We start from the raw sequence: 118,446 nt of genomic DNA on the forward strand, positions 1-118,446 counted from the left end.
TGATTTGTTTAACACTTTTTTGGTTACTACCTGATTCCATGTGTTATTTCATAGTTTTGATGTCTTCACTATTATTCTAAAATAGTAAAAATAAAGAAAAACCCTTGAATGAGTAAGTGTCCAAACTTTTGACTTGTACTGTACATACGCACACACACACGCACGCACGCACGCACGCACGCACGCACGCACGCACGCACGCACGCACACACACACACACACACACACACACACACACACACACACACACACACACACACACACACACACACACACACACACACACTCACGCCCAGCGGACCGATAGATGCTTCTAAGACCCAACTCTAAAACCCGAGAGAGTACCTTCATCCTGCTAATCACAATAAAACAGAAAGTGGAGCTGGTATGGAGAAAGAGGAGAGAGAAGGGATAAAGGCCTTCCTGAAGCTCTTCTGCAGTGTTCTATAGCGGGGCCCCAGGATTGGAACAGCACTGATGATCCAGGCCCAGCAGGAGTCCAGGCCTCATCTCTTAGTCACAGCAAAGTCACATGAAAGGAGTGAGAAAATCCCCTCACCAGCGCCTCACCACCATCAGGGATAAGAGGCCAGAGAGAGAAAAGACAAGCACCACACACTCTAGTGGGCTCATTGGTGAAATGTTATTCATATTTTCATAATTCCATAATTAGTCAACATTATACAAATTAAAAAAAACGGAAAATCCAGTGTTTCTATGTCAAACGTTTTTGTTACAGTCCATTCGGAATGTATTCAGACCGCTTTTTCCACATTTTGTTACGTTACAGCCTTATTCTAAAATGTAGTAAATAGTTTTTCCCCCCTTATCAATCTACACACAACATCCCATAATGACAAAGCAAAAAAAAAATCGAAATTTTTGCAAATGTATTAAAAATAAAAACTGAAATATCACATTTACATAAGGATTCAGACCTTTTACTCAGTACTTTGCTGAAATTCGAGTCTTATTGGGTATGACGCTACAATCTTGTGTGCTACAAGTGTGTGTGTGTATTTGGGGAGTTTCTTCCATTCTTCTCTGCAGATCCTCTCAAGCTATGTCATGTGGGATGGGGAGCGTTGCTACACAGCTATTTTCAGGTTTCTGCAGAGATGCTCGATCGGGTTCAAGTCCGGGCTCTGGCTCGTTCACACAAAGACATTCAGAGACTTGTCCCGAAGCCACTCCTGCGTTGTCTTGGCTGTGTGCTTAGGGTCGTTGTCCTGTTGGAAGGTGAACCTTCACCCCAGTCTGAGATCGTGAGCGCTCTGGAGCAGGTTTTCATCAAGGATCTCTGTACTTTGTTCCGTTCATCTTTCCCTCGAACCTGACTAGTCTCCCAGTCCCTGCTGCTCAAAAACATCCCCACAGCATGATGCTGCCACCACTCTGCTTCACCGTAGGGATGGTGTCAGGTTTCCTCCAGACGTGACGCTTGGCATTCAGGCCAAAGAGTTCTATCTTGGTTTCATCAGACCAGAGAATCTTGTTTCTCATGGTCTGAGAGTCCTTTAGGTGCCTTTTGGCAAACTCAAAGCAGGCTGTCATGTGCCTTTTACTGAGTGGCTTCCGTCTGGACATTCTACCATAAAGGCCTGATTAGTGGAGTGCTGCAGAGATGGTTGTCCTTCTGGAAGGTTCTCCCATCTCCACAGAGGAACTCTGGACCTCTGTCAGAGTGACCATGGGGTTCTTGGTCACTTCCCTGACCAAGACCCTTCTCCCCCGATTGCTCAGTTTGGCCGGGCGGCCAGCTCTAGGAAGAGGCTTGGTAGTTCCAAACTTCTTCCATTTAAGAATGATGGAGGCCACTGTTCTTGGGGACCTTCAATGCTGCAGAAATGTTTTGGTACCCTTCCCCAGATCTGTGCCTCGACACAATCCTGTCTCGGAGCTCTACGGACAATTCCTTCAACCTCATGGCTTGGTTTTTGCTCTGACATACACTGTCAACTGTGTGTGCCTTTCCAAATCATGACCAATCAGTTGAATATACTACAGGTGGACTCCAATCAAATCTCAAGGATGATCAATGGAACCAGGATGCACCTGAGCTCAATTTCGAACCTAATAGCAAAGGGTCTGAATACTTATATAAGGTATTTCTGTTTTTTATTTTGTATACATTTGCATTTTTTTTCTCCAAAAACCAGTTTCCTCTTTGTCATTATGGGGTATTGTGTGTAGATTGATGAGATTTTTTTGAAAATTTAATTCATTTTTTAATAAGGCTGTAATGTAACACCATGTGGAAAAAGGGAAGGTGTCTGAATACTTTCTGAATGCACTGTATATTTCAGTCTTCTGTGAAGTATATAAAATGTAATATTGGAATGCAAACTCAAAATTGAATACATTTCAACTCTATATCTGACATGGTACAGGTGTCTTATTTTAAGCCCATAACCATGTGTGGGAGGTATATACTTTTGTTTCATAGTAGATTTGTTTAAAACTACAAAGAGATCATCTGTGTGACCCTGATTTATCCCACTGCAGTAAAAGGTTAATGCTCTAGCCCTGGGTTTTGCAGATCCAAAGTGTCTCCAAAGTGTCCCTCTGAGAAGCACCGATTGCATGGTTTGGAGGCAATGAAATAGAAGAGTTATAATAGCACGTCTAAGGGGTCTGGATAGAATAACAATTGTTCAATAGACTGTGTTTTCTCACCCAACAACCTTTCATTCACAAATGAGTTTCATATTCAACTATTTATGAATGGGTTGACCATGTCTTATTTTCCCCTAGTACTTGTCTATCCAGGTCACCTACATAGCGCAGTGCCCCACTTTCTCTGTCAATGTGGGTTTGAAAGGAACTGAATCAGGGAGTTTTAGGGCAGTGGTTGGAGTGGCTGGCTCAACCTCAGGGACAGCAGTTAAATGGTATTCATGTATCAACCTACATTGATATGATCTGGGGCAATGGGGTAGATGGAGAGAGACCTAGAACAGCTGCTCATCCATCGATGGAATCATAAAGTATTTCGGTCCGACAGTTGTTTAGACCAGAGTGCTTTCTCCTTCTCACACTTCATTGACTGGACCTTGTGTTAAAGAGTGAGTATTCAAAATGAAGCTGGTAGAGGAGGGGGTGGCCATTCACGCATCCCTCAGGTTCTATACTCACACTGTTGCAGTCAAGCATGGGAAGTGCCGAATAAGCAGCACATGTAGAACAGTTGATATTGAGCACGCCCCTTTCCAAATGAAAATGAATTTCAAATGTATTTTCCCATTGATTAGTCGGAGTGTGAGACTTACTGGTGCAGGAGGCCTCGGGCAGGTCCATGTCTCCTCTGTAGTATCCGTTACGGCAGCCGCAGATGGTGGCAGCCTCCACAGTGGAGCGGCTGTTGGGGGGGCACTGCAGACACAGCCCTGGCCCCTGGGTGGACTTGAACGTCCCCTGGGGACACGCTGCAGGGAGGACAGAAAGAAAAGACAGAGAGAACAGAGCATTTAGACTCTTCATCAACATCCACAGTGTACTGTATCCAGGGCGCAACATGTAGACTACCATTACTCCACCCATGGGTGAGTCTCGCAAACCAGACATTTCCTCCTGTGCAAAAGCCTGGAGATTACGTAAAGGGTTGACTAAGAGGTTACGTAAAGGGTTGACTCAGAGGTTACGTAAAGGGTTGACTAAGAGGTTACGTAAAGGGTTGGCTAAGAGGTTACGTAAAGGGTTGACTAAGAGGTTACGTAAAGGGTTGACTAAGAGGTTACGTAAAGGGTTGACTAAGAGAATTGAATTTGCCTCATTATCATCAACCCCCCACTCACCCTTCAACCTCTCTCACTATATCTCTCTATGCCTTAGTACAGTACCTCTTCTGCTGTCAAAACATAACTCCAAAAAGAACAACAGATTCATTTCAGTCTGAGTACGTGGCATTAACATGGCGTGTAATAGGTCCCGGAATTACAGAGAAACACAGTTGTCCTCTGTAGCTCAGTTGGTAGAGCATGGTTTTTGCAACATGGTGTCCACCAGTTCTATCCCAGGACCAAACAGAAACTTGCATCCTGTAGCACAAATTCAAAAACGTTTTAGGACACTGTAAAGTCCATGGAGAATAAAAGCAGCTGCCCAGCTGCCCAGCTGCCCAGCTCCCAGCTGCCCACTGCACTGAGGCTAGGAAACACTGTCACCACCGATAAATCTACGATAATCGAGAATTTAAATAAGCATTTTTCTACGGCTGGCCATGCTTTCCACCTGGCTACCACTACCCCGGCCAAGAGCTCTACACCCCCGTAGAAACTTTCCCAAGCCCCCCCCCCCCGCTTCTCCCATCTGAAAACCTGCACCCCTACAAATCAACTGGGCTAGACAATCTGGACCCTCTCTTTCTAAAAATTATTCGCCGCAATTGTTGCAACCCCTATTATTAGCCTGTTCAACCTCTCTTTCGTATCGTCTGAGATCCCAAAAGATTGGAAAGCTGCCCCCCTCTTCAAAGGGGGAGACACTCTAGACCCAAACTGTTACAGACCTATATCTATCCTGCCCTGCCTTGCTAAAGTCTTCGAAAGCCAAGTTAACAAACAGATCACTGACCATTTCGAATCCCATCGTACCTTCTCCACGATGCAATCTGGTTTCCGAGCTGGTCATGGGTGCACCTCAGCCACGCTCAAGGTACTAAACGATATCATATGTAAACATATGTAGCATATGTAAACTTCTGACCCACTGGGAATGTGATGAAAGAAATACAAGCTGAAATAAATAATTTATGAAATAAATAATTCTCTCTACTATTATTCTGACATTTCACATTCTTAAAATAAAGTGTTGATCCTAACTGACCTAAGACAGGGAATTTTTACTAGGATTAAATGTCAGGAATTGTAAAAAAACTGAGTTTAAATGTATTTGGCTAAGGTGTATGTAAACTTCCGACTTAAACTGTATATTATTATATATCAAAATAATGAGCTTGTTTGTTCATATTAAGCTGTTTGAAGAATCACTGCTATGGAGGCAAGATTGCATAATCACACCATGCCAGGACAACATAAACAGCCATTACAGAGAATGCTAACTGCTCATCTGCCTTTCCGAGTGTGAATTGGCATGTGAATGTGGCAAGCTAAATAAGTGGATTTGTATTTTTCCCTCATCTAGGCAAGCTTGACTCGATACCAGCCTGCTCCGAGGCTCCAACAGAACAGATTTTCTTCATGTTCTTGATCTGATTCTGGGCACCCTCCATGCAACATTTAAACGGATTGCACAACCCTACCGAGAAGAATGGCTTCAGCTGAATTTGTTCAAAGAAGAATTGAAGGTAGAAGAAAGGGATTCCAAACTACAGTTGATACACAGAGGCAGTAATACCTCCTGTGCTACAGTTATATGAAGTGGTGTATTATGGTGGCATTAAATCATCACTTGTTTAAGTATTCTTCTGCGTGTAGAAGTTAACTTATTATCTCATGACTAAGGAATGGTCCCAGCGTGGAGCTGTCGCTCTGAAATCAGTTGCCTGAACGCAATTCACATTTCCATAATCCCTCTGCAGTAAGTGGCATTGCACCATGACTCCACAGTCTATCCTCCACTAAATTGCCTTTCTCCCACTCTCAGCAGATAAGACTAAAGACAGATTTTTTTTTGCTAAGTTGCAGGAAGTGAGAGAACTCATAGGACATTAATTCATGCTTCAATATCTTATCCACTCCAGAAAACCGTTGTTTAAAAAAAAACAGGCATGTGACATGTAGTATGACAGAAATAAGAGCCAGGATCCAGAATAAGGAAAAGTAGATCCCAAGTGAGAATCTATCAAACTTACCTAAGCATATCTTACAGTATGTACTGCTACAGCAATTAAGAAACAGAGAACACTAGCTCTCTTACTAAGCCAAATGTTTTAACGATCATTTTCTCTACAAGCCATTACCTCAGCATAGGCTCTCAAACATCCTTCCCAGTGAACACAGAAATGGGCTAATGTAATTATAGGGTTGGAAGCATCGCATTGCATTGATTTTCTTATTAAGGAGTTTGGGAAGCCAGATCAGGTGGCATATCCAGTTCTTGGAAATTATTTTCCCAGGCAGGCAGCCTTAGATCTGTGTGATAGCCTGATTGCCCACGTCTCCTTGTTCACTGTACAGCTGCTTCCTTCCACCTTCTCAAGTCATTTCAACCTCCAAATTAAAACCCCGACTACTCTTGGAACTGATAAGAGCTCAAAATTGAATTCCCATTTTTTTCTCTCTCGGATGAGTACTCGATCCGGCTGCGCTCAGGCAAGGCAGGCATAGGGAAGTGGAGGGAAAATGCCCTCTATGCTGGTCTTTAAACACACAAAAAGGCAGCCTAGTAGATGACCTGCATTTCACCTTGGCAGTTTACATTGTGTGGATGAGCTTTGTTTTCATATACAGTACGTCCATTTTACGCATATATTTAATTCTTTTGAAATAGTTACAACTGAAAAAAATGCTTTGAGCTGAAGCAACACACCTCTGATGCAAAGTCCTGCTCAGAGGCCTGAGCTCAGATGTGCTGCTCTTTTCACTCTCTCTAGCTAGAAGTGTTTGTCAAAACCCTGCTGAGTCCTGTCCTGCCTGCCAGTCACACAGAGCCTGCAGGCCTGTGACAGCAGGGGTGGTATGGTAAATAGCGCTAAGTAGCATGGGGTGGTATGGTAAATAGCACTAAGTAGCACGGGGTGGTATGGTAGATAGCGATAAGTAGCACAGGGTGGTATGGTAGACAGCGATAAGTAGCACAGGGTGGTATGGTAGATAGCGATAAGTAGCACAGGGTGGTATGGTAGATAGCGATAAGTAGCACGGGGTGGTATGGTAGATAGCAATGAGTAGCACGGGGTGGTATGGTAGATAGAGAAGTAGAAAGGGTTGGTATGGTAGATAGAGAAGTAGAAAGGGTTGGTATGGTAGATAGAGAAGTAGAAAGGGTTGGTATGGTAAGAGTGGGGCAAGAAAGAAGGAATAAGCAGCATACATTTAAAACTGTCACGTCCTGACCAGTAAAGGGGTCATTTGTCATTGTAGTATGGTCAGGGCGTGGCAGGGGGTGTTGTTTTTGTTTGTTTTGGGGTTGGTTTATTTAGAGGGGATTTGTTCTAGTTTTCATTTTCTATGTTCGTTTTCTATGTGTGGCCGAGTATGGTTTTCAATCAGAGGCAGGTGTCTTTCGTTGTCTCTGATTGGAAGCCATACTTAGGCAGCCCTTTTTTCCTTTGGGTTTGTGGGTGGTTGTTTTCTGTATAGCCTGTGTGCCTTACGGAACTGTTTAGTCGTTTGTTTATTTTGTTTGAGTGTTCTCTCTTAATAAAGAAAGAAGATGAGCATTATACCCGTTGCGCCTTGGTCTGTCCCTTACGACGCTTATGACAAAAACAACATAATGAGAACATGTTATTTTCCTAAATTTTTCAATGGCTAATCCGTTCCTGGAAGCTATACACTTCTATAAGCATATGAAACAAGCATATACAGCTTAGCTGTCATAAAGGGCATTTCTTTAGAATCTTATAGCATTATGATGAAAAGAACAGTTTGTCATGAAAAGAGTGAAGACTGAAAATAAAGCTGTATTGTCTTGCAGCAAAGGACTCAGGCCTATACTTTGATATATGTTGTTAAACTCGGCCAGGGCAGTCACTTAAAAGAGATACAACCCAGAGTCCATATGTCCGGTAGTTGCCACAAAAGTTTTCTTCATATCATCACTATTGCACTGATGTGCAGGGCCTGGAACACAACATTTGGATCGGCACTGGTCCAATAGCCCCAATAACACACCATTCTGACATACAGTACTTGTTATAGCACATTCCTTTTTCAGAGGGTCAGAATCAAGTACATCTAGAACTATAATGCAAATATAAAAATTACTGCTTTTTAAGTGGGAAATCAGGGTAGGGGGCAAAGCAGCATAGTATCAGTGCAGCGAGAGTTATGACAACACAGCTGCTTGACAACATGATCAAGCAAACACAGCACTTTGCGAGATCATTGATCAGTCGTTAACCAGCCCATTGGCAGAGTGAGGAGCTGATGACGCGGTGAACTCTGGGTAGAGGGGTCAGGACGCGGACACAGTGCTGACAGACATACAGATCAAAAGGCCTCCAGACAGAACAACAGCTGTAGAGCGAGAGAACAGAGATGGGACCAGTGGGACGGTGAGGAGCAACAATGAGAGGATATCAGCTGACAGAGCACGCCCTGCCACCGTGGGACACAGACAGGGATACAGTGTCTAAGCTACACATGGGCCATGGTATGGAGGTTCAGCCTGACAGCTATATTCTACCATCTTATCTTAATAACTATCATCCATTCCACCAAAGTTAGAAGTATTGGTGTCCAAAGACCTTATAAACAGAGTGAGGGAATAAAGTGATAGGTATACAGTCATACTGTTTTCTCTCTGCTGTCTGTTAAAGAGAGAACAGGCCCACAGGGTGTCTCTTTGCTCTCCTCAGGCAAAGGCAGAACTTAACAGAAGCTCAGGGTCACTCTTTGTTCTGGGATCTGTTAGCCAGGGATTAGAGATGAAGGGAGAGTTGATGGAGGGATGAGAGAGAAGAAAGAGAGAGAGAGGCAAATGGAGAAGAGAGGAGAGAGAGGAAGAGATGCATCCCTACCCTCGACAGAGTCATGGTGTGGGGTGGGGTTTTTATGTGAAGCGGTGGCGCTGGCCTTAAATACTGTGAAAATATGAAATCTCTTTTTCTCAAGACAGACAGACACACACACACACACACACACACACACACACACACACACACACACACACACACACACACACACACACACACACACACACACACACACACACACACACACACACACATACTAATGCATATGCACATTCACATTCATGCACTCTGCATATGTATTTTCTGCTCATGTCTGACCCTAGTAAATGGGATTCTTGTTTGACATTTTCGTTCCCATTCTCTCTTGTCTGCCAAGAACACATTTTGCAAACCACTGTGAATGTGCTCAGCCAGGGACAAAAGCACAGCCCACAATCCAGTCAGCCAAAGAAAGGTTAGAGTGTAAATCTTACAGCAAAACATTTGCAGATGTGCCAGCACAGAAACTTGATCGAGCCTAAGCTAATATTTTCCTGTCTGCATATCATTTCCTTCAGGGTGGGTCCAATCCACCTGCAGGTTGTGCCAGGCAGGGAAGAGAATCCTGGATCAGTGAGGAACCAGAGGTCATCCCTCTCCACATACCTCACCCCTCACTCCAGAGACTGCATGGGCATCAACACTCGTCATCTACAGTATGCATGTTGTTCCTGTATCAAAGGTTGAGAGGGACATCATTACTCACAATATAATATAGGACCCTTCTAGACGAGGCTAAAACTAACCAAAGCCCATGGTTACACATGGGAAGAGAGAGGAGAGAGAGGGGGGGGAGCGAGAGCGTGAAAGAGACAGAGTGATAGTAGGGTCATGTGTGCACCCAAATGGTGCAGCGGTCACTACAGACCCTGGTTCGATCCCGGGCTGTATCACCACCGGCTGTGATCTGGAGTCCCACAGGGCGGGGCAACGTTGGCCCAGCGTCGTCCGGGTTAGGGGAAGGTTTGGCTGGGGTAGGCCGTCATTGTAAATAAGAATTTGTTCTTAACTGACTTGCCTAGTTAAATATAAAAAAATTATGTGACAGGTTATATGTAGATAGTTTACTGCATCAGAGCAGAGCAACAGGTTAGCCAGAGTGCATGGATAACTTGTACTCACAGTAACCAAAATGGGCATTTATAAGAAATCCAAAAGTACCCAAAAGAGCAATATTTCTTTCAGAAAGAATCAAATTGACTATAACTTAGTCTCAGTGAGTGACAGGGAACGGGTTACTAGCCAGTAGCAGTATAAACAGGATGCATGGTTTATAGGAAGGGCAGTAGTTACCCTGTGACCCCGAAAGAGGTTGTTCCTCTACCTAAACACCAGAGTACCTCAGTCTGGGAGCTGGGGCAGACCAGGGTCGTGACCCCACTTGACCGGCAGGCTGATTTGCTGTGTTGACCTGCAGTTAAAGCAGCGTGGGCTCCAAGACAGGATCCTCACGGTCACAGGATGTTAGTGTGTCTCCTCAGAGCCCTGCTGAGGGCCCCACCTGGCACTGATGGATCACCACACATTTCCCCTAACTGCAGCTAACTCACACATGCCGACACACACACACCAACATAAACACACACAGACACACACAAACAGTTTCCATTCAGTCTGTCTATCAAATTCATGTCTGCATGGTCTTCCATCTTCCTGTCCTATCTGTCTCAGTCATGGCTTTTCTCCAGTGTCTTAGTAGATATGATACCAGTGGTCATAAGTCTGCTGTTTATCTGACCTCTCATCTGGAGACCGAGGACTCCCATCAGCCTCTCATTCGGAGATGACAGAGCAGAGGGCACTGCAGCAGGAGATGAAACACAGACTAAACTGAGAGATGCAGTCCAGGAGCAAAAGAGCTCTGATAGCGTATCATATTATTCCTTTAAATACACTATTTATACGAAAGTATGAGGACCCCCATTCAAATTAGTGGATTCGGCTATTTCCAAACCCTAATGACAGTGGGCCAATTGTGCACCGCCCTATGGGACTCCCAATCACAGCCGGTTGTGATACAGCCTGGAATCAAACAAGGGTCTGTAGTGACGCTTCTAGCACTGAGATGCAGTGCCTTAGACCGCTGCGCCACTCGGGATTCCCTCATGCCACCTTTCCAACAAGTCAGTTTGTCAAATTTGTGCCCTGCTAAAGCTGCCCTGGTCAACTGTAAGTGCTGTTATTGTGAAGTGGAAACGTCTAGGAGTAACAACGGCTCAGCCGTGAAGTGATAGGCCTCACAAGCTCACAGAACAGGACCGCCGAGTGCTGAAGTGCGTAGCATGTAAAAATTGTCTGTCCTCAGTTGCAACACTCACTACCGAGTTCCAAACAGACACTGGAAGCAACGTCAGCACAAGAACTGTTCGTCGGGAGCTTCATGAAATGGGGTTCCGTGACCGAGCAGCCACACACAAGCCTAAGATCACCATGTGCAAAGCCAAGTGTCGGCTGGAGTGGTGTAAAGCTTGCCGCCATTGGACTCTGGAGCAAAAGAAAAACGTTCTCTGGACTTCACCATCTGACAGTCAGACAAACTAATCTGGGTTTGGCGGATGCCAAGAGAACACTACCTGCCCCAATGCATAGTGCCAACTGTAAAGTTTGGTGGAGAAGGAATAATGGTCTGGGGCTGTGTTTCATGGTACAGGCTCCATAGTTCCAGTGAAGGGAAATCTTAAAGCTACAGCATGAAAATATATTCTAGATAATTCTGTGGTTCCAACTTTGTGGCAACAGTTTGGGGAAGGATCTTTTCTATTTCAACATGACAATGCCCCTGTGCACAAAGTGAGGTCCATACAGAAATGGTTTGTCCAGATCGGTGTGGAAGAACTTGACTGGCCTGCACAGAGCCCTGACCTCAACCCCATTGAACACCTTTGTAATGAATTAGAATGCCGACTGCGAGCCAGGTCTAATCGAATGACATCAGTGCCCGACCTCACTAATGCTCTTGTGGCTGAATGGAAGCAAGTCCCCGCAGCAATGCTCCAACATCTTGTGGAAAGCCTTCCCAGAAGAGTGGAGGCTGTTATAGCAGCAAGGGAATGACCAACTCCACATTAATGCCCATGATTTTGGAATTAGATTTTCGACGAGCATGTACATACTTCTGGTCATGTAGTGTATTATACCCACTGTATACCCCATCCACATCTCCCTCCAACTATAAAAGCATTGTACAACTATGTATGGGCCCATGTTCTTGGAGAGCAGATCTCTTTTACAAAAGCCCATTCACCATGGTTACACCGCAACCGGTGCGCTCCTGGCACGTCCATGGTCTCCATATTGAACAATAGTGGTGTCCAGCAACATACGGCATCGCCTGTGAAATCTGGAGGGCGGGACGCAGTGCCAGCCCTAAACTTTGGGGATTTGTTTGGTACAGAGGAAAGCTGGCAGGGCCCGATGTCTCCAGCCTGGCTAGCGATCAAAGCTTTGGGAGACAGGGGGATTGTGGGATTGGGGGGTGGCATGCCAACAGCACACAGCATAGCCCAAACAGATGAGCCTGCTACCAGAAACACATTATCATTCAGAGGGCAGGGCAACCTCATCCAGACTCAGCCATGGAGCTCTCAGCCCTCAGCAACGCTGAGCTACGCAATCGCACTGTGACTCTGTTTCTCTCTGACTGAGACACCCCACAAGATAGTGAGATACCTGGGAGATAGCGCCATGAGACAGAGTTCCAAAGCTGAGATAGATAAATAACTTAAATTCCAATGAATAATTACCATTACTGCCAGCTTAGTCATTATCATTGTCATCCGGGGCCATGCTGTGCTATGCATTCCTTTAATGCCCGCCTGAAATGCTCAAGTGACAGTATCATAGTAGATCTGGATTGAAGATTTATGTTTTATCTCCACATGGTGTGGGCACTAGCCCCAAGGTCACACAGCCTGGAACCTTCTATTGTACCACACAGACACACACACACACACACACACACACACACACACACACACACACACACACACACACACACACACACACACACACACACACACACACACACACACACACACACACACACACACACACACACACACACACACACACACACCACACTCCTATTTGAGTGTGGTCTCTCTGCATAGTGTGTCCAATGAAATCACATTGGCGCCTGGTACTGGCTTTAATCAGGGCTCAGGCCAGAGCAGGTGAGTGAGCAGGATTAGAGTGGCATGTCACTGCCACCTGACCTCACCTGACCTATGAGCCACCAGTGGATGGAGGGGTGGTGAAAGAGAGAAGGCAGGGAAATTAATAGAGATGAAGGGACGGGTGGCTGGCCTCCATTAGCTCAGCAGATGGTGGGGATCAGGAGTTCAGGACTCTGTCTTCCCCTCTGCACCCTGCAGAGAGCTGCTCATCAGAGGAATAGACACAGCCCAAACGAGGGGGGCACAGGGTCACACACAGCCGCCTGGATCCTGAGATGAGGTCCACCATGTCACTACTATTACAGTCTATATAGGGAGCTCTCTGTCATAGCAGTTACTGAGGCCTAATGAGAGAGAGAGAGAAAGAGAGAGAGAGAGAGAGAGAGAGAGAGAGAGAGAGAGAGAGAGAGAGGAGAGAGAGAGAGAGAGCGAGAGAGAACGAGAGAGAGAGTGAGAACGAGAGAGTGAGAGAGAGAACGAGAGAGAGAGAGAGTGAGAACGAGAGAGTGAGAGAGAGAGAACGAGAGAGAGAGAGAACGAGAGAGTGAGAACGAGAGAGAGGTGAGAAAGATACATAAAGAGAGTTTGAGTGTGAACTTGCTTGCGTGAATGTGTGTGGCATCACTTAATCCAGTTGCTCTCAGTCAGAGCTACCTGAGGTGCCAAATATATTTCCCTGCTGATGAGGCCAGATGGTACCTAATTTGTCAAAAAATGCAGCCGTTGATAACACAACAAACACGTGTGCAGACAAGCAAATGTCTGTCCCATAATGAAAAGTCAAATGCAAATCAGTAGCAGATAACACTTGATTTTTCAATTAAATGTCTGAAAAAAAAAACACGTAAATGAAATGTAGCTAGCTAGTTGACCTAATGACAAATTACAATTTAATCTTTTTGTGAATTTAAAGAAGTGAATATAACTGCACTATCAGCCCAGGGAGGCTTGACAAACTTTTAGAGGCTATACATCGCAGTGCTCCATTTAACACTACAGCTGGACCATGCATAATTCCTGTGCAAGGCTATGACTCAATGGTTACAGACAACATATGCACATGCGTTTTGTAGAGACAACACTCCCTCAAAAAACCTTCTCCACTCTGCTGTTGCTGCTCACTGGCTAATTATATGCCCAAGCTAGGGAGGGAGGAATCGTTAATGGACTGTCTCTCTATACATAAACCCCAGGAGGGCCCCAGTCTTGTTGAGGTCCACAGCAGGGGTGCCCAGGGGCCGCAAATTAATCACAAACAAACAACAACATAGCCCGCACTTGCAAAACATTCCCTGTGGATATTAGCACCTGCTAGCGTTCTCCGAGACACGCGCACATTCCATTCCACTACACACTAGCCACTACCCAACTACACTACACGCAACTGCATGCTCAGCTGGGTGTCGCACACAACGTCAATTATTCAACACTAGCCCAGTTTGAGCCCAGTGTGGATCATCATTATCAGTGTTTCATCACGCCTGTGGATAGTACTCCCCATTCACATCCTTACCTTTCAGAAAATACTCATTACACATCAAAATAAATGCACGGATGTGGGACATCTTTCCTAATTGTATTCATTTCCTCTGTGCTAATGACAGGATGGTAAATTACAGATTCATAAAACAGATGGGTTCACATAGGATTCAATGATGCTAATGCTCAATTAAACCCATCAGGTGCAATGAATGGATATCAACTTTGCCACACATCCAACTTACCACTAAGCAAGGTAAAGTTGCCTTTTTAGAGTTTCTGCATTGTATAGTCAATGAAAAGCTATGAAAACCCAATCTGCACCCAGCATGACGAGTGAAACGATCTGTGCTGGGCCCCTGACGGGCAGGTGGGCGGGGAAAGTACCGTGATGCCTGGAGTCCTCCATCTCGCCTGGGAGGTGGAGTGGAAAAACACCAAGTTGGATGGCCCTGAGAGACACTGTGCATTCATCCACCTCTTCTTGACCCAGCGGAGGGACTCGTTGAGCCACTAATCCCAGACTGGGCGCCTTCTCCGACTCAAGGGCTACGGCCCACCAGAGCCGGCCCCTGAGAGACGGAGCTCCGCATCATCACCATGCTACAGCCCCTACCTGTCTCTGTCTAGCTCGGTCTCTCAGTCATATAGCAGCTCAGAGTCCCCCACACACACACACACACACACACATACACACACGGCACACTGAATGGCCACATGTGCTTTGCACAGACAGACACAGACATGCGTACATGCAAACATACAGTGACAAGAGGGGTTTGAAGAGGAGTCCTTGACAGTTGGACAGAAGAACAGTGGGTGAAGGCAGAGAGAAACAAAGAGCGAGTGAGTGAGACAGAGAGATGAAGGAGATGGAGGGTGGAGGGGACAGAGAGCAAGGCGGTTGCCATGGTGAAATAGCAGTCTATGAGCTGGCAGATAGAATACATGACCTTGACCTTGTCATCTAATTTAAATATCCAACCGTTTTGTCTGGCGGCCTTCCAGATCTAATTTCAATTACCCTTCCTTGTCTTTTGGCCTTTTCCAATCCCACATTTAGCCTGCACATTCACAATTTAGAGTGAGTGAGTGAGTGAGTGAGTGAGTGAGTGAGTGAGTGAGTGAGTGAGTGAGTGAGTGAGTGAGTGAGTGAGTGAGTGAGTGAGTGAGTGAGTGAGTGAGTGAGTGAGTGAGTGAATTATCATTAACAAACACTGCAATGCCAAGAGCTGAGCAAAGAAAAGAGTCCCCTCATCCAGCTGGTCCTGGGGCTGTTCTACTAACACACTGAATCCTCATGACCAGAACATCCAATCAATCAGAATAAACCAAATTACAACAGTCAAAACAAATCTACATTGGGAAACGAAATGCTAAAAGTTATATGCAGTGCTATCTGGCCCTAAATCGAAAGTACATCATGGCAAACTATTTGACCATAGTTGCTGATCAAGACCTTAGCAAAACCTTGACAAAGTGCAGGCTCAGTGAGTACAGCCTTGCCATTGAGAAGGGTAGACACAGTAAAACCTGGCTCTGTGCAACCACTGCACCACAGCAGAAACTGAGACAGAGCTGCAATTCCTGACAAAATGTAAAAAAATATAAGACAATTAGAGAGTGTAATTTCCCCAAATTTGAAACCCTTATTCAAGGTTTCAAAAATCTCTCTGATGAGAATAGACTACCCGTCCTGTTGGGGGAGGACGTAGAGAGCTGTTGTTTGGCACCGCACTACATTGCTGCCTGCCATAAAATTAGGGACAGTGTCTGACAGAGCAACCAGCCTGCACATGTCCTCTATGCCATTGTTATTGTTCAATGTATAGTTATTTTGACCCTTGATTATTGTTGTCCCGATGACAATGTTGATTATTATTATTTTAATTATATTAATATTGTAAATGTATCACTTAATCTCCAAAGTACGCTTTGGCAATATGTACATTGTTGCCGAGAAAGAGAAAGAGAGAGAGAGCCAATTGCTCTATATGGCAGTGAAGTATGGGGTCCGCTCTCTAATAAGGAATTTACCAAATGGGACAAACATCCAATCGAAATACTACATGCAGAGTTTTGCAAGACTGTATCGCAAGTGCAAAGAAAAACTCTAAATAAGGCAGGTACAGTGGTTCTTCCTTTAAAAGTTGTGGCGTATGCAGCACAGCTTGCGGGGGTGCTGCAGAATTCTATGGTACGTTATTTATGTGTCAGCCATTGTTGCCAGAATGATGCAATTTACCACAATCTGACACCATCTACCACAAACGGTCGCGGTATAAACTCAAAACCTTTAAAGGAAGAACCACTGTAAAGCAGAATTGTCCAACATCCTGTCACATCTGCTCCTGCCACACCCCCTAGTGGACATCCAGTGTCTCCTTGACCAGCAGCCATTCCCCCAGTTCCCTCTCCCTCTGTGTGTGATTGTGTGGTTGGATACAGGTGTGCTGGAGTCAGAGCAGTTCCCCACCAGCTGCAACCCGTTCCGTAATCAAGACCTCTACAAATACTCAGTCCTGCAACTTCCACTCTGCCAGATCATAATCTCTGTTCAGTCAGTCATGCTTGTAGCTATTCTTTTATTATTTAAGGTCCTGTATCTTGCTGTGCCTGTTTCCTTGCCTGATGCTCTGACTCTGGCTCCTGTCTTATAGATTCAGGTGCTGATGAGAGCTTTCTGGATCGAGGTGTTGTTAACCAGTTGGGCCTCGACACTTAGGCAAAGCCGAACAGGGGAACCCAAGAGCAGACTCAGACCAGGAAACAGGGATGAATGAACCAAGATATTTATTGTAACACAGGGAGTGATGAAAGGGAGATCCAGGGAAGCTCGGATGAGTTGTTGGAAACCAGATGTGGAGGCTGAGGTTGGAGTGAGCTGGGTTGGGACAGGGTAAACAGGTCCAAAGGGGAATCCAAGGGAGTGATGGTGAGTTGAATCCAGAACAGGGTAGCAGGGTGGTGAGATGTGAAACAGGAGCCAGAGTGGCAAAACTGCAGTGAGAGGAGAAAAAGCGTCAGGCAAGGAAACAGGCACAGCAGGATACAGGATCTTTAATAATAATAAATAGCTAGAAGCATGACTGACTGAACGGAGATTTGGAAGTAGCAGGACTGAGTATTTGTAGAGGTCTTGATAACGGAACGGGTTGCATCTGGTGGGGAACTGCTCTGACTCCAGCACACCTGTATCCAACCACACAATCACACACAGAGGGAGAGGGAACTGGGGGAATGGCTGCTGGTCAAGGAGACACCGGATGTCCACTAGGGGGTGTGGCAGGAGAAGATGTGACACACCCCCTCCTTATTCGAATAGAAAAAAGAGCCATCAAATTTTACAACCATCTAAAAACAAGTGACCCCAAAACATTCCATCACACAGCCCTACAATGTCAAGAGATGAAACAAGAGAAGAGTCCCCTCAGCCAGTTGGTTCTGAGGCTCAGTTCAATAACCCAAACCAACCCCATAGAGCCTCAGGACAGCACTCCAACAATCTGGCCCAACCAAATCCTGACAAACAAAAATAAACATATCGCCAATTGGAAAGACACCACAAAAAAGCAAAGTAAACTTCAATGCTATTTGGCTCTAAACAGACAGTACACGGTGGCAGACTATCTGACCACTGTGACTGATAGAAAACTGAGGAAAACACTGACTAGGTGAAGACTCGGTGAGCACAGTCTGGCTGTAGAGACTGGTCGTCACAGGTAAACCTGGCTGCCCAGAGAGGACAGGCTGTGCTCACTCTGCTCCAAGGGTGAGGTAGAGACAGAGCTGCATTTCCTATTACACTGACAAATACTCAGACCTAAGAGAATCTTTCTTTCCCAAAATGATCATTCAGTACAAAGAATTTGTAGAATAAATAATCAAATATTTATTGGGTGAAAAGCCAAAATGTGCAAAGCCAAATATGTCGTCCTGCCACCACCTGAGGGACAGCCAGTGAAAAGTGCAATGTAATGTCAATAATAATTGTAATTTAACATTTTTTGGCTTTCATACCATGTTATGTGGCTTCTCAGTCAGGTTGAGATTGGTCAACTACCATTGCGTTAATGTATTATTATTCTCATTAATATTGCTGTTATAGTTGTTGTTAATGGTAATCCCATTTCCACTACTACTATTATTATTGCTGTTGGTCCCACCATTTTTTGTTATATGTATACTTTGACAATGTAAGTAATTTAACCTGCCATGACAATAAAGTCTACTGAATTGAATTGAGAGAGCGGCAGTTACAATAGAAGAGCAGAGAGCGGCAGTTTTAAAGTGAGGGCCATGCTCTCTATGGAGCAGACACCCAAGGCCACAGAATGACACTGAGAAGGACATCCACAGAACAGAACAGAGGCTGCCAGGGTCTGTGAAGCTGAGCTGCTGGGAACTTCACACGTATCAGATCCATGTCTCCCAGGGCCAGGCTCTGATTTCTCTCTGTAGTAGCCCCGCTGTTCGACAGATTTGCTGGAGCTCACAGTTAGATTAGAAACCATCTTGTGTCACCCCTGACAAATGGTGCAACAAAACAACATGTTTGGCTTTTGGCCGATCGCTCTCTTGTTCTTTTTTCCCAAAAAATGTTAAGCACCCACCCGACCCTCTCTTCCCCTTTGTTTCTCTCATTCCCTCACTCCCCAGGCATCTCCCTGAGCTGAAACATTGGAGCACTTGTTTGTTTAAACAGTATTTTTTTCAAGCAGGCAATGTTTGCAGGCAGCCTCACTAGGGGGTCCTGGAAGCAAAGCATGGGCAGCAACTGATCAATAGTTTATCTGTCTCAGTGAGAGGGATGTTATGTGCCAAGTCACACAGACACAATCTGTATGTAAGAAACACATACAAACCAAGTCCCTCTTTATCACATGCAAACAGAAACAAATGTGCATGTTTTACCTCCCTTAAACTATAACTTGCTCACTCTCTGTCATCCCTGTTTGACCTCTCCACCAGACCTCCCAGCCTATCTATCCCCCTCGGTGGGGCTATCTATGCCTACAGATTCCCCCTCTATAAAGTATGAATGAGTGAGAGGAATATTGAGTGGCTCTATCCAATTCTGAATTCTATTCGGCTCTGAGGAGGTTGCTGCAGAATGCCAAATGAAGAATATCTCTCTGCCTGTTACAGTGAGAAACCGCCCTTAGCCCCTTGAGCGGCTGTGCCCCCTCTCTGTGTCCCCTCTCCTGTCCCCTCCATAGCAGACAGGGGTACCAATTCATTCACCTCTGCCAGCCTTGCCAGCTGATCATCAGGCACCATCCATAAATAACAACCCCCTGATGAGCCAGTCTGCACTTAACACCCGAGGATGAGCAGTCAATCAGGAGGGCAGTGAATCTACTGTCCTCTGCTGCAGCTTACTGCATGTTGAATAAAGTTATTTGAATATTTGAAATATTAATGTCAATGCGTCTGGAAGCCATAGAGAGCAGGTGCTCCTCTTCATTCTGTCCCTGCCTCATATCTATATGCAGAGCAGTATGGTGCCTCTGGTTCAAGGGAGAGGTGCATTCTGGGATGGCTAAAGAGAGGGGCTTTGGAATGAGTCAGACATCAGGGGATCTGGCCATTGGAATAATGCACAGTAGTGAGACAAGGAGTTCCCTACCTATCTAGTGAATGATGCAAACAGTCACACAGGATGAGGAACACTAGGTTACGTGGCAAACGTATAATTCAACTTTACAATAGTTTCTGCTAATGTCTCCAGCCACTGTGTAGACCCAGTGACACAATTTAAGAACACTTGCACCACAAAGAATCACCCATCAATGTGAAGCCTGACTGATTCATTTAGAATTTGTCCTCTGCAGAATCTATACTTTATAGTGCCCCTGTGACACAAAGTATCTGCTGTCATTGAACAAAGGAACTGCACAGAATATAAGTCACCACATTTAGAGCCTAAGGTATCGCCCATGGTCTCTCCTGTGTAATATATTCAGTCAGCCCAACCACAGTGGCCTTTACCCCTTTACTTTATACTCCTCTTCCTCTTCCTCTAATCTCCTGAGGTCAGCCACACAGTGTTGACCTACCATCACATCTTTACTAACACTTCTGGGGCTGGTTTCACAAGGCTTTTTCTAATGATAAATAAAACATTCATCAGGCACTCCAAGGCTTTTCCAATGTGTTGGACTACTCATAGTCTTTTAAGATGGGCTCCTGAGTGGGGCAGGGGTCTAAGGCACTGCATCTCAGTGCAAGAGGCATCCCGGTTCGATTCCAGGCTCTATCACAACCGGCCGGGATTGGGAGTCCCATAGGGTGGCGCACAATTGGTCCAGCATCGTCCGGGTTAGGGTTTGGCCACGCTAGGCCGTCGTTGTAAATAAGAATTTGTTCTTAACTGACTTCCCTAGTAAAATAAATACAAATAAAGATAAAAAGGGATTGTAGATTTTTCATCCATGTTTATGCCTCAAAGCAATTGCACTTGAGTATACAGTGCCTTCAGAAAGAATTCCACCCCTTGACTTATTCCAAATTTTGTTGTGTTACAGCCTGAATTTAACATTTATAAAATGTATTTTTTTTCTCACACATCTACACACAATACTCCATAATGACAAAGTGAAACATGCTTTTAGAAATGTTTGCAAATTTATTGAAAATTAAATACAGTCAATACTTTGTAGAAGCAGCTTTGGCATTGATTACAGTTGAGAGTCTATCTGGGTACTGTAAGTCTCTAAGAGCTTTTCACACCTGGATTGTGCAACATTTGCCAATTATACTTTTCAAAATTCTTCAAGCTCTGTCAAATTTTTTGTTGATCATTGCTAGACAACCATTTTATTTTGGTATATATTTTCAACTAGATTTAAGTCACAACTGTAATTTGGCCACTCAGGAACATGTACTGTCTTCTTGGCAAGTAACACCAGTGTAGATTTGGCCTTGTCTGATGGAAAGCAGACTGAACCAGGTTTTCCTCTAGAATTTTACCTGTGCTTAGCTCCATTCCGTTTCTTTTTTATCCTGAAAAACTCTTCAGTCCTTAATGATTAAAAGCATACCCATAACATGATGCAACCACCACTATGCTTCAAAATATGGAGAGTGGTATTCAGTAATGTGTTGTTTTGGATTTGCCCCAAACATAACACTTTGTCCTCAGGTCAAAAAGTTACTTTTTTTTATCCCAGCCCCATCCCCATCCCCGCAGGAGGCCTTTTGCCTTTTGGTAGGCCGTCATTGTAAATAATAATTTGTTCTTAACTGACTTGCCTAGTTAAATAAAGGTTAAATAAATAAATTAAATATTAATAAATAAATTAAATTGCTTTGTGACATTTTTTACAGTATTACTTTATTGCCTTGTTGCAAACAGGATGCATGTTTTGGAATATTTTAGTCTGTACAGGCTTTCTTCTTTTCACTCTGTCATTTAGGTTAGCATTGTGGAGTAACTATGTTGTTGTTGATCCATCCTCAGATTTCTCCTATCACAGCCATTAAACTATGTAACTGTTTTAAAGTCACCATTGGCCTCATGGTGAAATCCCTGAGCAGTTTACTTACTCTCCAACAACTGTGTTAGGAAGGATGCCTGTATCTTTGTAGAGACCTTGTGTATTTTCCGGTATACACCATCCGAATTGTAATTAATAACTTCACCATGCTCAAAGGGATATTCAATGTCTGCTTTTTTTCTTACCCATCTACCATTAGAAATGTCTCAACTTTCTGACAAACAACTAAACATCAGAGACATACTTCATGGAGATAGATAATGCTAAGGTATGATGCATGACTGAGCATATGAGCAGATAGACTGAAAGAAGGATGCTCAGAACCCATCACACAGACATAAAGGAAGAAGGCTGCTAATAATACACTGCAGAGCAGAGCCAGGCCAAGTCTCGCTTTTGCGCCAGCACCATGTCACACTAACCCAAATAAACACCTTTAGAACATTTTACTCACAAATTATACACATGTTCTGGCAAGCTTATTCCAACATTAGAGTGGCTATGATCTACTGCAGATATAAATCATATCCTTTACTCTCTTATACATCACCTCTAATAGACATAGTGACACTTTAATTTCCATTATAAAACATTTAGTCACTATTGGAGGACACATACCTTATGTGACCGTCAGTACAGTAATCAGATCCACTATTTAACTGATCTAAATGCTCACCTCAGAGGCCAAATGAAGTCAACCACTCCCCAGCCAAGGACTCCACTAGGTCATCTGAGAAACAGGCTCCACTCCATATTAGGTGGATGGGTTTAATATCTATATTATTGATCAGCCCATATAGCTGCAGATCGATCTTATCTGGTCTCCACACAGGCAGACTAGCAATCAGTGAGAGAAGATATGGGAGTCTAAAAGTGTGTGTGTGTGTGTGTGTGTGTGTGTGTGTGTGTGTGTGTGTGTGTGTGTGTGTGTGTGTGTGTGTGTGTGTGTGTGTGTGTGTGTGTGTGTGTGTGTGTGTGTGTGTGTGTGTGTGTGTGTGTGCGTGCGTGCGTGCTTACGTTTGTCCTGAATGAAGTAATGTCAAGAATGGAACACAGAGGTCCTCCTTCTATGACACGAAGAAGATAAACATGGTAATTTGTGAACATAGTGTTGTGTGACGAAAACATTCCATGCAGGTAGTTCACTGTAGATACTGCAGAGTGGAAAATCCAAACAGCTAAATCGGTCTGAACACAGTTTATGGAAAAATGTAATAACTTTGAATAACTTTATTAGCATGATAATGATAATTAAATTACTCTTTATAGAATAACCACAATTCAAAAACAGAATTTTCAAAATAAAGTACAATCAGCTTCTGGCTCCCTCTGTGCTTCTGACTGGCAATAGACAACACAACCTTTTCTTGTCCCTTGATGGAAAAAAATGATTACAATTATGAACTTTTCAAATATAATGCCTGCTGCTGGTCTAATCAGTCGTCCCTCAGTACAGTTGTGATTGGCTAGCCGCCCACATACAGTAGCTATCCCCTGACAGTACTTATTGCCAGACGAAACAAAATGTCTGTTCCAGTGTCTGCCCTTACTTCATTTATCCTCACCACTGTTTCCACAGTGAGACAATGCCTTAAAATGTTCAGTAAAACAGTATGACACAGTAAGACAAAGCGCCGGTGTGATAGGGGTTATTGTAAGTGAGGAGAACTGAACTCACCTCTACAGACGTTGCCGTTGTCTGGCTCAAAGCCAGCCTTGCAGGTGCAGCTCCCGATGGGAACCATCCACTCTCCATCTCCGTTGCAGTACAGCTTGATGGGAAAATCCACCTCCTCTGAGTTAGCGATGCACGTGCCTCTGGCAATGACCAAGGAGGTGCTCTCGGCACCCGTCATGGTCTCGGGGAAGATGGCAAAGTTTTGCACCACGCTGGGGCACTTCTTATGGAAGACACGTACGGACAGCAGAGACATGCAGGCCCCGTAGTCCTGGAAGGCCAGGTAGAAACCATTATGAGACAGCGGGCCGAAGCTCCGCACCTCCGTGTTGACCTTCATCAATCGACCACCGAAGTCCACCTGGGAGAAGCTCTCGTCAGCCGCAATGGTGTCCACCTTCAGGTAGGGGGCTTCCATCCAGAAGGCGGTTCCCTTGGTGGTGGCGATGACCGAGTCCGTCTCGTAGTAGTAGAGGTTGAAGGTCTCCTTACAGGAGCCAGGGACACTGGGGATGGAGCTGCAGTCACGGACAGTGAAACGCATCTCCACATAGACACGCTGAGCCCCTCGTCTGTCGATGAAGGTGGTAAGGAGCCAGTTGTTCTGGCTGGGCTCGAACACGTTACACACCTGGTAGGTCCTGATGGTGTTGAGGTTCTCATCGTAACCACTCACCTCCTCCCACTGTGGAGAACACACACAACAAACACAGAGACAAGTTAGAGTAAGGCTTCAATCAATCAACACAATCCACTCAGGCACAGCCAGGTAACCACAGACAAGTGGTCCAACTAAAATCAATCTTGGGCAGGTAGGACTGAGCAAGGCCTCACCACATTAGGACATTTGGTGCATTACAGACGTTGGATTATACGTGGTATTGAATTAGCCTGAGGGAAAGGATGGCCCATAGCCTCAGAATGAGCTGCCTAGTTAATGGAGTCAGCATTAAAGCAGTACACACACACATTAGGAGGCTGTGAGCCGGCCATAAAGCACTGATAAGACTTAAGCACAGCCAATGCTTTCCCTACACCATTAATTCACACATTAATTCATTCACACATTACAAGTTCTGTAAAGGACCAGGAGCACTGCTACTGTGCATTAACACCACTGGTAAATCCTTCATAATCATTACAGAAATGTGTGTGTGTACATTGTGTATGTGGGTGTGTTGTGTGTGTTGTGTATATGTGCAATATGATGATCTACTAATGGTCCTAATAATGTTGAAACGCCCACTTCTCCACATGATGAGCTCCTTATTTCCTTGGACCAAGGGACGGCCCACTCGATGGCCACAGCAGCCCATAGTCTGGCAGATTAAGGAAGGCATGGATACAGAAACACTAGTGGAGAGGACACTACACACCAACCTCCTGGGAGTTCTTGTTTTCTCCAACAAACCAGGCCTTCTTCAGGGAGGAGAGATGGATATGACGGTGTGTGGATGTGGGATGCATAAGGGTTGTGTGAAACGAGAGGTAACGTGGTGAGTTGTGGCTACTGGGGAGAACTGGAGCGGTGCATTGTGGGAGACGCTGTTGAAATAGTGGCCAGGAGGAGCAAATCACAGAGAGCTGAGATGATTAATGAGTTTACAGAGAGCCCTGACACAAGTTAAACCTTCTATTTTTTCTCAGCGCCTCTCCTTCGCTCTGCGCCTCTTCATTGGGCTGACCATTCATCAGAATTAGAGCGACTTGTCCCTTTCAACACCAAGCAGATATTAATACAGCCAGGTACCAGCCACAGAGAGAGAGATGGAGGAGGGGTGCTCAGTGCAGCCAGAGCCAAGCTAAGGAGACCATCCGTGTCCGCACTATCCACAGATGACCTATTTTACACAACGTAAATTGCTCTGCTACAACAACTGTGCCATGCATTCACTGTTCCCTAACCAAGCAAACATGACGGCTGCCTTAAGAATCCAAAAAACGGGACTTACTGTACTCTTGAACATTGTAATAGTAGCATGCACAAGGTGCAATTTCGAAATTTGGTAGTGCATCATCAGTTCCTCTTGTCATGTCAGTCATTGAATACCTTAGAGAACTATTTATAGACTTGTCATAAATGTCCAGATCAACTAACCCGTGTCAGCTAACGTTTTTTTTATTCAGGTTTTTAGGCTCATAGATATTATTGTACTTCTTTAGTCACTCAAATACCACGAGTACACATTAGACATAGCAAAACATATAGAATTGCAAGAAAATTTGCTTTAAAACTGCCAAAGTGTTTCTAAAATACGCTATGGGAAAAATGAATTGTGGAAAAACAATTGGGTATTATAACACCTCCACTGTGGGGATCAATTCCTGCTCTTTTCCCGCAATCCATCAAATGCATTTGGTGTGTCATCATAGTCATCTCTGACAGGTGGTCAAACTCGCTCTGGCAGAAAAAAAGTACACTACTCATTCAAGGGTTTTTCTTTATTTATTACTATTTTCTACATCGTAGAATAATAGTGAAGACATCAAAACTATGAAATATCACATATGGAAACATGTAGTAACCAAAAAAGAAATCCAAATATAATTTATATTTCAGATTCTTCAAATAGCCACCCTTTGCTTGATGAAAGCTATGTACACTCTTGGCATTCTCTCAACCAGCTTCAACTGGAATGTTTTTCCAACAGTCTTGAAGCAGGTCCCACATATGCTGAGCAATTGTTGGCTGCTTTTCCTTCACTCTGCGGTCCGACTCATCCCAAAACATCTCAATTTGGTTGAGGTCGGGTGATTGTGGAGGGCAGGTCATCTGATGCATCACTCCATCAATCTCCTTCTTGGTCAAATAGCCCTTACACAGCCTGGAGGTGTGTTGGGTCATTGTCCTGTTGAAAAACAAATGATAGTCCCTCTAAGCCCAAACCAGATGGGATGGCGTATCGCTGTAGAATGCTGTGGTAGCCATGCTGGTTAAGTGTGCCTAGAATTCTAAATACATCACGGACAGTGTCACCAGCAAAGCACCCCCACACCATAACACCTCCTCCTCCATGCTTTACGGTGGAAAATACACATGCAGAGATCATCCGTTCACCCACACTGCATCTCACAAAGACACGGCGGTATGAACCAAAAGTCTCCTATTTAGACTCCAGACCAAAAGGACAAATGTCCACCGGTCTAATGTCCATTGCTCGTGTTTCTTGGCCCAAGCAAGTCTCTTCTTATTATTGGTATCCTTTAGTAGTGGTTTCTTTGCAGCAATTCAACCATGAAGGCCTGATTCATAGAGTCACCTTTGAACAGTTGATGTTGAGAGGTGTCTGTGTCTTGTACTCTGTGAAGCATTTATTTGGGCTGCAATTTCTGAGGCTGGTAACTCCAATGAACTTATCCTCTGCAGCAGAAGTAGCTCTGGGTCCTCCATTCCTGTGGCGGTCCTCATGAGAGCTAGTTTCATTGTAGTGCTTGATGGTTTTTGCGACTGCACTTGAAGAAACTTTCACCGTTTTTGAAATGTTCCGTATTGACTGACCTTCATGTCTCAAAGTAATGATGGACGGCCATTTCTCTTTGCATTTACATTACATTTTAGTCATTTAGCAGACGCTCTTATCCAGAGCGACTTACAGTAGTGAATACATACATTTCCATTTTCCATTTCATGCATTTTTTATTTTTTTTTGTACTGGCCCCCCGTGGGAATCGAACCCACAACCCTGGCGTTGCACAGACCATGCTGCAGTTGCAAACACCATGCTCTACCAACTGAGCTTATTTGAGCTGTTCTTGCCATAATATGGACTTGGGGTTTTACCAAATAGGGCTATCTTCTATATACCCCCTCTACCTTGTCATAACACAATTGATTGGCTCAAACGTATTAAGAAGGAAAAAAATTCCCAAAAATTCACTTTTTAGAAGGCACATCTGTTAATTGAAATGCATTCCAGATGACTACCTCATTCAGCTGGTTGAGAGAATGACAAGAGTGAGCAAAGCTGTCATCAAGGCAAAGGGTGGCTATTTGAAGAATATCAAATATAAAATATATTTTGATTTGTTTAACACTTGTTTGGTTACTGCATGATTCCATGTGTTATTTCATAGTTTTGAGGTCTTCACTATTATTCTACAATATAGAACATAGTAAAATGTAAGAAACCTTGAATGAGTAGGTGTTCTAAAACTTTTGACCAGTAGTGTACATTTGTGCCTTTTTTCAATGCTGATTTGAATGTCATTGAGAAAACAAAAGTAATCCTAGAATTAATCATCTAGTTTTTCAAAAGTATCTGTAATCTGATAAAAATATTTTTGCTGGTAATGTAACGGATTAGAGTTTTTTTGTAATCAATTTCATACAACGGTACTTCCCTACCCTGCTTATAGTACTCCGAGTGGTGATGTAAGGCTTGCTACCTTGGTTAGACCCATTGGATACACTTATGGACCTATAGCATTCAGATGATAATGGTGTCAGATTGAAGACATATTATGGTCAAATTTATCCTACACTAATTCAAAGTGGATTTTCACCAATCTACAAGTGTAGACCTAAAAAATTGCATATGAAAAATTGTAAAGAATTTGCACCTAAATGAACTGTGACGATGCCGGGTTATTTCAATTTTCCCCACAGAAACAGAAGTGTTTGCTACAAACATTGTTGATAATTCTTGCTGCTAACCTATGACTATGCAATCGCTTGTCCCATCAAACATGTTGTATTATAATGTATGTATATAATGTATTATAATATGTAGCTAAAAGAACAAACAAAATGTTAAGCATTAGTATTTCTTAGTTTGTAACACCAAGAATTGGTCCTTGGTGAGTGTGTGCTGGTCAAGCACGACTTTTAACCACAGTTTACGGGGCTTTCGTTTTTGGTTTATCCAGGTTGAGGTAATTTCATTGTTTGTTGTAAACACTAATGTTTATGTAAATTAAGTCTTTGTTTTCATTAACAGGTAAAATATTGCCATTATGGTGTGAATCATGCTATAGGCTAGTATTGCCTTTGAAGTGTAATATCAATGTTCATTAAGAATTTCCCTGTTTAAAGGTGTGAATGGATTATGCCAGGTTAGGGCATGATGCCCAACTGTTCTCCTCAATCAGAGAGATGCTTGTTTAGGCGTGAGTTTATGGGTGTTTGTCCTGTGTTTGAAGCGCTTTTGCACTTTGTCCTCGAGTTGAGATAATATTACTAGTGGCAAAATGTTTATGTTTTTCGTCAACCACTATTTCTCATAATTTTTAAAATGTTTATATTTGATAAATAGGCTACATCTCTGGATCCAGTCTTCTCCATCACCTGCACTGTAAAAAATATATATATATATTTTGCACCTGATCTAGGCTACTGTCTAGGCTACTGATTCTGTCTCAACTGCTGCTGCTCCAGATCCTAATAACCAGGAAGCCGGGTGCTCAATCTTTAACAAAAGTCCAAACAGAAAGCAGAGGTAGTGTTAATTGGGCTTCTAATAAAAACCTGTCATGTCCTTGTCGTGAGTGTCCCAGCAAACACAATCAGTGGAGATGATTAAATTAAGCTGTTTCTCCATCACCTTTTAGCCAGGCAGGCAGGCAGCTAAAGAGAGTGAGGGGGTGGCTGGATTGATGTATGGATGGCTTTCTGAGAGAGAACAAAGCAGCCCTGGGAGCAGATGCAGTGTCTCACTCTCTGTGTACTGTATGTGTGTGTCCTCTCCTCTCTGTGCTCCTCTCAGATAGATAGAGAAGAAGAAAGCATCCCATGGCACCTCATTGCCTCGGCCCCACCAGGTAAAAATAACAGAGTATTCAGCTGCACCTCATTGGTTCTGGTCCATAATGGAAATAATGGGGCGTCCTGCCGCACCTCAGTTGTAATGCACTTCTCTGGTCCCGCTGCTTTATTCACTTCTACAAATAAACCTGAAAGCCACACTCACTCCTCTGGAGCTGGATGTACTATCCATATGTGTATATTTAGAGAGTAAATGCATATGAGTGAATAATTTAAACAGTGGACAACATCCACTACATCAAATGCTATACCCCCAACAACACACAGTTTTGTTGTCGTCCTGGACAGACACTCCTGATTCAACTCACTGAGGGCCTGATGATTAGTTGACAAGTTGAATCAGGTGTGTTGTCCAGGACTACAATAAAAATGTATGCTGTTGGGGGTACTGGAGGACCAGCGTTGGGAACCACTGTGCTATATGATACATATACAGCGTACCGTACTATGGTATGGTACTGTAAAAGCTGTGTGTTTTCATAGTGAGTGAACATGGATGATCAGACTGGACCATGTCTTTCCTCTTTTCCACTGTGTTCATCCTCGTTCCAGTAAAAGTGCCCTCCCTCTCTAACCTCCTCTCTCCTGTTCTCCACCTATCTCTCAGGATTACTCTGTCTGTGTGACCGTGAGCGGAGGAGAAGGGGAAGAGAAGAGAGGCGTGATAATGAGGACCGTCAGCGGCAGGCAGGCAGCACCACAGTCTGAATCAACAGGCTCACCTGCATCAACCCTAATGAGGTAACAGAGTGTGTATAAATGAAACAGCAGGGGAAAAAGAGCCTAGGCTCCACTGCTCCCCATCCCAATGCTCCCCAACCCAGCCAGACGCTGATTAAAGTTAGATGTCTCTTTTAGACTGACACAATAGAGGGAATATGCAGGAGAGGCCACTAGTTTCAATTAGTGAACTCTGGGGGGTCTGTTTGAGTGCTCTTCCTCCTCATTACTGTGATCTGGGCCGTCTATGAAGGAAAAAGTGGTTTAGGAGGTGGAAGGTTTGAGTGCTCCCACCCATCCAAGACATACTAAATACTCAAAACAGTGCCTGAGGAAGGTATGCAGCATCATCAAGGACCCCAAACACCCCAGCCATGAGCTGTTCTCTCCCTTACCGTCGGGCAAGCGGAATCAAATCAAATTTTATTGGTCACATACACATATTTAGCAGAAGTTATTGCGGGCATTAATGCTTGTGTTCCTAGCTCCAACAGTGCAGTAGTATCTAACAATTCACAACAATACACACAAATCTAAACGTAAAAGAATGGAATCGAGAAACCTAAATATTAGCATGAGGTCTGACACCAACAGACTCAGAGAGACAGTTTCTATCTACAAGCCATCAGACTGCTGAACACTTGAACTGGACTGACCACCTGCTCTGATTCTCCACACCTTAGCCCACACACTCTCATTCATCCACACAACCACAGACACACACACACACACACACGCACGCACGCACGCACACACACACACACACACACACACGCATATATACATTCGTGCTATACACACACATCATAACTGCTGCTACCAGACTTATTATACATTGCCGCCCATCCCCTACTTCCCCAAAAGACATGTAAATATTGGACTATAAATTGTGCCTTCCTGTATTATACTTATGCTAAAATGTTTATTATATTCCTTTTTGTTCGTATTGTTATATTTTATTATGTATTATTGTTGTTGCATTGTCGAGAAGGAACATACAAGTAAGAACATGCATACCATGCATATCCCAAAACTACGACTAATAAAACTTGAAACTTGAAACTTAGAATCTTGAATGGCTGCTTAAGACATACTGGGATGGGGTGGGTGTGATTGGATAGTGTGGACATACAGTGCATTTGAAAAGTATTCACACCTCTTGACTTTTTCCACATTTTGTTATGTTACAGCCTGTCACGGTTGTCGTAGGAAGGAGCGGACCAAAGTGCAGCGTGTGTGTTGTTACACATTTTATTTTCACTGTGAAACTATGCAATACATACACATAAACTAAAGAACAAAAAACAACAAACCGTGACGCAGAGGTGAAACATACACTACTCAAAATCAATCTCCCACAAACCCAGATGGGAAAAACACCTACATAAGTATGATCTCCAATTAGAGACAACGATGACCAGCTGCCTCTAATTGGAGATCATCCCACACAAAGTCCAACATAGAAATACAAAACTAGAACATACCAACATAGAAAATCTAAACTAGAAAAAAAAACTGACCTACTCTACCATAGAAAATAACAGCTTTCTATGGTCAGGATGTGACACAGCCTTATTCTAAAATGGATTAAATAAAACACTTTCCTCATCAATCTATACACAATACCCCATAATGACAAAGCGAAAACAGGTTTCTAGAAATGTACATAAGTATTCAGACCCTTTGCTATGAGACTTAAAATTGAGCTCAGGTGCATCCTGTTTCCAATGATCATCCTTCAGATGTTTCTACATCTTGATTGGAGTCCAGCTGTGGTCAATTAAATTGATTGGACATGATTTGGAAAGGCACACACCTGTCTATATAAGGTCCTACAGTTGACATTGCATGTCAGAGCAAAAACCAAGCAATGAGGTTGAATGCAAAAATCTAGGGAAGGGTACCAAAACATTTCTGTAGCATTGAAGGTCCCCAAGAACACAGTGGGCTCCATCACTCTTAAACGGAAGAAGTTTGGAACCACCAAGACTCTTTCTAGAGCTGGCCGACCGGACAAACTGAGAAATCGGGGGAGAAGGGCCTTGGTCAGAGTTCCAGAGTTCCTCTGTGGAGATGGGAGAACCTTCCAGAAGGACAACCATCTCTGCAACACTCCACTAATCAGGCCTTTATGGTTGAGTTGCCAGATGGAAGCCACTCCTCATTAAAAGGCACATGACAGCCCGTTCAGAGTCTGCCAAAAGGCAACTAAAGACTCTCAGACCATGAGAAACAAGATTCTCCAGTCTGATGAAACCTAAATTGAACTCTTTGGCCTGAATGCCAAGCGTCATGTCTGGAGGAAACCTGGCACCATCCCTACAGTGAAGCATGGTGGTGGCAGCATCATGCCTTAGGGGATGTTTTTCAACGGGCAGGGACTGGGAGACTAGTCAGATTCGAGGCAAAGATGAACGGACCAAAGTACAGAGAGATCCTTGGTGAAAACCTGCTCCAGAGTGCTCAGGACCTCAGACTGGGGTGAAGGTTCACCTTCCAACAGGACAACAACCCTAAGCACACAGCCAAGACAACGCAGGAGTGGCTTCGGGACAAGCCTCTGAATATCCTTGAGTGGCCCGGCCAGAGCCCAGACTTGAACCCGATCAAACATCTCTGGAGAGACCTGAAAAAAGCTGTGCAGCGACGTTCTCCATCTAACCTGACAGAGCTTGAGGGGATGTGAGAAACTCCCCAAATACTTGTGCGAAGCTTGTAGCGTCATACCCAGGAAGATTAAAGGCTGTAATCGCTGCCCAAGGTGCTTCAACAAAGTACTGAGTAAAGGGTTTGAATACTTGAATACAAATTTTTACATGTGTTTATAAATTTGCTAAAATAAACAACAAAAAAACTATTTAATGCATTTTAGAATAAGTCTGTAATGTAACAAAATGTTTTTAAAAAAGTCAAAGGGTCTAAATACTTTCCGAATGCACTGTAGCTGGAAATGAATCTCTCCTTCAGTGAGAATACAGAATGTTCCTCTTTCATCATGAATAAAAAGAAAGATTGCTTTAAAAGGAAAGATGGATGAAACACCAAAAAGCTATTTGACCACAGCAGCGTTTTGGAACAGTTTGTTCCTACTCATACAGGCCTGTAGCTTATCATAGCAGAGAGTTATATTGTGGGCTCAAAAACAGAAAATCAGGAGTTAAAATCAACTAGTCATGACAGAGTGCTCAATATGCTCTGGTCTTTACAGATCTGAAATACATCCTGTGTGTTTGCGTGTGTAAAAATGCATCGGTTTCTTATTGTGTGTGTCTGTGTAAAGAACAGTAATTGCTGGTGTGAGGGTTTTCAATTAGAAAATGGTTAGCTCCTACAGAATATGAGTCAAGTGGGCATGGCTTGCTATATAAAGCAGGCAGACAGGCATTGAGGCATTCTGTTGGAATGGGTAAAACGAGTGACCTAAGCGGTCGGTGCCAGGTGCACCGGTTCCAGGATCTCAGAAACAGTCGGTCTACTGTGCTTTTTATGCATGACAGAGTCACGGGTTTACAAGAATGGTGCGACAAACAAAAAGCATCCAGTCAGTGGCAGTCCTGTGGGCGAAAACAGCTTGTTGATGAGAGGTCGAAGGAGAATAGCAGTGCAAGCTAGCAGGTGGGCTACGAACAGGTAAATACAACAGTGGTGTGCAGAACGCCATCTCAAAATGCACAACCCGTAAGTCCTTCTCACAAATGGGCTACTGCAGCAAACGAACACACCAGCTTCCACTCCTATCAGCTAAAAACAAGAAGAAGTGGTTCCAGTGGTGCACGCGATCCCCAACACTGGGAAATTGAGTAGTGGAAAAACATTGCCTGGTCCGACAAATCCATTTTGGCGTAAGCAGCATGGGCCCATGGCCCCATCCTGCCTGGTGTCAACGGTATAGGCTGGTGGTGGTGGTGTAATGGTGTAGGGAATGTTTCCCTGGCACATGTTAGGTCCCTTGATACCAATTCAGCAATGTTTCAATGCCCCGAAGAATTCAGGCTGTGCTGGAGGAAAAGGTGTGTCCGACCCGGTACTAGATGGGTGTACCTAATAAACTTGCCACTGAATGAATTATAGTATGTACTGTATTTAATAGTAGAATATATTAGATACAATTGCAGTGGGTTCTTGACTGAAGTTAGAACCTGGCTCTAAATGTCTGTGTAGCATCAGGAACAGATACAAGAGTCTAATCTAACTTCAGATTCTATTACACCATCCCCAGGTTAAACAAGTAATGATCAACATCCATGTCATGCATGTTTTTGGGGAGGAAGAAGAGCAGACTTTATAAGAAGGCTAGGTGTAGAGGAGTGTGGTGGGAATGTGAGCGAGGGATAAACTCTGACTCCATAGCGAGTTCTCCCTGTGGATCAGAGGATGGAGGGATGATGGAGGGGTACAGGCGCTCCACAGGCGGTCTCCTCTGTTCCCACTTCTTTCCCACACTCATCCAAATCTCTGTACATCCCGTACACACCAACACACGAGTACCCAGTTCAATCTTCTCAATTCATTGTTTCTCTCTGACCCGCTAAACGTTTAATCTAACAGAGCATCATGCCTGTATTTCACCACACACAATTCATCTGAAGGAAGAAACCTCACTGTTCTTCACTTTATAACCTACAATTTTGAAAACCCCTGCTAAGTCCTCATCTCCCTCTGTTGTCCATAGGGACTCAGTGTCCATATGAGTAGAAGACTATAGAAAAACACTGGTTTTACTCAGAGTATCTGATGAAAATGAGAGAGGGACAATTTCAAAAAACTGTTTCATAATAATGTCAAAGATATTATTGACTTTTTATTTAACTAGGCAAGTCAGTTATTAAGAACAAATTCTTATTTACAATGAGGGCCTACCCCTCCCCTAACCCGGACAACGCTGGGCCAATTGTGCACCGCCCTATGGGACTCCCAATCACAGTCGGTTGTGATACAGCCCGGGATCAAACCAGGGCCTCTAGCACTGAGACGCAGTGCCTTAGACCGCTGCTCCACTCGAGAGCCCAAATGACTTGCTGACAGAGGGCAGTATGAAACCACACCCAATTAGACATGTGGGATCTCAATTTGATCACCCTGTTGCAGGAGAACTCTTCTGCAACAAAATGCAGGAAATAAAAAATGGTAGTGTATTTGGTGTTTAAAATGTTTCTGAAGTTTGTATTTTTAAATTTAAAATTTCAAACTAGATTTTCCCTTACGAACTCCTACAAAAATTGTCATGAACTATTTTCACATTTCCTGTTGCTGCTGATCATTCATCTGTAAAATAGATTTGAATATTGCTGCATGTAATCTATATTCATTTAAATTAATCTCACTAATTAAATTCCCATAAACAGCAAACCCTAAGGGCCTAAATGCGCTTAATTTTGCAGAACATTATTAATTTTCCATTTTGTAAAATAAACAGGTTTAAATTACTTTTTATCTATATAAAAAAAAACGGAATAAGTTTCTATAATCATCAAGTGTGAATCGATCAAGTATGAGACTTACTATCATTTGGAAATGCAATTTAATTCACTATCTATGTCAATCTGTCAATCTGAATATGGCACTGTCTTGTGAATTTTAATTAATCTTAATGACATGCACATATAATCAACAGAATCTAATCTTGAGTGTACAAAAAATGGCACGTTAAAGCTCTCACAACTGATCATGCAAATAAGGACCTCTGGCATTTCTTTTCCTCCTCTGGATTTGACCAATTCTGATGTTTAATGTTTCACTTATTGTAGCACATAAGTAGAACTTAATTGTTCAGAGCGATATCTAAGCGTTTTAATTAATCTTTTGGCAAGCTTGAAATTGGAATCTAAGTGTGCTCAAGCTAAAGTATACCCTTGGGGTATTGCATGAGACACAGCGGATGCACATCCTCTCTCCCCACTTAACATGGCACAGAAAACTCAAAGCCAGGCTACCAGCGAGCGCCTACAGTATGAATGAGGAGTTAGGAAATATAGGAAACAAACAGAGCCCCACCAATAGCCAGGAGATTTGCATGCAATTATATTATTTCATGTCACAACAATATATCATATCAGTAAGCAAAAACATTCCTTTTATTAAAATAATTGCTTGCTCTAATGAAGCATACGTGATCCCTTTCCCATTGTATTATTGTTTGGTAAATTTTTCGTTGAGTAAGGCAGCTTCAAAATGCAGCTGTTTTAGCCTCGCTATGTGCTTTCTGTAGTGAAGGGGCAGACAGAGGAAAGTACATAGCGTAGGTGTCTTTGGTCTTCTCTTGTTGCGCGTGATTGGCTTATGGTTCAATCACTCATGGGGAAACTACGTCACCGCAGCACCTGTTAGGAGAGCAAGAGCAAAAGCCCCTCTTCAGTGCTCCATTGTCATTGACTACGGATAAATCAACATCTTATTCCCAGTAACTTTGATTGGACTGATGTACACTATATCAACTTCCTAGATGGCTAGTTGTTTACCAAGCACTGATACCATGTCTTCAAGCTAGGTAGCTTAGCTAGCTGAAACATGTGAACTAGTTTAGTTATCTCCTAAAACATCTCAGTGCTCATTAGCCACCTAAACATAAAAATACTGTATTGTAATCCATTGAAATAAAGAAGATTCAAGTCGAGTGGTTGGTGGTAGATCATGGAGCAGTGGCTAACATCTGTTTTCAGGTAGGCTAGCTTTAATATCCTATAGGCTATAGTGGCTTGCAAAAGTATTCACCCCCCTTAGCATTTTTCCTATTTTGTTGCCTTACAACCTGGAATTAAAATAGATTTTTGTGGGGGGTTTTATCATTTGATTTACACAACATGCCTACCACTTTGAAGATGCAAAATAGTTTTTATTGTGAAACAAACAAGAAATAAGACAAAAACAGAACTTGAGCGTGCATAACTATTCATCCCCCCCAAAGTCAATACTTTGTAGAGCCACGTTTTGCAGCAATTACAGCTGCAAGTCTCTTGGGGTAGGTCTCTATGAGCTTGGCACATCTAGCCACTGGGATTTTTGCCCATTCTTCAAGGCAAAACTGCTCCAGCTCCTTCAAGTTGGATGGGCTCCGCTGGTGTACAGCAATCTTTGAGTCATACCACAGATTCTAAATTGAATTGAGGTCTGGGCTTTGACTAGGCCATTCCAAGACATTTAAATGTTTCCCCTTAAACCACTCGAGTGTTGCTTTAGCAGTATGCTTAGGGTCATTGTCCTGCTGGAAGGTAAACCTTCGTCCCAGTCTCAAATCTCTGGAAGACTGAAACAGGTTTCCCCTCAAGAATTTCCCTGTATTTAGCGTCATCCATCATTCCTCCAATTCTGACCAGTTTCAAAGTCCCTGCCAATGAAAAACATCCGCACAGCATGATGCTGCCACCACCATGCTTCCATGTGGGGATGGTGTTCTCGGGGTGATGGGTGTTGGTTGGTTTGCGCCAGTCATATAATTGTCCTTGATGGCCAAAAATCTCAATTTTAGTCTCATCTGACCAGAGTACCTTCTTCCATATGTTTGGGGAGTCTCCCACATGCCTTTTGGCGAACAACATACGCGTTTGCTAATTTTTTTCTTTAACCTGTTGGGGCTAGGGGGCAGTATTTGCACGGCTGGATAAAAAAATGTACCCGATTTAATCTGGTTACTAATCCTACCCAGTAACTAGAATATGCATATACTTATTATATATGGATAGAAAACACCCTAAATTTTCTAAAACTGTTTGAATGGTGTCTGTGAGTATAACAGAACTCATTTGGCAGGCAAAACCCTGAGACATTTTCTGACAGGAAGTGGATACCTGATGTGTTGTATTACCTTTAAACCTATGCCATTGAAAAACACAGGGGCTGAGGAATATTTTGGCACTTCCTATTGCTTCCACTAGATGTCACCAGCCTTTACAAAGTGTTTTGAGTCTTCTGGAGGGAGATCTGACCGAACAAGAGCCATGGAACGATGATGGCCCATTAGACACCTGGCGCGCGAGTTCATGTTGGGTACCCTCGTTCCAATACGTTATAAAAGAGAATGCATTCGTCCACCTTGAATATTATTCATGTTCTGGTTAAAAAAGGCCCTAATGATTTATGCTATACAACGTTTGACATGTTTGAACGAACGTAAATATATTTTTTCCCCTCGTTCATGAAGTGAAGTCCGGCGAGCTTAGATCATGTGCTAACAAGACGGAGATTTTTGGACATAAATGATGAGCTTTTTTGAACAAAACTACATTCGTTATGGACCTGTGATACCTGGAAGTGACATCTGATGAAGAGAATCAAAGGTAATGGATTATTTACATAGTATTTTCGATTTTAGATCTCCCCAACATGACGGCTGGTCTGTATCGCAACGCGTATTTTTCTGGGCGCAGTGCTCAGATTATTGCAAAGTGTGATTTCCCAGTAAGGTTATTTTTAAATCTGGCAAGTTGATTGCGTTCAAGAGATGTAAATCTATAATTCTTTAAATGACAATATAATATTTTACCAATGTTTTCTAATTTTAATTATTTAATTTGTGATACTGACTTGACTGCCGGTTATTGGAGGGAAACGATTTCCTCAACATCAATGCCATAGTAAAACGCTGTTTTTGGATATAAATATGAACTTGATAGAACTAAAAATGCATGCATTGTCTAACATAATGTCCTAGGTGTGTCATCTGATGGAGATTGTAAAAGGTTAGTGCATCATTTTAGCTGGTTTTATGGTTTTGGTGAACCTGTCTTTGAATTGACAAAACATTACACACAACTCTTGTAAATGCACTGTCCTAACATACTCTAAATTTATGCTTTCGCCGTAAAACCTTTTTGAAATCGTAAAACATGGTTAGATTAAGGAGATGTTTATCTTTCAAAGGGTGTAAAATAGTTGTATGTTTGAAAAATTTGAATTTTGACATTTATTTGGATTCAAATTTGCCGCTCTTGAAATGCACCTGCTGTTGATGGAGTGCACCACGGGTGGGACGCTTGCGTCCCACCTAGCCCATAGAGGTTAAGCAATGGCTTTTTTCTGGCCACTCTTTAATAAAGCCTAGCTCTGTAGAGTGTACAGCTTAAAGTGGTCCTATGGACAGATACTCCAATCTCCGCTGTGGAGCTTTGCAGCTCCTTCAGGGTTATCTTTGGTCTTTTTTTGCCTCTCTGATTAATGCCGTCCTTGCCTGGTATTTGAGTTTTGATCAGTGGCCCACTCTTGGCAGGTTTGTTGTGGTGCCATATTCTTTACATTTTTTAATAATGCATTTAGCCTGTTGGGGATAGGGGGCAGTATTTGCACAGCCGGATAAAAAACGTACCCGATTTAATCTGGTTACTACTCCTGCCCAGTAACGAGAATATGCATATACTTATTACATATGGATAGAAAACACCCTAAAGTTTCTAAAACTGTTTGAATGGTGTCTGTGAGTATAACAGAACTCATTTGGCAGCAAAAACCTGAGAAGGTTTCATGCAGGAAGTGGCCTGTCTGACAAGGTGTTGTTGTTCTTGCTTCTGTTTATTGAAGAGTCAGGATCTTAGCTGTAACGTGACATTTCCTACGGCTCCAATAGGCTCTCAGAGCCCGGGAAAAACCTGAACGATGACGAGGCAGCCTCAGGCTGAAACACATAATCGCCTTTGCCAAGTGGCCCATCAGAGGACAATGGAATTAGGCGCGTGCCCGATTCGACCCAGTGATATATTTTCCTTCGGCTGTTTATCTAATTGCAGATTCCCGGTCGGAATATTATCGCTTTTTTACGAGAAAAATGGCATAAAAATTGATTTTAAACAGCGGTTGACATGCTTCGAAGTACGGTAATGAAATATTTAGAAATCTTTTGTCACGAAATGCGCCGTGCGCACGACCCTTATTTACCATTGGGATAGTGTCTAGAACGCACGAACAAAACGTCGCTGTTGGAACATAACTATGGATTATTTTGGACCAAACCTACATTTGTTATTGAAGTAGAAGTCCTGGGAGTGCATTCTGACGAAGAACAGGAAAGGTAAGACCATTTTTCTTATAGTAAATCTGATTTTGGTGAAGGCTAAACTTGCCGGGTGTCTAAATAGCTAGCCCGTGATGGCTGGGCTATGTACTTAGAATATTGCAAAATGTGCTTTCACCGAAAAGCTATTTTAAAATCGGACATATCGAGTGCATAGAGGAGTAATGTATCTATAATTCTTAAAATAATTGTTATGCTTTTTGTGAACGTTTATTGTGAGTAATTTAGTAAATTGTTAGTAAATTCGCCGGAAGTTTGCGGGGGGTATGCTAGTTCTGAACGTCACATGCTAATGTAAAAAGCTGGTTTTTGATATAAATATGAACTTGATTGAACAAAACATGCATGTATTGTATAACATAATGTCCTAGGTGTGTCATCTGATGAAGATCATCAAAGGTTAGTGCTGCATTTAGCTGTCTTCTGGGTTTTTGTGACATTATATGCTAGCTTGAAAAATGGGTGTCTGATTATTTCTGGCTGGGTACTCTGCTGACATAATCTAATGTTTTGCTTTCGTTGTAAAGCCTTTTTGAAATCGGACAGTGTGGTTAGATTAACGAGAGTCTTGTCTTTAAATAGCTGTAAAACAGTCATATGTTTGAGAAATTGAAGTAATAGGATTTTTAAGGTATTTGAAAATCGCGCCACAGGATTCAACTGGCTGTTACGTAGGTGGGACGAATTCGTCCCGCCTGCCCTAGAGAGGTTAACCGGGCCCCTTTGTAACAGGCAGGCGGACGCAAGCAGTGTCGCAATATTGCAGACAGATTAGATTACTAGCTAGTTTACTCTATAAAAGTATGCTTGACTACTGTGGTCTCAAGCTCAAGATATGGGAAGTAGCCATGAACTGATCATAACCCAAATGTTATAACGTTTGTGTGTGTACCTCAGGCAAAGGCTTGTCGCCAGTTTCCAAATTACAGCGAAGGCTGGTCACCAGCAAAAAAACTGTGAAGGCTGATCACCAGCATGACCCTCCAATGCTGGTCTCTGCTGGGGTTTTTTCAGCAGGGTGTGGCCTGCTCAACTATAGACTACCACTTTTTTTAGATACAGCGGCAAACAAAAAATAAGTAAGGAAATAGCCAAATAGTGGAAATTTAACAAACAAGTGCAAGTCTTTCAAGGCTTGACAAAATATTTTAGCCTATCCTATAGAATATGTCTTTCGAAAAATATGCATCTGGATTTTGATATAGGATTCATTTAAAATTAAATTAAAAAGTGCAATAAAGAACAATAAGTTCTAGTTGTTTTTTAGCATGTCTTAGGTCAACATAAAGGTTTCTGGCAAGGAGAACGAGCATATTCACATTTTCTGGTTTTAGAAGACTTCGGAGTTGAGTGACAATAATGCCTGCTGTACTGAAAACACATTCAGATGGAGTGATTGTTGCACAGATGCACAGGTATTTTCAGGCGACGTTGGCCATGAGTGGAAAACAACCTTTGTTTCCTCTCCACAATGCTAGTGGGTCATCGTCTCCTCCGATAGCATCTTCAATGTGGTAGCTCTGAGCTCTGCGCTGGCGTAGTGTACTCAGTGTCACAGAGTGTGACTTTCCTTCACCAACGAAAACATAACTAGGCCTAACAGTGTTTTATTGTTAACAGGGATTTAATGAGATTGTTTGTGGCTTTTGTAACAATTTAAATGTGAAGAATTACATATCCTAGACCAGTGGTTCTTAATCTTGTTGGAGGTGCTGACCCCCACCAGTTTCATATGCGCATTCACCGAACCCTTCTTAATTGGAAAAATAAAATTCAAAACATAGGTATATATTTTACTGGTGCACAAAATGAACCGTGCATCAACATCGGTGTTCAAAGAACAAAACCATTAAAACATGATTTTCACACAAAAACAAAAACATAATAATGAATATTTACTGCAAATCAGTGTGACTTCTGCTGTTGCCTTTCAGAGACCAGTTCAGAAATGCGCGGCTTCACCTTGGCAAGTGCCACTCTCATGTCATTTTCGCAAAACAAAGTCTGTTCCTTTTCTTCGTTTTTATGTCCAGCATCCTCGAAAAGGATTGCTCGCAAAGATATGTTGTAACAAACTGTATGAAAATCTCCAGAGCTTTCTTAGCAATAACAGGGTACGTTACCATTTGTTGACACCAAAACGTTGAGAGCGTTGTTGTTCTGAAGAGTTGCTGTTGTACCTGGCTCTGCTGAATTTCAATGATTTCATCGAGGTATTCATCATTGACATCTGTTGTCTCAACACTAAACGTGAACGGCTGTCTCACCCATGCTGGATATGACTCTCTTGTAGGGAAGTATCAGTCGAGAGACTTTGCAAGCTCATCTAAGTGCGTGGCAATTGCTTGCTTCAGTTCCGCGGGTACAGAAATGTCTCCGATTCCAGATACATCTTCGATCTTACTTACACAGTCGTCCAGCAGGGGAAAGTTTGCGAAGTTATCGTTCTCTGTTCGTCGTTTCCATAACGGTAGCTTTTTTTGAAAAGCCTTCAGGTTTTCTTCCGCTTCGATGATGTTGACTCCACCGCCCTGCATCTGTTGATTGAGATGATTGAGAGCTGCGAAGATATCAGCCATGTACGCTAAAATGAGAATGAACTCAGAATTTTTTAAGCAATCTGCATGACGATGTTGGTGCTCTTGCAAAAACAGGGCTAATTCCACATGCACGGCAAAAACACGATTCAGCACCTGTCCCCGGGATAACCACCGAACGTTAGAATGGTACAGAAGTACCTCGAATTCAGAGCCCATTTCTTTACACAGCTCACTGAAGATGCGGTGCCTCAGAGCACTATTTCGCACATAGTTCACGCATTCCACTACAATTTTTAATACTTCTGCCAGTTTTGGAGGCAAGGTTTTTGTTGCCAACGCATGCCTGTGCAGAATACAATGCGTAACAATGATGTGTGGTGCATCGGCTTTCACTAGCGCACCAAAACCAGACTTTCTTCCCAGCATGACTGGAGCTCCGTCCGAACAAACTGCAGAAACCATATCCCACGAAAGATTGTTGTCTTTGAAGAAGTCATCCACAAGTTTCTTCACATCGGCTGCCTTAGTTGTTGTCGTAAGAGGCTTACAAAATAAAAAATCTTCCTTTATCACGTCGTCTTTCCCATAGTGCACAAATACAGCAAGCTGGCTTAGATTGGAAACGTCTGTGGTCTCGTCGAGTTGAAGGCTGAATTTTGCCGGGCTTGAAATCAGATCTGCAACTACTTGAGCCAAGATGTCTTTGCTCATGTCCTCTATTCTGTCGCTAATGGTGTCATTTGAAAGAGGAATTTGGGATAACTTAACTTCAGCCGCTTTTCCCAGCATGATATTCGCCATCTTCAACACAGCTGGTTTTATGAGTGTTTCACCAATGGTGTGTGGTTTGCCCTGCTTTGCGATCAGGTAAGCAACTTCGTACGATGCTGTGAGGATCGGTTTGTTGATGGGTACAAAGCCGAGAACAGGCAGAGTAGCCTTTTCATCGAATCTGGCTCTCTTCACCTTGAATTCAGCGAGCGTTGTGTTCTTGTATTGTCCATCTCCATGCAGCTTAAGGAAGTGTTCTCTTAGTTTTGCCGGTGCTAGACTAGAATTGATCAACTTGGCATTGCAAATCATGCAGTTAGGACGCTGACTCTCATCACGTTCCGTTATACATGTGAATCCATATTATACATATTCGTCCGACCACTTTCTTTTTTTGCTCGACATAGTTAGTATGAAGGGATTAAAATATTAAGAAAGAAATCACACGACGTACCATCACGACAGTCACAATTCGACTACTGAGCGCGCCAAATTCCCTGCAGCACAGATAGGCCAAGCGATGTTGCGTGATCACCTGCAGCCAATGATGGCCAAGCGGGGCGTGTCATCACGAATCATATGAGTCGGGTGTGTTGACCTCCGCCGAACCCCTGAGACTGACTCACCGAACCCCTGGGGTTCGATCGAACCCAGGTTAAGAACCACTGTCCTAGACTAAGCATAAAATTATAACCAATGTGAGTAACTACATCCTTCAGGGTGGGATTATCAACAATACACTGTTAACCTGTTAGGGCTAGGGGGCAGTATTAACACGGCTGGATAAAAAACGTACCCGATTTAATCTGGTTACTACTCCTGCCCAGTAACTAGAATATGCATATAATTATTGGCTTTGGATAGAAAACACCCTAAAGTTTCTAAAACTGTTTGAATGGTGTCTGTGAGTATAACAGAACTCCTATGGCAGGCCAAAACCTGAGAAGATTTCAAGCAGGAAGTGGCCTGTCTGAGAAGTAGTGTTTCATTTTGGCTCTTTTTATTGAAGACTCAGGATCTGTGCAATAACGTGACACTTCCTACGTCTTCCATAGGGTCTCAGAGCCCGGGAAAACGTTGAACGATATCGAGGCAGGCTCTGGCTGAAACACTTTATCGCTTTTGGCAAGTGGCCACTCAGAGTACTATGGGTTTAGGCGCATGCCCACTTCGACCGAATGGTTTCTTTTCCTTTGTCTGTTTATCTAAACAAGATTCCCGGTCGGAATATTATCGCTTTTTTATGAGAAAAATGTCATAAAAATTGATTTTAAACAGCGGTTGACATGCTTCGAAGTACGGTAATGGAATATTTAGAATTCTTTTGTCACGAATTGCGCCATGCTCGTCACCCTTATTTAGCCTTTAGGATAGTGTCTAGAACGCACGAACAAAACGCCACTGTTTGGATATAACGATGGATTATTTTGGACCAAACCAACATTTGTTATTGAAGTAGAAGTCCTGGGAGTGCATTCTGACGAAGACAACAAAGGTAAGAACATTTTTCTTATAGTAAATCTGACTTTGATGAGTGCTAAACCTGCTGGGTGTCTAAATAGCTAGCCCTGTGATGCCGGGCTATCTACTGAGAATATTGCAAAATGTGCTTTCACCGAAAAGCTATTTTAAAATCGGACATATCGAGTGCATAGAGGAGTTCTGTATCTATAATTCTTAAAATAATTGTTATGCTTTTTGTGAACGTTTATCGTGAGTAATTTAGTAAATTCACCGGCAGTGTTCGGTGGGAATGCTAGTCACATGCTAGTCACATGCTAATGTAAAAAGCTGTTTTTTGATATAAATATGAACTTGATTGAACAAAACATGCATGTATTGTATAACATAATGTCCTAGGGTTGTCATCTGATGAAGATCATCAAAGGTTAGTGCTACATTTAGCTGTGGTTTGGGTTTATGTGACATTATATGCTAGCTTGAAAAATGGGTGTCTGATTATTTCTGGCTCGGTACTCTGCTGACATAATCTAATGTTTTGCTTTCGTTGTGAAGCCTTTTTGGAATCGGACAGTGTGGTTAGATTAACGAGAGTCTTATCTTTAAAATGGTGTAAAATAGTCATATTTTTGAAAAATTGAAGTAATAGCATATCTAAGGATTTGAATAACGCGCCACAGGATTCAACTGGCTGTTGAGTAGGTGGGCAAGCGTCCCACCTAGCCCATAGAGGTTAAAATGAAGTGCTTTGGAACACCAAAACTAGTGGCAACTGAGCTGCCAACATCTTGAAAGAGAGGAAAAAGTAACTTTACTGCAGTAAACACATAATCCTGAGATATTTTGAAACATTCCACAGTGTGTTGTAACACCACTTAATCAAGTGTTGTGCAACACCTTGCCAGTGACTGGGAGCACTAACAGAAAAGAGTGAAAAAACTATTTAGGTGATTCAAGCCCTGTTTAGAGCAGAATTAGATACCTTCTCATTTGATGTTGTTTCCTCTCTCTAAAGCTTTTAACTTCTTATGGATGGTGGCAGCATTGAGTAGCTTGGTGACTGATGTGCCCAGAGTAAACTGCCTGCTACTCACTCCCAGAAACTAAGATATGCATATGATTAGTAGATTTGGATAGGAAACACTCTGAAGTTTCTAAAACTGTTTGAATGATGTCTGTGAGTATAACAGAACGCATATGGCAGGCAAAAACCTGAGAAATAATCCAAACAGGAACTGGTTCGTAGCTTTTCAAGTGATTGCCTATCCAAACTACAGTGTCTGTAGGGTCATTTTGCACTTCCTAAGGCTTCCACTAGATGTCAACAGTCTTTAGAACCTTGTTTGAGGCTTCTACTGTGAAGTGGGAGGAGAATAAGAGCTCATTGAGTGAGAGGACTGCCAGCAGGGCATGAGCCTCAGCCATGTGCGCTCACGTCCATTGCATTTCTGAAGACAAAGGATTTCTCTGGTTGAAACTTTATTGCAGATTTATGATAAAAAAAACATCCTAAAGATTGATTCTATACATCGTTTGACATGTTTCTACGAACTGTAATGGAATTTTTTGACTTTTCGTCTGACCTGCGCATCGTGAATTTGGATTTGTGAACTGAAGGCGCGAACAAAAAGGAGGTATTTGGACATAAATGATGGACTTTATCGAACAAAACAAACATTTATTGTGGAACTGGGATTCCTGGGAGTGCATTCTGATGAAGATCATCAAAGGTAAGTGAATATTTATAATGCTATTTCTGACTATTGTTGACTCCAACATGGCGGATATATTGTATGGCATGTTTTTGTGTCTGAGCTCCGTACTCAGATTATTGCATGGTGTGCTTTTTCGGTAAAGCTTTTTTGAAATCTGACACAGCGCTTGCATTAAGGAGAAGTTTATCTAAAGTTACATGCATAACACTTGTATTTTCATCAACATTTATGATGAGTATTTCTGTAAATTGATGTGGCTCTCTGCAAAATCACTGGATGTTTTGGAGGCAAAACATTACAGAACATAACACGCCAATGTAAACTGAGATTTTTGGATATAAATATGAACTTTATCGAACAAAACATACATGTATTGTGTAACATGAAGTCGTATGAGTGTCATCTGATGAAGCACATCAAAGGTTAAAGATTAATTTTATCTCTATTTCTGCTTTTTGTGACTCCTCTCTTTGGCTGGAAAATGGCTGTGTTTTTTTGTGTATAGGCGCTGACCTAACATAATCATATGGTTTGCTTTTGCCGTAAAGCCTTTTTGAAATCAGACACTGTGGCTGGATTAACAAGAAGTAAAGCTTTAAAATGGTGTATAATAATTGTATGTTTGAGGAATATTAATTATGAGATTTTTGTTGTTTTGAATTTGGCACTTTCACTGGCTGTTGTCATATCGATCCCGCTAACGGGATTCCAGCCATAAGATTAAACACCATTATGATGTTTTGAATCCTGTCTAATACAGAATTAGATCTCTTCTTCTGAAGTGTTTCTTCTTAACTTCTTAATGTTTAACATTGTTTTCTGAATTTGATAATTTACCATTTTGGCAGGCATTGTCAAGCAGTGTTGAAACCACCAGCACTACCTGGCTGCGAGAATTGAGGATTCTACACTTGCCTTTTCCATTGACAATCACAAATGAGGGAATAGGTGCTGTCCTCATTGAATGTCAATTTGCCTGACGGTTTTGATATCCGTTTATCATTTTCAATTACCAGTGGTGTGGACTCGAGTCACATGACTTGGACTCGAGTCAGACTCGAGTCACAAATATGATGACTTGCAACTCAACTTTGACTTTAACACCAATGACTCGTGACTTGACTTGGACTTGAGCCTTATGACTCGACCTGACTTGATACCCTCCCCAAGCCCAAATATGAAAAAATATGCTATTAAAAAAAGTGTGCAGCGCATAAACTCTTCATTTAACGGATTCCAGTTTGAATCGGACAGCAACCAATCAAATTGTGCCAGCTGAGAAACAGTTGTGCGTGGCAGTGCGGAGGTACATCGGCGGGTGAATTCAGATGGAGCCCTTGGAAAGATGATACCCCAAATTATTATTTTCGTATATAAAGACAACGCTGTATCAACAAAAAACGGATTGCAACTTGCAAAACATGCAGGAAGAAAATTACAGAAGGAGGCGCAACAATTTCCAACTTTGTTCGACATTTGAAGCTGCATAAAAAAAAGTTGTGGCTAATATAGCCAACAGCTATATATTTTATTACTTTACTGGTATATCATGTAGGCTAACGTAACGTTAAATCAATAAGCCTCCACACAGTCAGTCAGTGCGGGAACGTGATCATTGCACCCAAGAATGAGCTACAACTGGCTAGGCAGTTGGTAGCCTAAATTCTGCCTGTTGTTACTGCTGTTCCTAAAACCATTGACATACGTTAGCCTACTGTAACCACAGACATAGTGTGTTAAGGTTGGGCGATTGTGTACAAGCCTACATCACCCGATTGCGCCCCATAGCGATCCTCGATAGTCGATCACTATTGGGGGGGTGTGTCTTTCTCATGGTTACCCATGTATTTCCATAGAAATATAACGTTTATTTGGAAAGTAATAAATATATAGATATTTTTAAAGCATTCATGATTTCCGTAAATGTAATATACTATTGCTCTTGTTAAAAATATGAAATGGTATTACATTTGGTGAAGAGCACATTATGACTCGTTTAGGACTCGAAACTCAAAGTTTAGGACTTGAGACTTGACTCGGACTTGCCTGTCTTGACTTGGGACTTGAGTGCTAAGACTTGAGACTTACTTTTGACTTGTAAAACAATGACTTGGTCCCACCTCTGTCAATTACACATCATGGCACAACAAGCTTAATACTAACATAGAAGTATACTTCTATTTATTCAAACATACATACAACATGTGACAGAATCATAAAGTCAAAAAATAATTATTACCCACAATCATCTAAAAACAGAGTCACTTGGCAAGATAGGAAATGCAAGGTGATAAAAACCAGACTTCCCATGAGTTCAATCACAAAATGTTCTCTCATTGGTTATGAAAGACACTTACATTACAATTACAATGGCTACAATTACAATGATTTGAATGTATTTAAATGGTTTCAAACTTGTCTGCCTGTTGAACACACATCCTCAGCCTTTGCCACCTTGTATAGGAATTTAACGACTGCATAGGGCTATGTTTTGGATGACTGGCTGCGAATGTTTATTGAGTTGTTTTATTTCTGCCTTTCCTATTCCAGACATTCTGAAATAGGAAAGCCTAGTGGTTAGAGTGTTGGACCAGTAACCAAAAGGTTGCAAGTTCAAATCCCCAAGCTGACAAGGTATAAATCTGTTGTTCTGCCCCTGAACAAGGAACACTGTTCCTAGGCTGTCATTGAAAATAAGAATTTGTTCTTAACTGACTTGCATAGTTAAATAAAATCTCAATTAACCCCAGGATAATTCCTTACAGTGTGGTTGAGTGGGTAAATTTCAAACGAAATGTACCAGTTATTGCCTCTCCTGTTTGTAATCTGTATAAATAAAGTATTGAAAAAAATTAAGGTAGAATTCCACAGAAAATATTCTGCAATCAATATTTAGGCTACAAACCATTAGCATTTCTAAATCATGAGATAACCGTTTTTCATGTTTTGATGCTACCTTTTAAATGCACCGAAACCCCCAGAAGTATTTTCACAACACTTTCTTACAGCTGCACTATGCAGAAATCGCTCCGGCATTTCATGGTTGCTAAAATTCTAATAGTTCACCTAAATTTGGTTTATGTGACATAACAAGCAACTATAGTGTAGAGCAGGTATTCCCAAACTGGGGTATGCGCACCCCCAGGGGTAAGTGCAATGCAGTCGGGGGTACGGCCAATTTTTTTTTCTTAAAATTTTTTTTCTTCACATTTTCAAACAGTAGATTTATATTTTCCAACGAGGCTATACATTTGGGTGAGTTTTTTTTCTCACCTGAGAAGCCTCGTTTCACTGCCAAAAATAAAATGTAACCATTTAGTGTTCAGCGAAATAACAACACAATGTCAAATACAAGTAGCCTAGTCAAATAATTAACATCCAATCACATTAACCGTTACTCTATCGCGGGAAACCTTCACTCTTGCGCAGACGTTTAGAAACGAAACATGACAATTTGAAAAATAAGCCTGAGTGTGAATAAAGATGACTTTCGAGTTGCAAGACATGTATAAAAACAACAGATACCATTAATAAGAAGGGGCTAGAAGGGCCTTATATGGTGAGCTACCGAGTGGCTAGGACAGGCAAGCCCCATAATATTGTGGAGGACTTAATTATTCCTGCTTCCGCCGATATGGCTGGGACAATGCTGGGGGGAAAAGGCCAAAGAAACTATACAGACAATGTCTTCATCAAACAACACTGTTACACGACACATTAGTGACATGGCAGGAGATGTTTTGAAACAATTACTGCTTTGCATACAAGTCAGTCAATTATATGCGTTACAGCTGGATGAGTCAACAGACATGGCGGGCCTGGCACAGCTCCTGGTATATGTCCGTTACGTTTATGGGGGTCAATTAAGGAAGACATCCTCTTCTGCAAACCACTGGAAACCAGTACAACAGGAGAGGATATTTTTAAAGTACTGGATAGCATTGTGACATCAAATGGGCTTTGGCGGTCAAGATATGTTGGTATCTGTACTGATGAATATGTTGGTATCTGTCCTGATGGCACAAAAGCCATGACAGGGAGACATACAGTAGTGGAATGGTAACACTTGTGCAAGCAGTTGCTTTCTACACCACTTGGGTACACTGCAGCATCCACCGAGAGGCTCTTGCTGCCAAGGGAATGCCTGAAAGCATGAAAGACGTTTTGGACACAACCGTTAAAATGGTTAACTTTATTAAAGCAAGGCCCCTGAATTCTCGTGTATTTTCTGCATTATGCAATGATATGGGAAGCGACCATGAAACGCTTTTACAACATACAGAAGTGTGCTGGTTATCAAGGGGCAAAGTATTGACACGTTTTTTGAATTGAGAGACGAGCTTAAAGCTTTCTTTACTGACCATAATTTTCCCTTGTCTGACCGCTTGCATGATGACGACTTTCTCACATGACTGGCCTATCTGGGTGATGTTTTTTCTCGCCTGAATGATCTGAATCTAGGATTACAGGGACTCTCCGCAATTATATTCAATGTGCGGGACAAAATTGAGGCTATGATTAAGTAGGAGCTATTTTATGTCTGCATTATTAACAAGGACAACACATAGATCTTTCCATTATTGAATGATTTTTGTGTGCAAATGAACTCAAGCTTACGGACAATGTCAAATGTGATATAGCGAAGCACCTGAGTGAGCTGGGTGCACAATTATGCAGGTACTTTCCCGAAACAGATGACACAAACAACTGGATTCATTATCCCTTTCATGCCCTGCCTCCAGTCCACTTACCGATATCTGAACAAGAGCCTCATCGAAATTGCAACAAGCGGTTCTGTGAAAATGTAATTTAATCAGAAGCCACTGACAGATTTCTGGATAGGACTGCACTCAGATTTTCTTGCCTTGGCAAATTGGGCTGTTAAGACACTGATGCCCTTTGCAACCATGTACCTATGTGAGAGTGGATTCTCGGCCCTCACTAGCATGAAAACTAAATACAGGCACAGACTGTGTGTGGAAAATGATTTAAGACTGAGACTCTCTCCAATACAACCCAACATTGCAGAGTTATGTGCATCCTTTCTAGCATACCCTTCTCATTGACCTGTGGTGAGTTATTCACAATTTTTGATTAACAAATAAGGTTTTATATGTAAGATGGCTAAATAAAGAACAAAATGATTGATTATTATTGTACTATTATTTGTGCCCTGGTCCTATAAGAGCTCTTTGTCACTTCCCACGAGCCGGGTTGTGACAAAAACTCACACTCATTCTTATGTTTAATAAATGTATTGTATAGTGTGTGTGTGTGTGGCAGGCTTACAATGATGGCAAAAAAACAATATTAGACCCTGTTGCTATAGGGGGTACGCAGCTGGAGGTTGAATGTTTGAAGGGGTACGGCCCGGGACTATAAAAAGTTTGGGAACCACTGGTCTAGATGAAGTGGAGTGTTCTTACCCCAGAGGCAGGATACGCTATCCAACCCAGCTCTGCTGTGGCTGTCCTCGTGTCCATCACTGTCTCTGTAGGGGAGAGAGAGAGAGAGAGAGAGAGATTAAATACACATTTCTGCTACAGTACTACCAATGCAAACACCTGATACAGTAAAACACCTCATTCCATTACTTTTGTGTAAGCCCATTTTTACTTATCAGTCCATTGAAAACCATTGATATGAGCTAGATCTTAAATATCTCATTACTGGAAGTGTATCAGCCCTTTAACCAATGGGCCAGACAAAATCAGACAGATCAGCCCACTCTACACATTTCATTACATTTCACTATTGTCAAACTGACTCTGAGAAACACAGTATGAGCTATCACCACTCTTCACTTCTTTAGTAATAGACTCTGGTTCTGAAAAGAGACCATGACATTCTTGAAGGGGAAGATATATAACCACAAATAAAAAGAGACATGGAAAGAGGGATTTACTTGCCAAACCAAAAGTATTGCATGACCTACTGTTTTCAGGAACATCAAATATGCTCACAGCTCCAAAGTTTTCTTACACTTGTTTGGAATAAGTGTGTAGGTGTAGTAAATACAGGACAGTATATAACAAACCATTCTCTGTGGACATCATTCAAAGTGTTGCCCTTGGTAAATACATCATGTTGTTTTGCTGCCCCTCTGTGTTTGTTTTCACACAGTCTAAAAGTATATTCGGCCTGGGACTGATCAATAGGTTATTGGTGGGTGATTTCTGCAGAGGAGTGCATTAAATATTGATGTACCGGGACATATTGATCACGTCCGTGATAGTGCATCAGCAGGTATACAAACACCGGTGCCACCAACTGCCACACCTGGCTTGAAGGCAGAGGGGTTCAAATGAAAAACAACTAACACTGCTTACAGAGCCACAAGGGCATTCACATTTTGGATTATTGGTGCTGTTTCACCACAACAATTGTTCTCTTTCTCTCTTTCTCAATTTTCAATTCGCTTTATTGGCATGACGTAACAATGTACAAATTGCCAAAGCTTACTTTGGATATTTACAATTTGAAAATAATAAGAATCAGATCTCTCTCTCTCTCTCTCCTTGTTGGCATGGAGTCACATCCCTTTGTTCAAAGAAGAAAATTGCCCCAATATATCAACAGGTCTGTGGGTCTGTCTGACTATCTGTCTGTCTCCTCTCTTCTCTCTCTATCTTTATCCATTCTTCGCTCTTCCTCCTTCCCCATTTTTCTGGGAGCCAGAGGGTGGAAAGCAGCATGGCAAATCATCAGTCGACAACAACAGCCATTTTACAGAGAGAGGGTCTGGTCCAATCACCTGCCAAACAACCGCACCATGCAAAATGCAGAAAAGTACCCCTCACTCTCACACCAACTCAGCTTCCTACCAGTCCTCCACACTGATGCACTCCCACTTATCAGCAAACTGGTCAGGGTAGTATCATGCCATCCTGTCTTTTTTTTATTTATCTCTGTATACAGATACTTATCCTTAAATCCTAGTCTCAATGAACAGGCTGTTCTCTGTAGTCAGTGGAGGAGAGGAGAGCAGAGCAGAGCAGGCCCAGGGCCAGCCGCAGGGTACCTGCCTGCCTTTCACTTTTACTGAGCTCAAAGCCTCACATTAATCCTATTAGGGCTTCTTCAGAATTAGCAGATCATCAGAGGAAATCTCAGATTTCATCATGGAAGTACAGGCACTTTGGATTGACATCCAGGATAGATGTTGTAGACAAGACACTCCAGACCATTTCCCCAGATTACATATGCACACGTCATAAGCTATAGCAAAAATGTTTAGAATTACAGGAAATTATCTGTAAAATGTATCTTAAAAAATGCTAAATTCTCTCAGCCTAATAGTAAAATGTGTAGAATAGCATGATGACCTATAAAACTGAACATTTTCCTTTTGGCCCATGGCAATATGTGTAGAATTACAGGAAATTATCTTTAAAACAGCAACATTTTCTCTCAGCCTCATGGCAAAATGTGCAGAATAGCATGAGATTAGCTGCAAAAACGGAGAAAAAAATGATCATTGCCCCATGCCAAAATGTGTTGAATTGCTCAGACCTTGCGTGAGGGCCCCGTGAAACTGTGGTACGCCTAATCGGTCAGTGGAGTGTTATGGGCTTTATCACGAAAGGAACCATGCCGACTCTGCCTTTACAGAGACCCACAGAACAAGCCACACCACAGTCACATTATCCCTCCTATGCAGTTAGGCAAGGTAGGACAACGAGAACGCAATGAGCCAGAACACGTTAACATCTGTGTTCAGTGTTGAAGTAAATCCATTTCCCAGCACACGATTTGTCACAGTGTGCCAGCTGTACTTTCCAATGATGGCACACTTATTCAGCATCCAGCTACCAATACCTTACACTGATACATTATGACAAATCATGAGCCAGCAATACCACATAACAATATAACAACATAATTTATTACTACTCGATAACAATACTTTAAACATCTCTATACAACTAGCAAGTAACACAATACAATTTACAGTGTCTTGCAAAAGTATTCAGACCCTTTCGATTTCTCCATATTTTATTTTGTTACAAACAGGGGCGGAAATCCCGGGGGGGACACGACCCCCCCATCCTGGGAAAAATATGATTTGTCCCCCCCAATATATCACTGAAACATAACTATGTAATTTAAATAATATTAATAATACGCAATGAAAGCAATTGTGCTGATTATAGACACTTAATAGCGCGTTTTTAAGTTTCAAAAGATTGCGACCCCCCCACCCTTTGCCTCACAATGGTTTGATCCACTGCCAGTTCCTTAGCTTGCTAGGTAACGTAGAGGTCATATCTACTGTCTGAAAGGCACTCAATGCACGTAACTGACGTGAGCTTAATCCAGTCAATCGCGCACACACACTAGCTGAATATGCAGAGCTAGCGTGCAAATATTAACTATTAAGCTAGCTAGTACCTATTCCATTTATGTGGCGTCGTCAAAGATGGAATCTTTGCTATCGTCAATTTATTCCAAGATCAGCATGCATGTAAGTTAGTGCTTCAAAGTCCCTGTGATAAGGTTAGCGATAAACTGAACAGAACTACACTCTCTTCTACCATTGTTTTAAATATATTTAATGGTCTTGTTGCAAAAGCTAAATTGTCGCAAGGGAACTTTTATTTATATATTTTATTTCACCTTTATTTAACCCGGGTAGCAAAGATTATAGCAAACACCACTGAATTGGTGCTCGCTAGCTTTGCAAATTCAGCTATTGTTAGAAGCCAGCCAATATGAAACAAACGATTAAAATTACAAAAGGTTGCAGCATATGTTGTGTAAATGGTGAACTCATACAGCTGTCAACTCTTGTCACTGCAATCCGTTTCACATTTGCTAGCTACCTTTTAGATCGAAGCCCATATAGAATGATAGAAGATAAAATGATAGAAGCCCATCTCCTACTGTAAATAACCTACATACTGTGTGTGTGTAGTCAACCAGGTAGAATAATGGCAGAAAAATGGCAGAAAAAAGACGGACATCAGAGTATTTTTCAGTACACCAAAACGCAAAGAACCCTAGTAGCCTAATATCTCAGACTAGTTGATAAAATGTTCATAAGAAAGAAGTGAAATGCTAATGGAATGTTTCACAATGATGTCATTAGGCAGAGCAGGCAACAGATGGCACACAGACAGCAGAGTTGGGGACAGATATGCAGGGACAGACTGGTAGAGACAGGGAGTCTCAGGTAAGTTTGTTGAGTCTTTGTTTTGCAACATTATGAAAGGTTCTCCATTTTTTTGACTTGTTAAATAGGAACATAATTGGAAAATGCCATGGATACCCCCACTCTCAACTTAAACTGGTGACTGAACTAAGATTTGTTAAAGGCAATGGTATTGCTGTTGTGATTAGTTGTGTAGTTTTGGGTACCGGTAGTTAGGAGTACGGCAAACACCTTATTTCTTTGGTTCCTCAATATACATTTACCATATTAAACGTAGGCTATGTGTTACAGCACTACTTTTGGTGTCCCCCTCAGGAATTGCTCTTGAGAAAATTTAATGTAATTGTCCCCTCCAAAGTTGATATCAGATTTTCGCCCCTGGTTACAAAGTGGGATTAAACAATTGATTTAATTGACATTTTCTTGTCAACAATCTACACAAAATACTCTGTAATGTCAAAGTAGAATAATTTGTATTTTATTAAGATTAATACAAATTAAATAACTAAAATACAGTCGTTACATAAGTTTTCAGCTCCCTGAGTCAATTCTGAACATGTTAGAAACACCTTTGGCATCGATTACAGCTGTGAGTCTTAGGTAAGTCTAGAAGATTGTGCAATATTTGCCCATTATTCTTTTCAAAATTCTTCAAGCTCTGTCTAGATGTTGGGGATCATGGCTAGACAGCACTTTTCAAGTCTTGCCATAGATTTTCAAGCAATTTTTTCTCTTAGCTGTATTTTGGCCACTAAGGAATATTCACTGTCTACTTGGTAAGCAACTCCAGTGTAGATTTGGCCTTGTGCTGTAGGTTATTGTCCTGCTCAAATGTGAATTTCTCTCCCAGTCTCTGGTGTGAAGAAGACTGAAGTAAATGTGAATTCCTCTCCCAGTCTCTGGTGTGAAGAAGACTGAAGTGATTTTTCCTCTAGGATTTTGCTTGTGCTTAGTTCCATTCCGTTTCTTTTTATTCTGAAAAACTCCCCAGTATTTGCCAATGTCAAGCATACCTATACCATGATGCAGCCACCACCAGTGGTGATATGTTTGAGGGCAAATCCAACACAACACTTTGCATTTAGGCCAAAAAGTCTATTAATTTGCTGTTATGTTTGTTTCAGTATTACTTTCGTGCATTGTTGCATACAAGATGCATGTTTTGGAATATTTGTATTCTTTATATTTGTATTATTTTTTTCACTCGGTCATTTAGGACTACAATGTTGTTGATCCATCCTGAGATTTCTCCCATCACAGCCATTAAACCCTGAGCAGTATCATTCCTATCCTGCAGCTCAGTTCAGAAGGCCGACTGTATCTTTGATTTGTCTGGGTGGTTTAATACATAATCCACAACAAAGTTATTAACTTACAAGGTAAAAATCTGTCGTTCTGCCCCTGAACAAGGCCACTGTTCCTAGGCCATCATTGTAAATAAGAATTTGTTCTTAACTGACTTGCCTAGCTAAATAAAGGTAAAATAAAACAAATTAAAAAAACTTGACCATGCTTAAAGGAATATTCAATGTCTGATTTGTTATTGTTACCCATCTACCAATCACTGCCATTCTTTATGAAGCTTTCGAAAAGCTCCCTGATCTTTGTAGTTGAATCTGTGATTGAAATTCAATACTTGACTAAGGGGCAGCTTTTGGAAAGGGACAGATGTTGTATGTATGGGGGACTGAGGAAGGGTTAGTCATTCAAAAATCATGTCAACCCATATTGTTTCACACAGACTCCATGTAACCTATTATGTGATTTGTTGAGCTTAATTTTACTCTTGAACGAATGTAGACTTGCGTAAACAAAGGGACTGAATAGTTCTTATGAGTTGTTTATTTATCTTGGGTAAAAAAAATAATAATCCCACTTCGACAATTGAATCCATTTAAAAAATGACAATTAAATCCATTTTAATCCCACTTTGTAACACAATAAAATGTGAAGGAATCCAAGTGGTCTGAATACTTCTGCAAGGCACTGCATATGAATTCCACAATGCAACATCACAAAATGAGTACGGATGCATTTGTTATCAAAATCAGTTGTATAACAGGACAACCAGTCTCAAGATGATTTTTACACATGAAAAGTATTCTATGCCACAATGTGTTATTGAACTGCATCTGTTTTTAGTATGGGAAGCATGACCCAATTTATTTGTAGGCTTTCTTATTTATAGAGCCAGTTCTCTGGATAACATGCTACACCATGAAAGCACCATCACGTCTCATCACAACAAGGTGATCACACAGTGATTCGCCTCAGACATACCTGTCAGGATGACAAAAAAAACTATTCAGGTATAGATACTGTCTAGCATTCTTTTACACACAATCTGAATTTTTTTTTGTCCTAGATATTCTCTGTTTTTACGATGTATGTCGCCTCAGATTTGAGTGCCATCAACATTTTGAAAGTCTGAAGGTTCAAAGTAAAGACACTTATCAGGAAAAGTTCAACACGTGCACAGGTTTGGTGAAAGTGTGATAAAGATATTGCACAGACAAAACACCCTTCTATGACACACTGTAATTGTCATGGTTGGCCAAAATGACCAGCTACTGTGGGAGATCTAATGGTCCAGATGATTGCCTCTCAATAGAAATGTAACCACAACCTTAGCCACCATGGAGGTTGAAATAGGAAAAAGAGAGACTGGCAGTAGAGAGAGCAAAGAAGGCCAGAGATCATTCTATGTTTGGCCTAAGTATTTATAGAATGGACAATCAATGCATATTGCTGTGCAAATGTATAATTTAGTCAATAGTCTGTGCATGCCAGTGGAATCAGAGATCATGATTAAATACCCTGACCCACTGAAGCACTGAGATTCATATGGATACAATATCAATAACTCTTTGTTCAGGAATGGTTGGCCAGTGTCATCACTCACTCAGTTCAAATCTTTACATAAACCGGTCTTATCTGTAACACAGTGAGGACAAATGTTGAGGGTTGAAGTAATACTGTATGAATGGACACAACTAACATAATATGAAGTGTGGCCTTGAACTTGTGGCTCAGTTGGGCCGTGTGGCTCAGTTGGTAGAGCATGGCGCTTGCAACACCAGGGTGGTGGGTTGGATTCCCACAGGGGACCAGTATGGGAAAATGCATGCACTCACTGCTGTAAGTCACTCTTCAGTCACTCTGCTAAATTACTTTATTGTAAAATGTAAAACTATTCTGCTAATTACCCAGCAGCCTCTGATCTCCTTAACCTCAGCTCAAAGATATGCCTTAACAACATATCACAGGTGCAACACTATGTTCAACATATCTGAAAGCACATTTTCCCAATAGATTTATCAAATTTGTTTTGGGCGACTGCCCATGGATTCAGGGCAGAGCTGTAGACGAGAGCGCTCTCTGTGCCCTAACAAACATAACCTTCTTTTTCCCTCAGTAGGAACAAACAAAAGTATGGATTTGTGCAATTCAAACACAGAGGGGTACAAGCCTTGATCATGGATGGGGGGAAAATGTGAAAGAATACACTCACAGTGTCTCACCCCACCCAAAAGCTGTCACTATAGCCTCCTATACCATCGATACCAACGGTTTAAATGCCCCAAAACATATGGCTGTAACTGTATCACTGATGTAACACATTCACAGTTGCTGTAGATCTGAATGACTTTAGAGGCCAAAAACAGGACCAAGTTTTGAATTGGTTGATAACTGAATACTGACACTGTGTGTGTTCTCTTTTCAATCATCTAGGTATGTCTCCCAAATATATCTCATAACTGACATTGGCTTCAGAGCATTTGCACAATACTGGCATACGCACTCATTTACATCAGCCCCTATCTCTGTTTGTACATTCTTCCTTTACAAATGACTTTGTCAATAGTGCTGCAGTACATAAATGAAATGTAATTGTCTATCATAGTAAGTGGCTACATTGTCAGCCATACGCTGGAGGCTTCATACGAATCACATTTAGAGTACTGAAGGAGAATACATATGAGCCCAGTACTGAGGGAGCTCTCACATTAGTGGCTGTGTTGGAGGGACAGATACCTAACTGTGTAGTAGTGCACTGGGCAGGGGAGACTGGGTTATGGTGGAAAGTCTGACTGAGCTAATTAAACAATTATGCAGTCAGTGGTGACACCGCTCACTTGACCCTGCTAGAATGTGTGCTAACATTTATTTAGTTCCTCGAAGTCAAATCCCACCGGTGGAGACTCTGCCTGTAAAGAAGAGGCTGTACCTAGGGAATTCTATTCCCCATCCCATTCCAACTCAGTGTGGGTGACACATTTATAAGGCTGGAACTGTTCCAGTTGTATTTATAGTGAAGAGATTTCAGGGAGGAGGCAGTGTGAGGCAAACTCCTCTCATGGGACATTAGCATTCTCTCTGTCGCTTTCACTTTCCTCTGTCAAAAACAAACCATGCTTTGAATAAACTACAGCATAACATGTTTGGCATATACTGTACGCACCGTATATCCAAGTTTCCAGCTGAGATAAACAGAGATCAAAAACAATTGCTGTTTGAATCAGAGTTGGGAAATATACTTCCCTCCTTAAACTATTGACAAAACTGTCCTTCACACATACAGACACACGCATACACACACACACACACACACACACACACACACACACACACACACACACACACACACACACACACACACACACACACACACACACACACACACACACACACACACACACACACACAGTGTGTGCCAGGCGCTGCTGTTCTCCTTGTAGAGGACATGTGGGAGCGATGCGATGGAATTCATTTCTGCTCTCCAGGCACTAATTAATTACCTTTCTCTACGGTAGTTTGTCTGAAACAGGAAAGGTCAGCAGGACTACTTTGGCCATTAGTAGAGAGAGAGACATCTGCAAATACAAACACCAACTTAGAACACCAGAGGAATCAGGAAGGATGACTAAGGGTAGCACCACTTCCAATACAAGTGTAAAACTATGTTTCCATAAGACCCTAAAACCTGAATCATCCGTGTGGAGAATAGTGAAAAGTGGAGGATCTCGTGTAGATCTTGGCTCTCCTGTTGTAGTGGATGATTGCTTGCCCAAGATGATTGAGTGTTGAGAGGGTGACCCACTCAGTACCTCTCCCTGCATAGATTTCATCAGTAGAACTCCTGCTGCTGAAAGAGTGATTGGAGGAATGACTGGGCTCTGATTGAGTTGAACAGGCCGTGGATGGACATGCCATGAGAGAACATGGATGACAGACAGACCAGACCGCCCAAAGCATGAGACAAAGCACCTTCCAGAAGACTCCATCCCTATGAATTAACAAGATATGTGCATTTTACAATGATTTCACCAAAAATTATGGTGAACTCCTTTGAACTGCTTTCATGATTGAATCGCACATTTTAGTTATAGCTCTTTCTATTTTTGTCCATGCCATTACATATTCATCATTGGGTAAATTGATTATTGCAGCAGACTCTATCCTATGGCTCCTGTGGCAGTTTGCACACAGCTGTGCCTCAGTACATGCTGTATATTAGCTGAGGAGAGACCAACCTTATTACTGCTTGATGAAGACTGCACTATTACCCAGTACAAAGCCTACTGAGACTTGGCATCCGCACACAACTCTTAGTTGCAACACATTATGGACTCCATTACAGGCCTGTTACTGGCTCCCTCACTGCTCTGAGTAGACATCATTATCTCACAGGACTCACAGGAACAGGCGAGAATAGATTCGCAGGTAGTTACATTCTGAATTCACCAGGACTTGTCACCCTAGATTCCATTGTAATTGCAGTCAGTTCTCCAGATGTATAGTTCAGTCTCGATATTTAAACATGCTCTGACTGTGGCGTCTGCCTGTGGCGTCTGCCTGCCTCATATTTGACTTGAGGAGATGACAGCTCAATTACCTGCTGATCCACTGAGCAGGGCTGAAGAGCTCTGGTAAAAGCGCCAACAGAGCAGGTGAACAGTCATTCTGAACAGAAATAAGTAATGCTATGTTACTGGTGAGAGAGAGATAAAAAGCAAAGGTCCCCATTGAGACCAAACCCTTTCATGCCTTACACTTCCACCAAATATTAGCAGAAGGGATCATAACTTATGTCCAACCCTGTGCATGGGGTATATAACTCTGACTCGTAATTCTAAAAGCCTGGCTTCAGATAGTAGCTCACGGAAATGGGATTAAAGCTAATTGCAAGCATCCATCTTTGTTGACACACCCCAACGGGAAGGGCCAGAAGGGATCCAGCTTTTGTCAAATTAACTTAAAGTAGATGTTCTTTGCATTTGAGCTAACCCTAACCCTTTTCCTGACCTTAACCTAAATCTCCTAACATTACAATGTTAATTCTCCTAACCTGCTGTGTAAATTCTCCTAACCTACCACGAAAAGTCAAATCTGACGTTAATTTCACAAAAGCTGGATCTCATCTAGGAATGACCACCTTGAAGCTGTTAGCCAGGAATTAGACTCAGAACAATACCAGCCACAAATGATTTCCCTGTATGAGTGGAGGGGATGAGACCCTTTCTCTCACACCATCTCTTTCATAATCAATCCCTCTCTCTGTAACAAGGGAGTTTATTATAAACAACATGTCTGGCCTTCTGCAGGAGACAATCACATCCTCACTCGGCCTCCCAGAGCACCAGGCTAGCTCCATTTCGGAGCTCGTCTCACATTAAACAGACAAAATATAACAACACACACACTCATACTTATTTGAATGATTTGTTCCGGAAAACAACTATACTCAGACAGATATGTCTGGAGAATGTATTGACTCCTGAGGCACATTGCGACATGGCCCTAAAGAACCGGAACAATAGGAGTCTGAAAGGTACTCTTAAGGTAAGGAACAGTGGGAGAGACAGAGGTATACTGCTATCCACATCCAACACAACACAGGGACCATGGAAAGAAGTATATATAGATGCGTTGTAACCTGAAACAGAAGCTCTACAGAACATACAGCCCCAGGGGAGAATAGACAAGATACATATATTCAATGCAGTATGCCTGCCTGCTGTAGGAGACCCAAAGACATCTGGCCATAGGCACCGTTCTTAATAAGCTCCTGTGAGGAATTCTTCACAGAGTTACTTAGAGGGAAGGGGGAACGTGGAGGAAAGAAGAAAACAACATATTAATCATGTTCTCTCAAATTGGGAGGACAGAAAATAAATCCTATCAGACTATTCAATTACCATTCCTGCTGACAAACCACATTCTCCAAGTCCTTGTAAGTATTTCTGATACAGTGTGTGTTGACTGGGAGTGAAGTAGAGTGTTGACAGGATATTGAGTAGACACAACTGAACAACATTGTCTCTCTGTCCTATCTAGTGCACTGAGCAGAGCTCACTCCACTGTGTTGACAGCGCTACGTGCTACCAATGCTACTGGAGTGAAGTGCTGACCAAATGTTACCGCCCGAACAGCCTGTTGGTGACAACTGTGTTTTTCAAGAGTGGTTGTCAGACATGTCCTAGCCCTGTGTAAAAATGTCTGGACTCTGGAGTTTAAATACGATATGGCCAGGGGCTACCAAGACCACTTGAGTGGCAGTGCAGAAGGGCAAGCTGGCTCACTTGTGGAAACACCTCACGGACACTCCAGGTGAAATGGTAGTGTGTTGAGTGTTTGGGGGGATTTGAAGCAAAGTGGTTAAGAGGTTGAAAATGTCCCTCATGGCAAAGAGAAACAGTTTTTGTACAATCTCCTTCAAGACTAAACTCAGCAGTGAGTGTGTTGGAACTCTGACATCTGTTATAAGCATACATGTATCGTGAAAATAAATGTATGTATGCTTGTGGCATGTGTTACATGTGTGCATGTAATGTAACTGACAGGTGGCTAATGATACCCTATGGGTGTGGCACATTTACCTTACCTGTCATCTTGGGTTACCCTGGTGGGGCGGCAGGTAGCCTAGTGGTTAGAGCATTGGACTAGTAGCTGCAAGGTTTCAAGATCGAATCCCTGAGCTGACAAGGTAAAAATCAGACCCTGAACTTGGCAGTTAACCCACTGTTCCTAGGCCGTCATTGAAAATAAGAATTTGTTTGTAACTGACTTGCCTAGTTAAATAAAGAGTTAAAAAAATGGGTTACCCTTGCTATGGGCTGACTGAGACAGGTGTGTGCCTGTGGGTATCATAGGTATTTGGACTGAGGAGGTAAAAAGGTCACCAGTCATGTGAGAAGGAGGGGCTGAGGAAACAATGGCTGAGATGAAGTAGTGAGTTTCAAGGAATATGGAAGTAGAGGGATGTGGAGGATGTGCAGTATGTTTGGTACGGTAGAGGTAAACTTAACTGGCAGCTGCCTGAAGAATCAGAGGTCTATCACTACTGGGATAGCCATGCCTTCCTAGACAGACAGGCTAGAGTGCTGAGATTCTCCTCTCAGGCAGAAATCTGACTCTGGGCAGCTGTTAGCTGAGGTAGGGGCCTGTCAATGTGCCCTATGACTGAGGGCCAGTGGAGGCCTGAACTCCCCTAGTGGAGCAGCTTGAAGGTCCTCTGGCTCTGAGCAGGGCTACAGTATGTCTCTATCAGTATCTCGAGGGCAAACTTAACCCAGAGCAGCTGGCCGCCGAGGTTCCCCAGTGAGGGTATGTTTCCACCTCTGTAAACACTTCACATCCACTCAGGAAGAATGAGTCCTTTGTGACAATACACCCCTACGCTCACTCAAAAACAAAAAAGTACTCCTCTCAATCTTTTCTTTCCCTCGGCCAGTCTAAAATCTATCCTCTCTTCTTACCCTGAGAGAGAGGCATGTGATCCTCAGTTCTCTCTCTCTCAGTTCTCTCGATTTAGATGCGGGCCCCTATCCAGCCAGCCATCAATCTGATGAGACATAACTGAAGAAGGCAAGACACTGCTCTGTAAGCTGCTAGCCTGGCTGCTGACAACCTTTAATAACCATAGTAAACACACTCAGCAATAAAGAGCTGTCTCTGTTTACTATATACACCGAGAGAGAGGATGAGACAGGGTTCAGACCACTGGACAGGATTATAGGTGTGTGAGAGAAAGTGCTCTGTGTGTGTGTGTGTGTGTGTGTGTGTGTGTGTGTGTGTGTGTGCGTGCGTGTGTGCCTGCATGTGTGTGTCTGCGTGTGTGTGTGTGTGTGTGTGTGCGTGCGTGTGTGCCTGCATGTGTGTGTCTGCGTGTGTGTGTGTGTGTGTGTGTTCACTAGCACAAGATCACACAAATATCACACCTGGGAATCGTGATATTTGTGCAAAGGGCTACATTCATGCTCACATATTGTTTACACAGGAAATGTAACTGTCAGTCAGAGTGAGTGACACATTTCATCCACTGAGGTAAACAAGTTCTGAGCTTGACAGCTGCCTCCAATCGCTCTTTTTATCTCAGGTAATAGGTTGCCAGCAGACATTTCACGCAACACCATCACACACGGAGCTATAATTCACTGGGAAATATCCCTGTCTTTTCACATTGATAACGCACCAATAAAACAACATCTATTCAAAGCTGAATTAAAGTTGCTATACTGCCAAAATGAGAAAGGCTTTAAAACACCAGCTGCAGCCTTAGTCTGCTGTGATAAAGGCATTGTGATATTCTCTCATGGTTAAATGGATTTACTAAAAGGATATTAAGAAGGAATCACTGGTCACTGTAATAATGGAACACTAGTCACTGTAATAATGGAACACAAGTCACTGTAATAATGAAACACTAGTCACTGTAATAATGGAACACTAGTCACTGTAATAATGGAACACTAGTCACTGTAATAATGGAACACTAGTCACTGTAATAATGGAACACTAGTCACTGTAATAATGGAACACTAGTCACTGTAATAATGGAACACTAGTCACTGTAATAATGGAACACTAGTCACTGTAATAATGGAACACTAGTCACTTTAATAATGTTTACATACGGCTTTACTCATTTCACATGTATATACTGTATTCTATTCTACAGTATTTTAGTCAAAGCCATTCTAAAATTGCTAATCCTAATATTTATATATTTCTTAATTCTATTATTTTACTTTTAGATTTGTGTGTATTGTTGTGAATTGTTAGATACTACTGCACTGTTGGAGCTAGGAACAAGCACTTCGCTACGCCCGCAATAACATCCGCTAAATATGTGTATGTGACCAATACAATTTGATTTGAGAAGACTATTACTGTCAATCGCTCATCCTATTAACTAGTCATGTCTCTTAAATAGGGTCATGGACTTGTGGTATTATAATATATGCCTTCTGTTGATGTAAATCAGCCATGGTGTATTATGATGTAATAGTTCTGCCTCTACCAAAAGTATGTATAAGCCACTATCAATAACATACACAGCAAGATAAGTGGTCAAGATACCCAGCAGGTAACTGTTGTGTTCAGTGCTTGGATCAGCCCCTTCTCAGTATGTCCACTAAGTGAAGCCAGTAGCCTACCCTGTGAGGACCAAGATGCAGGTGAAACTCTGATACATAACAGCAGAAAATCACTGTTATTTTGCCATAGAAGGTAACATGAAAGTCAGCCAGCCTATCTACAGTAGAGATGAAAAACACAGAGGAGTTCAGTGTTTTCTCATTGTTTCCCATTTCCATTTCACTCCTTAGTCCACAGAGCACTGTTTTTCTTTTGATAACAGACTCCCAATACCTCTTCTTGGTGACGCCTATCACAGATTTCAGTCTGGTTTGCACACTTGCTGTGGGTAAACACATTAACTATAAGGTTCTCAAGGCAAACACTTTGAGCAGGTACAAAGACTCAAAATATACTGTAGCAGGACTTCCACAGGGTGCAACTGTATGAAATGGAACACTAGATTTTTAAAATGTTTATTATTTTTTTGTTAACCTTTATTTAACTAGGCAAGTCAGTTAAGCACAAATTCTTATTTACAATGACAGCCTACACCAGCCAAACCCGGACGACGCTGGGTCAATTGTGCGCCGCCCTATGGGACTCCCAATAACGGCCGGTTGTGATACAGCCTGGATTCAAACCAGGGTGTCTATAGTGACGCCTCAAGCACTGAGATGCAGTGCCTTAGACCGCTGTGCCACTCGGGAGCCCCTGAAGGGATGGCACAATTAAGAATGACAGTAATTCCTTATGATAGGGACAATTTTATCAGTTAATTTAAAATCAACAATCATGTGACAAAAGCTAGGGGAAAGTTTGGCCTGATAACGATTTCAATGTATGGACTTCTTCGCCTTAACTTAAACCTATGCATTGTCATAATTTTTAGGGCCGATTTCCTCAATGATTGATAATTGATGTATTGGGGAAATGTTCTTATTCTCTGAATAAAGAGATGTGACTCCAGAGGGAGTCCACAGAATGTATGTAAGGAAAAAGAAGGAGAGAGAGAGAGCGATTGAGAGAATTGGATATAGTGGAGAGAAAGATTGGGATTCAGACCAGGGGAGAAACTTCCTCCATCCACCTCCTCTAATCCTCTTCTCGGACATACAGTATACATTCACACGACTACTTCACACAAGACACTCTCCTCTCTACAGTCAGATGATACACATATCATGGTACCCTCTCTCTGCCCTCATAGCAGTGAGGGGTAAACCTGCACCACAGGCAATCATGGCATGTTTACGCCACAACAACAAACAGGTTAGCACATGCATGTTGTGGTTAGAATGTATACCGCGGTGTTGTGACTTTGCCTAAGGTTATTATTATTATTTATAAACTTAGTAGTTTGGCTCCTGGATGCTGATTTGCTGAAAGCCGTTGTATATCAGACAATATACCATGGGTATGACACAAAATTACTTGTTTACTATTCTAATTATGTTGGTAACCAGTTTGTAATAGCAAGAAGGCACCTCGGTGGTTTGTGGTATATGGCCAATATACCACAGCTAAGGGCTGTATCCAGGCACTTCGCTTCGCATCGTGCCTAAGAACAGCCCTTGGCCATGTTATATTGGCCAAATACCACACCACCTTGGGCCTTATTGCTTAAATATATTTATCTGTCGTGATGCAGCAGCATCAAACTGCACTCAGGATCATCCTAACACTCATATTCCCCTCAGGTTTATTCCTATTATGTGTCCTGAGCAGCAGACTAGCTTAACCTTCTGTAGCCCTGCGGCTCTCTGAGGAAGGAACATCATCTGCACATCTATCACCTCTATGGCATATTTATTGCCTTACCTCCCGACTCTTCTACATTTGCACACACTGTACATAGATTTTTCTAGTTTTCTTTTCTATTGTGTTATTGACTGTACGTGTCACGGTTGTCGTCGGGAAAGGAGGACCAAAATGCAGCAGGGATGTGGATGCTCATCTTGATATTTATTTATGAAATAAAGTGAACACCAAAATAATAAACACGGAAAAACGCACAAACAACCAAACAGTCTTGTAAGGCTCACACACGCAAAACAAGAGACAATCCCCGACAAACACCAAACCAAACACATACCCATATATAGGACTCTCAATCAGAGGCAACGAGAAAGCACCTGCCTCCAATTGAGAGTCCAACCCCCCATCAACCTAAACATAGAAATACAACTAACCAGACTAAACATAGAAATACATAAACAAGGAACAGTGCCCAAAAACCCCGGAATACATAAATCAAATACCCTTCTACCAAAAACACCACCCCGAACCACATAAAACAAATACCCTCTGCCACGTCCTGACCAAACTATAATAACAAATAACCCTTATACTGATCAGGACGTGACAGTACCCCCCTTAAAAGTGCAGACCCCGGATGCACCTCATAAATAAACAAAACCCAAAACAAAGAAAACAAAAAACAAAAAAAATAAATCCCCCTAAACTAAAGGGAGGGAAGGGAGGGTGGCTGCCATCACCGACAGCACTTGTGCTACACCCCCCCTCCCCAACCCACCTATACAGGTGGTGGTTCAGGCTCCGGTCTACTGTCCTCCAGAAAGAAGACAGACTTAATCCGTTTCGGGCCGTAGGCAGACTCCCCTCATTCCGGATCGTAGGCAGACCTCTTCCATTCCACACTGTCGGCAGACTCATTTGAAACACAGTTACTTATATTTAGTTCTGGATCATTAATAGACTTACTCAGTTCCGGGTTGCTGCTAGACTCCTTTGGTTCTGGGTCACAGGCAGACCCCTTCGGTTCCGGGTCACAGGCAGACCCCCTCGGTTCCGGGTCGCTGCTAGACTCCTTTGGTTCTGGGTCACAGGCAGACCCCTTCGGTTCCGGGTCACAGGCAGACCCCCTCGGTTCCGGGTCACAGGCAGACCCCCTCGGTTCCAGGTCACAGGAAGACCCCCTCGGTTCCGGGTCACAGGCAGACCCCCTCAGCTCCGGGTCACAGGCAGACGCCCTCGGCTCTGGGCAGGCGGGCCACTCTGGCAGATCCGGCGCGGCGGGCCGCTCTGGCAGATCCGGCGCGGCGGGCCGCTCTGGCAGATCCGGCGCGGCGGGCCGCTCTGGCAGATCCGGCGCGGCGGGCCGCTCTGGCAGATCCGGCGCGGCGGGCCGCTCTGGCAGATCCGGCGCGGCGGGTCGCTCTGGCAGATCCGGCGCGGCGGGTCGCTCTGGCAGATCCGGGCAGACGGGCCGCTCTGGCAGATCCGGCGCGACGGGTCGCTCTGGCAGATCCGGCGCGGCGGGTCGCTCTGGCAGATCCGGGCAGACGGGCCGCTCTGGCAGATCCGGCACGACGGGCCCCTCTGGCTGATCCTGGCAGGCGGGCCGCTCTGGCAGATCCGGGGAGGCGGGCCGCTCTGGCTGATCCGGGCAGGGGGGCCGCTCTGGCTGATCCGGGCAGGCGGGCCGCTCTGGCGGCTCCTGACTGGAGGGCAGCTCTGGCGACTCCTGACTGGCGGGCAGCTCTGGCGACTCCTGACTGGCGGGCAGCTCTGGCGACTCCTGACTGGCGGGCAGCTCTGGCGACTCCTGACTGGCGGGCAGCTCTGGAGACTCCTGACTGGCGGGCAGCTCTGGCGACTCCTGACTGGCGAGCGGCTGACACACTAGATGCCTGATGCGTGGTACTGGTACTGTAGGTATCAGCCTGGGAACACGCACCTCAGGGCTAGTGCGGGGAGCGGGAACAGGACGAGTCGGACTGGGCTGACGCACTGGAAGCCTGGTGCGTGGTGCTGGTACTGGACGTGCCAGACTTGGACCACGCACCTCAGGGCTAGTGCGGGGAGCGGGAACAGGACGAATCGGACTGGGCTGACTCACTGGAAGCCTGGTGCGTGGTGCTGGTACTGGACGTGCCAGACTGGGGTTTCGCACTTCCGGGTCCGCACGAGAGACAGGAACTGGAAACACCGGGCCATGGGGGCGCACAGGCGGTCTTGATCTCACCTCCTGCACAACCCGTCCTGGCTGGATGGAACTAGTAGCCCTGTACGAGCGGGGTGCTAGTACAGGGCGAACTGGGCTGTGCAGGGGCCTGATGGTTGCCGTGCGTAGAGCGGGCATAGGGTAGCCTGGTCCTATTAGACCAGACGCGCTGCGCAGGCATTCTTCTACCAGGCTGGATGCCCACTCTAGCACGGCATCTGCGAGGGGCTGGAATAACTCGCACTGGACTGTGCGTGCGTATGGGCGAGATTGTGCGCACTTCAGCAAAACACGGCGCCCTCCACTCCATACGGTCCTCCCTATAAACACGGGGAGCTGGCTTAGGGCTCACCCTTGGCCCAGCCAAACTACCCGTGTGCCCCCCCCCAAAGAATTATTGGGGGTGCCACTCGTGCTTCAACGCCAGTCGTGTTCCTCGGTAGCGTTCCCGGTCTTCGCTCCATTTTCTCCATGGACCCTCCCCGGCCATAATCTGTTCCCATGTCCATTTCTCCCGTTGGTCCAATTTAAATTCCCCTTGCTCCTCAAAGTCCACCTGTTGCTCCTTCCTCCGCTGCTTGGTCCGTTTGTGGTGGGAGATTCTGTCACGGTTGTCGTCGGGAAAGGAGGACCAAAACGCAGCAAGGATGTGGATGCTCATCTTGATATTTATTTATGAAATAAAGTGAACACCAAAATAATAAACACGGAAAAACGCACGAACAACCAAACAGTCTTGTAAGGCTCACACACGCAAAACAAGAGACAATCTCCCACAAACACCAAACCAAACACATACCCATATATAGGACTCTCAATCAGAGGCAACGAGAAAGCACCTGCCTCCAATTGAGAATCCAACCCCCCATCAACCTAAACATAGAAATACAACTAACCAGACTAAACATAGAAATACATAAACAAGGAACAGTGCCCAAAAACCCCGGAATACATAAATCAAATTCCCTTCTACCAAAAACACCACCCCGAACCACATAAAACAAATATCCTCTGCCACGTCCTGACCAAACTACAATAACAAATAACCCTTATACTGGTCAGGACGTGACAGTACGTTTGTTTATGTGTAACTCTGTGTTGTTTTTGTCGCACTGCTTTGCTTTATCTTGGCCAGATCGCAGTTGTAAATGAGAACTTGTTCTCAACTGGCCTTCCTGGTTAAATAAAGGTGAAATTAAAAATGAAAAAGGATTCATCAAGGACGAGAGGGAACTCAAAACATGGAAACATGAGCTGCTAAGTTGGATATTAGGTTGTAATACTTCCACATGTAGTTATTCTGATGGTATGAGCTGAAACATCCAACATCAGTAATTAGGTCAGATTGTAAATTCCATTCTATGCTTGTTTGTTTATTTGTTTTTATCCTCACAGGTATTCTTCTCCCAAAACAGTGGTTTATCTCCACCGAACACGACCTTAGCAAAAACAACATTATCTAACAGCCAGTGAAAAAACTTTGCAGATGAACTAACCACCTCTGTCTGCCCTTTACTGAGTATAATTAAGTCTGGTGCTGTAATTCCCAACCTGAATGTCAGTGGCACAACATACACACATCACCTGCATTAGCCAGGAGTTATTGGCACATTAACCTTTAGACAATGTGAATATTCCAAACAAAAGAAATTGCTTCTGTCTTTCTCACTCTCTCTGGCTCTCGCTGACTCTCTCTGGCTCTCTCTCTCGAATTCTCACTAAATCTGAACGCTACACTAGTGTTTTTATAGCATTTTATCAGTTTACTGGCTTAAAGCAGAACTAGGACTGTTTACTTTGGAAGCAGGCCAAGCCAGGAGAGGCAGGGATGTGGAGCAGAAAAGAACAGGGAAAAGCATTCTAAAACAAAACCAGGGTAAAGAACCTGGGGCTGGTGTGTGATCTTACTTCTCCTGATCTCTTATCATGACCCTGAAAGCTTGGTTCAGACTGTTTTCTGGTATTTTCTCTTTTTACTTATGTACGGTATGGTTATGATAGATTCGATGTGACTTTGCAAAAGCATTATTTTTATATACAGTGGAAATGTATCCTGAAAGGAAAATAACCTCACACTCAACGTCAACAAAACAAAGGAGATGATCGTGGACTTCAGGAAACAGCAGAGGGAGCATCCCCCTATCCACATCGACGGGACAGCAGTGGAGAAGTTCCTCGGCGTACACATCACGGACAAACTGAAGGCGCAGCGGCGCCTCTTCAACCTCAGGAGGGTGAAGAAATTCAGCTTGTCACCAAAAATACTCACAAACTTTTACAGATGCACAATTGAGAGCATCCTGTCGGGCTGTATCACTGCCTGGTACGGCCACTGATCCGCCCACAACCGGAAGGCTCTCCAGAAGGTAGTGAGGTCTGCACAACGCATCACCGGGGCCAAACTACCTGCCCTCCAGGACACCTACACCACCCAATGTCACAGGAAGGCCAAAAAGATCATCAAGGACAACAACCACCCGAGCCACTGCCTGTTCACCCCATTATCATCCAGAAGGCGAGGTCAGTACAGGTGCATCAAAGCTGGGACCGAGAGACTGAAAAACAGCTTCTATCTCAAGGCCATCAGACTGTTAAACAGCCATCACTAACATTGAGAGGCTGCTGCCAACATACTGACTCAACTCCAGCCACTTTAATAATGGAAAAATGGATGTAATAAATGTATCACTTGCCACTTTAAACAATGCCATTTCATATAATGTTTACATACCCCTACATTACTCATCTCATATGTATATACTGTACTCTATACCATCTACTGCATCTTGCCATCTTGATGTAATGTATCACTAGCCACTTTAAACAATGCCACTTTTATATGTTTACATACCCTACATTACTCATCTCATATGTAAATACTGTACTCTATACCATCCACTGCATCTTGCCTATGCCGTTCTATACCATCACTCATTCATATATATTTTTATGTACATATTCTTATTCATTCCTTTACACTTGTGTGTATAAGGTAATTGTTGTGAAATTGTTAGGTTAGATTACTCGTTGGATATTACTGCATTGTCGGAACTAGAAGCACAAGCATTTCGCTACACTCGCATTAACATCTGCTAACCATGTGTATGTGACAAATAAAATGTCATTTGATTTGAAGAAATTGAAGTCACTGGAGGAAAACGTGGAGTATGTTGAAGTCGATTTGAGCAAATTGATGCCTGCTTTTGTACAGGTGTGTGTGTGTATATATATATTCTATATATATTCTACAGTTGACAATCTTTGGCCCTTTAAACATTCACTGTACATGCAGCTCAGGTGCCTGGAGGACAGCTACTTCTCACAGCAAACATAAATAATGAAGGGTTTTAAGTCCCACAGTACACTATTCCCCTATTTCTCTCATCAGACCATCTAACAGACTTCACTACTCCTCACAGAAACTCCTGTATGGCTAATTAGTCTGGTTACACATTGGCAGATGCAGTAGTTTGTCAGTGTATTGCTATCGGCTATGGTGTCATTTTGCAGGTATGTCAAGTTAAGTGTTTTGCTTTTCTGCTTCCTGGACTATGTTTTACAGACCCTAGGCTGCAAGTGGGCCTACTAGGTTTCCACAGAAACAATTATGAAAAGCAACTCTGTAAGGGAGAACTTACTATGGAAGTAATGCATCAAACAACACTATAGGCTTTATGCACAGAAAGCAGAGAGTACTTCAATACCACATATGACAAACCCCAAAACTATCATTTCAGTGTTGTTTGAATAAGAAACAAAGAGAGAAAGAGCGAAAATTGTGTTTATGACAGAGATGGGAATTGAAATTGTTGGCAGACATACAGCTCTGTGGTCAGTGGGAGAGTCTTGGTGGATGAGAGTACTGCTGGTAGTGTTGTGTGGGGCGCTGGAGATAAAAGTGGTGATATGACAGCTCTGTGGTCAGTGGGAGAGTCTTGGTGGATGAGAGTACTGCTGGTAGTGTTGTTTGGGGTGCTGGAGATAAGTGGGGATATAACCCCTGGCCTGTGATACATTCTCCTGGTCTACGAAAGGCTCCGGCCCAGAAAGATACAGCACACAGAGAATCAGTATCCCTCACTCTGTCTCTCTCTTTTGACTTACCCCTCTCTCTTTCTTTAGATATCTCCCTCACTTTCTCTCTGAACAGAAATACTGTGAAATAACTTAATGGAAGTAAAAGCCAAGGTTGAATTCAACCATTCGGGACAACAATGAAGTTAGTATTACTAATGAGCCCTAAAAGAGAGCATGCCAAAAAGTAGCATGCACAGGGGTGGCAGGTAGCCTAGTGGTTAGAGTGTTATGCCAGTAACTGAAAGGTTGCTAGATCGAATCCCTGAGCTGACAAGGTAAAAATATGTTGCTCTTCCCCTGAACAAGGCAGTTAACCCACTAGCCCGCCATTGTAAATAAGAATTTGTTCTTAACTGACTTCCCTAGTTAAATTTAAAAAACACTATTACACTAAAATAGGTGTGTTTTCAGAACGTGTTGCGTAAATAATATTTTAATAATTAGTCTCTCCTTAACCTGTTTAGGATAGGGGGCAGTATTGACACGGCTGGATAAAAAACATACCCGATTTAATCTGGTTACCACTCCTACCCAGTAACTAGAATATGCATATACTTATTACATATGGATAGAAAACACCCAAAATTTTCTAAAACTGTTTGAATGGTGTCTGTGAGTATAACAGAACTCAAATGGCAGGTCAAAACCTGAGAGATTCCTTTACAGGAAGTGGCCTGTCTGACCATTTGTTGAACTTCTTTTCCATCTCTATCATTTACTAAGGATCTCTGCTCTAACGTGACACTTCCCACGTCGTCCATAGGCGCTCAGAGCCCGGGAAAAAACAGAATGTCGTCATTCCAGCCCCAGGCTGAAACACATTATCGCCTTTCTCAAGTGGCCGATCAAGGGACACTGGCTTATGCGCGTGACCCCGACCGCCCCCGCCTTTGGGATTTTTTCCTCTGTTTGCCGAAAAGGAGATTCCCTGTCGGAATATTATCGCTTTTCTACGAGAAAAATGTCGTAAAAATTGATTTTAAACAGCGGTTGACATGCTTCGAAGTACGGTAATGGAATACTTAGAATTTTATTGTTACGAATTGCGCCATGCGCGCGACCCTTCTTTACTATTTCGGATAGTGTCTGGAACGCACGAACAAAACGCCGCTATTCGGATATAACGATGGATTATTTTGGACCAAACCAACATTTGTTATTGAAGTAGCAGTCCTGGGTGTGCATTCTGACGAAGACAACAAAAGGTAATCAAACTTTTATAATAGTAAATATGATTATGGTGAGTGCTAAACTTGCCGGGTGTCTAAATAGCGAGCCCGTGATGCCTGGGCTATGTACTTAGAATATTGCAAAATGTGCTTTCACCAAAAAGCTATTTTAAAATCGGACATATCGAGTGCATAGAGGAGGTCTGTATCTATAATTCTTAAAATAATTGTTATGCTTTTTGTGAACGTTTATCGTGAGTAATTTAGTAAAATGTTAGCGAATTCCCCGGAAGTTTGCGGGGGGTATGCTAGTTCTGAACGTCACATGCTAATGTAAAAAGCTGGTTTTTGATATAAATATGAACTTGATTGAACAAAACATGCATGTATTGTATAACATAATGTCCTAGGGTTGTCATCTGATGAAGATCATCAAAGGTGAGTGCTGCATTTAGCTGTCTTCTGGGTTTTGGTGACATTATACGCTGGCTTGAAAAATGGGTGTCTGATTATTTCTGGCTTGGTACTCTGCTGACATAATCTAATGTTTTGCTTTCGTTGTAAAGCCTTTTTGAAATCGGACAGTGTGGTTAGATTAACGAGAGTCTTGTCTTTAAATGGCTGTAAAATAGTCATATGTTTGAGAAATTGAAGTAATAGGATTTTTAAGGTTTTGAAAATCGCGCCACAGGCTGGCAGTGGCTGTTACGTAGGTGGGACGAATTCGTCCCGCCTAGCCTAGAGAGGTTAAACAAAGTCTATTGGGTTAGGTGCCAAAAAGGTTTTGAAATCCTATGGAATCATTATTTAGTACACACCTTTGCGTGTTCCCAATTAACGTCTTTTGAGCAATCGCCTTAAAACATAATCCCTAGATTTCAGCACAACAGGAAAGAGGAGATTACCGTCTATGTGGTGCCCACACATACACACAGTGCTGAAACAGAATACGTATTATATCTGTCTGTCTAAGGCCATGTAGTGAGCGTGCTTTTGCATCGATTGAACTTCAGTGACCCCAAAATAGCCCGAAACATTCCAGCTACCCCTGATAACAGGCCTGGTTGTGCTGGTGTGAACACTGTGAAACTTGATCTGGGTGAATATCAATGTGTCATTAGCTGTAATGTAACTTTGTGTCATCCATCATCACATCCAAAACTCAGCAGAAGTTCAGCAGTCTGTCTCGCCATCTCTCTTCCTCTGCTCCCTCAGCCTCCTTTCCACTGCTGTCTGGGAAAGGCAAACAGGCCGGAGGCTGTGGGAGAGCCATGGTAAAAACAGGTTTATGTGCTCTAATCCCTGATCATTTGGAGCTCAGGAGCCTCCCTCTCTCAACACCTCTAAGGGGGCCTATCAGGGCTGGGCCCCTCTGGACGACAGGGCCCATACATACAGGTTCACCCAGGGCCCTGGCCACAGCCCTGAGATGATTACCGCTTAAGCTTCATTTGGCAAGTTGGGACAATAGACTTAAAGCTTTGGAGCCTTTAAACGGGCTCTGGATAACTGCTCTGACTGAGCTGATCCACTCACACATTCCAGGAGTGACCTTCCCCCTCAGAACATCAGGCCTCTTAAAACCACCACCATCAGGTGGCTGAAAGATGGCCGGCGGCTGGGCTGGGGATAAGTCTCACTGGACTGTGTTAGCCATCAGCTGCTGGCCTGTTCAGTCTGTGCTAATCCATTCTCACAACCTGGGACCCTGCTCTCCACTACATCACTTGACTTCCCTTCAGTGTGAATGGTGCAATAACACTGTAGAAAGCCATCGCAGTGCTAGAGGCATTACTCCAGACCCGAGTCCCATAGAACGGCACACAATTGGCCCAGCGTTGTCCGGGTAAGGGTAAGGTTTGGGGGGGGGCTTTACTTGGCTCATCGCGCTCTAGCGACTCCTTGTGGCGGGCCAGGATCCTGCAATATTGGTGCAGCTGGCTTCCATGTTCAGCTGGCGGGTGTTAAGGAGCGCGGTTAGGCGGGTCATGTTTCGGAGGACGCATGACTCCACCTTCCTCTCTCTCTCTCCCCGTTGGGGAGTTGCAGCGATGAGACAAGATCGACATTGGGGAGAAAAAGGGGTAAAATACAAAAAAAACCAAAAAAAACGGATTCTCTGTTCTGATGAAACCAAGTTGAACTCTTTGGCCTAAATGCCAAGCGTCACGTCTGGAGGAAACCTGGCACCATCCCTATGGTGAAACATGGTGGTGGCACTATCATGCTGTAGGGATGTTTTCAGTGGCAGAGAATGGGAAACTAGTCAGGATTGAGGGAAAGATGAACGGAGCAAAGTACAGAGAGATCCTTGATGAAAACCTGCTCCAGAGCGCTCAGGACCTCAGACTGGGGCAAAGGTTCACCTCCAACAGGACAATGACTGTAAGCACACAGCCAAGACAACACAGAAGTGGCTTCGGGACAAGTCTCTGAATGTCCTTGAGTGGCCAAGCCAGAGCCCGGACTTGAACCCGATCGAATGTCTCTGGAGAGACCATACATAATCCAAGATGGCGTAGCAGTCAGGCGTCCTTTGTCCTTGTCTTATCGTGTCCTGTGTATATATATTTTTATGTATTTTTCTTCGCATATCTTTTTTTAATATTTTTTTTCTAAAACTCAACTTCAAAACACTCTCCTGCAACCCGCCTCACCCAATGTGGTACGGATCTGTTTTTTCTAAAGTATTATTCACCTCAAATAAGGAATCCCACAACAGAAGCTAGCCAGCTCACTAGCCAGCTCACTAGCTACTAGCTAGCAGTCAGCTAATCACTGCTAGCGGTCATCAGCTAACCTTTGGTTCGGAAAGCTCTCGCCCGTTTGTACTTCGACTCAAACCAGAGCATACCAGACCTATTTTCTCTCCATATCCCCGGATTCCTACCGCAAGCTCTGGACATTTTCACCTGGATCTTCGCAGCTAGCGTCGGTTCCGGAGCAAGCACCAATTAGCCTGGAGCCCATGCGAGGAGCCATCAGCCACTCCTGGGCTACAATAGCCAGACCCCTTCTACTGCGGGGCACGGAACCCCGCCGATCCTTCACGACTGGACTATGAGTTATCCTGCTCAAGGGGGTACTCAACTGGCCTCTACATCGCGACCACCCCTGAATGCCCACCCGCAAGCCACGGCCCGCTAGAAGCTAGCTGTCTAGAGCATATTGGACTGTTAGCTGTATAGATCCATCGGCCAATTTCTTGGGCCACTATACCTTTTTGCCAATTGGACTTGGACCCCTTTGCTACTCGGAACCCTACTAATCCATCACGACTGGTCTATCGACATCACCAACGCGGAGACCAAAACAGACTTTACTCCGTCGAGACGTCCCTCTAAGGCCCTTTTGCTAGCTTGCTAGCCCCAGTCTGCTAGCTTGTAGCCCCGGCCTGCTAGCTGTCTGAATCGCCGTGTCTCCAGCCAGCCCAATCACTCACTGGACCCCTATTGATCACCCAGCTACGCATGCCTCTACCTAATATCAATATGCCTTGTCCATTACTGTCTTGGTTAGTAATTATTGTCTTATTTCACTGTAGAGCCTCTAGCCCTGCTCAATATGCCTTAACCTACCATTTAGTTCCACCTCCCACATATGCGGTGACATCACCTGGTTTAAACGTCTCTAGAGACAATATCTCTCTCATTATTACTCAATGCCTAGGTTTACCTCCAATGTACTCACATCCTACCATACCTCTGTCTGTACATTATGCCTTGAATCTATTCTCTCATGCCCAGAAACCTGCTCCTTTAACTCTCTGCTTTGAACACACTAAACGACCAGTCCTGTTAGCCTTTAGCCGTACCCTCATCCTACTCCTCCTCTGTTCCTCTGGTGATGTAGAGGTTAATCCAGGCCCTGCAGTGCCTAGCTCCACTCCTACTCCCCAGGTGCTCTCATTTGCTGACTTCTGTAACCGTAAAAGTCTTGGTTTCATGCATGTTAACATTAGAAGCCTCCTCCCTAAGTTTGTTTTATTCACTGCTTTAGCACACTCTGCCAACCTAGCCGTGTCTGAATCCTGGCTTAGGAAGTCCACCAAAAACCCTGAAATTTCCATCCCTAACTATAACATTTTCCGACAAGATAGAACTGCCAAAGGGGGCGGTGTTGCAATCTACTGCAGAGATAGCCTACAGAGTTATGTTATACTATCCAGGTCTGTACCCAAACAATTCAAACTTCTACTTTTAAAAATCTATCTTTCCAGAAACAAGTCTCTCACTGTTGCTGCTTACTATAGACCACCCTTTCCCCCCAGCTGTGCCCTGGACATCATATGTGAATTGATTGCCCCCCATCTATCTTCAGAGCTCGTGCTGCAAGGTGACCTAAACTGTGACATGTTTAACACCCCGGCCATCCTATAATCTAAGCTCGATGCCCTCAATCTCACACAAATTATCAATGAACTCACCAGGTACAACCCCAATTCTGTAAACACGGGCACCCTCATAGATATCATCCTAACCAACCTGCCCTCCAAATACACCTCTGCTGTTTTCAACCAAGATCTCAGAGGATCACTGCCTCATTGCCTGCATCCGTAATGGGTCTGCGTTCAAACGACCACCCCTCATTACTGTCAAATGCTCCCTAAAACACTTCAGCGAGCAGGCCTTTCTAATCGACCTGGCCCAGGTATTCTGGAAGGATATTGACCTCCTCCCATCAGTAGAGGATGCCTGGTTGCTCTTTAAAAAGTGCTTTCCTCTCCATCTTAAATAAGCAAGCCCCATTCAAAAAATGTAGAACCAGGAACAGATATAGTCCTTGGTTCTCTCCAGACCTAACTGCCCTTGACCAGCACAAAAACATCCTGTGGCGTTCTTGATAAGAGAATTATCTAATAAAGGTAAATTAATCAATAACCCATTATGAATTGGTAGTTATGTAGCATGGATAATGAATAATCAATGTACTGAACGTTAGTCCCATAAAGTCCAGTAGAGGCTGGAGAGGGAGAGAAATGTGTGTATTTAGTGGGCCCAAGGGAGCCGTAGACATGTGTGTGTGAGATACCGGGAGTAGCCTTCAAGGTTCTCCTAATCTCTGGGGAAAGGAACAGGCAGTGCTGAATAGTGATTGAGGTCAAGGGAGAGATACTGTTCACCTACTGTTTGTGTGTATGTGTGTGCGTAGGTAATCTACTGTTGGTATGGAGGTGTGTGCGTAAGCGGAGAGAGAGTATAAAATGAACATCTTTGTGCATGTTGGGCAGAACGTTCTCTGAATAAACTGTACAAGACCTTTTGCAGAAAGCTGAGTTCTTGCCTAATTATTAACCCATTGTCTTACAAACCTTGGGAATTAGTCAAGGCTTATGGATTGTTCATTATTATCATTAGGATATAAAATTCCTTTGACAGTTCTGCATTAGCATCGAACTGTCCCCGTGATATGCAACTTTTCAGGGAAGTGAGGAACAAATATACACAGGCAGTTAGGAAAGCTAAGGCTAGCTTTTTCAAACAGAAATTTGCATCCTGTAGCACAAACTCCAAACAGTTCTGGGACACTGTAAAGTCCATGGAGAATAAGAGCACCTCCTCCCAACTGCCCACTGCACTAAGGCTAGGAAACACTGATACCACTGATAAATCCACAATAATTGAGAATTTCAATATGCATTTTTCTACGGCTGGCCATGCTTTCCACCTGGCTACCCCTACCCCGGTCAATAGCCCTGCGCTCCCCACAGCAACTCGCCCAAAACTCCCCCATTTCTCCTTCACCCAAATCCAGATAGCTGATGTTCTGAAAGAGCTGCAAATCTGGACCCCTACAAATCAGCCGGGCTAGACAATCTGGACCATTTCTTTCTAAAATGATCTGCCGAAATTGTTGCAACCCCTATTACTAGCCTGTTCAACTTCTCTTTCGTATCATCTGAGATTCCCATAGATTGGAAAGCTGCCGAAGTCATCCCCTTCTTCAAAGGGGGAGACACTCTAGGCCCAAACTGCTACAGACCTATATCTATTCTACCCTGCCTTTCTAAGGTCTTTGAAAGCCAAGTTAACAAACAGGTTACCAACCATTTCGAATCTCACTGTACCTTCTCCGCTATGCAATCTGGTTTCAGAGCTGGTCATGGGTGCACCTCAGCCACGCTCAAGGTCCTAAATGATATCATAACCACCATCGATAAGAGACATTACTCTGCAGCCGTCTTCATCGACCTGGCTAAGGCTTTCGACTCTGTCAATCACAACATTCTTATTGGCAGACTCAACAGCCTTGGTTTCTCAAATGATTGCCTCGCCTGGTTCACCAACTACTTCTCCAATAGAGTTCAGTATGTCAAATCGGAGGGCCTGTTGTCCGGACCTCTGGCAGTCTCTATGGGTGTGCCACAGGGTTCAATTCTCAGGCCGACTCTCTTCTCTGTATAGATCAATGATGTCGCTCTCGCTGCTGGTGATTCTTTGATCCACCTCTACGTAGACGACACCATTCTGTATACCTCTGGCCCTTCTTTGGACACTGTGTTAACAACCTGCAGCTGAGCTTCAATGCCATACAACTCTCCTTCCGTGGCCTCCAACTGCTCTTAAATGCAAGTAAAACTAAATGCATGCTCTTCAACCAATCGCTGCCCGCACCTGCCCGCCTGTCCAGCATCACTACTCTGGACAGTTCTGACTTAGAATATGTGGACAACTACAAATACCTAGGTGTCTGGTTAGACTGTAAACTCTCCTTCCAGACTCACATCAAACATCTCCAATCCAAAGTTAAATCTAGAATTGGCTTCCTATTTCGCAACAAAGCATCCTTCACTCATGCTGCCAAACATACCCTCGTAAAACTGACCATCCTACCGATCCTCGACTTCGGTGATGTCATTTACAAAATAGCCTCCAACACCCTACACAGCAAATTGGATGCAGTCTTTCACAGTGCCATACGTTTTGTCACCAAAGCCCCATATACTACCCACCACTGCGACCTATATGCTCTCGTTGGCTGGCACTCGCTTCATACTCGTCCCCAAACCCACTGGCTCCAGGTCATCTACAAGTCTCTGCTAGGTAAATCCCCGCCTTATCTCAGCTCACTGGTCACCATAGCAGCACCCACCCGTAGCATGCGCTCCAGCAGGTATATCTCACTGGTCACCCCCAAAGCCAATTCTTCCTTTGGACGTATCTCCTTCCAGTTCTCTGCTGCCAATGACCGGAACGAACTGCAAAAATCTCTGAAGCTGGAGACTCTTACCTCCCTCACTAACTTTAAGCACCAGCTGTCAGAGCAGCTCACAGATCACTGCACCTGTACATAGCTCATCTGTAAATAGCCCATCCAATCTACCTCATCCCCATACTGTATTTATTTATTTATCTTGCTCCTTCGCACCCCAGTATCTCTACTTGCACATTCATCTTCTGCACATCCTACCATTCCAGTGTTTAATTGCTCTATTGTAATTCCTTCACCACCACAGCCTATTTATTGCCTTACCTCTCTTATCCTACCTCATCTGCACATGCTGTATATAGGTTTTCTACTGTATTATTGATTGTATGTTTGTTTATTCCATGTGTAACTCTGTGTTGTTGTATGTGTTGAACTGCTTTGCTTTATCTTGGCCAGGTCGCAGTTGCAAAAGAGAACTAGCCTACCAGGTTAAATAAAGGTGAAATAAAAAATACAAATAAAATAAAAAACCTGAAAAAAGCTGTGCAGCGACGCTTCCCATCCAACCTGACAGAGCTTGAGAAGTTCTGCAGAGAAGAATGTGAGAAACACCCCAAATACAGGTGTGCCAAGCATGTAGCATCTTACCCACGAAAACTTGAGGCTGTAATCGCTGACAAAGGTTCATCAACAAAGTACCGAGGAAAGGGTCTGAATATTTTTTATATATATTTTTTTACATTGGCAAACATTTCTAAAAACCTGATTTCGCTTTAGCATTATGGGTTATTGTGTGGAGAAAGTAACTATTTAATCAATTTTAGAATAAGGCTGTAACGTAACAAAATGTGGAAAAAGGGTCTGAATACTTTCCGAAAGCATTGTAGGTCCAACTGTCCCGGCGTTCTGGTTAGAGAACGGAACTGACCAGTAAGAGACAGGGATACAATTCACACCGTTATTGCCGCAGCCCAAACAGACAAAAACATATAACAAACAGGAAGAGAAGACTAATAGAACTGGATTATAGGTCAGTGACGCACTCCCACAAGCATTTGTTGGGAGAGTCCAGGACTGCAGGAGGAATGGTCCATGGGTGTTAGCCCAGCTGTTTGTGTGCAGGTCAGTGGTTTATGAGAGAGCTCCTCACTCTTCCACTGCTTGCTGAAGACTGAGCCCGGACTGGGCTGGATCTAAGATAACTCAAGAAATCATTAATTGTGACGTTTTTGTGCAATTTTGCATCTTACTATGGTGTTTGGTGCAGTGAAGAAAATGTGCATGAGGACGAGTCGTCTCTCGTTGAATAACAACAGGCACTTCATTGAAGAATCCCAACTGTTAACCAATCACCAACGATGGGGCGTAGACTTCAGCTACCAACTTCGGCTTGCCTCAAGAAATGTTGTGTGCCCAACAGGCGAAAAAAAAAACATGCCGAAGTCCAAAAGGAACAAAAACGTCACAAAATGTTGACATAATATATGCAAACTGTTCTGAACAGTTTCGGCTGGGAAGCATGCAGCCAAACCCTTCCCTTACCCGGACAACGCTGGGCCAATTGTGCACCATCCTATGGGACTCTGGAGTAACGCCTCTAGCACTGCCATGCAGTGCCTTAGACCGCTGGCCACCCGGGAGGTCTGAGAATCTTACAGTATTTTATGGTCGGAGAGTCCTTTAGGTCAACTCTGTCATGTGCCTTTTACTGAAGAGTGGCATCCATCTGGCCACTCTACCATAAAGGCCTGATTGGTGGAGTGCTGCAGAGATGGTTGTCCTTCTGGAAGGTTCTCCCATCTCCAAGGAGTAACTCTGGAGCTCTGTCAGAGTGATCATCGGGTTCTTGGTGGTTCCACACTTATTTTGGTACCCTTATCTAGATCTGTACTTTGACGCAATCCTGTCTCAGAGCTCTACAGACAATTCCTTCAACCTCATGGCTTGGTTTTGGCTCTGACAAGCACTGTCAACTGTTTAACTTGAGCTCAATTTCGAGTCTCATAGCAAAGGGTCTGAATACTTATGTAAAAAATGTATTTCTTTGTCATTATGGGGTATTGTGTGTAGATTGATGAGGGGAAAAAACGATTTAATCAATTTTAGAATAAGGCTGTGGAAAATGTCAAGGGGTCTGAACACTTTCCGAATGCATGGTAAATCTAAACCAGCACCTAGTGGTGCCCCTAATGGTCCGTTTCCACGTCATCTCCCGACGTCCTCAGACATGGATGGACGTTGAATACTGACTTGTATCACTGGTGACCTGTCTGAAAATATAATTCCAGCCAGGTACTCCAAAGATGATCATGCCACATCAGTAAAATACACAATTTAGTGCTTTGTGCAGCAAATCTAAAATAGGATGATTTCGTTCATGTCTTTTCTGCCTGTCTAATAATGCATATATTTTCTCATTGTTCCGCAGGATACATTCATTTGCTCTACTAGGTTTAATGAATAATGAATACATGGTATTCTTTTAATGTCGTTTCATATCCTGGCAAACATACACGCTATGTCATTTGAGAAGAGGTTCATCCGTACAAATCCATATTCTCTCTGAATGGTACAGATGATGCTCGAATGCATTTGCCGTTTACCGTTTTCTGCTTTCTTGGTCCATCCTCTGGATCAGGGATGGGAAACTGAGTCTCAACTTATTGTTGCAAGGTAGAATAGTAGAACACACAAGGTGGAATTTTGAAATTTGGTTGTGCATCAGTAGTTTTTCTCTTTTTATATCAGTCACTGATAGTCAGTCAATTAGCCTATAGCAACAACAAAAAATGTGATTGCTAAGTTATAGTAGTTTAGCGGGCAGCTATCTAAACTGGTCGAATTACCGTCTCGGGGGCCCCCATTGATTTTGTTAGTCAGTCTCACTCAGATATCATATTAACAATTGCAAAGATTTCTGCAGTAAAACAGTAAATTTTCCTCTCCGCCCCATGGCAAAATTACATGAAATTAGTTATAAAATTGCTACATTTTCTCTACAACCCATGGTAAAATTTGTATAATTGCATGAAATTAACTCTAAAACTTATTTTGTCAAGAGGGGGGCCATCAAATTTGCCTATAACTATTCTGGATTAATCTCATCATATTCATGCTTACATGCTAGGTTGAAGATAACAAAGGCTAGGACAATGTAATATTTCCATGCAGAAGTGTTAGAAAATAAACAAATTCATTGGACCAGCGTCGTTGATAGCGAGCGAAATTGACTGGAAATGAATGTTAGCAGTACAGAAAGTTCAAAATTAACACAATCGTCATGAATTTCAGCTAACTACTCAGCAAACACATACCATAACTGTTTTGCTGTCATTCTATTCATTAAAATGTTTTTCAAATGATCTACAGCCACTTTACTTGATTTCCCAACCTTTGGTCACATTTTGAATGCTAATCCTGTAATATCAGCAACTATGCTGGTCCAAATAATTTGTTTATTTTTTAACACTCTATATGGAATTACTACGTTGTCTTAACCTGTATATTTTTGATTATAGCCTACATGGGGGAACTGATGCATCGTGCAATGTGACGCATTCTAGATTGTTGTACCAGGAATTGGAGTTTGGGTAAGGGCACACTATCTTTGTGCCACAGAAAGTGTCACTTTGAGCTCGTCACATGTCTTCTTCGGTACTCATTCAAACCCAGACTGAGGGCGTGGGTAGTGTGATGGAGGGAGGGGGACTTTAGCTGGAAACAGAAATCTAACATGATTGAACGGGAGGGGGGGGAAAGGAGGACACCTACCTCTGAGGGCGAGCAAGTCAAGCGAGATTTTAGGAGTCTGTGTCTGCTCGCTCCAACGACCACACTTGACTTCCTTTCAGAACAGTTCCCCTCTCCTAAGGTTTAGGCCCCAGCTTAGAGAAGGAGGATTGCAATGCAGCAGCAACCTCAGCAGCAGAGACACAAACAGCGTAGACACAGCCATAGTGTCCTTGTGGCAGCAGCATCAGCTCAGGGCCTCCACAACAAAACACTCTGCAGCATCTGATACACTAATGTCACAGTAGTCCAATAGTAGGGGAAGGTGGGGGAAGTTGAGCAAAAGGGGTAATTTGAGCACCCTTGTTTCTTTTTTGTTTCTTTTTTGACCAAATATTTAGGAAGAGGTCCCCATTTCATGGAGTCTGTAATGGAAGAAACCACATGGAAAAAATGATAAGTAAGGTCCAAAGAACAGATTTTCACTAAGATAAATGAATTAATTGTTAGAGGATTCATGATGATTGTATCTAAAACAAAGAAAGCGTCAGAAGTTTACATACACTCATTTAGTATTTGGTAGCATTGCCTTTAAATTGTTTAACTTGGGTCAAACGTTTTGTGAAAGCCTTCCACAAGCTTCCCACAATAAGTTGGGTGAATTCTGGCCCATTCCTCCTGGCAAAGCTGGTGTAACTGAGTCAGGTTTGTAGGCCTCCTTGATCGCATACGCTTTATCGTTCTGTCACAAATGTTCTATAGGATTGAGGTCAGGGCTTTGTGATGGCCACTCCAATACCTTGACTTTGTTGTCCTTAAGCCATTTTGCCACAAATTTGGAAGTATACTTGGTGTCATTGTCCATTTGGAAGACCCATTTGCGACCAAGCTTTAACTTCCTGACTGATGTCTTGAGATGTTGCTTCAATATATCCACATAATTTTCCATCCTCATGATCCCAACTATTTTGTGAAGTGCACCAGTCCCTCCTGCAGCAAAGCACCCCCACAACATGATGCTGCCACCCCCGTGCTTCACTGTTGGGATGGTGTTCTTCGGCTTGCAAGCTTCCCCCTTTTTCCTCCAAACAGAACGATGGTCATTATAGCCAAACAGTTCTATCTTTGTTTCATCAGACCAGAGGACATTTCTCCAAAAAGTCAGATCTTTGTCCCCATGTGCAGTTGCAAACCATAGTCTGGCTTTTTTTATGGCGGTTTTGGAGCAGTGGCTTCTTCCTTGCTGAGCGATCTTTCAGGTTATGTCGATATAGGACTCGTTTTACTGTGGATATAGATACTTTTGTACCGGTTTCTTCCAGCATCTTCTCAAAGTCCTTTGCTGTTGTTCTGGGATTGATTTGCACTTTTCACACCAAAGTACCTTCATCTCAGGAAGGAGACAGAACGCGTCTCCTTCCTGAGCGGTATGACGGCTGCGAGGTCCCATGGTGTTTATACTTGCGAACTATTGTTTGTACAGATGAACGTGGTACCTTCAGGCGTTCTGAGGTCTTGACTGATTTATTTTGATTTTCCCATGATGTCAAGCAAAGAGGCACTGAGTTTGAAGGTAGGCCTTGAAATACATCCACAGGTACACCTCCAATTGACTCAAATGATGTCAATTAGCCAAACAGAAGCTTCTAAAGCCATGACATCATTTTCTGGAATTTTCCAAGCTGTTTAAAGGCACAGTCAACTATGTAAACTTCTGACCCACTGGAATTGTGATACAGTGAATTATAAGTGAAATAATCTGTCTGTAAACAATTGTTGGAAAAATTACTTCTGTCATGCACATAGTAGATGTCCTAACCGACTTGAAATTTGTGGAGTGGTTGAAAAATGAGTTTTAATGACTTCAACCTAAGTGTATGTAAACTTCCGACTTCAACTGTACTTAACCTAGCATGAATGTGCATCCTTGTAACTGTGTGGGCTAATATAGTCAAAATGTTTGCCATGTGGTAAGTGGAGCCAATGGTTGAGCCAATGGTTGAGCAAATGGCAAGTTAAGCAAATTGAAGTGTTCTCTTCCTAGGTGTAATGCAAGGCATCGCTGGGATATGAGGTAACAACATGGCCTGGCCTAGGTTAAAAGTGTTTAAAAAAGTACAAAGTGTTCGTTAGGTGTTAAGCCTGTGTTAAAAGATGCTTGAAGTTATTAAAAGACAAAAAGTGATTGTGGTTGTGTTGAACTGTGTTTGGGAAATAAAGTTAGACATGGTTTGAAAAAGGTAGTAGTAATATTTCATTTAGTACAGAAATGTACTGTATAGGCGGCTTAACTTACCCTGTCCCGTGGCTCAAAGTACCCCATACATGGGGTAAATTGTGCCAAGAGACCACTTTTTTGGGACAAGCTACAGTGCATTCAGAAAGTATTCACACCCCTTGTCTTTTTCCACATTGTGTTGTGTTACAAAGTGGGATTCAAACGGATATAATTGTCATTTTTTGGTCAAAGATTTACACAAAATACTCTAATGTCAAAGTTGAAGAAAAATTCTAACATTTGTAATACAAATATGTATATATATGAAAAATAAAACACTAATATCTTGATTAGATAAGTATTCAACCCCCTGAGTCAATACATGTTAGAATCACATTTGGCAATGATTACAGCTGTGAGTCTTGTTTTAAAGTCACAATTGGCCAGTGCTAAAAGCAAGCTCGTTTTAATAGCTTTAAAAAAATAATCCATCTCTGTCCATTTTCCCCTCCTCTCCCAAAAACCATGCCCTCCATTTCATTCAACAGCTTGCTGAGATGGCTGGAATTGCTTTCAGTTACCAGGGGCTCCCCAAAGTTCAGCAGCATCTTAATGAATGTCGAAGGGAACCAGGTACAGAAGCAATCTGTGATGAGTTTTTGCCAAGCGAAGCAAATTGCTTTCCGTTTTCCCAGGTAATTGCCCTGATCTCAAGTAATCGTCCTGGGAGTGCAGTGAAAAGGGGAAAGAATCCTTTTATATGTATGTGTGTGTCTTGGAAATGAACATTTGAAATAAAAGACAGATAAAAAATGAGAGGAAGGGAAAAAGGGTTAAAGGAAATGACTGTGTAGTGTATGTACCCACAAGTAATTAGCTGAGAGCAGGCTCAAACTATCAGAGAACAACATATCGGTGAGGGCACAACGCAACTGTCATTTTACAGTCGTGGCCAAAAGCTTTGAGAATGACACAAATATACATTTTCACAAAGTCTGCTGCCTCAGTTTGTATGATGGCAATTTGCATATACTCTAGAATGTTATGAAGAGTGATCAGATGAATTGCAATTAATTGCAAAGTCCCTCTTTGCCATGCAAATGAACTGAATCCCCCAAAAACATTTCCACGGAATTTCAGCGCTGCCACAAAAGGACCAGCTGACATCATGTCAGTGACTCTCGTTAACACAGGTGTGAGTGTTGACGAGGACAAAGCTGGAGATCACTCTGTCATGCTGATTGAGTTCGAATAACAGACTGGAAGCTTCAAAAGGAGGGTGGTGCTTGGAATCATTGTTCTTCCTCCATCAAATATGGTGCCGTCATCATTGCTTGGCACAAAAAGGGCTTCGCAGGCAAGGATATTGCTGCCAGTAAGATTGCACCTAAATCAACCATTTATCGGATCATCAAGAACTTCAAGGAGAGCGGTTCAATTGTTGTGAAGAAGGCTTCAGGGCGCCCAAGAAAGTCCAGCAAGCGCCAGGACCGTCTCCTAAAGTTGATTCAGCTGCGGGATCGGGGCACCACCAGTACAGAGCTTGCTCAGGAATAGTAGCAGGCAGGTGTGAGTGCATCTGCATGCACAGTGAGGCGAAGACTTTTGGAGGATGGCCTGGTGTCAAGAAGGGCAGAAAAGAAGCCACTTCTCTCTAGGAAAAACATCAGGGAAAGACTGATATTCTGCAAAAGGTACAGGGATTGGACTGCTGAGGACTGGGGTAAAGTCATTTTCTCTGATGAATCCCCTTTCCGATTGTTTGGGGCATCCGGAAAAAAGCTTGTCCGGGGAAGACAAGGTGAGCGCTACCATCAGTCCTGTGTCATGCTAACAGTAAAGCATCCTGAGACCATTCATGTGTGGGGTTGCTTCTCAGCCAAGGGAGTGGGCTCACTCACAATTTTGCCTAAGAACACAGCCATGAATAAAGAATGGTACCAACACATCCTCCGAGAGCAACTTCTCCCAACTATCCAGGAACAGTTTAGTCACGAACAATGCCTTTTCCAGCATGATGGAGCACCTTGCCATAAGGCAAAAGTGATAACTAAGTGGCTCGGGGAACAAAACATCGATATTTAGAGTCCATGGCCAGGAAACTCCCCAGACCTTAATCCCATTGAGAACTTGTGGTCAATCCTCAAGAGGCGGAAGGACAAACAAAAACCCACAAATTCTGACAAACTCCAAGCATTGATTATGCAAAAATGGGCTGCCATCAGTCAGGATGTGGCCCAGAAGTTAATTGACAGCATGCCAGGGCGGATTGCAGAGGTCTTGAAAAAGAAGGGTCAACTTCATGTAATTGTCAATAAAAGCCTTTAACACTTATGAAATGCTTGCAATTATACTTCAGTATTCCATAGTAACATCTGACAAAAATATCTAAAGACACTGAAGCAGCAAACTTTGTAGAAATTAATATTTGTGTCATTCTCAAAACTTTTGGCCACGACTGTACAGTAGTAAGAAAATGGCAATAGTCAGTCTATGTCCTTCCATGAAGCCACTGGGCCTGAGACTTGTAGAATATGTAGATTTATAAACACAGCCTCCCTTAGCAGTGGGCTGAATGGAGTCATCTCCCCTCTTAGCTTCAGGTCGCTCCGCTATCAGACACCATTGAGCTCTATGACCGCAAGTGCAGGACCACGCTGGCAGTTCAGCAGGCTGGGACCATGGCCAAGGAGCTATGTTTTATTGACTGTTATATCTTCCTCTTGGCAGACAGTGGGCTAAGGGAAGGTGTGTGTGTGTGTGTGTGTGTGTGTGTGTGTGTGTGTGTGTGTGTGTGTGTGTGTGTGTGTGTGTGTGTGTGTGTGTGTGTGTGTGTGTGTGTGTGTATCGGTGTGTGTGTGTGTGTATCGGTGTGTGTGTGCTGTCTGAGTTAGGGGGAAAAATGACAGTGGGTAAAAATGTTTGTCGCTGGTGACTGAAAGCAAGACTCTTGTTGCCATAGATTTTGTGAATGGCTTTCTGATTGTAGGGCCTATCCCCTCACATCTGTGTAAATCAGAAAGGTTCGGCATTGTGCCAAAGACGCGCCTGTCCAGTGATTTAAACCTGAATGAGCTCTTCCCAGAGACAACAGAGCCACTGTCACTGACTGAGCTCCACAACATAGTCATAGATTTACAGATACATACATCCCTACAGAAAAAGCACACAAACAGATTGCCCAAAAGTACAAACATATTATATACATACCCCAAACAAACTGCAATCACAATTGCAAATGCAAACACATTTATACTGTATCTCATACACAAACCAACACATGTGTGTGTGTTTGGGGGGGAGGGGGGGGGGTTAATTGTTTTTTTTAACAAGATTGAAGAGATGTTGCTGTGGTGAGATGAAATCCGTGTTGGGTTTCCTACTGCTCTTGTCTCTGGTCTGCCAGCAGAAAATGTGATAGATTTTTGGGTCCTGTGTAAACAAGTTATTTTGCTCGTCTTCTGCTACAGGCTATTCTAGTAAAAATTATAGCAGCTCACTTCTTGCTTCTTTCGTTGTTGTTTACAACATATTGATGGATATTTTTATAACTTTTTAGTTTTTCTTAATAAACTGATTATTTATCACTCAATAAATGTTGAAAACGTGTAAAACGAGATAAGAAGGATTAATTAATAGACTTTTGACAATGAGGTTGAAGACAGTCAAAACATTTGCTCAACAGTAGTCATGGAAAAGGTTTTATACAAAGTCACCATTGGTTTTACGTGCTTGTTAAAGACTTTAAAGACAGTTACATTTGTCTGTCAATCACATCCTGGTAGGGGAGAAGAAACCTGGTCCTCGTTTGAGGTCAAATGTGTCTTATTCCTAGCCCTGGGCTAGCTTATCATGTGTTCACACAAGAATTTGTTGACCCTGGGATAAGCTTTAGACCTGGGCTAAGGCTTCAAAGTTGTATTTCAAAACTCTGGGCTAATGGGCAAACACACATGCGACCAAAATTCTATCTCTGCCACGTGACCAATGTAATAAGCAATAAGGCATTTATTAACCCATTATTTCCATCTGCTTCTAGCCTAGCATTTGATTTCCTCCTGCTTCTAGCCTAGCATTTGATTTCCTCCTGCTTCTAGCCTAGCATTTGATTTCCTCCTGCTTCTAGCCTAGCATTTGATTTCTTCTTGCTTCTAGCCTAGCATTTGATTTCCTCCTGCTTCTAGCCTAGCATTTGATTTCCTCTTGCTTCTAGCCTAGCATTTGATTTCCTCTTGCTTCTAGCCTAGCATTTGATTTCCTCCTGCTTCTAGCCTAGCATTTGATTTCCTCCTGCTTCTAGCCTAGCATTTGATTTCCTCCTGCTTCTAGCCTAGCATTTGATTTCCTCTTGCTTCTAGCCTAGCATTTGATTTCCTCTTGCTTCTAGCCTAGCATTTGATTTCCTCTTGCTTCTAGCCTAGCATTTGATTTCCTCCTGCTCCTAGCCTAGCATTTGATTTCCTCTTGCTTCTAGCCTAGCATTTGATTTCCTCTTGCTTCTAGCCTAGCATTTGATTTCCTCCTGCTTCTAGCCTAGCATTTGATTTCCTCTTGCTTCTAGCCTAGCATTTGATTTCCTCTTGCTTCTAGCCTAGCATTTGATTTCCTCTTGCTTCTAGCTTAGCATTTGATTTCCTCTTGCTTCTAGCCTAGCATTTGATATCCTCCTGCTTCTAGCCTAGCATTTGATTTCCTCTTGCTTCTAGCCTAGCATTTGATTTCCTCTTGCTTCTAGCCTAGCATTTGATTTCCAACAGTGATGGTTTGTATAAACTTTGCTGTCTGCCTGTCTGACCTCGGAAACAATGTTTCACTTTGACATGCGATATCGGCCCTGTACAGCAAAACATTTCTGATCCAGGCAAAATATGCAACAATATTATTATCATGGATAGCTATATCCAAATCAATTTCTATAGAAAAGCTATGAAAACTGATGAAAATGGAGCGTTTGCTGCCCTTCCAGCTGTAGAGGATTTGGCTTCAGTTGGTTAACTAAGTGAGAAGACACTAGATAGCCTGCATAGCAACTGTTTTTGTTAGCCATAGCAACCAATGTTTTTTTGTCAAGTTTTTGTCCTCAGTTGGGAGAATGAAATTGTATGAATGTACTTAATAATATAGTGTGCAGAATGCATCACAGACACATCACAAGCAAATGCAAATTAGGTGAAAGTGCAGCTTTTGTGAATGGACAGTGAAAATTTGATGCGTTGTTCTTGACCCCATTTCACACGGGTTATTTTGGCACTATGTTTCTGGGGCTAGCCTCGAAAAGTCAGTGATAACCATGCTCTGGAGGAGGGCCAGTTAGCCCTGGGATAAGGTTGGTGCTAGCCCACTTTAGAATGTGCAAGTGTGAACACTCGCTTAGCCCTGTGTCACAAGCGTCGTAGTGAACAGACCAAGGCGTAGCGTGTAGAGTGCTCATACTTAATTTATTTTATGAGAACACTTAAACAGCAAAATAATAACGACCAACAGTTCCGTAAGATACCCAGACTATACGGAAAACAACCACCCACAAAACCCAAAGGAAAACAGGCTGCCTAAGTATGACTTCCAGTCAGAGACAACGAAAGACACCTGCCTCCGATTGGAAACCATACTCGGCCAAACCTGGAAAACGAAGCATAGAAAATGAAAACTAGAACAAATTCTCCTTGAACCAAAAACCCCCAAAATACACAAAACAACCCCCCTGCCACGCCCTGACCATTCTACTATGGCAAATGACCCTTTTCACTGGTCAGGACGTGACACCCTGGCCTAAAATCTCCCTTAGCCCAGCGCTAACGAGGCTCTTACCCCTGGGCTAAGGTTCAGTGTGAACGCTTCTAAAGTTGAGTTGTGTCCGTCAGTTGTCAGGTGATGTGTCCTGTCACAGAGAACTCACTCTCTCTGACTCAGAGTATAAGAAGAGCAGAGAATGATGTATGATTGTCATCCCTGATCACAGCCTCACAAGAAAGTAAAGTTCCAGAGTCAATGCTTTTCACCCTCGTCCATATCCATGGACGCACTGTGGAACATTTTATAATAAGCAAGATAACAAACTTAGGGGCTGAAAAGTGGCTGCATGTCAGAATAAGCAACAAATCCACCACAGCTAATGAGCAATGTAATAGCCATTTCTAAAATACCAATTCTTGCCACAGAGACAGGTGTTGCAAAAAAGAGTGAGACTGCACCCTCTTAGCACCTCATCCTCTTTTAATCAAGCTCTCTCTCCTTCCTGTTCTCTTTTACTTGACTTTCCTCCGCCTGCGTTCTAAGAAAGGTTATTCACCAGAGTTGGTGTTAGTAGTGTTCCTGTAACGTTATAGCCCTGGGTTGGATTAGGGTAGCTGTATGGTTGTTAATGCTGGGTTAGAGTGTAGGGCTACACATGGTTTCAATTACCAGTAGGCTTAGGCTACTCTCCTGAACAATGTGCCCCCGTCCATATCAATAAATCTACCTGTCAGGACCATATGCTTAATTTCAAAAACACATGTCCAGTCCATATCATATCCCACTTAAAAGTGACTGATCCCCTCTAAGTATGATTGTACAGTCTAAGCACTGTAACATTCACCACCACTACCACACATAAACATAGTTACAGACTGTGGTCCAACCGCTCAACCACCTCTAGCAGTGACTAAAATCACATGGTCATGTGACACACTTTGTCTGTCCCCATATGAGAACCATTTTTGGTTTCAGGTTGAACCCTTTTGCTTCCAAGTAGAACCATTTTGGGTTCCATGTAGAACCCTTCCCACAGAGGGTTCTACAAGGAACTCAAAATGGTTCTACCTGGAACCAAAAAGGATTCTACCTGGAACCAAAAAGATATATCCTATGGGGACAGCCAAGGAACCCTTTTGGAACCCTTATTTCTAAGAATGTATGACATGTTTAGATTGGTGGGCTAAAGAGGGCTTTATTTTTCTCCTTAAGGAGGAAGCTATTTTAGCACTCATTTGTATTAATTCATCCATCTATCCATCCATCCATCCATCATACTGTCATGCCCCTGCATAAACAGATATGGAAAGGTCATTATCATTAATTGGATCAGCCAACACTTTCTGACACACACACTCACAGCCAGTGCAACTTTGCTATTCTAAAAACCTCCATTACCTCAGATGGGCGTACACTCTTGAGTATGTCATTTTCCATGCTTTCACGCTTTTCACAGTCCTCCCTCTCTCTTTAGTTGCCTTTCACTATCTGTCTTCCCTGGTGGGATAATCCTCCTGAAACATCCATCATGTCTGCTTATGGAGCCATATGCCCAGAGAGAGACTCCTTAGGTGGCTGGCACACTGCCTGCTCTTAAATAGTGTATCTGCTCTTCCAATAATAATTCCCCATTATGTCAACTAATGCTCTTGTATCAGTGGACAAGGAACAGATGAGGCAGGAACCTAGGAGGAGTGATGTCCCTCCCTGCTGCAAGGGAGAGGGCCCAGACCTTATACAGACCTCAAAGTACATGGGCAAATCTGAGGCCCATTTTCTCAACCAACTCACACAGTGCTTGTGAAAAGGCCGTTGAGTTCTGATGGTGCATTTGACATTCATAAAAATCAACGTTTGTCTTTGTCTCTGACTCTGTGGGAGAGCTATTATGTTTCAAAATACGGTGTGAAATGAAGCATAAATCAACTTTTTCATAAAATGTAATACATTAGTATTCTGTCATAAATGCCACGTTTAAAATGTTCTAAAGGAGCCCACATCATGCTTTCTGTGTAGCATGCTGGTGACAGTTGGCTAGCACTGCTTACCCAGCACATTAATAAGTCTATTAAAAGACCAAAAAGAAAAAGAGTACTGAAGTTGCCTTATGCTAGAAACAAAGAACCCTTTCTTTAAAATGCCCATTTGCCTTTTGTTCTTCAAACGCAATCATCTATTTTGAAATCAAAGCCATCAAATCATGTTCGCTATGCAAATTGCAGAGGGAGGTTGGGTGGTTCAGCTCTTCAGATCGCTTTTGTCTCTACTGGTGTTTTCTATTTTTCGGTGCAGAAAAACATCAGCAAAGGGACTTCATCATCTTCTGGATGGTCTTTATTTTTGTATTGCAGTCAACTGCAACAGAGCAATGAGTACACTGACAAAAATAAGTCATCGAAAGAAAGTAGGCTTCAGTCTATAACTCCACACACTAACTGGTGTGTGATATTGGGTGTGATATTGGGCTGGCACGGTAATTGTATAATCGCGTAACCGACCAATAGGGATGAAGACCATCATGAAAATAAAATACAGTCATAACAGTTTTTTTAAAATGTTTTTTATGAGTCGGCAAACCTTACCCAAAAGCAGTCAAGTAAAAGTAAGACTGATTCACATCTAACAGCCGATATAAGGAGAGACGAGATGAGGCAAAACTAGCCAGTATTCGAATTTTGTGTTGTGGAACAAACAGCTGACTGAAGATGGCTGCAGCTGACGTGGTTGAGTCCGTTTCTGTGGTAACATGGACTTTTACAACGTGATGAAACTTTGTTGCTCCTTGTTCCAGTATCATGAAATACTGTACATGCACCTACTGCAATGGCCTACCAAAAACAGGACACAATCTGTGACAGTTAGGAGCGGAGGAGAGGAGAAAATGTGCACATTAATTTTATATCAATTTTTTGTTGTTGTTGCTATTTCAACAATATTATGGTAACCGTGGTCATTTGACTAACAAATAACCGTCATCCAAAATTCCATGACCGTCACAGCCCTAGGTGTGAAATCAAGACAGCTCAATTCTTCTAACCATGTTTTTCAACCACATCATGATGTGGATGTTGAAGAGATAGAGTAAATGAGTGATGAACTCTCGTCATGAATAAGAACTAATGTCACACATAATTATAAGCAGGAAGCAGTGCCCTTGGTGAGGTCAGCTGTCAGTTAAATGAGGAATGATAGGACTATAACAAACATGTATTAAACACGAGTAATGTTGCATGTTGAGAGGCAGGGATCCAAGATGGCGTAGCAGTCGGACGTGTTTTTTTGTCTTGTCCCGTCCTGTCCCGTGTATTTATTGTTTTCTTCGTATATATTTTGTATATATATTTTAATCTCACTTTCCATCTACGGACTAAAAATACTCTCCTGCAACCCGCCTCACCCAATGTGGTTCGGATCTGCTATCTTTATACTTTAGAACCGGAACCCCCATCAGAAGCTAGCCAGCTAACTAGCTACGTCACCGGAGGCCCATCTGCTATCCCTGGTCCGCTAGCTGTCTGAATCTCCGTGTCTACAGCTAGCCTAGCGTAGTAGCGACTACTGAATTGGCTCCCTGACTCATCTATTGTTACTCTGTGGACCATATGATCACTCGGCTACACATGCCTCTCCCTAATGTCAATATGCCTTGTTTATTGCTGTTTTGGTTAGTGGTTGTCTTATTTCACTGTAGAGCCCCTAGCCCTGCCCAATATGCCTTAGATAGCTATTTTGTTCCATCCCCCATACATGCGGTGATCTCACCTGGTTTAACTGGTGCCTCTAGAGACAAAACCTCTCTCATCGTCACTCAATACCTAGGTTTACTATTTACTGTTCCACTGTACTCACATCGTACCATACCCTTTTCTGTACATTATGCCTTGAATCTATTCTTCCGCGCCCAGAAATCTGCTCCTTTTACTCTCTGTTCCGAATGACACTAGAAGACCAGTTCTTACAGCCTTTAGCCATACCCTTATCGTACTCCTCCTCTGATCCTCTGGTGATGTAGAGGCTAACCCAGGCGCTGCAGCCCCCAGCACCACTCCTACTCCCCAGGAGCTCTCAGTTGTTGACTTCTGTAACCGTAAAAGCCTTGGTTTCATGCATGTTAACTAGAGGTCGACCGATTAATCGGAATGGCCGATTAATTAGGGCCGATTTCACGTTTTCATAACAATCGGTAATCGTATTTTTGGACACCGATTTGCCATTTTTTTTATTCTTTTTTTTTACACCTTTATTTAACTAGGCAAGTCAGTTAACCTGTTGGGGATAGGGGGCAGTATTTGCACGGCCGGATAAAAAACGTACCCAATTTAATCTGGTTACTACTCCTGCCCAGTAACTAGAATATGCATATAATTGTTTGATTTGGATAGAAAACACCCTAACGTTTCTAAAACTGTTTGAATGGTGTCTGTGAGTATAACAGAACTCATATGGCAGGCAAAAACCTGAGAAGATTCTGTACAGGAAGGGTCCTCTCTGACCATTCCTTGAGCTTCTTGACTCTGTTTATTGAAGACTGAGGATCTTTGCTGTAACGTGACACTTCCTACGGCTCCCATAGGCTCTCAGAAGGCGGGAAAAAGCTGAATGATGTAATTCCAGCCCCAGGCTGAAACACATTAGCGCTTTTGGCAAGTGCTCGTTCAGAGGACAATGGGCTGAGGCGCGTGCACGAGTCGACCCCATGTTTTTATTTTCTTTCGTCTTTGAACCTAAACACAGATTCCCGGTCGGAATATTATCGCTTTTTACGAGAAAAATGGCATAAAAATTGATTTTAAACAGCGGTTGACTTGCTTCGAAGTACGGTAATGGAATATTTCGAATTTTTTTGTCACGAAATGCGTCGTGCGCGTCACCCTTCTTTACCATTCGGATAGTGTCTTGAACGCACGAACAAAACAGAGGATATTTGAACATAACTATGGATTATTTTGAACCAAACCAACATTTGTTATTGAAGTAGAAGTCCTGGGAGTGCATTCTGACGAAGACAGCAAAGGTAATAACATTTTTCTTATAGTAAATCTGATTTTGGTGAGTGCTAAACTTGGTGGGTGTCTAAATAGCTAGCCCTGTGATGCCGGGCTATCTACTGAGAATATTGCAAAATGTGCTTTCACCGAAAAGCTATTTTAAAATCGGACATATCGAGTGCATAGAGGAGTTCTGTATCTATAATTCTTAAAATAATTGTTATGTTTTTTGTGAACGTTTATCGTGAGTAATTTAGTAAATTCACCGGAAGTTTGCGGGGGGTATGCTAGTTCTGAACGTCACATGCTAATGTAAAAAGCTGGTTTTTGATATAAATATGAACTTGATTGAACAAAACATGCAAGTATTGTATAACATAATGTCCTAGGGTTGTCATCTGATGAAGATCATCAAAGGTTAGTGCTGCATTTAGCTGTGGTTTGGGTTTATGTGACATTATATGCTAGCTTGAAAAATGGGTGTCTGATTATTTCTGGCTGAGTACTCTGTTGACATAATCTAATGTTTTGCTTTCGTTGTAAAGCCTTTTTGAAATCGGACAGTGTGGTTAGATTAACGAGAGTCTTGTCTTTAAAATGGTGTAAAATAGTCATGTTTGAGAAATTGAAGTAATAGCATTTCTAAGGTATTTGAATAACACGCCACGGGATTCAACTGGCTGTTGAGTAGGTGGGACGATTTCGTCCCGCCGACCCTAGAGAGGTTAAGAACACATTCTTATTTTCAATGACGGCCTAGGAACGGTGGATTAACTGCCTTGTTCAGGGGCAGAACAACAGATTTTTACCTTGTCAGCTCGGGGATTCAATCTTGCAACCTTACGGTTAACTAGTCCAACGCTCTAACTACCTGCTTTACATTGCACTCCACGAGGAGCCTGCCTGTTATGCGAATGCAGTAAGAAGCCAAGGTAAGTTGCTAGCTAGCATTAAACTTATCTTATAAAAAACAATCAATCAATCACAATCCCTAGTTAACTACACATGGTTGATGATATTACTAGTTTATCTAGCCTGTCCTGCGTTGCATATAATCGATGCGGTGCGCATTCGCAAAAAAGGACTGTCATTGCTCCAACGTGTACCTAACCATAAACATCAATGTCTTTCTTAAAATCAATATACAAGTATATATTTTTAAACCTGCATATTTTGCTAAAAGAAATCCAGGTTAGCAGGCAATATTAACCAGGTGAAATTGTTTCACTTCTCTTGCGTTCATTGCACGCAGAGTCAGGCTATATGCAACAGTTTGGGCCACCTGGCTTGTTGCGAACTAATTTGCCAGAATTTTACGGAATTATGACATAACATTGAAGGTTGTGCAATGTTACAGGAATATTTAGACTTAGGGATGCCACCCGTTAGATAAAATACGGAACGGTTCCGTATTTCACTGAAAGAAAAAACTTTTGTTTTCGAGATGATAGTTTCCAGATTCGACCATATTAATGACCTAAGGCTCATATTTCTGTGTGTTTATTATATTATAATTAAGTCTATGATTTGATAGAGCAGTCTGACTGAGCGATGGTAGGCACCAGCAGGCTCGTAAGCATTCATTCAAACAGCACTTTCCTGTGTTTTGTCAGCAGCTCTTCGCAATGCTTCAAGCATTGCGCTGTTTATGACTTCAAGCCTATCAACTCCCAAGATTAGGCTAGTGTAACCGATGTGAAATGGCTAGCTAGTTAGCGGGGTGCGCGCTAATAGCGTTTAAACGTCATTCGCTCTGAGACTTGGAATAGTTGTTCCCCTTGCTCTGCATGGGTAACGCTGCTTCGAGGGTGGCTGTTGTCGATGTGTTCCTGGTTCGAGCAGGAGCGAGGAGAGGGACAGAAGCTATACTGTTACATTGGCAATACTAAAGTGCCTATAAGTACATCCAATAGTCAAAGATATATGAAATACAAATCGTATAGAGAGAAATAGTCCTATAATTCCTATAATAACTACAACCTAAAACTTCTTACCTGGGAATATTGAAGACTCATGTTAAAAGGAACCACCAGCTTTCATATGTTCTCATGTTCTGAGCAAGGCACTTAAACGTTAGCTTTCTTACATGGCACATATTGCACTTTTACTTTCTTCTCCAACACTTTGTTTTTGCATTATTTAAACCAAATTGAACATGTTTCATTACTTATTTGAGGCTAAATTGATTTTATTTATGTATTATATTAAGTTCAAATAAGTGTTCATTCAGTATTGTTGTAACTGTCATTATTACAAATAAATAAAAACCGGCCGATTAATCGGTATCGGCATTTTTTGTTCCTCCAATAATCGGTATCGGTATCGAAAAATCATAATCGGTCGACCTCTAATGTTAACATTAGAAGACTCCTCCCTAAGTTTGTTTTATTCACTGCTTTAGCACACTCCGCCAACCCTGATGTCCTAGCCGTGTCTGAATCCTGGCTTAGGAATGCCACCAAAAAATCTGAAATTTCCATCCCTAACTATAACATTTTCTGACAAGATAGAACTGCCAAAGGGGGTGGAGTTGCAATCTACTACAGAGATAACCTGCAGAGTTCTGTCATACTATCCAGGTCTGTGCCCAAACAATTCAAGCTTCTACTTTTAAAAATCCACCTTTCCAGAAACAAATCTCTCACCGTTGCTGCTTGTTACAGACCCCCTTCAGCCCCCAGTTGTGCCCTGGACACCATATGTGAATTGATTGCCCCCCCCATCTATCTTCAGAGTTCGTACTGTTAGGTGACCTAAACTGGGACATGCTTAACACCCTAGCCGTCCTACAATCTAAACTAGATACCCACAATCTCACACAAATTATCAAGGAACCTACCAGGTACAACACTAAATCCGTCACCATGGGCACCCTCATAGATATCATCCTGACCAACTTGCCCTCTAAATACACCTCTGCTGTCTTCAACCAGGATCTCAGCGATCACTGCCTCATTGCCTGCATGCTTAATGGGTCTGTGGTCAAACGACCACCCCTCATCACTGTCAAACGCTCCCTAAAACACTTCAGCGAGCAGGCCTTTCTAATCGACCTGGCCCGGGTATCCTGGAAGGATATTGACCTCATCCCATCAGTAGAGGATGCCTGGTTGCTCTTTAAAAAGTGCTTTCCTCACCATCTTAAATAAGCATGCCACATTCAAAAAAAATGTAGAACTAATAACAGATATAGCCCTTGGTTCACCCCAGACCTGACTGCCCTTGACAAGCACAAAAACATCCTGTGGCGTTCTGCATTAGCATTGAATATCCCCCGCGATATGCAACTTTTCAGGGAAGTCAGAACCCAATATACTCAGGTTAGGAACGCTACTCCCCCCCCGACAGCTGATGTTCTGAAAGAGCTGCAAAATCTGGACCCTACAAATCAGCTGGGCTAGACAATCTGGGCCCTCTGTAAAATGATCAGCCAAAATTGTTGCAACCCTATTACTAGCCTGTTCAACCTCTCTTTCGTATCGCCTGAGATCCCCAAAGATTGGAAAGTTGCTGCAGTCATCCCCCTCTTCAAAGGGGGAGACACTCTAGACCCAAACTGTTATATACCTATATCCATCCTGCCCTGCATTTCTAAAAATCTTTGTTAACAAACAGATCACCGACCATTTCAAATCCCACCGTACCTTCTCCACTATGCAATCTGGTTTCCGAGCTGGTCATGGGTGCACCTCAGCCACGCTCAAGATCCTAAACAATATCATAACCGCCATCGATAAAAGACAGTACTGTGCAGCCGTCTTCATCGGCCCAGCCAAGGCTTTCGACTCTGTCAATCACTGCATTCTTATCGGCAGACTCAATAGCCTTGGCTTCTCAAATGACTGCCTCGCCTGGTTCACCAACTACTTCTCAGATAGAGTTCAGTGTGTCAAATCGGAGGGCCTGTTGTCCGGACCTCTGGCAGTCTCTATGGGGTTGCTTTTGGGTTCAATTCTCGGGCCGACTCTTTTCTCTGTATATATCAATGATGTCACTCTTGCTGCTGGTGATTATCTGATCCACCTCTACGCAGACGACACCATTCTGTATACATCTGGCCCTTCTTTGGACACTATGTTAATAAACCTCCAAACGAGTTTCACTGCCATACAACACCCCTCCCGTGGCCTCCAACTGCTTTTAAATGCTAGTAAAACTAAATGCATGCTCTTCAACCGATTTCTGCCCCATATAATATCCACCACTGCGACCTGTATGCTCTCGTTGGCTGGTCCTCACTACATATTCGTCGCCAAACCCACTGCCTCCAGGTCATCTATAAGTCTTTGCTAGGTAAAGCCCTGCCTTATCTCAGCTCACTGGTCACCATAGCAACACCCACCCGTACCGCACGCTCCAGCAGGTATATTTCACTGGTCATCCCCAAAGCCAACACTTCCTTTGGCCACCTTTCCTTCCAGTTCTCTGCTGCCAATGACTGGAACGAATTGCAAAAATCACTGAAGCTGGAGTCTTATATCTCCCTCTCTAACTTTAAGCATCAGCTGTCAGAGCAACTTACCGATCACTGTACCTGTACACAGCCAATCTCTAAATAGCACAGCCAACTACCTCATCCCCATATTGTTATTTATCCTCTTGCTCTTTTGCACCCCAGTATCTCTACTTGCACATCATCATCTACACATCTATCACTCCAGTCTTAATGCTATATTGTAATTATTTTCCTCTGTGGCCTATTTATTGCCTTACCTCCCTACTCTTCTACATTTGCACACACTGTACATAGATTTTTATATTGTGTTATTGACTGTACGTTTGTTTATGTGTAACTCTGTGTTGTTTTTGTCGCACTGCTTTGCTTTATCTTGGCCAGATTGCAGTTGTAAATGAGAACTTGTTCTCAACTGGCCTACCTGGTGGAATAAAGGTGAAATAAAAAAATAAAAAGGGTGTCTGCACATCAATCCATTTTAAACGTGGATGTGATATCTATCCTTGAGGGAATTTAATGTTATCCTGATGTTGTTAAATCAACCCTAACAACAAGGTAATTGGCACCCCAATATCTCCTCTATAGCTTATTGATCACCATGTACCCAAAACAGTCAAATCACCCTATTGCCCTGTAGATTTGCAATAGGATAAGAAATACATCAAAGATTGGGCTGTTAATTCAAATTTGTAATGTTCAGATGTCTTTCTTCTCCTGTGTTGTCCCATACACAGACTAATAAGAGACAAAAACAATAGTGCCAGAATTATGACAGCTATAATTCCTCTCTCTCCTTCTTCTTCTCCCTCTATCTCTCACTCTCTCTGAAGTCAAAATAAGTACACTCCTGAGGTCATAAACCCAAAACAAAGCATTTAAGGCTCTAATAGGGATATAAAATGGCCACTCAGGAAGATTCACGAGGTACGTAACAGCTTTATGGCATTGTTTCCTGGGTTTAAAAAGGAAATAAGGGCTGCAATTTTGATGCACATATTAAAATAACGAGGCTGTGAATCATGAGGGAAAGAACTGGGTGGCAAAGTGAGTCCATGTTCACACCCACAGGGAGTCCGTCTCTATCCTTACAAGACAAGCAGGCTGAAAATCACATGATCAGCATTGTCCACTAAAACAGTAATGACACATAATTTAATTCATGTTCATCTACATTACTAGACATCTGAATACAAATAGGAAAGACAGAAGTACAGATTGGCCCTCCACTGCACTAGCAACTGGATAGACTCTCACCCAGATGGGAACACTTTAAAAAAAAAATATTGAGTGATTCCATACATAGCCACGGGAAGATGTTTGGGGGTGGGGGTCCTTGGTCTACACCAGACTTTGCATCACTAGTTGCTGAACCCTTTCTCTTCCCCACTAGGCTGGCCCTGCAGCCAAGATTGACAGCCAGTCTAACTCTGCTGCTCACTCCAGTATCGAGGAGGAAAGGAGGGCAGAGAAGAAGAAGGCTGTTGCATTCTTTTTTCAGTACTCCTGCTTCTTAAAAATCAATACTTAATTACCTGAAAATGCTTTTTTTCAGTTTACGTCAGCATCAACTGCAGCGACTAAGAGGGGAGAGAGGGAGGAGGGTGGCAAGGTCATTAACAACTTCCTCACTCTATCACCTTCCACATTCCTACACTAAGAGGGGAGAGAGAGAGAGAGAGAGACTTAAGCCCTACAACGCTTACCTACCCTACCTACCTAATTCGCTCCTGCCTCTTCTTCCTCCTCCCTTGGTCTAACACTCTCCTCTGTTGTCCCTTTGTAAACATGTATATTGACTACTATTCAATGTAATAATAGAATGTTTAAAAAACACAAAGCAAAGTCCGTAATCACAGACATTCAAACTTCAAACACAATATCAAAACAAAAACCAATTAGTCTTTTAGCCGGGGGGCTGTGAGGCACACAGAGAGCTCTGTTCGCCTTCACCGGGAGCTGCTGCTGCCGCTACTGAAGACTTTAATTACCAGGAGAATGGATGAATGAATGACACACACAGAGAGAGAGAGAGAGAGAGAGAGAGAGAGAGAGAGAGAGAGAGAGAGAGAGAGAGAGAGAGAGAGAGAGAGAGAGAGAGAGAGAGAGAGAGAGAGAGAGGAAACAGGCCCTGGAGCAGGTCCACGCAGACATAACAATGATTCTTTGTACGGACATAAGGCCCCTGTACCCTTATTACCCTTATGCTAAGCCCCCCTTTCCAAAGCCAACCAGGCTCAGGGGCCTCTCTCATTAGCCTGTGTCAGGGAGGAAGGGAGGGGCCCCCAATGCCACCCCAGCACCGCCACCACAGCCAATGACACTCACTCAGTAACTTACACAATCCACATCCCTCACTAACTCACCATCTCTCTCCCTCTTTCATTCTCTCCTCTCTGTCCCTTTTCCAACAGGATTGGGGCCAGGGTTAGAGTTTTTCAGAGGGAGTCAAGATAAGGCTAGGCCTGGAAGTTATGGTTTTAAGTAGAGGCAGAATTAACAAGCTAGGGGATATTGTCAATTTATTGAAGGCTAGGTAATAATTAATGTCTTACATGCAAGCTCATTAAAACACAGGGTGATAGCGGGAATATGAGAGAAAAGGGGGAAATGAATAGAATACAAACGGACAGTTAGTGAGAGAAATATGCAGATGCAGTGAAAGGGAAAAGGAGGGAGGATGAGGAGAGAAAAAGATGAAAAGAGGAATGAAGAAAGACGACAAGGAAAAGACTCATTAAAACACATTGCGGATTAGATCAGAGCACTTGATTGTTTGGGTTTTTGGTGTCATCTGAATTCAGAAGACATGTTGAAATATTCACACAATTAACTGTGGAGAATAAAAGGACAGACGAAGAGAGGGAGAAGAGAATTGAAGATCCAATGGTATGGTAGGGAGAGAATGAAGTGAAGCAGAGAGCAGCACACCGACTGCCTGTGAGACCGTCACTGTTGTAAGGTTGTGAGAGTTATGCTCTGGACCAATCATCACTATAAAGTTGTTTCCCATAAACAGAGGCTTGTTTAATTACTTAATCAACCAGTTCATTAGGCAGCAATTTGCCTGCAACAGGCACCAGTTTTAATTAGGACACAGAGAGGATGGGTTAGAGGAAGTCCTTCTGAAGGATTGGCCTGATTGGCCACACCATACCCAATGCTCGACAAGGCCAAATAAAGCTTGGGCCAGCTCATTTACAATGCCAGGGCAATTCACTGATTCACTGATAGGCATTGTTTATGGATAGATTGTCAAAGCAAGCTGTGGATATTTAATGACAATGACTGCCTAAACATTGGTCAACTCATTCATGGGGCCTGGCCACTAATAGGTGAACTAAGCAGTCCTCTATTGGGTCCGGCCCAAGGATTAGTCAGGTTATTGTCATGGCCAGGCAAATGGTAAGGGGCCTCACTATATGACCAGTCAACCCTAGTCCACATACTGAGTACAGGTTAGATAGTTCACTCTTTTAGCCTTTCCAAAAACCTGCAGTGAAATATTGTATCAAATCAAAGATGAAATATTTGATACAGGGTTTTTTTCTAACCATGGTGTATATCAGTGCATTGATCTATAAGAAACCTTAGAAAACCCGAGACAAGGGCATTCGATTTGTGCCCAATGGACTGTCATTGGGTGCACCACTGATGCATGTTGGCAGCCCGGTCTCATAGTCTAGGCGTAACATAGAAAATGTAATCTTGGTCAAATCATACTAGTATGATACGTTGCATTTGGTATGGTTACATAAGACAGAAGGTTACTTAAGGCAAAAACAAAAGTAGGGTGGTTGGTTAGGGTGGATGTAAGTAAGTAAGTAGCCTTGCACGAGCCAGAATGGCTCATAGGAGCAGGAGCCTATCTCCTGTTTCTGTAGCGTGAGGCAGCTTAATATACAAGTACACCCTCCTGAACAGGACGCCAGTCTATCGCAGGGCCTTACCACCAATCAAACTCATTAATGCGGAGTGCCAAGCTGAGACGCATTGGGTCCAATTTTTACAGACTTTGGTGCAATTCAGCCAGGGATTGAACTCCCAACCTTCCAATCTCAGGGTGGATACTCTAAACATAAGGCCACTGAGTTGGTCAAGGCGCATAACACGGGGATGGGTAAGCGTATAACGCGAATGTGTTTGTATCTCATCACGGACAACTTTAGCATATTAGCTCATTAGCCACTTCGCAACTTCTTACTACTTTCTAGCTACTTTGAAACTACTTAGCATGTTAGCTAACCCTTCCCCTAACCCTAACCTTAACCCTTTAACCTAATTCCTAACCCTAACCCAGGGAACTCCATCTCTAGCAAACACAGCTGATTTTATCAAATTGCATTCTAAACTGAATATCATGATTAGGTGATTATTGGAGTCAGGTGTGTTAGCTGGGGCTGGGGCAAAACTGTGACACCAATCAGGCCCTTGAGGACTGGAATTGCCCACCCCTGCCCTAACCCGAGCCCAGCTAACATTAGCCTCCTAGCTAAAGCTAGCGTTAGTCACCTAACTAACATTAGCCACAATAAATTGCAATACCGAACGTACACATTTAGGAAATTCTGAACATATCGTACAAATTGCAATTCGTAACATATTGTTCAAATTGCAATTAGCAACATATCATACGAATTGTAATTCCTAACGGATGATGGACATCACAAATTATACATACTATACTGAAAAATAACATATCGTACTAATTGGAGTGTCCCATATTTAGTTTACTATGTTATATCTACCCCTGAGTCCAGGTTGGCGTTTGCTATGCTATTTACCACATCCACAGCTGACGATGCTTCACTGAGAGCGTCTAGGTATATCAATAAACCTGGTGAGACCAGCCCGACCTGTGGATTCTTCCCGAGTAGCCTACTCAAAAACATCCATATAGACAAAATCCACATTAAAGTTTTTTATTTTTTTTGAAGACCAGACAATCGTTAACATGAGAGGAACAAGCCCCGCAAACCTGAAGAAAACGTATCTCATAATACAGTATGCATTTAGGGGACGACCTTCTCTACAGCTAACTTCTTGACAGGCACAGCTCCACATCAGAATGTGATTCAGTGAAGTCATAATTTATGGAGGTTTAGGGGATATTGTCAAATAAAGGGGATATTGGGGATATTGTCAAATAAATCAAATCATTATATGCCTGTCACCAATCTAAAACATGACCCGAATGAAATATTCCATGGCGCACTGACTGACTGCATATCCTTCACCAGGGTGCCGGGGACTGGCTGTCGCACGCGTCCCTCATCTCCACTATATTTCGGGGAGGTAATGTCATATCAAATAATATTGGTGTAAATAATTGATGTACTAGGCCTACTGGTAGTTGCGTTAACATTTAATTGCCCCGCGGCATTTAATGACAGGTCATTAATTGAACACAATTAAAGATGATACATTTTTTTTAACTAGGCAAGTCAGTTAAGAACAAATTCTTATTTTCAATGACGGCCTAGGAAGAGTGAGTTAAGTGCCTGTTCAGGGGCAGAAAGACAGATTTGTACCTTGCCAGCTCGGGGATTCGAACTTGCAACCGTTCGGTTACTAGTCCAACGCTCTAACCACTAGACTACCCTGCCGCCCCGCATAAAATATATATCAACAATAAATGGATTCAATGTTCATCTCGTAGTCGTATGATTGAAGGGAACGTGTGACCCAAAAGTGAAAGTCCACCATCGTCTGGTGGCAGTGGTAGGTTAAACCCACCCTCGAACCTGGGTACCTCTGTCTGCCCTGCATCCATCAGAGGCGCCACGGAACCAGCTCCAAAGTTATCCCATCTAAGATCCTAATAGCTTTCCATACCTTTAGAAAATAATACATCCACGTGCTTACAATAACCATGTTTTTGTAACACATTGCGTTCAAACGCGCTCACACATAGCAATACAATATCATAACTAAAAAAGAGAAACTCCTATAATTTACCTTCCACTGCGTAAACCGTAGCAATCACGCATAAAATCGCAAACAAATCCACTGGCATGGCAAAGGTGGTCTGCCTTTCCTCTCCCTTTCAAAAAGTGTAAACACAAGTCCTTCAGCTGCCACAGAATAGTATTCCACCAGTGCTTATTTTGAGTCACATTTCAAACCGTACTGTACGCAGTGTATGAAAACCTAATACTTGGAGGCTTGTGGCACGAAGGGAATAGGTGAAGCCGGATGCGAGAAAGACCTTGGGCCCCCTCCCCTCCACACCACTTCTCACACCCCTTGAACACCTCTTGGCCAATCACGGAAAGAAGATAGTGGATCTCAAACCAATCCCAGCAGAGGACCCGCTCAGAGTCCTACTAACATTTTCAAACTACTGAAAAGCCCCCTGTGCGCTCATACTGCAGGGAAAGAGCAACGACTAGTGGTCCAGAGAAAGTACTGCATGCACAGTTTCACCTGATAGGTGTTTTTAATCAGATTAAGGTCAGTGATAAATGGTCTATGTAGATAATGTGATTTGCATTTACCCTTTATTTCTCACCCAATTCCATAAATCTAAGCAGTCCATGATGTTTTATGGCTATGCATAGTCATGAGAGTTATTTCCACAGCCCATCGTGATATACTGAATTGTCACCTGTAATATCTCTATTTGATGAGAATAAAACCCATCACATGCAGGACAGCGACCAAATCAATGTATATCTGCCTTCCTTTACGATAGACCAACTCGTTGATTAAGTAGGCTCATAGATTAATGTAGGTTCTCAAGAGACTATGGCGGATTTAAGAGTCTTTTCCAACAACTGTGTCCATTACTGTGTCATCATGGCTTTGCATATGAATTTTGAACGGGTTGCATTGAAGCGAAAAACTGTTAGCCCATGAAATGGTTTGGATTTATGTGTGTAGTAGTGAAGTAGTTATAATATGAGATCTTATGACCCTGCGGTTGGATCACAGGGAAAAGACCACTTCGCCAGCCAATCAATCACGTTTAGCCTTCTTCACCTGAGGAAGAGAATAATGTTTGTGTGCGTGTATGTGCGTGTGTGTGCGTGTGTGTGCATGTGCATAAGTCACACACTACAGAACATTAAGAATGCTGGTTAATTTGAATGTTTTTTACTTTCTTCTTGGTAATTGAATTATCATTTGTGTTTGTAACATGAGTATTCCATAATTACAGGCCATAAGCCAACTATAAGAGTACAAATCATTATTTTCTGCCACTGATGTCCTCTATACCTTTCCCTTTCCCTATACAAACACCTTGAAAGTGGGTTGCCAGCATGAATATTAATTGTGTGCCACTTCAATGTACTTGCTGCTATTTTCTAGAATCAAATTGAATTAATATGATAAGTATTTTGAATAATGTAGAACATTTCACGTTGTAATAGTAATTTGAGTAATAAGAATAAATAGTGTCTAAATGCATAGAGTGTTGCATTTATGTATACATTTATATCCCATGTTATATTTTTTTACATTTTAGTCATTTAGCAGATGCTCTTATCCAGAGCGACTTACAGTAGTGAATGCATACATTTCATACATTTTTTTTCTTTGTACTGGCCCCCTGTGGGAATCGAACCCAAAGCTTTGGCATTGCACACACCATGCTCTACCAACTGCGCCACAGGGAAGGTACGTTAAATGCTTTTGCTCATTGCATGGAATATACAATTACTTGCTGCCCTCACAAATGAAACACTAATACTACTGTCTGCCTAAATGACGGTGGAAAAGGCAAGAGCCTGTGACTCAGCAACCTAGACAGACCACACAATAATGTAGGCAGGGTGTGTCACCAGCCAGTGCTCTTCCCCCTCACACCCCACTGTGCTCTGCCCCCTCACACCCCACTGTGCTCTTCCCCCTCACACCCCACTGTGCTCTTCCCCCTCACACCCCACTGTGCTCTTCCCCCTCACACCCCACGGTGCTCTTCCCCCTCACACCCCACGGTGCTCTTCCCCCTCACACCCCACGGTGCTCTTCCCCCTCACACCCCACTGTGCTCTGCCCCCTCACACTCCACTGTGCTCTGCCCCTCACACCCCACTGTGCTCTTCAAGTTCCCTCACACCCCACTGTGCTCTTCCCCCTCACACCCCACTGTGCTCTGCCACCTCACACTCCACTGTGCTCTGCCCCCTCACACCCCACTGTGCTCTTCCCCCTCACACCCCACTGTGCTCTTCCCCCTCACACCCCACGGTGCTCTGCCCCCTCACACCCCACTGTGCTCTGCCCCATAACACTCCACTGTGCTCTGCCCCCTCACACCCCACTGTGCTCTTCCCCCTCACACCCCACGGTGCTCTTCCCCCTCACACCCCACTGTGCTTTGCCTCCTCACACTCCACTGTGCTCTGCCCTCTCACACCCCGCTGTGCTCTGCCCCCTCACACCTCACTGTGCTCTGCCCCCTCACACCCCACTGTGCTCTGCCCCCTCACACCTCACTGTGCTCTGCCCCCTCACACCCCGCTGTGCTCTGCCCCCTCACACCTCACTGTGCTCTGCCCCCTCACACCCCGCTGTGCTCTGCCCCCTCACACCTCACTGTGCTCTGCCCCCTCACACTCCACTGTGCTCTGCCCCCTCACACTCAACTCTGTGGCACTGAAGAGCTGTTCTACAGGCACAAGGTAGCAAAACTCTCCCACACTCCCATACACACACACACACACACACACACACACACACACACACACACACACACACACACACACACACACACACACACACACACACACACACACACACACACACACACACACACACACACACACACATTTAGTGTGTGCTGTTACATTAGTTCACCCACTTGTCTTCATTAGCACACCTCACACATGCTCCCATTACATCTCCCTTAATTGGCAGATCTGCGGCTATTACACATATATTTATATATTTGCTGGCTGCCCACACCAACCCACCCCCATGCCTATTTCCTCCCCCAGCCTGACTCCCCTCCCTGCCTCCTCCCCTACACCCTGCCTCCCCATTACGAGAGGCCTGCTCCAACAAATGGCATACTCCCAGCACCTCCTCCCCTCCCCAGGGACACTGACGTACACAGGGCCTGCTGACGGAGCCTGATGCTCTCTTATCAATACAGCAGCTCCGCTCACATGCTCTACTTTCAATTACAGCCCTGTGCCGACTCTGTGGAGCTGGCTGACCTTAAGATGGCAGCAACCAGATAGTGTTGAAAAACATTTCTGCGCCCAATCCTACACACAGCTGCACATAAACACACAGTGATGCACCCCCTACACAGACACACGCACATGCACGTACTGCAACCCTGCGCACGCACGCACGCACACAGACAGACAGACAGACAGACAGACAGACAGACAGACAGACAGACAGACAGACAGACAGACAGACAGACAGACAGACAGACAGACAGACAGACAGACAGACAGACAGACACACACACACACACACACACACACACACACACACACACACACACACACACACACACACACACACACACAATTGATATAGCTATCAGCTCAAGGTAGCTAACCAGTGATACGGAAGGCACAGGAACAGAAGCCATGTATGAAACAGATGCATGAGATTGGTCAGCGCATTAATACTATACCACAGTTATACAACTCTACAACATTATCAATGAACCTGTCAGAGGTCCTCTCCTAATACCGTTCCTCTTCAGAACCCTCCAACATCCAATCACCACAATCTCCTCACACAACACCCCCTTTTTACACAGGACCCCCTGTAAATAGGAATGTGTGCCGAAGTCCCACACTACAGAACATTATGAATGCTGGTTTATCTCAATTTTTGTTACTTTATTATGTGGTAATCAAATATTTTTTGTGTTTGTAACATGAGTAGACATTAATTACAGGTAATAAGCCAACTATAAGAGTAAAAATCGTTATTTCTACCACTGTGCATTATGCAGATAAATATGATTTCATTCATTTCTTCAGCTCAAAATCTCCCCGTTGTTTGATCAGATCATCAAAGTCACTTTCAGTATGCAGAAAGAAGTATTTACTCTGCTCAATGTCCTGAGCAGCAATGATCCGGGCCAGCAGGAGGTCTTCAATGACCTTGGATTCACAGGGCCTGTGTTGAACTCTGTGTGTGACGTTCCTGTAGGGTTCAATGACCAGGAGCCCAGACATGCCGTTGGATTTTGTCAACGAGGGGGTCTCCTGAATATTTCTCTGTAGGAACTCTGTATAAGTCTTTATCAAGCCAGGGATACTGAGTTGATAGTACTGGCTCAGCACATCTACAGGGCCTTCTGGTAAGGAAGTTAGACGGAACCTATGGATCCGCATGTGCATGTGGAATGCTGCCCCGTTCAGCCACTGTTTCACGCCAGCGGAGCTCATTCTACTCTCTATGATCAACTTCGAATAGAAGTTATCCAGTTCCTGTTTAAGCTTCTGGTCATAATGTTCGAGGAGCTCTGCCATCCTCTTCTTATCATTGGCTATACCAGGAACTTGCTTTAGGTACTCACTGACTATAGGGCCGATTTCTGAAGAGTAATCCGCTCCAAAGATCCTCCTTATGGGGTCCATGTATGACCTTTGCTCATGGATCTGGTGAGTCAAGACCTCAAAGAGCAGTGACAGTGCCAGCGCCACAATACCCAGACCTCCCAGGCTCACCTTGGTGCTCCCTCCAAATGCAGACGTCAGATCCTGGTTAAAGGCTGTTAGTTGCTCAGCCGACATGTTCTGCTGGATGGCTGCATATTGATGTTCCAGAGCAGCAGTGGAGTTGCGGGATAGGAAGTTGGTGAGGGTTCTGTCCAGGGAGATGTCAGGAACGATGCCTGCATGGCTGGCTACCTCAAACAGACAGTTTATAGTTTCTGAAGATGGACTGCATGCTTTGTTACCCATGTTTGGGCTGTGCTGTCTGTCTCACACGCTCCTCTTTCCTAAGACTTTGTCAAATACTACCTGTTTATTTAAATGCATGATGGGCTCAGAGTCTGAAGGACATTGTCCCGGCTAGGACAAACATCTAATAACCAAATAGCGGAATCTAGGGTTATTAGATGTCGGCTAATCTTTCAGCCAATGAAAAATCAGGTCATTGACTGATGCTGACTTCAGTGCAGACACAAACAGTACATACATTTACGCTGACACAGACTCAGCGTCTGGTTACACAATGCATTCTTAATCTAGCCATCCCAAAATATAAAATTCACCGCTACCGTTGATACTACCACTACACCCTTTAAATGAACTTTTATTCCATTACTTTTCAGATTGCAGCTAACATTAAATCACCTTAATTACAGTCATGATTGACTATTCTTTTTGACTATGAATTACTTTTCTGCAATTCAAAACCTTCCCGTTGGTTGATCAGTTTATAAAAGTCATGTTCAGACTGCAGAAAGAAGTCTTTGCTCGCTTCAATCTCCTGAGCAGCAATGATCCGGGTCAGCAGAGCGTCTCCAATGACCTTGGACTCACAGGGACTGTGTTGAACTCTGTGTGTGACGTTCTTGTGGGGCTCAATGACCAGGAGTCCCTGGCATGCTGTTGGCTCCTGGCTCCGGTGGTGTCTCCTGGATATTTTTGCGTAGGTGGGCTGTATAGAGCTTGACCAGGCTTGTGAACGCAGTCTTGTAGGAGAGACGCAGTGCTTCTGCTGAGCCTCGTGGAACGGAGCCCAAGCGGATCTCATGAATCCTCATGTGCAGGTGGAAAGATGCCCCACACAGCCACTGTTTCATGGCCACTGACCCCATGCGTTTCTTGTTCGTCATCCTCTCAAAATGGTCAATCAGCTCATACTTCAGGTACTGGTCATAGAGCTCTGTCACCTCCGCCATCTTGTTCATATCATTGGCTATCTCAGGGACCAGCTTCAGGTATTCACTGATGAGGGACCCAATTCTTGAGGAATTGCTGATTCCAAAGATCATTTTGGTAGGGTCCATAGCATTCTTGCTGTCCCCATGCCTTTTTGCCTTGTGGGCTAAGACATCAAAGAGTAGAGACAGGGCTAGTGCCACAACACCCACACCCCCCAAGGCCACATTTGTGCTCCCTCCCAATAAAGACGTCAGGTCCTGGTTGAAAACAGTGAGTTGTTCAGCAGACAAGTGTTGCTGAATGTCTGCACAATGTTGTTCGAGAGCAGCACTTGAGTCCAGGGATAGGAAGCTTTGCAGTGTGTCATCCAGAGAGATATCAGGAACCAAGCTGCCTGCCCTGGCCACTGAGAACAGGTTGTCTATAGTTGCTGAAGATGGGAGGCAAGAAGTGATGCTTCTGAGCAGCATTATTCTCTTTCAGTGACTATCTTACTATTACTCTCTATATCACCTACTTTCTGGTGATTTCACTCTCATCTCAGCATCCGTAATATAATGATGAAACTAAATTACACTGGTTGTGTATTTGAACAGCAAGTCCGTGGAGGACATTGTCCTGTGAAAGTAAATATTAGTTGACCCTTTTGGAGTTCATGGACCAACTCAAAAAGAACATACTGTGAAGTGTAGAGCCCCATTTGAAAAAATAAGTCATCTGATGACATTGGACAACAAGAAACAGGCCAGCACCACTGCACTGACACGTGTTCCACGTTGCAGTTCAGTTTACATGTATACCTGAGACACTATGCACTAATTCAAGCCAACCTACATGTTGTATGTGAATCTGGGCTCAAGTGAAGATGGGGCTTAGGTAAAGTATATCCTTACAGATGTGCATGAAAAATGTGGCAGATGAGCATGAAAAAGAGCACACACACACACACACACACACACAGGTTCTGCTCTGATGGACTTGTATACAGGAACTTACGCAAAAAGTAGAATCCTTGTTACTCTCCATTATTCAGGCTGGACCTACAAACAAGATAAAATCAGATACATAATTATTCTCTCAATGTCACATTATATTTTCAAATGTGTTGGCAGCTGTAATTCATAGAAAAACACTTTATTGGAAAAGTTGCAGGTCTAAATGTTTGCATGATCCAGGATATAAAGGGTAAACAGCAACACTCCTGGGAGCAGTCGCCCAATAAAAGAAACCACCTCGGTTTTCAAGGAGTATTGGAAACATTCCCTGAAGCGCTGCATCCTCTAACTACAGTGCCTTGCAAAAGTACTCATCCCCCTTGGCGTTTTTCATATTTTGTTGCATTACAACCTGTAATTTAAATGGATTTTTATTTGGAGTTCATGTAATGGACATACACAAAATAGTCCAAATTGGTGAAGTGAAATAAAAAAATTACTTGTTTCAAAAAATTACTAAAACTTTAAAACGGAAAAGTGGTGCGTGCATATGTATTCACCCCCTTTGCTATGAAGCCCCTAAATAAGATCTGCTGCAACCAAATACCTTCAGAAATCACATAATTAGTTAAATAAAGTCCACCTGTGTGCAATCTAAGTGTCACATGAACTGTCACATGATTTCAGTATATATACACCTGTTCTGAAAGGCCCCAGAGTCTGCAACACCACTAAGCAAGGGGCACCACCAGGCAAGCGGAACCATGAAGACCAAGGAGCTCTCCATACAGGTCAGGGACAAAGTTGTGGAGAAGTACAGATCAGGGTTGGGTTATAAATACATTTCAGAAACTTTGAACATCCCACGGAGCGTCATTAAATCCATTATAAAAAAAATGGAAAGAATATGGCACCACAACAAACCTGCCAAGAGAGGGCCGCCCACCAAAACTCACAGACCAGGCAAGAAGGGCATTATTCATAGGCAACAAAGAGACCAAAGATAGCCCTGAAGGAGCTGCAAAGCTCCACAGTGGAGATTGGAGTATCTGTCCATAGGACCACTTTAAGCCGTACACTCCACAGAGCTGGGCTTTATGGAAGAGTGGCAAGAAAAAAAGCCATTGCTTAAAGAAAATAATTATCAAACACATTTGGTGATCGCCAAAAGACATGTGGGAGACTCCCCAATCACATGGAAGAAGGTACTCTGGTCAAATGTAGCTTTTTGGCCATCAAGGAATACGCTATGTCTGGTGCAAACCCAACACATCTCATCACCCCGAGAATACCATCCCCACAGGGAAGCATGGGGGGTGGCAGCATCGTGCTGTGGGGATGTTTTTCATCAACAGGGACTTTGAAACTGGTGAGAATTGAAGGAATGATGGATGGCGCTAAATACAGGGAAATTCTTGTGGGAAACTTGTTTCAGTCTTACAGAGATTTGAGACTGGGACGAAGGTTCACCTTCCAGCAGGACAATGACCCTAAGCATACTGATAAAGCAACACTCAAGTGGTTAAAGGGGAAATATTTAAATGTCTTGGAATGGCCTAGTCAAAGCACAGACCTCAATCCAATTGAGAATCTGTGGTATGACTTAAAGATTGCTGCACACCAGCGGAACCCATCCAACTTGAAGGAGCTGGAGCAGCTTTGCCTTGAAGAATGGTCAACAATCCCAGTGGCTAGATGTGCCAAGCTTATAGAGCCATACCCCAAGAGACTTGAAGCTGTAATTGCTGCAAAAGATGGCACTACAAAGTATTGACTTTGGGGGGGGGGGGGGTGAATAGTTATGCACGCTCAAGTTCTGTTTTTTTGTCACATTTCTTGTTTGTTTCAGAATCAAAAATATTTTGCATCTTCAAAGTTGTCACGGGTGTCGTAGGGATTGGACCAAAACGCAGCGGGAATATGTATACTCATCTTTTTTTTATTGAAGGAAAACAAAAATAAACACGTATACAAAAACAAAGACGAAACAGTCCTGTAAGGCTATTAGGCTATACAAAGAACAACTACCCACAAAAACCCCTACTAAATAGGACCTTCAATTAGAGGCAACGAGGAACAGCTGCCTCCAATTGAAGGTCAAAACAATAAACTAGACATAGAAATAGAAAAAATAGAAAATAGAACATAGAATTACAAAACATAGAACACAACCCAAAAACCCCGACAACACAAAACAAACACACCCCTGCCACGTCCTGACCAAACTACAATAACAGATAACCCCTTATACTGGTCAGGACGTGACAA

General features: G+C 43.1%; 2 protein-coding genes across 2 annotated transcripts; one reads left to right on the plus strand and one right to left on the minus strand.

Annotated features, from left to right (window-relative positions):
* Window positions 1-23,007: 23,007 nt before the first annotated feature.
* Window positions 23,008-109,566, minus strand: ephb1 (EPH receptor B1). The gene is given in 4 exon segments (NM_001140915.1): window positions 23,008-23,164; window positions 23,470-24,154; window positions 51,864-51,928; window positions 109,389-109,566. Coding segments are annotated over 4 exon segments (885 nt in total). The 5' UTR covers window positions 109,447-109,566; the 3' UTR covers window positions 23,008-23,087.
* A 1,571-nt stretch (window positions 109,567-111,137) lies between these two features.
* Window positions 111,138-112,511, plus strand: LOC106584234 (36.4 kDa proline-rich protein-like). Its single transcript, XM_014169285.2, has 3 exons — window positions 111,138-111,152; window positions 111,201-112,057; window positions 112,373-112,511. The coding sequence occupies exons 1-3, from the start codon at window positions 111,138-111,140 to the stop codon at window positions 112,509-112,511; spliced, it is 1,011 nt and encodes a 336-aa protein (XP_014024760.2).
* Window positions 112,512-118,446: the final 5,935 nt, after the last annotated feature.

The sequence above is a fragment of the Salmo salar genome, chromosome ssa23, assembly GCF_905237065.1.
Source record: "Salmo salar chromosome ssa23, Ssal_v3.1, whole genome shotgun sequence".
Taxonomy (NCBI): Eukaryota; Metazoa; Chordata; class Actinopteri; order Salmoniformes; family Salmonidae; genus Salmo; species Salmo salar.

Bases quoted from the DNA above. Each gene is read 5' to 3' on its own strand.
- LOC106584234 (XM_014169285.2), top strand. The intron at 112,058-112,372 runs GTAGCAAAACTC...TTCCTCCCCCAG, and splicing joins AGCTGTTCTACAGGCACAAG to CCTGACTCCCCTCCCTGCCT.